Source organism: Helianthus annuus, chromosome 8 (genome assembly GCF_002127325.2).
Source record: "Helianthus annuus cultivar XRQ/B chromosome 8, HanXRQr2.0-SUNRISE, whole genome shotgun sequence".
In the NCBI taxonomy this organism is placed as follows: domain Eukaryota; kingdom Viridiplantae; phylum Streptophyta; class Magnoliopsida; order Asterales; family Asteraceae; genus Helianthus; species Helianthus annuus.
The window spans coordinates 165,739,136-165,883,314 of NC_035440.2; the positions used below are offsets into that span (position 1 = coordinate 165,739,136).

Below are 144,179 nucleotides of genomic sequence, written 5' to 3' on the forward strand. Positions count from 1 at the left end.
AGATTTGAAAGACCGTGATTTGTTTGGAAAAGCTTCAGTTGGTATGTTAATAAATTTACTTTTTAAAAATAATCTTAATGATAATTAACAGTTTCTTACTTTTTTTGTAGTTGTTTACACTATTGAGTTTCAGAAGCGAGGATTGCCTCATGCGCATATGAGCTTATTCATGGAGAATGATTACAAACTTCCAACTGTAGACCATGTTGATCAGTTTATTTCTACAGAAATCCCTGATTTAAACCAAGACCCGGAACTATATACGCTTGTGAAAGACCATATGATTCACGGTCCATGTGGTAATGCTAGAATGAGCTCTCCATGTATGGTTGATAGAAAATGTTCAAAAGGTTTTCCCAAGAAATTTCAAGATCACTCAACCTTGGATTCTAACGGATTTCCCTTATACAGAAGAAGAGATGACGGTTCCTTCGTTTTAAAAAATAAAATTGAGTTAGACAACAGAAGTGTTGTACTTTATAACAAAAAGCTTTTGAAAAGATATCAGGCGCATATAAACGTTGAATGGTGCAACCAAGCGGCGTCAATAAAGTATTTGTTCAAGTATATTAATAAAGGTCCTGATAGAGCAACAGTTGCTGTGGTTCTGAGCAATAATGAAAACGAACAAGCAGAAAATGATGAAATTAAAGAGTATTATGACTGTAGGTATATATCTGCGTGTGAAGCCTCTTGGAGGATTTTTTCTAATGAAGTTAATTATAGGAGTCCTTCTGTTATGCGGCTTCCTTTCCATCTTCCTGGACAACAAACAGTTTGTTTCGGTCCTGATGAAGATATTAATCAAGTGCTAAACAAACCTTCTGTGAACTCATCAATGTTTTTGTCTTGGATGCAACGTAATCAAGATCCTAACGACCATGTTGCACGTACACTAACATATGTACAGTTTCCGCGGTTTTATGTGTGGAAGCTTGACAAGCGTATATGGGTTCCGAGAATAAAAGGAAAAACAATTGGAAGAATTCATTCCGTTTCTCCGTTGATACGTGGTTGAAAACCGGTGCTTGTAATTGTTTAATTTGATGTTTTTACACAAGTTTTAGTTTCGAATTGCCTACTCTTGATTAGATTTGTGTTTTGCAGGTCTACCGGAGTTTAAGGAGCTTTTCGGGAGCTTTACGAGTCATCGGAGCGAAAACGGGACCACCGGGAAGCGACACGGGTCAACCGGAAGCAAGGAACGCGAAAAACAGAAAACCCAACATCTGGGCATCGTCGCCGACGCCCATAGGGGCCGTCGCCGACGGTTTGCACATATGACCGTCGCCAATATTGGTCCGTAGGCAGCAACATAGCCCGTCGGCTATTCCCAAGAAATCACACACCGTCGCCGACGGTGATGAAGTCCGTCGGCGACGGCCCTCGGATATCGCTGCGCGGCCATTGCATGATTTGGGTCAAATAATCGAATGAAAGGGTGTGGTTGGTCATCAATTCGGGAGTTACACTTTTGGAGGTTTTTGAACCTTGTTTTTGGAGCCTTCTTCACCAACTATCATCTACCCATTCAATTATCATCACTATAATCAATCGGAATCATCCACAATCACCAATCGATACAAACCCTAATCATAACCATCAATCCTTCCACCCATTATTCTGCACCAAACCTTCAACATCCATCATTGCTCCATCCAATCAAGCTTCAAAGATGAATCCTTCCGTGTTCCAAACATCCGGTGATCAAGCTTCTTCAACCATGAGCGGCTAATCATCTCCGTTTCACCCCGGTGTAGGTAGTTGTTAATTCTAGGGTTTCGAATTGTTCTTGTTTTAACTTAATGACAATTTGTATTTGGTTTTTGAAACTTTTGACAATAGTATTACATTTGTTACGAATTCGTGAATTGTCGAGCGATGTTAAAAGTTATGACTTTGCGAAACGGTGATATGTAATTGTACATTGTCATTGTTAGGATTTACTTGTGTTGATTACAAAGTGTCTTTTTGTCCGTTCTTCGGAGCGTTGATAGTTAGTAGCACCTAAGTCACGGTACACTAAATCCATTAATCAAATACATTTGAGTTGAAACTAGAACTTGTAGAAATCCTAGGTTAATAATTACCGAAACCGGGCGTGATTCCTTTTATTATTATTGTTCTAGCAACCGTTTTTCTCGCAATCGTTAAGTAGTAATTGTTAAGTAAGTAATTCAATTTTAGTAGTCCAAATTCACATCTTTCTTCTAAACAAAAATACAAAAATATTTGGCAAGCTTCATAATTGTGACAATTGTTTATAATTCATTCGAATCCATACACAAACCACATACTCTTCGTGGATCGACCCCTTACGACCACTAACACATTGTTAAGGGTAATTTGGGCTTATAAATATTATCTTTGACCGGAGCGCGACACTCCGATCAAATTTTGGCGCCGTTGCCGAGGAGTGCGTGCGCTTTGTGTTTGGATATTGTTTGAATTGTTGTGATTAACTGTTTAATTTGCTTAGCTTTCTTTTTGTACTTGTCTTTTTCCTTGTTACGCGGGGTGTGTTACTTAGGTTACAGGTAGTGCATGCGTACACGAAACTCCGGGAGGACTTCACCTTTAGTCTACGAACCGGAAATTGAAAGACTTGCAAGAAGGAACCTAGCAAGCCGGTTAGAAGCAACTCTTGCTTCTAATCAAACCAACCAAACACCACCACTCACACCGACCATTGAAACCGATTCAATGGCAAACCACAACTCCAACCAAGACTTTAACCCCAACCAGAACCTCAACCCAAATCAATTCCAATCCCGAGGAACCTTTTATCCCGCTCAAGAACAACCGGGTGGTAACACCAACGCAAGACCACCTACTCCACCTTTCCGAAACCAAAACACCAACAACACCCAACGAACACCTCAACAACAACCCCTTCACCGACAAGCATCGTTACCTATCAACCTTGATGATCGGAATGTCAACTCCGATCGTAGAGGTAACCGTGATCGCGGCAATCCCGCAAATGAAGACCCGTTTTTCAACATCGACGATTTAAGGAATGCAATCCCCGATGATGAACCGTATAGTGTTCCCGGTTATCAATCGCCGGAACACGTAAGCATTCATACGGAAAATTCGGATGATGGGGGGTATTACGATGATCGGGCTAATGATGATGAAGATTGGGGTTATGTGAATAGGGGAAACGTCTACAATGCTAGAAGGTATGACGATGAGGAATTTGGTTACCAAAACGCCAATTATGTTGGGGAAGATGAATACGGTTACGGAGGTGGAAGAAACGATGGTTATGGGAACAACCGTCAACCACAAAACAATAACCAAAGGAACCGGAATGATGGGTTTTACAACAACAATAACAACAACAACAATGTAAACCCTAACCGGATTCCTCGTTTTGTGGGAGGTGGTAACCCAAGGGATAATCGAAGGGGGGATCAAAGAGGTGAGAGAAGGGATAATCGAAGACCGGTCGATCAAGAAGTTAATGGGCCACAACGTCTCAAACAACCTCCACGGGGAGTAAATGACCGTTTCCGACCGATAGTGACCGAGAATAATTCTCTGATAGTATGCGAAAGGAGGATGTTTGATTGTAAGCCGCATTACATCAACATACTTCCTCATTTCAACGGGAGGTCCAATGATGAGCCGTACACGCATTTAACGGAGTTTTCTTCCATTTGTGATACTATTGGAGGGCATAATTTCGCACTAGAGGAAGTGAAGCTTCGGTTATTTCAATTTTCGTTGAAAGACAAGGCAAAACTGTGGTTCCTTACACTCCCGGCCAATAGTATTCGAACTTGGGAACAAATGCAACAAGCATTTCTGGATGAATACTATTCCATGGCCAAGACCGACGATGCTAGAGATGAAATTCGGTCGTTTCGTCAACTTTCGAGTGAACCGTTACATGAAGCATTTACCCGATTCAAAGAGCTAATGAGGAGATGCCCACATCACCAAATAGAAAAATGGGAGTTGGTGAAATGCTTTGTACGGGGTTTGGATGATGCAACTTGGAATCGGCTTGAGACGACAAGCAATGGTACCCTCTTGAGCAATCATGAGGATGATGATTGGGAATTTTTGGAAAGGATGAGCAAACGATCTAAGGAAAAAGAATCAGCCGATAGAGCAAAAAGACATCCAGTTTCCCGGTCACTTCCCGATCTCGATTCCAAAGACCGGATTTCCACTTTAGAACGGGAAATAGCTCAACTGAAAAAGAAGAAAGAGGTGAATGCGGTTCAGTTTGCGGTTTGTGAAGAATGTGGAGATATTGGGCATGCGACCGAGCAATGTTCAATGGGGTCGAGTGGTTACAACGAAGAAGTCAACCAAGTGTATGGAGATAGAAAACAATATGACATGAACTCCAACACTTACCATCCGGGTTTGAGAAATCACCCCAATTTCCGGTATGGCAATGCTTCAAATCAAATGAACCCGAATTTCCAATCGGGTAATCAAGGAGGAAGTGGGTCATCATACCAAAACCGTCAAGGTGGTAACCAAGGAGGTTACCAACGAAATTACAACCAAGGGTACCAAGGTGGGTACCAAAAGAATTACAACAACCAAGGCGGTAACGGAAGTGGGTCAAATAACCAAACCGGTGGTGATGACTTGAGTGCCAAGATGGATGCTTTGCTAAACATGCAAAAGGAGACTCACAGTGATGTCAAAGAGATAAAGAAGGCAAATGAGATTCGAGACAAAGCACACGAGGCATTGGCGAAACAAGTGGGTCAACTAGCGGAAGAAGTGGCCCAAATAAAGGGAGGCATGGGGAAGCTTCCGAGTGACACCACCATGAACCCTAAGCATCAAGGATCGAGCTCGAGAAACACACGTGAGGTACCAATTAATAAAATTACTTTACGTAGTGGTCGTATTGTTGATAGTGGTGTCGAAACACCACCACCCCAATTTGTTGAAGGGGTGGTGGAAGATGCGAGTGAAGATGAGCATGAGGATGGTCAAACGGGTCAAAATAAAAATGACTTGAAAAAGAAAAACAACCCATCCGTTGGGACCATCCCCATCCCCAAGGCTAAGGAAAAGGGTGTGGAGGCTAATACCGCCCCTTATCCCGAAGCATTGAAGGGACCGACGAAAAAGGTTGTAAACAAAAGAGGTCCACAACAAGAAGAGTTGTTGGAAATTTTCAAACAAGTAAAAATCAATTTACCTCTTTTGGATGCAATCAAACAAGTACCGTCGTATGCTAAGTACTTGAAAGAATTGTGTACCCAAAAACGCACTCACAAATTTCCAAAAAAATTAGATTTAACCGAAAACGTGAGTTCGATTCTTTCGGGTGCACTTCCACCTAAGCTCCAAGATCCGGGTGCGCCTATCATTTCAATTCAAGTGGGTGATTTTAAAATCAACCGGGCACTTCTAGATCTTGGTGCTAGTGTAAGCATTCTACCGGGTAGTTTATATGACCAATACGAGTTTGGTCAACTTCAATCGTCAAACACCACCGTGGTGTTAGCCGATTTGACACCCAAACTACCCCGTGGAATTGTTTCGGATGTGATAGTGAAAATCGAGGATTTTTACTATCCGGTGGACTTTCTTGTACTTGATTATGTGGCCAAGGACCCAACCAAACAATCTACGGTGATTTTGGGTCGACCGTTCTTAGCAACTGCAAATGCTCAAATTGATTGTAGAACGGGAACGGTTGACATGACATTTGGAAACCGGAGGTTGAGGTTGCATGTTTTTTCCGGACTTATGAACCCTCCAGTTGATGATGAATGCTATATGGCAGACATTGTTGACACGTGTATACCTCTTTGCGACACAGTCGTTTATGGGGAAAACACAATGGAGGATTGTTATATGTTTGACAGGTCACAGGTGGAGGTGGAGCAAAGCATGGACGAGGAAGTGAGGAGTTTGGAAGTGCTTGCGGTTAGAGAGGGAAAACCGACATGGACGCACCAAGTTGAAAGCTTACCGGAGAGCATTGATACTAAATTGAAGCCGTCTTTAGTGGAGCCTCCGGAAGTGGAGTTGAAAGCATTGCCGAAGCATCTCAAGTATGCTTATGTTGGAGAGGGCAACACTCTCCCGGTTATCATTGCATCAAATTTAACCGGAGAGCAAGAGAAAAAGTTGATGGAAGTGTTGGTCACCAATCGGGCGGCGATTGGATGGACCATTGCGGATTTGAAGGGTATTAGTCCCTCGGTGGTGATGCACAAAATCATCACAGAAGAGAATGTGACTCCCGTTCGAGATGCACAAAGGCGGTTAAATCCAAACATGCGGGAGGTCGTGAAGAAAGAGGTGTTGAAGTGGCTTGATGCGGGTATCATTTACCCGATCTCGGATAGCCAGTGGGTGAGCCTAACACAGACGGTTCCCAAGAAAGCCGGTATACAAGTCGTCAAAAATGACGCAGGTGAAGAGGTAGCTACCCGGCCGGTAACGGGGTGGCGAATTTGTATTGATTATAGGAAGTTGAATACCGCAACTTTCAAAGATCATTTTCCTCTACCTTTTATTGATCAAATAGTTGAGAAGTTATCGGGGCAAAAATTTTATTGCTTCTTAGATGGTTATTCCGGTTATAACCAAATTGCCATCCATCCGGAAGATCAAGCAAAGACTACATTTACATGTCCCTACGGTACCTTCGCATTTAGGCGGATGCCGTTTGGATTATGTAATGCTCCCGCCACCTTCCAAAGGTGCATGATGAGTATCTTTTCCGATATGGTGGGAAAGTCTTTGGAAATCTTCATGGATGATTTCTCAATTTTTGGATCATCGTTTGAGACTTGTTTGGACCAACTAGATAAAGTGTTAAAAAGATGTGTTGAAACTAGTTTGGTCCTTAGTTGGGAAAAGAGCCATTTTATGGTTCAAGAGGGAATTGTGTTGGGGCACGTAGTGTCAAGTCGTGGGATAGAGGTTGATCGTGCTAAGGTACAAGTCATATCTACTTTACCTTATCCCACGACCGTTAAAGGTGTTAGGTCGTTTTTAGGTCATGCGGGGTTTTATCGGCGGTTTATTAAGGGTTTTAGTGATATAACAAAGCCTTTATGTAATTTGTTGTTAAAGGACCAACCGTTTGATTTCAATGAAAATTGCCAAAATGCTTTTAATAATTTAAAAGAGAAGTTAGTGGAGGCCCCAATCTTGCAATCGCCAAATTGGTCGTTACCTTTTGAGATTATGTGCGATGCAAGTGATTATGCGGTGGGGGCCGTGTTGGGACAAAGGGTTGACAAGAAACCCGTTGCCATATACTACGCAAGTAAGACTCTTTCGGATGCACAATTGAACTACACAACTACCGAAAAAGAGCTACTTGCGGTGGTATATGCATTGGATAAATTTCGGTCTTATATATGGGGTAGTAAAGTGATTATTTACTCTGATCACACTGCAGTTAGGTACCTCATGGAGAAGAAAGATGCAAAGCCGAGGTTAATCCGATGGGTGTTGTTGCTCCAAGAGTTTGATTTGGAGATACGGGACAAGAAGGGTATTGAGAATGTGGTAGCAGACCACTTGTCCCGGTTGATGGTAGAAGATGATCCAAAAGCCTTTGAGATCAATGAGTCTTTCCCAGATGAGCACATAATGAAATTAGATAAATTGCCATGGTATGCTAACATTGTCAATTATCTTGTTACAGGTGATATGCCGGCACATTGGGATAGACAGAAAAGGCAACACTTCATGTCCCAAATCAAATACTATCGGTTGGAAGAACCGCATTTGTGGAAGGAGTGTGCGGATCAAGTTATACGGAGATGCATTGATGACGAAGAGATTCCGAGCGTGCTGCAACATCTACACTCGTTTGCATGTGGTGGTCACTTTAGTGGTCACAAAACGGGTCATAAAGTGTTGAATAGTGGCCTTTATTGGCCTACTATTTTCAAAGATGCAAACGAGTTTGCCAGAAATTGCATAGAGTGTCAAAAGTTAGGGGGTATCTCAAAAAGGGATGAGATGCCCATGCAACCAATCCTTGTAGTCGATGTTTTCGATGTATGGGGTATTGATTTCATGGGCCCGTTCCCCAATTCCTATGGCAATTTGTACATCTTGGTGGCCGTTGACTATGTGTCAAAATGGGTTGAAGCAATAGCCACCAAGACAAACGACCATTCCGTAGTATGCAACTTTGTCCAAACCAATATTTTCTCAAGGTTTGGGATTCCTCGTGTCATCATAAGTGATGGAGGATCTCATTTTAAAAACTTTCGGTTTGGCAAACTCTTAAAGCGGTTTGGTGTTGACCATAGGATTGCTACCCCCTATCACCCGCAAACAAGCGGGCAAGTTGAGGTGTCAAATAGGCAAATCAAACAGATTTTGCAAAAGACCGTGCGGGCGGACCGTAAGGATTGGTCAATTAAATTGAACGATGCTTTATGGGCCTACCGAACGGCACATAAGACACCCATAGGCACTACACCTTACCGGTTGGTCTACGGTAAAAATTGCCATTTACCGGTTGAACTTGTGCACAAATCGTTATGGGCTATTAAAGAGGTTAATGTGCAATATGATGATGCAGGTAAGGAACGAAAGCTCAAGTTGTGTGAATTGGAGGAGCTAAGGGAGACGGCATATGAATACGCATCTCAATACAAGGACGGAATGAAGAGAGCACATGATGCCAAGTTGAAGAAGAAAGAATTTGAAGTGGGTCAAAAGGTGTGGCTCTACAATTCAAAGCTCAAATTCTTTCCCGAAAAGCTCCGAAGCAAATGGATGGGACCCTATGTTGTCACCCGGGTGGGACAATTGGGTGATGTTACTATCGGGGACCCGAAGGATGGGGTACGGCAAACGGTAAATGGTCATCGGCTAAAACCGTTTCTTGAGGGTAACGAGAAAGTGGATGCAAACAAGGAATCGGTAAGCTTCGTGGTAAGTTTCCCGGTTTACGAGGTCGAATAAAAAGGACCGGTAACAATTTGTGTAAAGTTATGTATATTTGTTTAATTGTTTGGGTGTTTCGAGGATTATCGTTTTCAACTCCTACTAATCCTTCTTGATTGTGTGAAGTTCAGACATTACGAATGGGTCATGAAGATACAAGGTATGTTTTTAGACTTGTTTATGTGTATTGAGGACAATACACGAATTTTTTGGGGGGTGGTAGGGCCATTAACGATGTCCGTCTTGAAAAATTTAGTGTACATAGCCCCTTAATAAAAGTCAATAAAAATTCTCTTTACTTTTCAAATAATAATAATAATAATAATAATAATAATAATAATAATAATAATAATAAATAAACTTGATTTTCTGCAAACCGTCACCGACGGTATATCTCTCCGTCGCCTACGGTTCTTACAAAACTCCGTCGCCCAACTTTCTCCGTAGACAGGGACATAAGCCGTCGGCTCTTTTGTGAATTTTGGGGACCGTCGCCGACGACGCATCTATCCGTCGCCGACGGTGCGTGTAAAATCAACCGACGCTGATTTGAGTTTGAGCAGGGGATCGAACTCTAACCCTCTTTAAAACCGCCACAACCAAGTAAAGAAAGAAAACAAACGTGATTCAAGTTAATTTCTGAATTGAAAGCCCTATCATAACCATTCACTGCAAATTTCATAAACCCAAGTCAGTCCACACGTTACTTTCTCTCTCCCACATCCTTCATCTTCCCCAACTCACCTCCAAGAACCCTAATTCTTCTCTTCTCCATAACTCTCTCAAATCTCCACCAAATCGCTTGATTCTTGAGTCTATCTTGAGTGATTTTCAGAGAAGAACAAAACCCCCATAACCAAATTCACCAATTCTTGCTCGATTGCAAGATTTCTGGACGTGTGTTCTAGGGTTTGGAAGAGTGTTCATTCAACTTCTTGTTTTTTACACTTTTCTTTGGTTATTCTTGTCAATCTTCACTAAAGGTATGAATTTCCACTCAATTTATGCATGATTTTCATATGTGTTGTGATTTCTTCCGAAATTTTAGACTTATTGTTTAAGATTAGGTTGTTTATCATAATGTAGGATGTTTGAGCATGAATTCAAGGGTGTTTGCTTGATTTGGGTGGGGTTTGAGCATGCTTAGTTTTAGTGATGTGATTACACTAAGATTTTGGCATGATTGAACATAGTAGTGATGTTGAACATTGTTGAACCATGATTTTTTATTGAAAAATCTTAGGATTAAACGTGTTAGTCAATATAGATGATAAAATGAGCGACTTTGGAAGTTTAAAAAGGCGATTTTACATCTAAAATTGGATTGTACTAATTGTTGAAGGTTGGAATGTGCTAATTATTCAAAGTTTGAGATTGTTGAAGGTTGGAATGTACTAATTGTTGTTATCTTTGTCTTGTGATTGTAGCCATGTTTCGTGGGAGCAAGAAGGCAAAGACCTCCGGTCAAGGGTCATCTTCGGGAGCCGGTTCGGGCTCCGGGGTATGTCAAAGACGTTGGGAACAACTTAGTAATGTAGAAGAAGGCGATGGTCAACTTGAATGACAAAATTGGGCTTGGGAAGAGGCTAAGAATAGTGGGTCGGCTTCGGCATGGAAGGAAGAGAAAACAAAGGCTCTTTCTAGACACAATAATAAGAGGTTGGAAGCCAAGATGTGGAAGATGAAAATGGTTACGGGCATTTCAAAACCCCTACCCGACAGGGCGGTTTGTGAACGTACGGTGGATGTTGAAGAGTTTAGGAAGATTGGTATAGTGCAAAGGTTCGAGAAACTCGGTTGGGAGCGAGTGATTGATTGGTGTGATGACATCACCAATCGGGTATACTTGGGGGCAGTTTGTGAGTGGCTATCCACTCTTCGTTTTGAACACTCCGATAGACCAGCTCATAGGTGGAAGTTGATTGGGAACATTGGGAAAAATCAAATGGTTATGTCCTTCGAGCACATGAATGCTATAGCGAGGTTTGACTCGCTTGGGGTCGACGCGTATGATTATTATGGGTATGATCAGTTTTTGGACAACAAGAGAAATGATGCTGACCAAGTGACTCTCTTGGAGGATACATTACCCGGTTCTGGGGGTGCAGGTAACGCAAGGCCAGATATGTCTCTGATGGGAAAGATATTGCAAGGTATCTCGTTGGAGAACATTATGGTACGGTTTGGAGACCGTGGAACGGTGAAGGCACCCGACTGTCGGGTGGTGCATGCATTGTTATATGGGACGCCCAAGCTCTCGTGGCGTCAAATTGTTATGATTAACACATGGGATACACGGGAATCGTTTAAACGCAAAATGATTCCTTACCCAAGATTGATCAGCGCCATGATTCTCCAACAAAATGCATTACCTCAAGACTCACTATGGGTATCCAAACCCATTGATCAATTCAACTTCGCCTCTATGAGGCGACATTGGAACATAACTGTGAAACCTTTTGGGCATTTGCACACGGTTGAAGATGAGCAAGGGGATAGTTATCGGTTCAACGACAAAGAGGGTGATGAAGAAGGTGAGGAAGAAGGGGGCGATGAGGAGATGCCCGATGTTGAGGAGGACATTGATCCTTCCGGTCCACGGGGGCCGAGGCGTAGGTACCGGAAAAAGCATAGGGAAATCTCTGCCAATGTGGCAGATTTTGTGAATCAAAGACAAATACCGTCGTATCGGTTGTGGAACCGTGGGGATCAAGCGATCTACGACAATGTGTCGGCGGGTATTGGTGAAGCAAGAGAGTACCATGCTAGTCGGAAAGAATGGGAAGAGGCGCAAGGGGCGTACTCACAACAACAATGGGGTTTTCAATCATCCTTTCGAGAGAGGGTGGAAAAACAGTTGGAGGAACAGCAGCTGCAATATGCGATGCAACAATCACAAATGGAACGCATGATACAGCTGCAAGAAGAGGAAAGGGCCCGCAGACAAGCGTGGGAGGAAGAGGATGCTAGGCTCCGGAATGCACAGGCAGAGTTGGACCAACGCCGATGGGGGGCAATGGCTTTCTCCAATCAGATGGCGATTAATAATTTCAAGGTACTCCATGACCAAGAACGCCATCAACGAGATTATCAAGTCGGGCTTCCATATGCTGAACATTCGGGGTGGACCGATTACCCCAACCTTCCTCATCCGTGAGGGCCCTCCGATCCAATCCCTCACTGGCCCGAAGCAGTCGGCTCGAGTTTCGTTCCGATGCCGTACCAGCCGCCACCCCAACAAGAGTCAAGCCTGCTGGATAACTATAGGGATATGTTTGAGGCCCTTACTGGTTATCCGTACCAGCCGAACCCGCCAGTGAACCCTAATGAGAGATATCAGCGGTAGAGGCGAGGTACGTTTTTGTTGTTGTTGTTGTATATTATTAGTTTATTTTCTTCTTTTTTTTCTCGTTTTGATTATTTAAATTATTGCCTAGTTAAATGAACTTTGTGGGTGTGTTCCCTATATAACCCTCACGAGACCTCTCGTCCTCCCAAGCTATTGGGAGGTTTAAAAGGGCTTGTTGCATAAGCTAAATGCAACCGTGATTCCTACGAAAGTGAGTTAGGTTTATTGTTGTTGTAAAATATTTTCCACAAAAAATCGAAGTGAGATAATGCATGGCTTGGTAATGTGTTCATAAAAATGGTAGAACTAAGTAACTAACAAATTTTGATGGTTGTGAGAAGCGTGCTTCTACACAAGGATTAGAATTTGTAGGTATAACGGGTTCGAGGGACAACCACTTTTATGAAGAGACGAAGGATATGAGCATCAAGCAATAACAATCAGGTGCATGTGTTTCTTTTTACTTTGATTGGTAGTTTAGAATAAGTGGATTGTAATATGTATTTTAATTTCCGGGGTGAAAAGTTGGGAAGGTTAGTCGTGTCACATCCCTTGTGCGTTGCTAAAACTCTAGTTCTTACACATTGAGGACAATATGTACTTCAAGTGTGGGGATGGGGGAGTAGTAAAAATTTTCGATTTTGACCCGTTCATTTAAACACTACACATTGAGGACAATGTTTACCTCAAGTGTGGGGATGGGGGAAAATTTCAAAAATTTTTCAAAAATGTCTTGTTTTCAAAGCAATCTCAAAAGCACAAGTAATCAAGTCAACGAGGGATGTCACAACCCATTTGGTCTTTTGTCATGGTCAAGCTCAAATTAATAAGCATAACGGGTATTTAGCGGGTGGTTATTTGGGAATAATTCGCCTAAGGAACTAACAATGAATGATACCACATATCATACCCTTATACGTGAGGTTTGAGCCACTTATATATCATAGATTCACATTTACATGTTTCTTTGTTTGAGTGGGCCGTTAGTCGCGTATTGTAGAACTTGCAACTTTTGATACGTTTGAGACTATAGACCAAATACAAGCACGAGAATGATTGAGGCATTAGGTAAACCTTTTTCTCTTTAAACCATTTTTCTATCCTTACCCGAACAAACTCCTTAGTTGCCCATTTTGAGCCTAAACCTTTCGTTTGACCACCCTATAGCCCATAAACCTTAAACCTTTTCTTTTTAACCCCGTGTGATGAAAATTCGATTATAGGAGCTTAAGTTTGTATAGTTGTTATGAAAAAAAAATGTGTGAAAAAGAATTGAAAATTGTTGAAGAAGAACACAAAAAGAAGCGTTAGTAGTTATCGAATAAAAGGGTGAAAGATTATTGCCCATAGTGGATGTTTATAGTTTGCTTTTGTTTAGGATAGTCTTTTGTAATAAAAAGTCGAATTTTCACCACTTTAGCCACTTTAAAAAATATCCTATTTCCTACCCTTCGCCTAGCCCCGTTACAACCCCTCAAAGACCTTTTGACTTGTGCTTAGTAATTGTGTTCGATAGTGGAGAATGATTGAGTTGCAAGCCTATGCGGGTACGTGTTCTAATCGGTTTTGAGCGATTAATTGTTGAAATGCTACTACATTATACATGTTAGCAAATTTTAAGCCGAGTGGAGAGCACATTGTGAGGGATATGCAGGAGTTGTTAGTTTTACAAGCGGGTTAATCTTGGGTAACCATTTGTGTATCTAAAAGCACGTTACCATTAAATACATTGAATATGGCAAAGAGTTTGAACTTTAGCATGACATTAGACCTTAACCTTTGTCTAGGGAATGGGATGTATATTCGTTGTGCGACCCACGTGAAAGTGAAAAACAGATTTGCTTGAGGGCAAGCAAAAGACAAGTGTGGGGATGTGATACGTGGTTGAAAACCGGTGCTTGTAATTGTTTAATTTGATGTTTTTACACAAGTTTTAGTTTCGAATTGCCTACTCTTGATTAGATTTGTGTTTTGCAGGTCTACCGGAGTTTAAGGAGCTTTTCGGGAGCTTTACGAGTCATCGGAGCGAAAACGGGACCATCGGGAAGCGACACGGGTCAACCAGAAGCAAGGAACGCGAAAAACAGAAAACCCAACATCTGGGCACCGTCGCCGACGGTTTGCACATATGACCGTCGCCAATATTAGTCCGTAGGCAGCAACATAGCCCGTCGGCTATTCCCAAGAAATCACACACCGTCGCCGACGGTGATGAAGTCCGTCGGCGACGGCCCTCGGATATCGCTGCGCGGCCATTGCATGGTTTGGGTCAAATAATCGAATGAAAGGGTGTGGTTGGTCATCAATTCGGGAGTTACACTTTTGGAGGTTTTTGAACCTTGTTTTTGGAGCCTTCTTCACCAACTATCATCTACCCATTCAATTATCATCACTATAATCAATCGGAATCATCCACAATCACCAATCGATACAAACCCTAATCATAACCATCAATCCTTCCACCCATTATTCTGCACCAAACCTTCAACATCCATCATTGCTCCATCCAATCAAGCTTCAAAGATGAATCCTTCCGTGTTCCAAACATCCGGTGATCAAGCTTCTTCAACCATGAGCGGCTAATCATCTCGGTTTCACCCCGGTGTAGGTAGTTGTTAATTCTAGGGTTTCGAATTGTTCTTGTTTTAACTTAGTGACAATTTGTATTTGGTTTTTGAAACTTTTGACAATAGTATTACATTTGTTACGAATTCGTGAATTGTCGAGCGATGTTAAAAGTTATGACTTTGCGAAACGGTGATATGTAATTGTACATTGTCATTGTTAGGATTTACTTGTGTTGATTACAAAGTGTCTTTTTGTCCGTTCTTCGGAGCGTTGATAGTTAGTAGCACCTAAGTCACGGTACACTAAATCCGTTAATCAAATGCATTTGAGTTGAAACTAGAACTTGTAGAAATCCTAGGTTAATAATTACCGAAACCGGGCGTGATTCCTTTTATTATTATTGTTCTAGCAACCGTTTTTCTCGCAATCGTTAAGTAGTAATTGTTAAGTAAGTAATTCAATTTTAGTAGTCCAAATTCACATCTTTCTTCTAAACAAAAATACAAAAATATTTGGCAAGCTTCATAATTGTGACAATTGTTTATAATTTATTCGAATCCATACACAAACCACATACTCTTCGTGGATCGACCCCTTACGACCACTAACACATTGTTAAGGGTAATTTGGGCTTATAAATATTATCTTTGACCGGAGCGCGACACTCCGATCATCCGTCTACCGGTGAAGCGTACTATTTAAGAATTCTTCTTAACAAAGTTAAAGGACCAACATCGTTTGATGATATTAAAACAGTTAATGGTCGAGTGTACGATACTTTTAGAGATGCTTGCTATGCGCTTGGTTTGTTGGATGACGACTCGGAGTACATTGAGGCCATCAAAGAAGCAAATATATCAGGTAGTGCAGGTTATATTCGCAATTTATTCGCCACCATGTTACTGTCAAGCACATTATCTAGACCTGAAGTTGTCTGGGAAAGCACATGGAAGTATATGACAGATGATTTTTTGTACAGATTCTCAAAGTATCATCGTGTTTCAGGTAAAATTATAAATTTCATATTATGTTTTTGTGACAGTTATAATAAATTTACCATTAAATTTTTATGTGGTTTTGATTTTTCACAGGTTTATCAATTCCTGATGAGCAACTAAAGAACTATGTTTTATGCGAAATCGAGAAGCTTTTAACTCGGAATAATTCATCGCTTCGAAGATTTTTATCAATGCCTTACCCGGATACTTCATCTTTAGATAACTTTCGCTGCCGATTGATTAACGAAGAGCTTGCTTATGACAGAACAGAGTTACAAAATGTTTATCAAGGTCAGGTGAATTTGTTAACGGATGAACAACGTGCAGTATATGAAGAAATTATGAACGCAGTTCATGGAGACAATGGAGGAGTATTTTTTGTTTACGGTTATGGCGGGACCGGTAAAACATTTTTATGGAAAACATTGTCTGCTGCAATTAGGTCAAAAGGTGAGATTGTATTAAACGTTGCATCTAGCGGAATTGCATCATTGCCGTTGGAGGGAGGAAGAACGGCTCATTCTAGGTTTCATATACCTTTGAATCTTAATGAGGATTCTGTTTGTCATATCAAACCAGACGATGATGTAGCTAAATTACTACAGCAGACCAAACTCATTATATGGGATGAAGCTCCTATGGTTCATAAACATGCATTTGAGGCTTTGGATAGAACTATGCATGACATTTTCAATATATCTAATCCATCCAGGTCTGATGTTTTATTTGGAGGAAATGTAATTGTATTTGGTGGTGATTTTAGGCAAATACTACCTGTTGTTCGAAACGGTGGACGTCAAGAAATTGTGAATGCCTCATTATGTTCTTCTTATCTGTGGAGTAAGTGTAAGTTGTTGACGTTATCTAGAAACATGAGGTTAACTGTTGGAAGACCATCATCTGAAGTTGAAGAGATCAGTAATTTTGCAAAATGGTTGTTGGACGTTGGTGAGGGAAATGTTGGTAGTTCCAATGATGGAGAAGCAATAATTGAAATACCACCTGAGCTTTTAATTGATAGCATATCTGATCCAATTTCTAGCCTGATTGATTTTGTTTATCCGTCAATCTTGGAGAATTACAATGATCGTAATTACTTTAGTACCAGAGCTATACTTGCGCCTAAGAATGAGGTTGTTCACGAGATTAACGACAGATTATTGGCAGTTTTCCCTGGTGAAGAAAAAGAGTATCTTAGTTCTGACAGTCTATGCCCTACTGAAGATGGCAATGTTGATCAGCAAAAAATATACTCCCCCGACGTGCTCAATGGTCTTAAAGTGTCTGGTTTACCAAATCATAGGTTAGTGCTTAAAGTTGGTGTTCCAGTAATGTTGTTGCGAAATATTGACCAACGAAATGGTTTGTGTAACGGTACAAGGTTAAAGGTCACAAAACTTTACAGCCGTGTTATTGAAGCTGAGATAATTTCTGGTGGAAATATTGGTTCTCGGACATTCATACCTAGAATGAATTTGGTACCTTCGGACCGAAAGATTCCTTTTGCATTTCAAAGGAGGCAATTTCCAATAACTGTATGTTTTGCAATGACGATTAACAAAAGCCAGGGACAGTCGCTATCTAAGGTTGGGTTGTACCTAAGACAACCAGTTTTCACACATGGTCAATTGTACGTAGCTTTATCCAGGGTTACAAGACGAGATGGAATCAAGTTACTAATACTTGACAATGATGGCAGGCCTACAAATAAAACAACCAATGTTGTATATAAAGAGATATTCAATGGATTGTGAGTTTTTTATGTTTGTCATTTTTTTTATCTTACTTCACGTTCTTTGTATCATTTTTGATTATATGCGAAGAAACATATAACGAAGTATTTACGCATTAAAGTATATTCACGTTCTTATGTATTATTGAATCAATAGTTATTTCTGGTAATAATATTGGGACAAGAACTTTTATTCCAAGGATCCATCTTTCTCCGTCCGACAAACGAATTACTTTCAAATTATATAAAGTAACCGATTCACATATAAACAACAATAACTTATTATGTTAATATATATACATACACATTATTAATCAACAACCTTTTATAGATGATACCAACGTTACTTACATTCCAAAATATGGTTTTTTTTTTCATGATATAAAACTAATTGTCTTTAAGGTTAACCACTTATTACATGTCCATAACAAAAGTAAACATAACATCATAACCACTGATTACATGTCCAAAACAAAAGTAAACATAACATAAGTAGCATAATATAGTCCTGATTTCGAGTACGCAAAAACCTTCTTCATTAGCTTATACATTTACCTTTCAACCTGCAGTAACTTCATCTACGTCTGATAAGATCAGCAGATTTCCTGTGCTTATGAATTTGAAATGCATTTTGTCACCCAGACGAAGCCCATTCTCTTTCATGGACATTGGCCAACCTTCGATTGCATACCTCACATCATCTCCATTCTTTTGGCGCCTAACATTCATATCGATTGTTTTTCCCTTCATGTTCCTCACTTTTAACACATGCACTTTGTTTTTTAATCCGCCAATTCTTACAACATTAGCAGGCAATTTCTGCATGAATATGATAATTAACAATTAAACCAGCCTTATGAATGTTATAGTCTTACCGTTTATCAATTAGTGTTGAAAAAACATACCATTCTGTTACCTCCCTTCTGTGTAAATTCATAGTTACCATCTTTATCAACAGAATTCTTCCTTGCAACACGTTTTGGTGCAACATCTAATATCTTCAATTTACTACCAGATATCCTTCTAATGTCTTTTTCCTAATTATTACAGAAACACATAATGTTTAAAATAAAATATGTATTATATATTTTAATCTGTTTCAGTTAATCATAAATAAATGTTGTTATACGTACCAACCGACTGCGTGTTCTTTTTCCAACGGTTGAAACGGTTTGCATTTCCACTTCTGTTCCGCATATCAGCGCCCTACCGTCGTCTGCCTTACAATATCCCTCAATATGTTTTCCTTTTTTGTTAACCTGTTTACACAACTTCTTATTTTAGACATCAATAACCAAGAAGTAAAAAATAAATATGGCTATACATATTAAAAGTACTACTCATGTATTATTATGATTGAAATTGTTGCATCTTCTTTTGGCAGTTGGTTTATCTCTTCTCTCATCACACTCTTTGTTTCCACGTTCGAGACTTCTTCTCCACCAACGTTCTTACTCACCTCATCTTTCATACCACTTTCATTCATCTATTTATCATACATTGATACTTAGTAAAATCCCAAAAGCTTATTCTAATGTATATTTATCTACATAAATGGATGCTTATAACCTCACACATAAACAGATCAACTGAATCATCGTCTTCACAGAAAGGCTGTCATACAATAACATACGTAAGTAAGTCGGATTTTGTACTAAACTCTTATAATTTAGTATAAAATACTTACAAAGTCAACGTTTTTGTAGTATGTGTCTTTAGGTATTTCCAGCACAGATTCATCATCACTTTCTCCTTTGATGTTCACATCTAACTCAACTCCTCTACGATATATCTTTATCTCAAATGTGGCGTTGTCAGTTTTCGTCAACAACAGTAAATCATCCTCTTCTATTCCAAAATCATGAAATAACTTCGGACAACCTTTTGTAAAAACATAGTTATCATTTATTTTTTCCGTCTCAACTTTCCAACTATGACCTGCTGCATTTATGTTGTAACAGTCGTTCACTGGTACGTACGAGTAACATTTTGTGACATAAGCTTCTGGAAGCACCTGAAAAGTAATGTAACAGTTTATTGATATATATTTATGTAAATCATTTATATTTCAAGTTTGACAAAATAAAAAATCATGAAGAAATAATATTATACTTACTATTATCTTTAAAATGTTGTAACGATTGAATGTGACAAAAGATTCATCACATATGTTTTCATCAAAGCAACTGATTTCCATACTTTTGTCCTCCATTATCCTTAATCGCAATATTGTCCTTTTTGTCAAATCAAGATCCCTTACTACATTACTCCACTCGTCGGTTATAATGGATTCACCACTTACACTTCTTAGAGAAACTGGCCAACTTCTACGAGTTTCATGAGTTATCATTACTTTTCTCCTTTGCCAATATTCTCCATATACATTCTTAACAAAATGAATTGGCAGCACCTGCGGTTAAATTTAGGTTTTACATAAATTTTAATACAATTTATATATATTAGTTTGTAAGCATTATACATACAAGTTTTAACGAGGATGGCTCTTCTAAGATTGCAATGCATGAAGGACTCATTTTTTAAACCTGCATAATACCAACATATGGTATAAACATGTAGTGTTGAACTTCAATCGATACATATATGTTCATATCAATAAGAAAATAACATTTTAAACACATTTTGACACATTTTGCTGATACAATGACTATATACAACATACATATAAACCACACTAAAGCAACTTTTATCTGATCATTATATTTATATAGAATATTACAAATAATTAAATGTGTCAATTATTTTTTACCAAAAATTATCCTTTTATAGTGTTTCATATGAGTTAAATATAATCTTACTTTGAATACAATTCAACAAACATAATTCCTGATCATAAATGTAAAATGATAATCATATCTATTCAATCATCCCAATCACATTATTAACTAACAATTTTTTTTCATAACAATATTATCACAATCTATCAACCAAATCAAAGTATTAACCGAAATTATATACACTCAAACACATGCAATACATATACTCTTTCATAAATACATATAACTTTCAGAGCTTTCAATTTAACAAAAACCTAACTCTGATTTCACGTATAATTCTTGATTAATTGTTGGATATAAACAGAATTCGTGAGTTCTTTGTAATACGGATGATAAATTTAGTTGGTAAATCAAAGTAACAATCTTCTTTCAACTGATCGGAGATGAAGTCGGAAGTTACCTTTACTAATTCTTTGAACCGGCGATGATGTTTCTTGAAGATTGTGAAGAAGGTAAGGTGGTTTTGCAGAACTTAATATGATATATTTGTAATGATGATTTTTTACTTAAATGTTATTCTTATTTTTATTTTCCGTAAATCTTTAATAAAATAACATTCAAATGGACGGTAATTTTTGGTAACAAAGATTTACTTTTATATATTTTACTCAAACTATTTAAATAGATATTGTTATGTTTATTTTAGGATATAATTTTTTTTATTAGATGTTTAATATTTTTACAAGTAATTGTAAATATATTTATAAATATAGTAAGGTACAACTGATTGTTTTTTTAATTGGTCTAAAACGTATTCGAAATTATTTGTTACGAAACTCCAGCAACCATAATTGTTAGAGTAACATATTTTAAATTTATATTGAACATCCGGAAATCATATTTCATACATACACATCATGGATCCACTTTTTTTACATTAGTTGTACCATGAATTTGTTTTTTCTTTCTATATTTTAAATTCAAATTGATATGATAACAATGTTCATTGTTTTGAAAAAGTAAGAAACATATCATTGTTCAACATCGCAACATTCGCGTGTTTTATCTATAGGCATCATTGATCATAATATTCTGTGGTACTAACTTTACGTTTATGTAAATTAAAATACATCATAATATTCGAACGAAGCTGTAACAAAGTATTTACGTGTCAAAATATAATTTATTTGTTGTTTAGCCACCCGTGTATTACACGGGTACTTAGACTAGTATGTTTATAAACGATTATGGTAACTATATATAAAACAATTGATAATGTATTAACTACATTCCTTAAATACATTACTTTACATTTATAATTAAATTGAATTTAAAAATCAACAAAAAATTGAATGTTATGTTTTTAGAAATATATATTGGGTATTATATTTTTAGTATTATAATTTATTTAAAAAACGGATTGTATTTTTTTGATTATGTATTATTTAAAAAACGTAAAATGTTGTTATATTATTAGAATAAAATACTTTATAAAGCCTGATTAATATATACGTAAATAATAAATCATACGTTTTAAAAATAATGTACATTTCACAAAATGATATTAGCTATTATAGTTTAAGTAACAATATAAATAATCAATTGATATATTATTACAATCATAGTTAGCAAATAGAATAATGATGACATATATTGTCACACCCCAACCGATGGCGGAAACATCGGGATGAGACGAACAAATTGCTCAAAACAACATAACACTAATTGTGACAATATAATTTAAATTCAATTTCATAACTTCTAAAATGTCATACATTATTCAAATAAACAAAACAAGATTTCAACATAGTTTATTTCTAGGTGTGTTTCTAATCCACCCTAACTTGATTCTTGAATTCTTCATCTATCAACCTGCAACATGTATTAAAATAACGTCAACAAAAATATGTTGGCGAGTATACAAGTTTGATACATAGCATAGTAGAATAAAACAAGTTTTGAAGTTGCTCAATATCCAACATGAAGACGATGACACTAGCTACCACTTTTCAACATTGTTCAGCATGTAATGAAGTTACACTCAAGAGTGTTGAAGTTGCATTCAAATAAAGTTGCATCCAAATGAAGTTGCACTCAAAGAGTGTTGAAGTTGCATATAATGAAGTTGCACTCAAAGAGTGTTGAAGTTGCATTCAAATAAAGTTGCATATAATGAAGTTGCACTCAAAGAGTGTTGAAGTTGCATTCAAATAAAGTTGCATATAATGAAGTTGCACTCAAAGAGTGTTGAAGTTGCATTCAAATAAAGTTGCATATAATGAAGTTGCACTCAAGGAGTGTTGAAGTTGCATTGAATGTGGGGTTACAAGCATCAAATCGTTTCATGTTTAAATGTGGATAGAGTGTGATAAAAACAAGACTCAAGTGTTGTGTAATTTGAATATGTAATACATGTTGCACCCAAATGTGTTTAAAACAAAAATGGGATCGAGTATACTCACCTTAGAGTGCGTTGCGTGTTTCTTGGTAACGAGCGGAATTTAATCCAAGAGTTTTGCAAGAGATTTACCCTATTTGATTGGGAATTCGTTAATTTATGTTGGTAAAACGACTAATGTGGTAATGGGAATTTAGTGGAAATTAATAATACCGTTTAGAATATCATTTTGTTAAATAATTTTCCTCTTGTTGTAACAAAGGTGATGGCAATAATAAATATTAATAATAAGAATAGTAATATTAATTAAAGAAAATAATAATCATAATAATTCTAATGGGATTATATATTAATAAAATGACATTTCTAGTAATATATATTATTAGTATAAATAAATTCTGATTTATATTAATAATTATTCTAATAAAATTTCCAATTGATTATTATATAAATGATAAAAATGTCGATATTAGTAACAATATTAATAACTGAATAATAATAATAATAACCGAATATATTATATACAATGATTAATATATAGATAATAATATAATGATAATAATATCATAATAATAAATATAATAATTCCGATTTAATATTGAATAATAATAATAATAATAATAATAATTCTAAAAATTTCTGATTAATATCTATTAATAATAATAACAATTCTGAATATATTAATAACTCAGAAATAATAAATCTGATTATATGTAAATTTATTAATAATATTTATGTTTTATACATTATAATTAAGTATATATAGTATTAATAATTCCAATAATATGAATACTGATTTTATATATTAATATTTCTGATAATATTATTAAAAAAATTCTGAATCATAATCTGATTATCATTTAATCTGTTTTGTTGTTAGTATTACTGATTAAAATAAATAATCTAATACTAAAATTCTGATTTCTAATAACATAATAATAATGATTTAATAGTAATAATAATATTAATAATAACAATAAAAACAATAACAGTAAATAATCACGAGAAAAGAAAGAAAGGAGGAGGTCGGAGGGGGTTACCAGACGTTTTGTCTTCTCCGGCGGCTCTCCGGTGGCCTGCGGTGGTTCCGGCGGAGGTTGCAGGTTCCCGGTAGAGACGAACGTGGTTGAGAGGTGTGCGGGTTTGGAAGTGAGGTGGTGATCGGTATTTATAGGATCGGTGATGTCGAACAGGTTTGGAAACCGAATGGAATTTGGGAAACAGCGGGTTAAATGGTAACTGGCAATCAGGGCCGGAATTCACGAGGTCGGAAAATATGGCAGGTTGACTGGTTCACGCGTTTTCAGTTTCTGGGCGGTTTAAAATTTGAATTTGGTTTGGTTTGACTGAATTAACGCATATGGTTAATTGGTTTCCATAAATCAACGGATGTGGCATGCCCGGCCGAGTGGTTAGTGTGTTGTTTGTGGAATGTGAGGTCACGAGTTCAATTCTTAAAGGGGGCGGGTTTTACAGGACCCCTCCCTTTTTACTTCCTTTTTATTTAACTGAGTTAACTGGGGTTTCCAACCCAGTTAACTGCTCTCTTTATTAAATGACTAACTTAGTACTTGTTCACAAAAAAGATGTTTCACTAACCCAGTTAGGTTTAAACTAACTAATATCTAAAAAGAATCCTTTTATTTATTTATTTTATAAAATATGATAAATAAATAATTTATTTATTAATTAATTAGAATATTAATTTATTATCTAAAATTAATAAATATCATAATTATTTGGTTTAACCCGATTTTTGTCCGGTTTAGGGAAATCTCTTGCTAGTACTTGTTTCGAGAGCCAAGATTGGAATATCTTTCCACTATTTTTACGTGCTTGACATAGTTTAACGTGTTTTAAACATGTAATAATATAACATGGTATTAAAACAAACATATGATCAAAACGATGCACTTTTTCATTATGATCAAGTCTTGAATTACAAAATGGGATAAGATGAGAGTACAACTAACTAGAATTAGAAGGTACAACCCATAAAGCTTTAAATAGAAGGGTTCAAAATACGAAATGTTACAGTCTCCCCTACTTTAGGAGATTTCGTCCTCGAAATCTAAGAGAAAAGACTTAAAGAAAAGACACAATGCAACTATTGGTCGAGGAAATATGAATGCCGAAGAACAACCTCGATTGTGACGATTTTACAATCAGGTGTTGGCATCTTGAGCTTGGTTGGCATTGAGAGCTGGAACTTTTGGGGCTGGTTGTCGTTCTTGATTCCATAGAGGACATTGTGGGCGAAGATGCGTCGTATCCCCACACTTGAAACAGGCTCTAACATTGTTTGCTGGGTTAAGGTTTTGAGAAGCATGCGGACAATAAGCAGTATGGTGACCAAAACGGTTGCACAAAGTGCAATGGCGACATGGGGTATTGGTGGGATGGTGATAGTTGCAAATGGGGCACTTTGGCTGAGTCCCGGTGTATTGCTTCTTAGCGTTTCCAGGTGTGTTAGGGTTTGGGTTTCCAGCAGGTACAACTGTGTTGCAAACAGGGTCTTGAAACTGACGTTTCTTACTCTCTCCACTACTTGATTGTTGGGTGATTTGGTGAGCTGGTTTAGCAGGGTGGGCTGCCTCGGCGGCTGCAGCAGCTTGTTTGTCGCGAACGCGATTGTTGTTCAAGCTGGCAGCAAGTCGATAGACAGCCTCGATGTTGTCGAGCCGGGCTGCTTCGATGATGTCCCTCATGGCAGGAGGTAAGCCATAGATGTACTTCTTGATCATGCGGTCGACTGTGAGAACAAGGTGGGGTACAATAAAGCTCAACTGCTTGAAACGAGTGGTATACGCAAGGTTGTCGTCACCAATCTGTTTGAGAGACCAAAACTCTTCCTCGAGCTTCTGTTGTTCATGAGGAGGGCAAAATTCCTCCATCATGAGCTGCTTCAGCTCTTCCCATGATAATGCATAGGCCAACTCGTTTGAACGAATGTTCCTTTCATTCGTCCACCACTCTAGGGCTCTTGCTTGAAAGACACCAGTAGCGCTACGTGTCTTGAGCTCATCAGGACATTCACTATTGATAAATGTGACCTCTATGCTGTCGAACCATTCGAACATAGCTGTCACACCCTCTTTACCAGTGAAGGGCTTAGGGTGGCAAGAGGCGAAATGTTTGTAGTTAAAGGCGATGGGCTTAGGTTGGGCAGCCTTCGAGTCAATGGAAGAGTTTGGGGTGTTGGAAGCTTGGATCTCAGTCACAACTTTGGGGATAAGACGGGCGAACTGCTTGGCCATAAATGCCATCATCTTCTTTTGAGAGCTGACTCTTGACTTTCTGGACGAGTGGGAAAGTTGACGAGATGAAGACATCTACGGATTCGAAATGGAATGAGGATGAGACTTTGATCATAATGATTATTTGAGAAAAATGTTTAATTCATGTAACATGTAGCACATTGTTTCACATTGTGTTTCACATAGGATAACATGAATAAAGTGACATGAATTTTCACATAGAGTAACATGTATGATGAAAGCATAATAAATTTAATTTGTTCACGAAAGGGTATCATTAATTGTTTTAGATTGCGACAGTAGTGTAAATAGTGGCTTCCTAGATTGAGATGAAGATAATGCTCAATGTAAAATCACATAGAGATTGAGATAACATAAAAGAGATTTAACATAAAACATGGATTGTCACGGAACGTAACATATGACACTTCCAAAGTGAATCGAAGTCCTTTTCGAATTAAGGAAACGTGCTTTGGCCTAATAGGTATTAGTACTCTCATCGATGGTCCCCAGGTAGGCAACGGGTCCTTAATGGATTTATACGAATGCCAAGCCTAGACAGGACGTCCCGACTACCGGTACCTAACCCTTCCAGTTACTACACGTCCTTAATCGATTGGGAAAGAAAGGAGGAGGTCGGAGGGGGTTACCAGACGTTTTGTCTTCTCCGGCGGCTCTCCGGTGGCCTGCGGTGGTTCCGGCGGAGGTTGCAGGTTCCCGGTAGAGACGAACGTGGTTGAGAGGTGTGCGGGTTTGGAAGTGAGGTGGTGATCGGTATTTATAGGATCGGTGATGTCGAACAGGTTTGGAAACCGAATGGAATTTGGGAAACAGCGGGTTAAATGGTAACTGGCAATCAGGGCCGGAATTCACGAGGTCGGAAAATATGGCAGGTTGACTGGTTCACGCGTTTTCAGTTTCTGGGCGGTTTAAAATTTGAATTTGGTTTGGTTTGACTGAATTAACGCATATGGTTAATTGGTTTCCATAAATCAACGGATGTGGCATGCCCGGCCGAGTGGTTAGTGTGTTGTTTGTGGAATGTGAGGTCACGAGTTCAATTCTTAAAGGGGGCGGGTTTTACAGGACCCCTCCCTTTTTACTTCCTTTTTATTTAACTGAGTTAACTGGGGTTTCCAACCCAGTTAACTGCTCTCTTTATTAAATGACTAACTTAGTACTTGTTCACAAAAAAGATGTTTCACTAACCCAGTTAGGTTTAAACTAACTAATATCTAAAAAGAATCCTTTTATTTATTTATTTTATAAAATATGATAAATAAATAATTTATTTATTAATTAATTAGAATATTAATTTATTATCTAAAATTAATAAATATCATAATTATTTGGTTTAACCCGATTTTTGTCCGGTTTAGGGAAATCTCTTGCTAGTACTTGTTTCGAGAGCCAAGATTGGAATATCTTTCCACTATTTTTACGTGCTTGACATAGTTTAACGTGTTTTAAACATGTAATAATATAACATGGTATTAAAACAAACATATGATCAAAACGATGCACTTTTTCATTATGATCAAGTCTTGAATTACAAAATGGGATAAGATGAGAGTACAACTAACTAGAATTAGAAGGTACAACCCATAAAGCTTTAAATAGAAGGGTTCAAAATACGAAATGTTACAGTCTCCCCTACTTTAGGAGATTTCGTCCTCGAAATCTAAGAGAAAAGACTTAAAGAAAAGACACAATGCAACTATTGGTCGAGGAAATATGAATGCCGAAGAACAACCTCGATTGTGACGATTTTACAATCAGGTGTTGGCATCTTGAGCTTGGTTGGCATTGAGAGCTGGAACTTTTGGGGCTGGTTGTCGTTCTTGATTCCATAGAGGACATTGTGGGCGAAGATGCGTCGTATCCCCACACTTGAAACAGGCTCTAACATTGTTTGCTGGGTTAAGGTTTTGAGAAGCATGCGGACAATAAGCAGTATGGTGACCAAAACGGTTGCACAAAGTGCAATGGCGACATGGGGTATTGGTGGGATGGTGATAGTTGCAAATGGGGCACTTTGGCTGAGTCCCGGTGTATTGCTTCTTAGCGTTTCCAGGTGTGTTAGGGTTTGGGTTTCCAGCAGGTACAACTGTGTTGCAAACAGGGTCTTGAAACTGACGTTTCTTACTCTCTCCACTACTTGATTGTTGGGTGATTTGGTGAGCTGGTTTAGCAGGGTGGGCTGCCTCGGCGGCTGCAGCAGCTTGTTTGTCGCGAACGCGATTGTTGTTCAAGCTGGCAGCAAGTCGATAGACAGCCTCGATGTTGTCGAGCCGGGCTGCTTCGATGATGTCCCTCATGGCAGGAGGTAAGCCATAGATGTACTTCTTGATCATGCGGTCGACTGTGAGAACAAGGTGGGGTACAATAAAGCTCAACTGCTTGAAACGAGTGGTATACGCAAGGTTGTCGTCACCAATCTGTTTGAGAGACCAAAACTCTTCCTCGAGCTTCTGTTGTTCATGAGGAGGGCAAAATTCCTCCATCATGAGCTGCTTCAGCTCTTCCCATGATAATGCATAGGCCAACTCGTTTGAACGAATGTTCCTTTCATTTGTCCACCACTCTAGGGCTCTTGCTTGAAAGACACCAGTAGCGCTACGTGTCTTGAGCTCATCAGGACATTCACTATTGATAAATGTGACCTCTATGCTGTCGAACCATTCGAACATAGCTGTCACACCCTCTTTACCAGTGAAGGGCTTAGGGTGGCAAGAGGCAAAATGTTTGTAGTTAAAGGCGATGGGCTTAGGTTGGGCAGCCTTCGAGTCAATGGAAGAGTTTGGGGTGTTGGAAGCTTGGATCTCAGTCACAACTTTGGGGATAAGACGGGCGAACTGCTTGGCCATAAATGCCATCATCTTCTTTTGAGAGCTGACTCTTGACTTTCTGGACGAGTGGGAAAGTTGACGAGATGAAGACATCTACGGATTCGAAATGGAATGAGGATGAGACTTTGATCATAATGATTATTTGAGAAAAATGTTTAATTCATGTAACATGTAGCACATTGTTTCACATTGTGTTTCACATAGGATAACATGAATAAAGTGACATGAATTTTCACATAGAGTAACATGTATGATGAAAGCATAATAAATTTAATTTGTTCACGAAAGGGTATCATTAATTGTTTTAGATTGCGACAGTAGTGTAAATAGTGGCTTCCTAGATTGAGATGAAGATAATGCTCAATGTAAAATCACATAGAGATTGAGATAACATAAAAGAGATTTAACATAAAACATGGATTGTCACGGAACGTAACATATGACACTTCCAAAGTGAATCGAAGTCCTTTTCGAATTAAGGAAACGTGCTTTGGCCTAATAGGTATTAGTACTCTCATCGATGGTCCCCAGGTAGGCAACGGGTCCTTAATGGATTTATACGAATGCCAAGCCTAGACAGGACGTCCCGACTACCGGTACCTAACCCTTCCAGTTACTACACGTCCTTAATCGATTGGGAAAGAAAGGAGGAGGTCGGAGGGGGTTACCAGACGTTTTGTCTTCTCCGGCGGCTCTCCGGTGGCCTGCGGTGGTTCCGGCGGAGGTTGCAGGTTCCCGGTAGAGACGAACGTGGTTGAGAGGTGTGCGGGTTTGGAAGTGAGGTGGTGATCGGTATTTATAGGATCGGTGATGTCGAACAGGTTTGGAAACCGAATGGAATTTGGGAAACAGCGGGTTAAATGGTAACTGGCAATCAGGGCCGGAATTCACGAGGTCGGAAAATATGGCAGGTTGACTGGTTCACGCGTTTTCAGTTTCTGGGCGGTTTAAAATTTGAATTTGGTTTGGTTTGACTGAATTAACGCATATGGTTAATTGGTTTCCATAAATCAACGGATGTGGCATGCCCGGCCGAGTGGTTAGTGTGTTGTTTGTGGAATGTGAGGTCACGAGTTCAATTCTTAAAGGGGGCGGGTTTTACAGGACCCCTCCCTTTTTACTTCCTTTTTATTTAACTGAGTTAACTGGGGTTTCCAACCCAGTTAACTGCTCTCTTTATTAAATGACTAACTTAGTACTTGTTCACAAAAAAGATGTTTCACTAACCCAGTTAGGTTTAAACTAACTAATATCTAAAAAGAATCCTTTTATTTATTTATTTTATAAAATATGATAAATAAATAATTTATTTATTAATTAATTAGAATATTAATTTATTATCTAAAATTAATAAATATCATAATTATTTGGTTTAACCCGATTTTTGTCCGGTTTAGGGAAATCTCTTGCTAGTACTTGTTTCGAGAGCCAAGATTGGAATATCTTTCCACTATTTTTACGTGCTTGACATAGTTTAACGTGTTTTAAACATGTAATAATATAACATGGTATTAAAACAAACATATGATCAAAACGATGCACTTTTTCATTATGATCAAGTCTTGAATTACAAAATGGGATAAGATGAGAGTACAACTAACTAGAATTAGAAGGTACAACCCATAAAGCTTTAAATAGAAGGGTTCAAAATACGAAATGTTACATATGATCAAAACGATGCACTTTTTCATTATGATCAAGTCTTGAATTACAAAATGGGATAAGATGAGAGTACAACTAACTAGAATTAGAAGGTACAACCCATAAAGCTTTAAATAGAAGGGTTCAAAATACGAAATGTTACATATATATAACAAACAAAAAGTAGAATTAACAAAATCAATTAGCATAAAACAATTGTTATTCAATATAAAAAAGTAAACCATCAAACAATCATGTTGATATAAAACAACCACAAAAGTTAAACCATTGTCAAAACAAACAAAAATATCCAAATACTTAAGAAAAAAGAAACAACGATATCAAATGTTTGAATTATAGGTGACTACTTCTCTTTTTTTGGAATCAGAAGCACTGCATCGACACCACAATCTTTACGCATTTTTGACGAAGACTGCGAAGAAACATCATCCACGTCATACATGGTATCCAAATTGCGCTTCAAATCACCTTCGCACATACTATCCACCATAGCATCCTTCTGATCAAACGATGTTGTAAAGCCAACTTTAAAAACATTTGAGCAAGGGGTTACATCGTCTCCAGTTTGGGATATAGAATCCTACAAAATAAAATTAATGAAAAGATGGATTAGTTATTAATATACATTTAACAAATAATGAGTAAAAAATAAATAATATATAAACCAAAGGATAATAAACCTTAACAGGCCAATTGACATTACGATCTGATTCGGATGGTTCGACATTGACGGCTTCCTCATCAATAGGCTGATTTTATTTTAAAATATTGTAGAAAAACAATATAATAATAATAAGTTAAACATTTTTGGCAAGTTGTAATAATAGTAAAAAGGTGAATTGGAATAAATATACCTGAATAGTGTCAAAATGTTTATCAAGCTCGGACAAAACAACCGGGTTATCAGTCATCTTGGAGACTGAGTAGCCATCAGACTTCTTGGTGATGTTAAAAGAAGAAACAGCAATCTTGAATGCAAACTTCATATTGAGTAAAGAATTTAGCTCCTTTGGAAAGCTTCCTTCGTTTGCTAACTGTTGAAAAACAAAATATACTTTAGTTTTGTATAATAAAAAAAAATATGATAAAATGAATTATTTAGTACATACTTCAATGTTGTTGTCTAAAAGCTGATTAGCATTAACCTTTAAAAGCTTTGTCACCTCACGCTCAAACAATGTTAGACTCACAATACCAGTGCAATCTTGCACACGTATATAAAGCCTAATTCTGCAAAGAAATATTAATGAGATTTACTTTTTTTGACAAACAAAACTTAACATGGATAATATTTACCTTGGAATTGATGAAACGGTCCTTGTATTACAAATATCAGTCTTGCATTCCAATACAGTAACCTCTTCAAAACCATCAGTACCATCCTGCTTCTCTTTAACAACAGTAATGGTTGACACCTTTTTGTTGCAGTTGGTGCACACGTTGTAAAACCACTCATTGTTCGATGCAAAACTCTTGATAGTCCCAACAATGACAACAAACTTCGTCTGTGTTTAAGATATAGATAATGTATAACAAAATAGATAATGTAAAACATATTAAAACAATTTTTTATCCATGTTACCGTATCTATTGAGTTTAACGACCCAATGGGATAAAAAGTCAGGTCAGAAAGGAACTCTTCAGTGGCAGACTTGACAACAGACGAACTTAAGCCAGAATAACTGGAAGAAATTTCGGGAGAAAGTTTCTCGATAAATCTAAAAAAAATGAAAAATAATAATTTATAATCACAGAAATGCATACAAAATTATAAAAAGATATTAGGATAGTGAACCTTTGTTTAAAGTCAGCAACTTCATCAATATCACTGTTAATTAATACTCGGGTGACGGTATACAAATTAGAAACCGACAAATGCCCTGAACATAATTATAAATTTTTTATAGTTAATTCAAACAATTATTTAAAGTGAAGCCGTAAAGAAAAAACACAATATATTTGAAGTAATATGATACCTCCCCAGAATCTGTATTTGCCAAACTGAATGATTACGACGACATTTTTTCACCTCGATTGCTGCTCTCATACTCCATTATTTGATCCGCATAACCGTCCCAAAGTGTCACAAAGATCTGCTTATTGCTGAACATTAGAAAGGTTAACAAAAAAGTAGTAGTTTAGAATACATAACATAAAAAAAATTACTATAATGAATAAAAGTGAAGATAAAATAAATAAATACTTCAAGTCTTCAAGCATAAAGGTGACTTTCTTTTGGTTTTTTTCATTATTTGTTTCCATGTCTACCTCGAAGGGAAAACTTTTAACCACAAAACCAATTACATCTGTGGAAAAAAATTAAAAAGTATCAACAAAATTAAACATGTGTAATGTTGTATTATATAGTTTTAATTGTATATGATACCAATTGGACTTTTAAAAAACTTGTTGTCAGCTGTTGGATCCTCCACAACAGAATCAAACGGAGTAAAATCAAAACCCCACTCAGAACCAATAGCCTCATGGCATTCCTCAACAACGGTGTTGTTATTAAGGTTAATCTTCAAACCACCGTTTGCGTACTTGACCTTCTGACGATTCTCACCCAAGGAAGGATTTCTAATTGTCAAACAACGCTTTTCTTCTAGAAGATGTTGATATCCAGATGCGTATTTAGCCAAAACAAAAGCTTGCATTTTTGTTCCCTGACAAAGAACAACATTATTTTAGAAAAAAATTACGTACTTTAAGAATTAACAGTATATAATAATAAATTAAAACATAAGTCTATGAACACTTACCTCACTGTCCATGACTATCATATCATAACAATAAAGTTTTCTAGCGTTATTGAAATCAGCTCTTGTCCACAAACGAACAATGCGTATTCTGATGGTGTAGTTATCAACATTGAGGTCCAAATTATTCAACAGTGTGATTGGAGCTTCTTCCATTTCTGCATAAAATTCAAGGGAAAGATTATAAAACAAAACAATATATACAAACACAAAGTAATAAATTATCAATCAATATCGTATATAACAGTCAATGGTATTCTAACGAACGCTTATGAAAACTGATAGACAAAATGCTGAGTAGAGAAGATTGACTACAATGTGAAATGTTTAAAGAATATTTATAATAGGTAGGCAATGTTAATTAAGTAAACATTGTATAATAAACAAAAGTAAAATATCGAAAAAAATCAATTATAATAAACGATGAAGATGGAAATATGCAACTGAAAGGAATTTTTCTAAAAATACAGTCAATCAATCTAAATGTCCAAAAATAGGACAATATGTCATAAAAATGATAAATTGAAATGTAACTAACCACCTTAGTAAACGGATTATCAATATTAAATTCATTCTTTACGTTTAATTGAAAAAGTAGCTTTCCAGCATTGTACAACTTTAGCAGTTATAAACTCAGCACTGAAATATTACATATCACACATTGAAGAGCATATCCATATAATGTCCATCATATGTATACTATATTTCTTTACTTTTTAGGCTAATTATAGGTTTGTAAACGATTCCACAGGAAAAAAAAGGGGCATATTATCAATTTCCATGGTTATCAATTTGAATATGCAAAGAACGGACGGAATTTTGATGATTAATAAGTTTCAAAGTAATGAAAAAATTTAGAATATGCAACATGTTATGTCATAGCTGAGCTTCTGTAATTATACATAATATATAATCTATAATAGAAGGTTTGTAAAAAGTTTATAATGTAACAACATAGTTTTATATATTGAATATAAAATACTAAGTTCATAATACTATTTTATGAATAGCTTAATATTATCTGATATATTAAACATTATATTTAGTTGTAAACAATAATCAGCAATGTTAATATGCGAATATATCAATTTAATTTATTCCATAAAAGTAGTTTGTATAACGGGTTTTGTATATATGATAAAATGTTTTAGTGGGAGTAACAATTACTAAAATAATAGATTAAACTTTTAAGTAATGTCATACAGTGGTTAAAATAAGAATTAAGATGAAAGATATTTAAAAACTTAAAATTCAAGAACAAAAACAATGTTAAAACCAAAAAAACTTGAAAGGCGAAAAACGTGCCATAATTGTCATAAAACTAATTACTACGGCTAACGTAAGGTACAACCCTCTCAACACTCAAAACCTGCTCATTTTCATCAAAAGAATAGTGAACCTGGTCACGGACCTTAATTCGAGCGGCTTTCATGAACTTCTTCCAAGAGGTTAAAGCGTATCGATAACCACGACCATTGGTTCTTCTTTCACGTCTGGTACCGTTGGTAATCTGCATTGGCGGATCCAGATGCAAAAATCTTATGGTCAAATCTTTTAAACCTTCATGAAGCTTAGCCATGCGTGAAACAGGATCAGGGAGTCTCTGTATTAAAAAAAATAATAAAAAAAGTTAATTTTTATTAATTAAAAAAAAACCATAAAACTTGTTTTTATCAGTTTTAAAAATGATATCGAAACTTACAAAATAATCTTCACCAGCCGTACGAACAAACCGAGTAACACCACCATGTATTTGTTCTTCAACTTCATTTTCAGCATCTACAGGTGCAACTTCAGTCTGCAAATTAATATATATACAAAATGTATTACATTCTGATATGTATAAAATTTATAATTAACTACAGATATTTAATTTACCTCATCAACAGCTAATTTAGGATATGTGATTTCAACACCATTTTTTCCAAAGATTTTTAAATAGAAAAAATGTCCAAAACCTTTGGTGAATAAGAAATAACAACCAACCTCTAACTGAAACAGACTAATAATTACATCCATACCAACAGAAAAACCGACTTTGACGTCAAACGTTACAATGGAAACGTTAAACGTTTGGTTGTCTATAATCACAGTAGAGGTTACATCATTTGACGAATAATCGTAACTTTTGGGCAAAATACATTGAGGAATTACCTGTAGGATGATAAAAAAAAAGTGGAAAAGGTTAGTAACTATCTATTTATAAAGTAATAATTCAATACATTAGGAAAAATATAATATCATTTATCTTACATAAAAATTACATGATGGTGGGAGCATATATGTCCAGAAAGACCCACGACTAACCCCATCGTCGAAACTTGTTAATTTAAACGTAGTAGGATCTAAAGGATTAAATACTACCAAACATCCTTTGGTTAGACCCAAGTGTTCTACAACATTAGACCAACCATGAAAGAAAAATAACTTCCCTTTAGAAGCGCTTAAAAAAACAAAAACATTAAAGACACGGCCATCTTCACTGTGTATCATAACATTAGTAGGGCCTTTGTCAACACCCCATAGTGTGGAAGCAGCATCATCCGGAATGGACTAATCATACAATGAAATGGAAAATGAATTATAATTATAGTCAAAAGATTTAAACAATACAACAATAATAAACTGTATTTAATAAGATGAAAAAGAAAAGAACACAAATAACTAAAGTAATATTTTTTTCCATTACCAGAATAAGTTGGTCGGCTCGATTCATTACCCTACAGAACCAGGGTCCTCTGTAACTGAATAAATAATACAATGTTAACAAAATATAACATGATAAGGTGATTGTTAGAAAATAATAAAAATAGCCACAAAATACCTTGACGAACTTTCACCTATACTAAATACCTGGAAAAACAGGATACATAAACAAACAACATCAAATCAAATATTATGCAATAAAAATAATTAGAAAACAAAGGATTCATGAATAAGTTGAAAGAGGATTTGTATAACTTAAAAATATAAAAAATAAGAAATTGAAAGATTTGTATAAAAAAGTTAATTAATAAAAATATATATTAAATAACAATAGATAAACTAATTTTCGTTTCAATAAGTTGAAGCAGGATTTGTATATCAATTGTATTTAGAACAATTGTAAATATAGATTAGGGTTTATGATATCGATACCAATTAACATATCCGTTACAATCAACTACAACATAAAAATCAAACAACTATAATTGTGGTTAGATAATAAAATACAAAAATGTCAAACAGAGTTGCAATATACTTACCGATGCTTGTATTTGGATGTCTGATGATGAATAAAAAAAAAGAGAAAGCTTCTCAAGTGAACGATTGAAACATTATATTAAAAGCAAAATTTTGTATATATGGAATATAAATGGAAACGGTTCCAACATTACCTAAAAAAAATTACGATTATTCATTAAGAATGCAACTTTCCATATATAATGATAAGAGGGCGGTTAAAGAATTGAAGGGAATATAGAGGAGATCTGTGATGAGAAAAAGAAACAATATGTTGATGAAGTAATCAGTCAGAGACATTAGATGGAATTTTTTTGAGGGGTCGTTGACATTGCCGAGAAGTGTAATGAAATTATATCACTTAACATTTCCTGAGACTCCTTGACAACATCAACGACACCTCCATGTTCCAATCAAAATACTTTCACTGATTTTTTTTTCAACTGAACGTTTCTTCTTGTTACATACTAGGAGTGGCAAAATGGGTGGGTTGGGTAGGTTTGGGTAATGGGTTAGGATGCGCATGGGTTAGAATGGGTTTGGGTTAAGATGGGTTTATTAAGAGATGGGTTAGAATGGGTTTAGGTCAAGATGGGTTTTTTTTAAAAAAATAAAAAAAAAATCAAAAAATTCAAAAAAAATCAAAAAATTCAAAAAAAATAAAAAAAATTCAAAAAAAATCAAAAAATTCAAAAAATTCAAAAAAATTCAAAAAATTCAAAAAAAAATCAAAAAATTCAAAAAAAATAAAAAAAAATCAAAAAATTCAAAAAAATAAAAAATTGGCACCCCTGACTGCACCCATTGGTGTCTTCCCGGGTTACCCGATACGTGGAACCAACTCTTCTACACCGCCTTGTTCTTTTAGGACCGACCCATTTTTGGTATTTTCAGTCTAGGTACCAATTTAGAATCGAAAACAAATTTGAAATATTGAGATACGTTATTTATTGTTTATTTAAGATAACCAATTGTACCATTGACTATGAAAGTTTTGTTTATACACAAAAACTTGACTGTTATGTTTTGGAACCGTTAATTTCTAGCTTCAAATCGAGTTCTGGATGTTGATTAACCTCATAGGCCGAATCATGAACTCCAAGAGCAGCTCTGCCTGAAGGGTCAAGATGGTTGGACCATGCAGCGTCCCATTCAATTGCTTTTGCAGTGCTGCAAGCCACACTCGCACCACCTGGCACGGTTAAGATCGCCGAATTCTAATGAAAAAGAAAGACCGGTCAGGACAGTGATCCAAGGTGAAGTAAGCGATGCAAAAACGACAATGAAGTAACTGATGCAAAACGGTTGACCTGAGGGAAAAACTGTTCAAAGGTCATCCGGTAGTAACATGCTTCTTTTGTTTGTGGCGTGTTGTGAGGGTAGATATGTGACGCGTTAAGCATCATTTTATCAGTCACCTGAATCAACAGTTTATTATATAAAGTAGTAGAGAGTATCGTTTGCTAGTAGAAACATAAAACGTCTTACATGAAGTTCCGCATGGTCTTTTAGTCCATCGATCCAGCTATACCCGACCCCATCACTAAACTGCTCTTTCTGCCTATACAAAATACGCTGCACAACAACAAATTCACTATCCGTAACACGATAATTTTTCAGAATAATAAGACGCTAATTATACCTTTGGTAAATACGGATGATCTTCATCGTCAAAAGCCTTTCGAAGAATCCACTTTTCTATGCGGTTTTTCTCCGTGTCAATCTGTGAAAATTCACTTAGCAATGGGTCAACATTCATGTTTATATTGTACTCAATATCTTACCATTTTCATTTCGGGGTCGATACTCATAACCACATTGATGAACTCTTTATCTAGAAACGGGACTCGTGCTTCCACACCCCAAGTGGATGTCGACTTAGGCAATCCTGAGACCGACCCAGATGACAAAATCAAATCTTTAACATAAAAACACCCTTTTTTTACACCCCCAGATCCTAAAAACACAACTGGCAGACCAAAGTTGGCAAGTTTTTCATACAAACTCAACTTTTATACTAATATAAGTGCAGCCGAAGGAAAAAAATATTGACAGTTGAGAAAACAAGTGGAAAATAAAAAGAAGTCCAGTTTTAACCCGTTTGGTATGAACGAGCTGATCTGGGTGGGGTTTTATCTTAAACGGGTCAAATAAAAAACAGTTGGAGTTTCAACCTGTTTACAACTTGTGAAGTTCGGAAACCGGGCTCCACTGACTCAAACAGAAAGCTAGGAACCTCTCGATCGTCTTCATTAACCAGGCAGCGGTGAGCGAGCACTGGCGTTAGGCATGGAAACAACCTGCCATAAAATGATCTTGGCACGCCCCAAACATAACAACATACTACAGGCATTTAATCAATCATATAATGTACCATAATGTAAGCAAATACTATTAATAGAGTTGTTAAAAGAATTTTAATACATATTAAAAAGCTCCCTACTACAAAAAAAAAGACACGAACTGCAATATCGGCATCTTTTTCATCCCCTTTGCTGTTTCAGATCACCAACCTGAAAAGAGAAGCGTCAAGTTCTTCACAACTTGATTACAACCCGCCAACAAGACACGACTGACACCCCTAGTATTTTGACCAGAAAAGAGAAGCGTAGCCCGAAAAAGTGATTGGAAGATAATGTTTGGTGGCGTAAAAAAATATTTTCTAAACATGTACTACTTTATCAGTATGGTAGTCAATATTACCTAAACGTGGCTATCATCATATGTCGGATACAATGATTCAATATCTTCTGCAAGTTCTTCCTCGATATCATCCTCGTTTTCATCATCTGGATATGCAAAAAGAGTAAAACATTAATTAACATTCTATACATAGTGAAGTCATAAATAGAACGAACTTAATACCTTCTAAATCAAACAACCAATCACGGGTGCATAGCAAAGCCTCAACATTCGATGAGCGTAATGAAGATCGATATTTACTTAGAACCCGGCCCCCAATACTGAAAGATGATTCTGAGGCAACGGTAGTGATTGGGATGCTCAATATATCACGAGCCATGAGAGACAATTGAGGATATCTCCCTTGATTATCCTTCCAATACTGTAAAATGTCAAGTTCTTCTTCTCTATTAAGTCGATCCTCCTCCAAATACATGTCTAGTTGTGATTTTTTTTTCTCGACATTCCTAAATTCGCCTGTAAATGACTCAAATCCATCCATATCATCAGACGTATCAACACAAATATTTGAACTCCTGGCTGTTGAAGAAGTTGTTCTTGACAAAACACCATACTCCGTATCATATAGCTTATGTATCCCTTTGAAAATAATATCCAATTTCTCTTTACATACTTTCTCTTCCATGTTAAGCTTTTTGAAAAAAAACTCAACAAGCTCAAACTTATATCGTGGATCTAGAACAACCGCAAAAGATAATATCATGCTATAGTTTTCCCAATATTTATCAAATTTCTTTTTCATTTCTTTTGCCATGTCACTTATCACCTTATCAACATTGTCCATCTGATCTTCAATACACTTTTGAATCTTCCACACATTATAAAAATATAAGTTCGAAGTAGGATAAGAGTTACCAGAAAACAAAGTTGTGATGTTATAGAAGGGCTTCAAAAATTTTGTGATTGTTTCCACCCTTGTCCATTCCTGTTCTGATGGGAAAGTCTTATACCTCGAATCAACAAGTGCTAGCCGCTCATATGCATTACGATAGGCCAATGCACTATCGAGCATCAGATAGGTAGAATTCCATCTTATTACAATATCTTGATGCACTTTTTTCCCGCATTTTAATGACAGTTGGTGTATACATTCTGCAAACTTGTACTTTCTATCCGAACTTCCTCTAACATACTTCACCGACTCTCGAACCTTTTCAATGGCTCCTTCAATCACCTTTAATCCTCCTTGAACAATTAGATTTAACACGTGTGCACAACAACGCACATGCGTAAAGTCCCCATCACAAAGTAAAACACGATTCAAACGAAAATGACTGTTTAAACAATCTACCAAAACATCATTATATTTGGCATTATCTACTGTGATCGTAAACACCTTTTTCTCAATACCCCAATTTCCTAAAAAATTAACCAAGTACTCTGCTAAAAGTTTGCCACTATGTGGAGGTGGTATAACTTTGAAGTTTAGAATTTTTTTTCTTAGAACCCAACTATCGTCAATATAATGAGCCGTCAATGCCATATATCCATCAGTTGTGATAGAGCTCCATAAATCAGTGGTCAGACATATTCTACTAGTTATCTTTTGCAACTTTTCTTTCAGTTTTGTCTTCTCTCTATCATATATTTTTAAAACATCCGCCTTCGCCGTGTTTCTTGTTATAGGAGTCACATCTCGATGTAGAAATTTATGTAAATCTCGTGTCCCCTCATGTTCAACATAACTAAAAGGATAGTTGTGTTTAATGATAGAATATGCTAATTTTTCCCGATACATTGCTTGATCTAAAGGAGCACGTTTTCTTGGTGGGCCGGGTTCATCAATGTGGAAACACTTAGGTAAGTGACGTTTCATAGTAGTTGTTCCCTTGTTAGCCTTAAACACCTTTCCACAACCATTACAACTCGCTTTCTTAATCCCATCTTGTCCAGGTGGTATTTTCTCAAAATAATTCCAAACTATTGAATGGTCTTTACTCGAACTGAATGAACTAACTTCATCTTCGAACTCGAGACTAGTCGACATAATTTGTCTCCTACAAATAAATAAAAACATATACTCAATTAATCATTCTCTATAGAATCATTGATACTCGACTAATTCTAAAAGTCATCTTAACAAAATAGCGATAGCCAAAGAAAGTACCAAATCCAAGAAAAACCCTAAACCACTTAACTGCTACTAGATATGCAAACCGTAAAAAACTAAAAAATCCATAGAATTTGATATCTAAATGCCCTAATCACTTCAACTGCCACAATCTATATACAAAATTCAATAATCTATAGACTTTAATATCCAAATTTCAATTGCCACAATCTATATACAAATTTCAACAAAAACCCAAAAAAAGCAGCAAAAAATTCCAAATTTGACTCACCCTCTTCAAGATTTGAATACTAAAACCCTAAATTCTTAATCAAAACATTGAATTTCATCAAACCCATAAAAAAATTTCAATAACTTACTCAAAAAGTTTGCAGATTCGTCTGAATTTGATTCGTCTGTATGGAGATTCGTTTGCCAAGAGTTGAAGAAGCTCGAAAAAGGAATGATCCAAACACTGTATGGAGATTCGTTTGCCAAGGGTGATTTCACTGTAAGGAGATTCGTCTGTAGATGAATCGTACCAAGGGTGCGAGCATGATTAGAAAGAAATATTGTATGAAGATTCACTGGACGCAGCAGAAACGAAGATTCACTGGACGCAGCATGATTATCGTCTGTAGATGAATCCAAACACTATGAAGATGCGTGTTTTAGGTTTAGGGGGTAAAAACCCATCTTGACCCATGTGAAAATTAAGATGGGTATTTTAAAACCCATTCTAACCCATCTTGTCTAATTCTCTAGCCCAATCTAACTTATTTTCTTTTTTAAATAGGCCCAAAATAACCCAAAATATCTGGGTTGGGTTTTGTTTGCCACCTCTATTACATACAATATGTATCATCTAAAATGTATAATACAATACCTTAGTGAAAATCACATACCTTAATGAATAAGTACCAGGCATATTATAAAACTACAAACACAGGTTTGAATGAGAAAAAATAATCAGATTATATATTGTAAATCAACCGTATGTTAATTCTCAAAAAGCAACAAATCTTCAGAGAAAATTCAGTTACAGGCTTAAATTAAAAAAAAGATGAGGAAAAAAACCACAAATCAAACAGATTTAAAAATAATAGATTCAATTAATTTAGGGTGCATACAATACAGATTCAATCAAAAATAAACATTTTTGGACCATGAAATTGTGAAATCAGCTTAACATTTTAGGGATTTGAATAAATGTAACAACAAATTCAATAACATTAACATACAGATCTGGAGTATGAATAAACATCAAATTTAATAACAACATAATAATGTTAATAAACATTAAACAAAGATCTGGAATTAGAATCGGACTTAGGGTTTCTAGAACATAACAATATTTCTTCAAAAAATTTATCAAAAACAGAACAAAACTGATTATACAGACATATATGGATAAATAACATTAACATTAACATACGAAATAAAAGATATTATACATTACAATCGATTTAGGGATATGAGTAAACATAAAAAACTAAAACAAAAACATAAAGCCAATCAACAAAAACAACAGATCTATAATGACAATCGGAGCTAGGGTTTGTTGAACAGAATGACAATTTTTCGAAAAGTAAAACAAATTCCGACCAAAAAAAAGAAAGATTCAACAAAGAAATTAACAATATACACTTACATCTTTAGATATGGATCAAAGAACAATTTCAGAAATCGATTGAAGAAGATGAACTTGAAAAGGTCGCAGTATATGTTGAAGAGAGAAGGCGGTGGTAATACAGAGAATTTAAGAGAGAAAGCGTTGAAGGTTTTTTGGGTATTTAATACCATTGAAGAAATGAAGGAATTGGAAGAAAAGGAGAATGGCGCCCATTTTTCACAATTATCTGGCCAAAGAGAGTTGCCACATCATGGTCAAATGGTCAACCTTTATTTTGCTTTAGTATAATAGATAGATTAGATGCTATCAGTTTGGTTCGTCATAGTACCAACACCAGGGGTGCAACCTGTGAGGGGCGCGGGGGGGGGGGGGGCGACCCCCCGAACTTTTCGGTTAGTAGTGTTACCTATGTGTTTTTCGTATAGAAATTTTTAGGGATATACGTTTCCGACACCTCGGTTAAAAAAATTTATGTATATACGTGTTCGAGCCCCCGGTTTTCTAAATTTTTTTTATGTATATACGTGTTCGACCCCTGATCTTTTAAAAAATAAATTATATAACCCAAATAAAATACTAAATTAGCCCAAATAAAAGAGTGTATTATGTATCTTTATCATAGCCCAAAATCCCCAAATCAACTGTTATACAACCCAAATAGAAGCCCAAACTCAATAACTCATAGCCCATTTATGAAATTAACCCCAATAACCAGCTGTGTGGGGATTACGACCACCACAGCTGTGCGCAGACAGAAGAAAACGCAGGGGCTGGGGGGGAAAGAGCGACTGTGCTGGCCTGCTGCTCGTTCGAGACTTCAAGTTCGAGATTTCTTGTTCGAGACTTCAAGTTCGAGATTTCTTGTTCACTTGTTCAATCATCCTCAGGTATGTTATTTTTCATGTTTAGGTTTGATTTAGGGGCTCCAATTTATATGAATTAGGTTGAAATTAGGTGTGAGTTTTAGCCCTAAACTTGTTGAATCGTTCTCTAGCTATTAGATTTTTGAAACTTAGGGTGATTTGTTCACATGTGATTTGTTTGACCCGACCCGAATCGAATCACCGACAACCTACCCGACCCGAATCGAATCACCCTTGCCTCTCGACCCGAACATAGAAATTTTTTGTAGGTCTAATGCCTTCCAACCCCCCGATTTTTTTTTTCAAGCTTCACCACTGACTAACACCAAGTATAACTAGGGGTGTGCACGATTCAGTTTTACGATAAAACCAAAACCAAATTGTTCGGTTTTGGTTTTAGCAACGGTTAAGTTTGGTTTTTGGAACATCATTTCATAAGATTCATAATAAAAAAATAGAGTAAACTTCCGTTTTGCTCCCTATGGTTTGGTCGTTTTAATGGTTTTGCCCAATCCTTTAAAAATAACCATTTTACTCCCTGATGTTTCTGTTTTGTCACCAGTTTGCTCCCCGACTCTTTAATCAGTTAAATCATTCAATAAAGAGAAAGTTGTGCGGCGGGGAGCAAACTGGTAATAAAACCGAAACATCAGGGAGTAAAATGACTATTTTAAAGGATTGGGCAAAGCCATTAAAACGAACAAACCACAGGGAGCAAAACGGAAGTTTACTCTAAAAAATATAATCCAAGATTCAATAATTTTTCTTAGACGTGTACATTTAATTTAATATTTTTAATTAATATTGTTCACATAAACTTAACATTCTAATCTATTTTTATAAAGACATTTTCTTTTATGATACTTTGAAAATCATTTCCTGTTGACGAAACCCTCGCTCGCTGCCCCAGATCCAGCGTTCCCGCCGAACTTCCACCGGTTGCTCTGATCTACTTTTGTTTTGTGTTCTTTTCATTACTACAATTATCAGTTTAGTTCATGATTTCCAAGCTTCCTTTCCAATTTTTATTTATAGCAAGTGTTTGAATTTTGCTTTTCTTAGATTTAGGAATTTATGATGATTAGTTTGACGAAGCTGTAAGGTGCTAGTCTGACATTTAATATGTGATTTTTCAGTCTTATATATAATAAATAGTTACCTCAAAGTTCACTTAGTTCAAGCATAAACATAAACATAACAACTCAAAAAGGGGTCGGGTTAAAACCATTAGGACCGCCTAGCCTACCAATTAGGTAAAATTGAATCGGTTGACTTTACAACACTGATCTGAATAACGAAATGATTAAGGCAGCATGAATCACCATTTGTTGTTTGTGGCAGCAGGCAAAGAAAGAAAGAACCCTGGCTGGCTGGCTATAATTGAACAAGTCAGTCAGTCTGTCATTATGTATGATTTAAAAATTGAGTAAACATCACACACAGATTTATTTAAGTGTTACTTTCCAAGCTGAATTATTATTATGTGTCATTTGCAGAAATGCCCTTCTTGACGACCCACATAAACACTCAGGTTGCTGCATTCCAACTTATGGACGACAACTTTTCATTTTCAGGTCTGATGTAAACAAACACACACCTTATCACACCCTTTCTTTATACACTTAATCAATTTAATTTGGGAAAATGACAGAATTATTCAGCCATACCGCTTCCAGACAGTTATCACAAATGTTTTTTGCAGTACTCTTGTTTCACGGTTCTGAATATCTTTTAGCTATCATATTTCACGGGAAATCCAACGTCACCCTTAAATCTCTGTTGATCAGCCAACAATACATCTTGGCAATGATCCTATCCATTCTTGAATATTTACTCGAGCTTTACTTTTTCCCGGAGTTAAAGGAGCACTGGTGGATAAGCAATTTCGGACTTTTAATGGTTGTCGTTGGGGAAGTAATAAGAAAGCTTGCTATTATAACAGCCGGACGCGCTTTTACTCATCTTATTCAAAGATATCATGAGGAACATCATAAATTAGTCACTCATGGAGTTTATAGTATTGTTCGTCATCCTGGGTACACGGGTTTCTTGATTTGGTCAGTTGCTACTCAAGTTATGTTGTGTAACCCTGTTTCAACCGTTGCTTTTACTGTAGTCGTGTGGAACTTTTTTCATAGAAGAATACCGTATGAAGAGTACTTCTTGAGGCAGTTTTTTGGGGAATATGAGGAGTTTGCTAAACGGGTTCCTTCTGGAATCCCATTCGTGAAGTGATCCCGTGCTTTGTTGCAAGCTTAATGCTCTAACAACCTTTCTACCATGGCTGCTTGAAGCTTTTGACATGTAAGGCGTGTTTGTTTGTTGCTTAGATGATGTGTGAAACTTTTATGTTTAACGGATATCGAATTGTCATGTATGCTTCTTCTTTTTAGCTTGAAAATTTGGGTTTATTGATATGAAATATACATAGATTCCATCGACGGTGTTATTGTTTTGCAAATTATAATATTTTTATGTTTCATTTTGAACTTGTGAAGTGTTTGTATTCTGGTAACTTGAGCGCCATACCGAAATCATGCTGGGACTGTGTCTTGTTTGTCAAGAAGAAGCGAAAACGTTCAGAAATTGTTAACGAATAAGGTGCCCACTTACCGGAAAACATAATAGTCAATTCCATACTCGTCCGATTACACGTTGTTTGAGGTTTTCCCATTGGGTTTTGATTTTTCAGCATGGATATTAAGCAGATTTCACAAAGGCACATTATGAGGCATAGCTAGCTAGCTAGCTAGCCAATATAAAACACATATACCATCATCATTGGACATGTAACAACAAGCAAGATTTTTGGGAAAACTGCTTCTATAAAGGAAGAAAACATCACTGGTAAGAACTGAAGTTGACAAAAGGACTCCTGTTAAATAACCAACCAACCAACCGATGTTCAAACGTTTAGAAGTTGGTCCCACACCATCAACCATGCCCTCTTACGCAGCCCTTTGGAACAAGGGGTCTTCTATTCTTCATCGTCCTGTTTTTACGCTTAAATTGTCTAGGAAGGTAGCGTTGAAATTAATAATGGCCGAGTTTGATGAAAAATATTCCAATGCAAGATTTATAAAATCATTGCCTTGGGAGTCTTTTTCAAAACGTATAAATTAATAATCTTGGTTCAGGGAGTGACAATATAACTGTCCTGATTGTATATAAAAAAGTTTAGCGAAAGGTCTCCTTAGCAGCTCCACTATTTATCAGTTTTAGAACATTGAAAAAATTGTGATAAAATAATAGATAGTGCTTGCTTAGCAATGTGACAGTAGTATATTGGAAAGAAATAAAACATAATAACACAAGGGAGAATAATAGTCAACAATGACCAATGTATTGGATGAGTAGATGTACGTATTTACAGCAAAAGAATTACGAGAAAAATAAAAAAAAGGAATTATGGTTAGAGGATGGCACCAATTATTTGCAAAATGAGACAGGTTAATTCCAAGCAAATATTGAACCTCTCTATAGTCATCTTCAGTTTTGGCAATCTCATTGCACCAAAAAGCTTGTAGATTCTCCTCCCTCTACCCATCTACTTCTGTTTTTGGTCATCTCAAATAAATAAATAAATAGAAAAGATGATATTCATACAAATTATCAACCGACAATGTTGTGTCGACGAGAAGGTAGGATAAAAAAATGGCAGATTTACATCCAATCATGAAAGAGATGAGAGAAAACCTCACGATACACCAAACTAGAGAGTTAGGTGAATTGATATCGACACATACCAACTAAAAGGCGATATCATGCTCGCAGCCAAGCATTGCATGCGCCAACTTGAAAGTGAGACATGATACTATCCATCCATGGCGTGACACGAAGAACCTAAAAACGGAAGTATATGATGATGTGTTTAGCTGGCAGTCATGTCCAATGGTGGAAATCAACATTGAGGTCGTCAAATAGCTAGCCGCTCTCCAAAGTCATAAGAAAACGTGATGTGATTTTGAAGGGAGTCAAGCAAAAGCACATCACAAGGTCATTCATAATCATCTTGTAATAAAACTTAAAAAGAAATGATATATCTTCTTAGGTCTACACCCCCCTCCTCTCACATACTTACAGGTGGGGCCCGCATGGGACCGGCAGTTTTCCTCTCACAAGGGGGGTATAATCAGGAGGGGGTGGGGGTGTGTTTAGAATCAGCCTTTGAGTTTGAGGTATTAAAATCTACTCTAGTATTGGTTGTGGGTCATCCAGACCCTATTTATTACTACTTATGTAGTACGTACGTACGTACTTGTGGATCAGACTCCACAGGAAAAAAGGACCAGTACTGTTTGTTAGAAAGAGGCAACACTACTAGCAAGAAACATTATATTATATTATAGTTAGGAACAAACAGAATAGTTAGGAACTGGCATCAAGGCATGGACATTGTTAAAAACTGGCATGGTTCCATAAGGTTCTTGGTTACTTCCGACAACTTAACAACAAACATCATTCTCCTGTACACCAACCAATATGACTTCACTCGATTTGCTCAACAACAAACAAATTCTTCATCATTTCTAATTTGGACAACCTTAAAAAACATACATACAAAGATCATCGTTACTCAATACATCTAGATATCTACCCACAACTTATTTGTATAACAAATTTCAAAAGCCTAAATAAATAGTTCATATCATAAGACAAAAGATGATCAAGGCATATACACTCTGCATTTGCTATGACTGACTGACACATTCTTACACTTGGATTCCATTTTTGTTTGATAATATCATAATACAAATCTTTCAAGGGTATAAAATGGTATGCAAAGATAATTCGTATGCGTATCTGCTTCAAATAAAATCCAATACGATAAACACGTACGCGAGGATTAAATTATTAAAACACAATGCATATTCATGTTTGTTTGTTTATTGACCATCATCGGACGTAAAGGATGATACACAAGAAAAAAAGTTGATACATGCCCCTGTAGTCACGTAACACATAGAACTATTTTGACATGGCCATACAAGAAAGTTAGTTAATTCGTGATTCTCTTTAAATATAAAGCGAACAAGGACATTACATTAAAAAGAAACAAAACACACATTTAAATATTTAACAACTAAGTAAGTCACTTCATAAAACTCACATAATAATCGACTATGCATGCATCTTCACGAGAGTAAAATCAAGACATTCATCCATGATCCAACATTATTATTATACTTGAAACATCGATGGTAATCACTCCAAATCATACCCTTTCTCCTGAAGCTCTTGAACAACTTCATTCTTCATCCTCAACCACAACTTAAGTGCTTCCTGATCGAACTTGTCTTTCTGCAACTGCTTCTGATAGTTCATGGGACCGGAGGAGTCCATCTCTATGGTCCCTTTGGCACTCACCATTGTCCCAATCATCCCACCTTTTGCAATGAAATCAGTCATGGCCTCCTCGTCACCAGGGTACGGGTAATTGATTCGCTGATAGAGATGAGCCAGTTCTTTCTCTTCCTTAGGTACTGGTTTCAGTGTCCACCAACCAAGTGGGGATGTTTCATTGTATAACCACATGGCACCAAACACTGTGTATGTGCATAAAAGTGCTTTGCCTATTTGTTTCCAGAAGTAGTAGTCTTCCTTTCCAAGGCCTATTTTCTTTAGGTACTTCTCAGCAGTGAAAGATCTAGCCACTGTCATCAATGGACACAAAGGTATGTATAATTAATCAGAGTAACAATGGAAATTGCAAGTGAGACCCCCGGCTCTAAAAAGCCTTTTTTTACATGTACAGTAGTAATCCTAATAACATAAAACGGGTCTAATACAAACAAAGCAACAACTATACGAAACTACTAATGATGATGATGATAGTAAAATACCGCTAGCAAATTCTATGGAGTTAGCAACATATAACATAGCAAAGAGAAGAGAATAATTACAAGCAGAATCTAACAAACTAATCTACAGCGTAACTGGTATCCATATTCTTTGTGACTAAAGATCAGCGGTTGTTTAAGTCACGGATGCATTGAATTAAAAAAAATGCAAATAGAAGCCCATCTACATAGCTGTCCGACATTCCTAAGCCCATGCGTGTGGTGCCTTAGATTACAGTCGATAAAAGGTAAGATGCCTAAATACTAAACTCACAACTAGGATAAAATAAATTAGGAATGATTTCGCAGCGGTTAATTATTCAAATACCTAATCAACACAGGATATTCACAAAAATGAAAATAGATAAACTCTACAACAACAACAACAACACAAATAGGCAAGCTACTTGTAGGGTCTGGGGAGGGTGGGATGTAGGCAAACCTTACACCTCTATCCCTAGAGATAGAGAGGCTTCTTCCAAAGAGACCCTCGGCTCCAAAAGAGAGAACAGACTAAAACACATCCCCAAAATTATAGGGTTATTGGATTTTATCACCCTTAGCTATTGGCCATTGGCCGCTGCTATCCCCAACTATCATTTTGACTCCCGTCACCCCCAACTTAATATTTAGTGTGTTCTGTCCCCAGATCACTAACTTTTGATCCTGTTATTATACTTTTGGGGGTGTTCTAAGATTCTTAAAACCTTCCCAAGATCCCTATGACACCCCAAAAAGTGTAGTAACAGGTTTAAAAGTTAGGGATCGGTTAACGACGTGGTGACAGAACACACTAAGTGTTAAGTTGAGGGTGACGGGCGTCAAAGTGATAGTTGGAGATGACAGCGGCCAATAGACAATAGTTAAGGGTGATAAATTCTAATAACCCAAAATTATATAAATCGGAAGTTACCAATATCCAAGAAAGTAATGAGAGAGTAACACAGTAAATTTTTACAACATTCAACCCCAAAAATAGATAAACCCTAATTATATGATATTCAGATTAACTAAGCATCCAACTCCTATTTCCAGGATAATTAAATAACAAAAATGTGAGGGGTGAAAAACCACCAACAGTAATAGGATAGCAAAAAGATTGAAACTTCACTAGCCTTATTTATATAATAATATTCAGATTCATTTAAAGGCTCTATAATATATATATAAATCAACAACTACTACATCAAACTTCCTTACTCAGCTGAAACAAGTTGCGATAACCTTAATCCTAGAAAGCGTTGGAGTTCCGACAGTCAAACCTTGTCATAAAAGTCAAGAATAATTAGAATGAACCTCCAAATTCAATACCTTCTGTTATAGACAGTAGATAACAGAAAATAATAGGAAGGAGCTAATCAACAAAGCCAAACAAACATCCAATCAAACAGGTAATTTTGGGTAACCCTACAACAATGAGTTTTACTCTTGACAACTAAGGACCTCAAAAACCCAAAGATCATCACACTTCAAAGTTCGTTAACAAGAAAACCAAACGTTAATCACCTTAAAAATCTTCTTGTAATCCTCTCAAAGAACATAAAAATGATACATTTTGGGTCAGTCATTTTATCAAACAGTTGGTGGGCATATGTTAATACACAAAAAGAAACAAGTGTAATGCATCAAAATTCAAAACCCACGCTCAGAAACTAATTCTTATCAATCACTAACAACATGACCCACAAAATCATAAACACGCCCGCCTATCTTTAAATCGACTAACAAAATTCCGATTGATAAAAAGAAAATAGTCGCAGGGGTTCAAAATTACCTGTTTCGACAGCTCTATAACTTTTTCGAACCATCGAGAAGATAAAGATGCGAGCTTGAGTGATCCTAGTTCATGAAAAATCACAACGAACAAACAGTCCCCTGTAATCTGAAAAGATGAAAAGTGTTGAGTACCATACTCCTTTATGTTCAGTGTTATTACACCTTAACCCCTTCAACTTCTCTTTATTTTCATAAAAGATTAAATTTCTTCGAGAGTTAATTAATCAGACGGTTCCTTTGGTTTCACCAATGCCGCCGATGTATGGACCGTCATAGTTATAAAATGCATACCGCTAGGAGCATCTGTGTAATTTCGAAAAGCTAAGGACCAAAGTTGCAGTATGGGCAAAACACATGGACCATTCAAGTAATTACCTCTTTCTTCCGAGTCCTTCGTAGGTTTTTAGCGTTGGTATGCTCATGGTAAATTGTTAAAAGTGAAACAAGTTGGCAGATTTAAGATTTATATAGTTCGGTTCACAGTTCAATTTTAACGGCTTAACTATCTATTTGGGGTTTGAAACTGGAAACCAATAGAATAACCTATATCATCTTTTTGTTTAAAACTATGTAGATATGCAAATGTACTATACATTTGTAATAATGAAATATCTTTACTAATATAAATTTTTGGCCAATTGGATTTTAACACCTCTAACTTTGAAGAGTTGGCCGATAACACCCGCAACTAACACTTTGATCTGTGACACCCGAAACTTTTAATTTTGTTTGTCATTTCACCACTCAGTTAAAAAATGACTAACTGAGTTACTCTTCCATCCTACATGGCATCATTAATCCTACGTGGACTATATGACGTGGACTATAATTGCAGATGTGGCACATTCAATGTATAAAAGCCATCTTCTTCTTCGTTTTTAACCCTGCACAAACAAGGGAAACCCTAAATTAAGGCCATACGCATGAATCGACCCAAATCCAAACCCTAATTTGCTTCCTAATTTGCTCATCACGAGATCAGAGCAAACCTTCAACTTATTTGCTGATCGACATGTCTACTTCTTCCAACTCTTCATGTAATACCAACCGAATCCCTAAAATATTCAAGGTGGACATGGATGGGAATTTGTATTGTCATCACGAGATCAGAGCTGTTATTCGCGTAGCAGGAAGGAGAAGTGTTCGATGTGGTGCTGAATTTTACGGTTGCTCACAATGGCCGGTAAGTCTTGTGTATCCATGTATTGAATTTAACTTGTTTTTGAACTGACGACATGATGTTGGTTTGTAGCGAGATGACTGCAAGTTCTTTATGTGGAAAAAAGATTTCGACAAATTATTCGAAGTTCATTCAACTTGCAGCTCAAGTGCAGTTACAAGAAGTGATGCTATGACCGGGAATGAATATAATTTGCAATTGCGGAACAACTTGCTATCTCAAGAGAACAATATGTTGAAACGACAAATTTGTGCGAAAGAATTCATGTTGAAGCAGCAGTTTGTGTTTAGTTTGTTTGTTATCATTGCCATGTTGTTTTACATAGTGTATCGAATTTAACTTGTTTTTTTATTTTAATTTCTTTGACATGAATGAATGCAGTGAAGTTGGGCTTTGATGTCTTTATTTGTACCATATGTGCAGACCATTAGACCATTTGCAGACCAAAAGAGACTTTGACTTTGTAACAAGTAAACAACTACCAAAACAAGTGTGGAGACCATTTGACCATTTGAAACCACATGTGCATACCTAAACAATAAGTGTGCAGCCATTTGACCATTTGAAACCACATGTGCAGACCAAAACAATAAGTGTGCAGACCATTTTTACCATTTGAAACCACATGTGCAGACCAAAACAATACAACACATGCAGACCATTTGACCATATACCCCTGTGACCATATATATGCATACTAAAACAAGTGTGCAGACCATGCAGACCAGTTGAAACCACATGTGCAAACCAAAACAAGTGTGCATAGTATGCAGAATGACCATATACCCCTGTGACCATATATGTGCATACTAAAACAAGTGTGCAGACCATGCAGACCATTTGAAAGCACATGTGCAAACCAAAACAAGTGTGACCATATATGCAGACCAAAACAAGTGTGCAGACATAAGTTAACTGCAGAATGAGTTTAAGTTAACTACAGACATAAGTTAACTGCAGAATGACCATTATACCCCTGTGACCATATATGCAGACCAAAACAATTATGCAGACATAAGTTAACTGCAGAATGACTTTAAGTTAACTGCAGAATGAGTTTAAGTTAACTGCAGACATAAGTTAACTGCAGAATGACCATTATACCCCTGTGACCATACATGTGCACAAATATAAGTTAACTGCAAACATAAGTTAACCATTCAAAAGATTAACCATTAACCATTCAAAAGATTCAGCACATCAGTCATAAGTTTACATAGTCATAAGTTTACATAGTCATTACACAACCAACAAAAGATTAACCATTAACCATTCATAACATATTAACTAACTGCAGCCTTCTCCGTTGGTCTTCCCCTTTTACTTGGCCTTCCTCTTTTAGTTGGCCTTCCCCTTTTACTTGCTTTTTTCCTTCCGATTTCTGCCGCATTTTGAGAATCTGTTAACATTAAACAAATTTAGGAAACAATGATATAATCAATAAACCAACTGAATATATTGAGTTCACCTTTAACTGTGCATTTTCTCTTGTTGTGACCTCTTTCTCCACAAATCCCACATGTCATTACAACCCCATGCTTAGTCAGTTTGCCTGGTTTCTTGGGATCCTCATGAGGGTCCCTCTTTCTGTTTTTCTTAGGCCTACTAGGTGCCTTTTTTATTGGAGGTGGATCCATTGGATAATCAACCTTCGGCCAAAACTTTTCACTAGGCAATGGTGGGATTGAGTACTCATAAGTTCTCATGTATGTTTCTTTGTGGTAACATGGGTCAACATAATCCTCAGCATTCTTATGCAAAAATCCAGCCATAGCACACACATGCTTACAAGGATACCCCCTTAATTGCCACTTTCTACATGTGCAGGTCTTTTTTTCCAAGTCAACTGTAACATCATCAACATCTCTAACTTGGAAAACCTGATAAGATGAGGGGTATACCTCACACCTAAAGGCTGCATCTTTTGAGAAATCAAGTTTCTCCTGGATATTGGGGCAAATGACCACATCGTTGGCTTCCATTTCAGTTCTTTTGATGACTAACCTACTCATGATTTGAACCCTAATGTCCTCTAGCATGCATGTAATATGCTTTAACCTTGCAGTTATGATATAACCATCTAGAAATCCTCTTTTCACACCATCAAAACACACAAAGAGTCTGAAAAAAGTTTCACATGTGGCTGTGGGATCTAAGTTAATGAAACCTGGTGGTGCAGTAACAAGCACAAATGTTGATGTTGGGTTTACTTTTTTCAAAATCTCCATGTATGCACCAATTTTGCTATAATGATCCCTCATTAATCCATGAAGTTTCTTATGGGCACATGTTTTAGCCTTGTAGGCCAGCCACTTGGTGATTATTACTTTATACTTATGTTTCACAGCCAATATGATTTCCTTAGCCGACCAGTTGGGCTTGGATTTAAACACTTGCAGGAACTCATTAGCTATGAACATTGCAGTTAGCTGTCTATTCTTTACCATGTTTCTTTGGCAGGTATGTGTATGCTTCACTCTCTTTACCAAGTAACACTCTTTCCCTTTATGAAGTGAACAATGTATAAAGAATGAACACCCTTTAACACAATTGACAACAATACGGCCACATGCAGTCTTTTCACTCTTTGCAAGGTACAAGTTCCTACCATTAGCTACTGAGTACTGCCTCACTGCCTCTTTAAAGGGGTCCCTTGATGCAAACCTTATTCCCACCTTCCAAATAAATTTCTTCCAATTTGTATGTTCACCTACAGATTGGACTGCTTCCTTGTACTTCTTGCCCCTGATATCATCATCCTCACTATCACCAGGTGTTAAAATGTCCCCGTCAGATTCCTCGTAACTACTGTTTCCATCTACCCTTGCGTGTTCAGTTTCATGCAAATTACCCTCAGTTTCATGCAAATTACCCTCTGTTTGTCTATCATGTACTACCTCATCAAGCACTTTCTTTTTGGCTTCCAAATGTATTTTGGTTGCCTCTCTAACTGCATGTTGTGACTGTATCCACTCATCATCCTCTTTGTCTGACTCTAATCCAATTACATTATCTGCAGCTTCCTCTTCATCACTGGTCTCAACTAGTTCATCATAATCTTCATCATCAGAATTTGACTCTTCATCTTGCACGATGAACTCAGTATCTTCACTGTCCTTGTCTGCTTGCTTACCTATTGAGTTAGAGCTGCATCCAGGGGAAACCCTAGAAGATTGGGCTTCAGGTTTACTGGGCTGGGTAACAGGGTTGGGCTGGGTATCAGGTTTTGGCGTAGAACTGGAGTGGGCTTCAGGTGCACTCAATCGACGTTCTTGAACAAATACTTCCATAAATGTTTCACTCCAATTAAAAACCTTCTTAACCAACTCCAACACATCTCTATCATCACGAAAATGCTTAATTTCACCATCATCCGCATCCAACCCATACATATGAAAGTTCCTTGATTTATAGCATTTCGTTTCCAATGCATAATCTGCTAGCTCAAAGTATGAAATGTGGTCTACATCAACTTTAATTAACCTAGATTCACCCCCAACATACTGTGGTACACCAAAACCTAACTCAATGTAACCACCATACCAAAGCGTAACATCAATCGTTTCCCCCGTTGCATAATCTACTAGTTCTTGTGAAATCTTACCTTGATCGTTGTTTAAACTTGATGGATTGTTGATTGTTGAGAAACTAGGTCACTGTCGCCCTCCTTGATCGTTCCCTCCAAAATGAACAGATGAACAATGCTAGGGTCCCTCACATTTTGCTTCTTATAATTTGTCTTAGCCACGTCATATAGTCCACGTAGGATTAATGATGCCATGTAGGATGGAAGAGTAACTCAGTTAGTCATTTTTTAACTGAGTGGTGAAATGACAAACAAAATTAAAAGTTTCAGGTGTCACAGATCAAAGTGTTAGTTGCGGGTGTTATCGGCCAACTCTTCAAAGTTAGAGATGTTAAAATCCAATTGGCCTAAATTTTTTAACATCATCTAAAAATGTTAAAAAAATATTTTCTTTTTTTCTAAAAAATTAAAAGAATATGTTGAAATCGTCAAACGAGTCACACTAATTGGGAGTAGGATTGGGTTCCCTCACATGTCAAAGAGGATTGAGGTCAAACTAGGTTCGTGTCAAGATTCTAAGCAAGATGAGTTCAGGTTAAAATTGGTCGTATTAAAACATCAGTTTAGTCCGGGTCGAAACGAGGTTTTACCAAAATAAGTTCGGGTTGAAATGATTCATTAAAAAATGAACAAAATAGGTTAACCCGTTTTATATTTTTTTATAGCTGCTAATAGCGACGATGAAAGTGCATTGGCATAAGTAGACAATGGTTGTGGCGTTGCGGCGGTGTCGCTTGTGGTGGCAATGATGATAAGGTGGTGCTACTGGTGGGTGATGGACTGGTGGCGCTGTCAACGAAGGGAGTGGTGGCAGGGCCGGCTTAACCATTTTGGTGGCCTAAGGCGAAGTAAAAGCTTGTGGCATTTTTCTCAAAAAAACGTATGTAATTGAAAGTTAAACTTGAAGGGTCCAAGTATAATTATTTGAAAGATTGTGTTAAAATTTAAAAACAAGAAAAAAAATGGTGAATTATATCATGGAGGCCCTATAGTTTTGGTGGCCCAAGGCCCAAGCCTCATTTGATTTGGGCTTGGGCCGGCCCTGAGTGGTGGTGGTAGTGAAAAACAATGGTAGTAGGTTGTGTTGATCTGTTTGCACCCATTTTGAAATTAACAAGTTATATATGAGTGACCCGTGTACACTCCCCAATGGAACATCTTGGTGTTATGTGGTATGCTTCACAACTAAAAAATTAGGAGTTAAGGAGTTCAAATATACTTGCTGTTCAAAAAATAAATAAACAACTATAGTATCATTTAACTTGAACTAAATTGATTTGTTGTATGATAAAAATTTAAGCGACTGATTAAGTCTGTTTTTTTCTTTTCAACCTTTTATTTTATGAATTTATATTTATATATTATATATGCAAAATATAGCAATTAAATTAAAAAAAAAATTATTCGTAACAAAAAGCTACATCATCTAGCAGAGTAGAACTGTAGAAGTGAGTAGAGGAAAAGGAGGAGAGCATCAACTATCAAGTCATGTTCAAAACCTAGGTAGCTTTGATAGGCTGTATATGCAAGATTACACATAATAATACATTGACATACTCAGATTTTTGTTATATAATATGAAAATCACCAATAGTCTTTGCAAGAACACATGCCATCCTCGTACCGATGAAACCGAGTCCTATCCCGTACGAGAATCTGAATCCCGTAAACCTTAGATGCCAACTTCATGAAGTTATGACAGTCTTCACAGACCCGAAGATTCTTGATTATACGAATGCAAGATCCTCTTTTCTGTCTTAACAACCCGAAACACAGTGCCAACTTCTCACTATGCCATAATAAAGCCTTTGTCTTTTCATCCTCGTCCAGATCAACCAAAACACAAGACATGTTTGGAGTGTAACCCGCCACCTCTAACTCATTCACAACCATGTCTAGCTTTTCATATATCTCATCCACATGAGCGTGGTTTTTATCCGCGGTTAAAAACTCATGTATCTCCCCATGCAGTTCAATTCTACTACATCCCCGTTGCTTTACCACGCCTTTGTTCTGCATCAGCTTTCGAATTTCCCCAACGCTTTCCCATTTTCTTTCTTTTGCATAAACGTTTGATAGAAAAATGTGGGCCCCATCATGATACGGATCGAGCTCAAGAACCCGTTTTGCAGCAAACTCGCCTAGTTCAGTCTTGTTGTAGATTCGACAAGCAGCCATCAGGGATCCCCAAATGACAATGTTTGGTGCCACAGGCATCTGTTCAATCACCTCAAGAGCTTCTTTAAGCAAATTAGCTCTGCCGTAGAGATCCACCATGCAGCCGTAATGCTCGCGTTTGGGTGTCATGTCGTAGTCGTTAACCATCGATGCAAAGATTTTCCGACCCTCTTCAACTAATCCCGCGTGGCTACAAGCGTACAACAAACCCACAAATGTTACACCATTTGGCTCGACTCTCTGGGATTTCATTTCATGAAAAAGGTCAAGTGCATTAACAGCATCTCCATGAACCGCATAGGCCCCGATCATGCTACTCCATGTAATAACGTTTCGTTTACGCATTCTAGCAAAAACTTGTTTAGCCCTATCGAGATCCCCGCATTTTGCATACATGTCAATAAGGGCGTTATTCACTGGTAAGACTTCACTAAACCTATTTTCATCGATATATGATTGGATTTTTATCGCGTTATCTACAGCACCAAGACTAGCACAAGCCGAAATAACACTTAGCATAGTGACCTGATCGGGTTTTACTCCCGAGGTTAGCATTTTGTCGAAAAGCTGGAGCGCTTTTCGAGGCTGACCTCCCTCTGCATACCCGGTAATCATTGCACTCCAACAAATCAAGTCCTTTTCAGTCATCTGATCGAATACTAACCGTGCAGCATCAACCTGTCCGGCTTTTGAATACCCTGTAATCATGGCGGTAGAAACAACGATGTTTTTTGGAGACAATTTTTTTAACATATTAGCTGCCATGTCCATGGAGCCACAACCTGCGTACATAATCACGAGTGCACATTGCAGGTTATAGTCAACAGAAACTTTGTTTTCGGTAATGAACTCGTGAAATGCTTTCCCGAATTCTAAATTTCCAGCACGGGCACAAGCGGACACAACGGTTGAAAAGATCTTCTCATCTGGTTGTACGATTGATCTGTTCATCTCCTCAATCAAAGGCAGAACATTGTTGTAGCGCCCGTTCACGCAATAACTGTTCACAATAAATATAGACAAACTAAATCAGCAATTCATGCTAACAATACGAACAAAAGCAACCTGTGTGTAAAGAAGCCATACCCGTCAATCATAATATTCCAAGCAACAATATCTCTTTCTGGCATTTTATCAAACATCAAACGTGCATCTTCAATATGTCCACAAGCTGAGTACATTGCAACCAAACCAGTCTGCACAAACGGGTCCGACACAAAATCCATTTTTGAAGCGAACCCATGAAGTTCCATCCCTTCACTTAACGCTTGAACTCGCGTTGAGGCTTTTAAAAGCGGAGGGAGGCTAAAACTGTCGATCACAAATCCTTTTTCCCTCATCTTGGCATAAGCTAAAAGGGCCTTTTCAGGTTTGGTGCTTCGGGAAAGTTGACGTAAGAATTTGTTAGATAAATGTGGTTCTGGGTTGTGCATTTGGTAAAAGACCGATAGGGCGTAGTCGAAGGATGGGGAAGATAATGTGCATGCCGTAATAACGAGTTTGATGAGGAGGGAGTTTGAGCGGTCAAGGCCCGAACGAAGAATTCGGGCATGAATTTGCTTGAGGTGTGAGAGGGAGGATGACGCCGAGAGGGTGGTTAATAGGTGGTTTACGTGAATGGTTGAGGAGATGATGGGCTGTGGAATGGTGGTCATGGTAGATTTGATATTGTATTGATAATAAGCCTATATCATTAGAATCTCTGCTGCTGGATCAAGTCCTGAATGAGAAACAATCGTATAGCAAGTGATTTCAATGGAGAGTTTGAACTACAGAACATTATTGTTTTGGGTCAGGCATTTTATCAAACAGTTGGAAGGCATACAAGGGAAACCAAAAATGCTTACAAACAACAAACCCAGATTCAAAATGTCATTACATATCAATCATTAGCAACATGACCCACCCACAATATCTGAAATCAAGAAACGCATGCCAATTGAATATATGAAACTAAAAAGGACATTGTCGCAGGGTTGAAGAATTACCTGTTTTGGAGAAGATATAGAGGCGAGATTCCTACTTACCGTACTTATTCATCAGTAGTCTACTACTCTTGATATATAATAATTTCAATACATAAACAGTAGTATTATTATATATCTGTTTGAAGTTGAAGTGGCTGCTGAGATGGTGAGTTGAAAGTGTCTAGGGTTAGAGAGTGAAGTGGGTGAGTTATGGCGGGCGGCCATGGTTGTTCTTCACTCTGGATTCAGTTAGGCATAGGATTAGCAAAATGTAATTAGTGGACTTGATTAAAAAGTGGAAAAGCAAATCGACAAAAGATTCTTTGTTAACCATGTTGAAGAAACAGTGATCTAATTAAGGTATTAATTAGGTGGGTTTATGTTCCTATCATAGTGGTTAATCTTCTTTTAGGTATTTGAGCTCCGACTGGTTAATCAACCTGCAAAACAGAACACCGTTACTCGTTAAGAGGGGAATGTGGGGGTTTCCCTCTTAACCGGGCTCTGGCGTGAGAATAAGCGACTGCTTTTAGAGTAATTAAGTAGTTAAGAGTAAGAGCCGAGAGAATAGAATGAATAACCTGAGGAATGAAGGTCTCTATTTATAGCCGGAGAGGTGTAAGAGGTTGTGGGCTGATGGGCCTTGGGCCAGAAACGGACAACAACGAATATGCTCCTTGCCTTGCTGGCCTCGACTGCTTAGTGGCTTCTAGATGCTCGTCGGTGCTGGCGCACCTTGATTGGAGCCACGTGTCATTGTTGTCGGCCTTGTTGTCCCTTCTGTCATCAGCAGACAAGTGGAGATCGTGGGACAGTTGTCCCCGTCTCTTGATTGGTGCCATGTAGGCGTCCTTGTGTACTTATCGTCAGAAGATCGTGGCGCACGATTGAACAGAGCCTGCTGGACGTTCATTGGCTCTTTTTACTGCCACTTGTACCCTGTGTACCCCTGTAGGTAACAGCGCGTCTTCCTATGGAGAGGATTTTGTTTGATGGCAACTAACCCGCGCGGGGCTAGTGTGCTCACTTATACCATTGTTTTTATGCTAAGTGTTGCTATCTGATTTTATTATGTGCTCTTCCTCGCGCGGGGGTAAGTCATAATGTGATGTGAGCTGCGCGAGGTTGTTATTATCAAGTTGTTATGCTAAGGAGTATGGTCTCTCGTGCAACCTGTTACGAGGTTTGCGCGACTTTTTGGGACCATACCCCTTCAAGTCCCCCTAGTCCAGTGCTGCACCATGCGCAACGCAAGTGGTTGGAGCTCTGGACTTGATAAAAATAAGATAAGGGGAAGTTGTCCTTTTGGTCTTGACTTGTAAGGCGCATGTAGAAAACTGTTGTTTTCGATGCGCAGGTACTAGGCAGGTGTCGAGTGATTTCTTGTTTGGCCTTTTAAGCGCGCGAGGTTATAGTAGCTGACGTATATCTCGCGCGACTCATGTGACTTCTGCATGAAGTTACTTGCACGTTTTGTGGCGGGAAACTTCGAAATTTGAACTTCTGACAGGTTGGTGGGAGAAGTCGTTGAGGGCGACGTTTGAGTTGACCCCTGGCACGGGTGTCATCATATCGCCTGCGGCGGTTGCACTTCGTGTCAGGAGAGTGAGGCCCACGCGCGCGTGGTAACCGTCACCCCTGGTTTTCCGCTTGACGTGGCAACCTCTCGTTGGTTGCCCTTGCGGTGAGTGCGGCACGGTTACCCATCGCATTAAATGCGATGGGTATATATATCCGAAGAGAAGGTGAGAGGTTCTCACTTTTCTTCGTTTCTTCTCCACTTTCCTCTCAAAACTCTTTGAATCTTCAAAGTGTTCCTCGTCTTCTTCAAGGTTTCTTTAAATCTTCAAACTTTCTTCAAGCCTTTTTCCAGATTTTCTTAAAAATATGAGTGAAGAACATCAAGAGACTCCTGTTAGTGAGGAGGGACCAGTTCCTGTCCTCAAGTGGGACTTAGGTCTTTTCGAACAGATTGTTCGAAGTTTTAGGTTCCCACCGGAGTGGGATGCCCGGTACCCGGCTCAGGGCCAGACCGCGGCTGATGCACCGCCCGGCTATATTACCCTTTATGAAGATTTCTTTCTTCAGGGTAATTTCCGGTTGCCGGCGACCAATTTTCTGGGTAGTATCCTTTCTTACTACCAGTTCCACATATCTCAGATGAGTCCACCTAGGATGGTGAGGGTGAGGCACTTCGAGTTCTTATGCCAGTCACATGGCATCGAGCCATCTGTCGACAAATTTCGTTCATTCTACCAACTGCAAAGGACGATGGGGTTCTTTTCGTTTGCAAGCCGAGGTGCGGCGAAGAAGATCTTGTTAAATCCACCAAAGAGTTTCCATGACTGGAAACCCAAGTTCTTCTTCATCAGGGAAGAAGTCGTGCCGGTCGCTATGACCTTTAGGGAATGGACTGAGGCCATACCCAAGGAAGATCTGCCGATCCCAAAAACGGCTTTGTGGTACCAGCAGCTGACCTCAACCCCTAACCGGGTGTTTGGGGAAAATGTTCTAGTTGCAGCAAAGATGAGTGACCAGTGGTCACCTAGCAGTAGGGAAGTTCCCGTTTTAAAGCTTGGCGATCAAGGTTAGTCGTTTTTCTGTTCTTTGTCTAAGTATGATTTCTTTGATTATTACTTATGTATCTCCGTTTATAGAAGCGCAACTTTACCAAGCTGCCTTCTCTACTTTTGGAGGCTCCATGGGCGTTCGCCCAGTGCGCGATGATGAAGAAAGCTGGTATGACCAGATTAAAGGAAACTTCATGTTTCCAGCTGCTGATGCCTTCGCTTCGCCGCCAACTGCTACTGAAGGTGCGCAATATCCAAAACCTCGTCCATTGCGCTCTGTGACTCTCGCTGGGAAAGAAACTTTCTATCTTTCCAGCGAGGAGTCCGTAGGATCTTCCAGCGGCGAGCTAAGCTCTTGGTCTAAAATATTTGCAGGTGTGTTGCGCGACCTGGGGATTGACCCAGAGGAGAAAAAGAAGAAACCGGTGAAGAAGAAGAAGAAAGCGGAGCCGGAGGTGACCAGCAAGGGCACTGGCCCTAGTCGCGCAACAGCTGCTGCTGGCAAAGGTACTCTTCGCCTTCGTCAACGTGACTTGGATGATTATGTGATCATCAGTGACTCATATGAAGGTTTATCACATGTAGCTAAGGGAAAAGCTGGTGCTGGTGGGTCGAAGAGTTCCGGGAGCGCGGGTTCTCGCAACCCTGAAGCTGGCGCGACTCCGTCTTTCCCAGAGGATGAAGAGGTGGAAGAGGAAGATGCTGCTGCTCAACTTATTGGGCGGAAAAGGGGTAGGAGCGAGGCTACCACTGGTGTGGCTTCCGCGCCTCAATCTGTTGTGATCCCTACGATAGGGAAGACGAGCAGGCTGCGCTCGTTGTATCAATTTTCTCCTGGTATGTTCTTTGCTTCTCTTTTCTTTTCTAAAAAACTTCTTTGCTTACACTTGCCTTATTTTGCAGAGATCAAGAAGAAGACCCCTGAAAAGGCGGTTACATTCAGTGAGGCGGGTGTAAAAAGGCCCAAGATAACCGTCAAGTCCACTGACGCTGCAGCTCAGGACGCCGCGAAGGCGGCTGAGGCGCAGCGAAAGGTGGAGGAGGCGCGTAAGAAAGAAGAGGAGAAGAGAAAGAAAGAAGAAGAGAAGAAGGTAGAGGAGGAGAGAAAGAAAAGGGAGGAGGAGGAGAGGATGAGAAAGGAGGAGGAGGATAGGAAGCGGAGGGCGGAGCAGGAGAGGCTGGCTGAGGTGGCTAGGAAGCAGGCCTTGGAGAAGGAGATGGCGGCGAAAAAGGCTATGGATCAGCCTTTGAAGTCTCAAGGTCCTGAGGTCACCAGGCCAACCAGCACCGGCCCTGTTCTCACTTCGAAAGGGTCTGGCCGCTACTCTTCTAGTGGCGCGAGCTCCGGTGGAGCCGGGGGTTATAACCCTAACGTGATAGGGGCGAAAGATACTGTTGGAGATATCTACTACAAGACATATACTGAAGAAGAGCGCGGTGATGTCCTCCATCAAGCCCCCTGGAGCTTAAAACAGAAGGATACATTCATTGAGTTTGGCGCTTCGCGTGAATGGTTTTTGAATTCCTTCCCCCCTGGCGAGGTCAATCGGCAAAGGGCAAAACCCCATGAGATGTTATATCGTACTTATATTCTTGGGGAGGCCAATGCTCGTGCTGCCAACCACCAGATCGTTCGCGAATGGCGAACGATGGTTCGGGAGCGTGCCGACTGGGAGGCTTATCGCGAGCGTATGCTGAAGCGAATTGCGGAGTTTGAGAAGTCGAAAGCTGCGTTCGACGAAGAAAGAGCCAAGTTTGAGGCCGACAAGAAGGCGGAGGAGTGGGGCCGCGAGGGGCTGCAGAAAAAACTCCACAATGTTGAGGAGCAACTGGCCAAGGAGAAGGCCGAGTTCAAGCGTATATGCGCCCAAGACAACGAGCGTACTTATGCTCTACGACAGAAGATCGTTGGTCTTGAGGCTAAAGTTGCGGACTTGACCTCAGCGGTGGAGGAAGCGCAGGGTGAAAAAACTGCCAAGCAACAGATGGAGGTTAGTTCTTCTGATTATCGCTCTTCCTTTTTGTTTATGAGATTTCTCTAAGTCAATTCTCAAGGCGTTTGTCAATTTTTAGGTTGAGCTGACTGAAGCCAAGGTGCAATTGTCTAACAAGGACAAGGATCTCCATGCCAAGGACGTTGAGATAGCGGAACTCAAACGTCGCTTGAATGAGCAAATCGACAGATGCGAGTCCTTGGAGATTGACCTTGAGGCTGAGAAGGTCAAGGCTGCTGATGCTGAGGAGGCGCGTGCTGTGAGCACTGCCGCGCTGAATGTGGCCCAAACCAACTACTCTGAGGCTCAAGGTATCGTCGATACACTTGTCTCAGAAGCGGAGTGGATGCGCACTCGTGGAGTAGTGTTGGTAAGTGCCTTGTGCTTTGTTCGTAAGTTGATTTGAAGAGTTTTTTCTTTAATGCTTATCTTTTGTTGAAGGTTGCCAACTCCATTCTGAATGCGAACGAGCTAGATCGCGCCGTGGCGGCTCTGACAGATGCGGCGCGTGCGGTGGGTCACCGAGGAGGCTACCTGGAGTGTGCTGATCATGTTGAGCAAATGCTTGGGCAAGAATTTGACACAAGCCATTGCTCAGTAACAGAACGTGCCGATGCTGCGCTGGCAAGTGCTGAGAATTCCTATGACAACCTCTCCTTGCCTATCATGGAGTTGGTTGTCGAATCGTTAAAGAAAGACGACTGGTGCCAGCGTCTTAAGGCAATCCTCGATCCACCGGTTACCGTCGAGTTGTCCGACGAAGAGCCAGCTGGTGATGATGGCGGTGATGGTGATGATGATGGCAACGATGATGACGGTGAAGATGACGGAGATGATGGTGATGATCGTCGCGAAGAGTAGGAGAGTTTGTTGGGTAGTTAGTTGGTAGGCATTTGTGCCTTTGTAATTTCTTTGAATATTGTTATGTATGATGCTGCGCGGTTGCGCAAGTTGTTAATGAAACATTTTGTTTTTTCCGTTGCAATTATTGCATTGTTATAAAACTTTATGCTAAATTAGCTCGAATAAATGGAAGCGTTTTGTAAGTATTTAGGTGATCGTCCGGTCTCGCGCTTTGTTTGCGGAGGACCTTGGAGGTGGTTTGAACCATCTTGAAATGCTGTAGTGTTTTCGCGCTAATCAAAAGTTTAACATGCATTTGTAACGAAAAAATGTAATAGGAAGAACATGTCGTATGTTTTCATTCAAGTCAGAAGTTGGCTCTTAGGCCTTGATACATATTTGCCAGTGGCTCGTAGCCGGCGTAGTTAATTGAAAGATGGCGTAAGGCCGAAAAGATTACATATAGCATTTGCGCAATTGTTGCGCATTCCAAGTTCTTGGTAAGATGTGGCCATCTAGGGTGCGCAATTTGTAGGCCCCTTTGCCCAGGACCTCATGAATCAGATATGGGCCTTCCCATTTAGGTGCCAATTTCCCTGGGCGTTCCGCATTTGATGCTTCGTTGTCGCGAAAGACGTACTCCCCTGGATTGAAGGTACAAATGCGAACCCTTGTGTTGTAGTACCTTTCCAGCTGGGTTTTGTATTTGGCCTCTCTGATTCTTGCGATTTCGCGTCTTTCTTCTAACAAGTCTAAGTCTAGACGCCTTTCCGCTTCATTGTCAACCGTGTTGACCGTTGTCATTCGTGGCGAGGGTAGGCCAATCTCCGCCGGGATTACCGCCTCTGAGCCATAGACCAGGCTGAAAGGGGTCTCGCCGGTACTCGTCTTTGGCATGGTCCGATGAGCCCATAAAATGCTTGGGAGCTCATCAACTCATCCGCGCCGCCTTGTTCCTAATCTGGCCTTTATCCCTTCGACGATGCATTTGTTCACACTTTCCACTTGTCCGTTGCCTTGTGGGTGCGCAACGGAGGTGAAAGTGTGTTCAATGTTCATCTCCTTCATCCAGTTCTTAAGATCGTCTGAAGCAAAGTTGGTGCCATTGTCTGTCACGATCTTGAGCGGGAGGCCGAATCTGCATATGATGTGCTCCCATATGAACTTGCGCACAATCATAGCTGTGGTGGATGCAAGGGCTTTGGCTTCTACCCACTTCGTGAAGTAGTCGACAGCTACTATGATGAACTTTACGGCGCCGGGGGCATCCGGGAAGGGTCCCACCATGTCAATTCCCCATTGCTGAAAGGGCCATGCGGTGGACACGGGGATTAGATCATTTTTAGGCCGCAGCGTTTTTGGAGCGTGCCTCTGGCAAGAGTCACACTTGCGGATCTCCTTCATTGCGTCAACATGCATGCCAGGCCAGTAGTAACCGGCGCTCATGATCTTCGCGACAACCATCCTTGGTCCGGAGTGGATGCCGCAAATCCCTTCGTGGATTTCCCTTATCAAATAATTCGCGTCCTGGGGGTCCACACAGCGCAGTAGTGGTCCCAGGAAGGATTTTCGGTATAAGATACCGCTGTTCATTTCGTACTGTAGGGCTTTGTTTTGGATCTTTTTTGCTTCCGCTTTGTTCTCGGGAAGCACCCCCTCTTGCAAGTATTGGATGATGGGGGTCATCCATGATGTCTGCCCTGTTTCGATTACGTTAACTTGGCGCAGTAAAACCGATGGGTTCTTGAGTACCTCTATCCTTACATCCTTGGCGAGGTGTTGAAAGGAAGTCGAGGCGAGCTTGCTCAGGGCATCTGCGGGCTTGTTTTCTGAGCGATTGATATGTATGACTTCGTGGGTTTTGAATTGTTGGAGCAATTCTTTCGCTTGTTCCAGATATAAAGCCATGACTTCACCCTTCGCGTCGTATATGCCATTTACTTGACTGGCTATCAGGAGTGAATCCACATGTGCGCGCAAGTTTTTTGCTCCCATCTTGATGGCGAGGCGTAAGCCTGCCAGAAAAGCCTCGTACTCAGCTTCATTGTTGGTGTTTTTGAAGTCGAGCTTAATGGCGTAAGTAAACTCGTGCTTTTCTGGGCTCACTAGACGTAAACCTGCTCCCGCGCCATCTTCATTTGATGCCCCGTCAGTGTAAAGCATCCAAGTCTCCTCTGTTGTGTTTTCCTTGGGAGTCTCTATCATCTCGCATTCCTTGATTTTATCAGCCGGCACTTCTGTGATGAAGTCGGCGAGGACTTGCCCCTTAATGGCTGGGCGCGGCCTATACAAGATGTTATGGCCGCCCAGTTCAATGGCCCATTTTGCCAACCTGCCTGATGTCTCAGGCTTCTGAAGTATAGTGCCAATGTGGAAGTTGGTAAGCACAGTTATCACATGGCCTGTGAAGTATCGGCGCAATCTTCGGGAGGCGTGTAGTAGCGCAAGAACCAGCTTTTCCATTGTGGAATATCTTGTTTCTGGGTCTGTGAGTACCCTGCTGACGTAATAGATCGGGGTTTGCACGCCGTTCCTGTCTACCAACAATACTGACCCTACTGCCTTATCCGAGGAGGACAAGTACAGCACAAGGGGCTCTTTTTCAAACGGTGCCGTCAGCGTAGGGAGTTCGATCAGACACGCTTTCATTTGTTGAAAAGCTGTTTCGGCTTCCGGGGTCCATTTGAACTCTTGCTTCTTTACGCAATTGCGCAACGTGCTAATGAAGGGATACGACTTTGCGGCGTGATTGGAGAGAAAACGATTTAGCGCGGCCAGCCGGCCGGCTAGTCGTTGCATTTCCTTGATGTTTCTTGGTGAGGGCATTCGTTCTATAGCTTGTACCTTCTCTGGATTCACCTTGAAACCGCCGTTTGTGACAATGAAGCCCAGAAACTTCCCTTCTTCCATGCCAAAGGAACACTTGGCTGGATTTAGCTTCATATTTACGCTGCGCAATGAGTTGAACGTTTTTTCGATGTCTTTTAACATTTGGTCCTCCTCGGGACTTTTCACCACTAGATCATCGATATAAACTTCAATGTGCTTTCCGATGTCACCTGCGAAGGTTTTGTCCATCAAGCGTTGATAAGTCGCGCCTGCGTTCTTTAGACCAAAAGGCATCTTTGTGTAGCAGAAGATTCCAAGGTCTGTTCTGAATGCTGTCTTGTCTTCATCTTCTAGTTTCATCTGCACTTGATGGTATCCTTTATAGCAATCCAGAAAGCACTTCCATCGGTATGGCGCGAGAGAATCAATTTTTTTATCGATCTCAGGCAAGGAATAGCAATCCTTTGGGCACGCCTTGTTGAGATCAGTGTAGTCTACGCACATGCGCCATCCGCCATTTGATTTCTCGACCATCACAGGGTTCGCCACCCAACTCTGGTATCTTACTTCTCGCAAGATCCCGGCTTTAAGCAGCTCGCATACTTGCTCGTTCATTGCTTTTGTCTTGTCTGCCCCTAGGCTGCGCCTTCTTTGGACCTTTGGCTCGACAGATGGGTACGTGTTTAAGCAATGCTCGGTGATGTTGCGCGGGACACCGGTCATGTCTGCCGGCGTCCAGGCAAATATATCCATGTTTCAAAACAGCAGTTGCTTTAGACGTGTTCTGATGTCTGACGAAATGGCGTGGCCAATTGTCACAGTCTGCTCGGGGTATTTTCGGTTTAAAACCCATTTTTCCGGCTCAGTCGTAGAGACCTTTGCCGCTTTTGTTGGGCGCAGCTCGTCAGTTGACATTACTTCCTTCTTGGCGTATATGATTGCTACTCCTGTTTTGGTTGGGAAACCTATTGCAGAATGAGGCGTTGACGTCACCATGTTTAGCTCGCCTTGTGTTTCCCTCCCAAGAAGCACATCATGCCTTGATTTCACTGGCATTACCATAAAGTTCACATTTGTTGTTCTTAAATGTTTCCCGTCAGAGAGCGTGACAGGGAAACTGATCTGTCCGAGAGGAAAAACCATTTCGTTGCAAAATCCAGACAAAGGATAATCGACAGGTTCGAGTCGCGCTTTATCCTCTTCATCCAGCTGATTGAAACATTGTTCGTAGATGATGTCGGCTGTGCTTCCTGGGTCGATGAAAATGTATTCTGTTTCATAGTGACCAATTATACCAGTAATGACGACGGGTCGTGTGGCGCGAGGACCGCCGCGCACTACTGGGAATATGACTTGCTGTTCTTGCCAAGAAGGCTCGTAGGGCCGTTTGCCTTTTTCTCTCGCGGTGTATCTTGGTCCGTTGACCATGTGAGTCTCTAGCCGTCTCACCTTTTTGTGGCTACCTTCATCGTGACGTTGGAGCTGACGGGTGTCCTTGCGCACATTCTTCACTAAATGGCTTAGTTTGCCGCTTTTGAGCGCTCTTTCGATTTCTTGGCGCAAGCTGTAACAGTCGTCTGTTAGGTGCCCTGAATCTTTGTGAAAATCGCAGTACAAGTTAGGGTCTTGCCCTTTCTTGTTTGTCATTGGCCTTGGCGCCTTGAAATCGACATTCTCCGTCATCAATACCTCCTTTGGAGTTTTTGTGAGCGGAGTCCAGTGTTTGTCACGATTCTCGTCTCTGACTGCTTTCTTGTAACCGATTCGGTCAATCGTTTCTCGCGCATCTTCTCTGTAACGTGGCCTGTCGTCGCGGCCTCTGGGTCTCTCAGACTTCCAGTCATGACTCTTGTACTTGTTGCGCTTGTTATTGTTGTCGCGCGGCCTCTCGTTTGCTCTTGAGAATCGATCTTCGGAGTAATAACCCTTTCCACCAGCAAGGGACTCCTCGGTTTGCGCGACGATCTTTGCTGCTTCCATCAGTTTATCCCACTCTTTTGGCATCCCATCTTTGCCTGTGATGGTTCTAATGAGGCTATCACTGCGTATAGCCTTCTTGAAGTGGCAGCGCATGAGTTGCTCACTGACGCCGCCAATCTCTAAACATTCTTTGTTGAAACGCGTGATGAAGTCCTCCAGACCTTCACCATCCCTTCGCCATATATCTTCTACTTCCGCCGTATCACGCTGATAGCGACGTTGTTGGCTAAAATAGCTTAAGAATTGTGTCTTGAAGTCTGTCCATGACTTTATCTTTCCGGGCGGAAGGCTATCAAACCAAGCGCGAGCCGCTCCGGTAAGAGTTTGAATGAACAGGTGGCACCACATGGGCATGTTCCAACCTCCCATGCAGCCCACACTCGTGAATGTTCTGACGTGGTCGTCTGGGTCAGTCAACCCATTGAACTTCCCAACGGTTGGGGGTAGCTTCTCTCGTGAGAGTGGTGCGGGTGCGATTTTCGGGATAAACTTGGAGTGTTCCGCAGCTTCCGCTGGTCTGTATGCCAGGCGGAAATCTCGTTCAGCTTCTTCTGTATAGCCAATGTGTTGTCTTGGCTTATAGTACTCATGGTTCTTTGGTAAACGATTAAAGACCGATGATTCTTCATCACCTTCCCATGTAGGATCATATGGGTCGGTTTCTTCCCATTCGTTGTTCATGTTGCGCGGCGTGAGCCGGCTGTGCACAGGGCCTCGTTGAAGGTTCGACGGATACTCATAGTAACTATCCGTTTCCCCTCTTGTATCGCGCGTGTCTTGTACGCTTAAACGCCTTGTAGGGGGAGGCCTGTTGGTTCTGCCTTGTATATTGGCCGGTGGTGGCATTTGGCGCACCCCCTGACTCGGAGGGGTGACCAAGGACGGTTCTGCCGTCAAAACTGCCTGCTGCGCGATGAGCGATTGGTATGCTGCATTGATGGTGGCGATGTTCTTGGCATACCACGAGGCTGGGGTTTCGCCCTCTGGTAAGCCAAGTAATGCAGATACATTTTGAGGCGGCGCTGGGTTGGACGGTCCTTCGCCGTTGTTACCTGGGGTAACCATTTGTGTGATACGGGTAACGCTCCCGCGCTGACCCCCCGTGTTGGTGATCTCAACTTCACCTATTTCTTCGACTTGGGCTTGGAGGTTTTGGACTCCTTCACCCAAGACCGTGTTAGAGTTGGCTCCGAAGCCGAACTCTGGAAAGATTCCTTGACCAGTCATAGTCGAAGGATGAAAAGATGTCAAAGGCTCAAATAAAGAAGATGAGGGTGGTTATAGAAAAAATCGGTGGGCGCCAATGAAGAAACAGTGATCTAATTAAGGTATTAATTAGGTGGGTTTATGTTCCTATCATAGTGGTTAATCTTCTTTTAGGTATTTGAGCTCCGACTGGTTAATCAACCTGCAAAACAGAACACCGTTACTCGTTAAGAGGGGAATGTGGGGGTTTCCCTCTTAACCGGGCTCCGGCGTGAGAATAGGCGACTGCTTTTAGAGTAATTAAGTAGTTAAGAGTAAGAGCCGAGAGAATAGAATGAATAACCTGAGGAATGAAGGTCTCTATTTATAGCCGGAGAGGTGTAAGAGGTTGTGGGCTGATGGGCCTTGGGCCAGAAACGGACAACAACGAATATGCTCCTTGCCTTGCTGGCCTCGACTGCTTAGTGGCTTCTAGATGCTCGTCGGTGCTGGCGCACCTTGATTGGAGCCACGTGTCATTGTTGTCGGCCTTGTTGTCCCTTCTGTCATCAGCAGACAAGTGGAGATCGTGGGACAGTTGTCCCCGTCTCTTGATTGGTGCCATGTAGGCGTCCTTGTGTACTTATCGTCAGAAGATCGTGGCGCACGATTGAACAGAGCCTGCTGGACGTTCATTGGCTCTTTTTACTGCCACTTGTACCCTGTGTACCCCTGTAGGTAACAGCGCGTCTTCCTATGGAGAGGATTTTGTTTGATGGCAACTAACCCGCGCGGGGCTAGTGTGCTCACTTATACCATTGTTTTTATGCTAAGTGTTGCTATCTGATTTTATTATGTGCTCTTCCTCGCGCGGGGGTAAGTCATAATGTGATGTGAGCTGCGCGAGGTTGTTATTATCAAGTTGTTATGCTAAGGAGTATGGTCTCTCGTGCAACCTGTTACGAGGTTTGCGCGACTTTTTGGGACCATACCCCTTCACATGTGTAGTGGAAGGGGAAAATAATGCCCCTCAAGTGTGGGTGTCTTACGCCATGTGACAGTCCAGTCGCATTATTGGGCGTTTTCTAAAATGGGTGTAATGGGGATGGAGCATTAAATAAAAAAACGAAAAAAATGAAAAAAACTTATTGGATAAGACAAGGGGAGATGAAATCTCTGTAGGAACTCAGGTAAGATACACACCTGACCAATCTATATTCCATGGTATATAACTTTATTGCAGCTTATGGGTTCTGTACAAAAGCTCGTGTCGTGAAATATTATCTTTACAGGTTCATTTCACTAGCTCACTAATAGAGCTGCCAAACTGTGCGGGTCGGGTATCCATGATGATGCATGGAGTTTTTAGTGTGGGCTGAAGTGGTTCAGGTCAAGCTGGATTGACGCGTAAGCACTTAATGTTCAGTTTTTGCTTCTAGCGACCCCCTTCACTCTCTCAAGTGCACATTCTAAATTCTTCATCTCTACCATCCACGTATCATGTAAATAAATCCGTCAAAATACTAGATATACAATGCTTACTACCTTTTTAATGGCAAAAATGTTAGTGTATGAACAGCCCAGTATAGAGATCTAATCTAAACTAACATTCCCTATGTTTTCTTTTTGTATGTGACCATGTTGAGTTAGCTATTATTTCACATGTATACAAAAGAAAACGTCTGTTATGTATTGAAATTATATATCAAGAGTAGACTGATGATAGCACGTAAACAACGTTCTTTTATAACATCTACTTGTTTTTTATGTTATTCCACATTATATTATAAACTATCAAATAGTAACACAAAGGTGCATAGTTAGGTAGTAAGTTGTATAATACAGGTTTGCAAGGTATTACTTTATTATAAACTATCAATTAGTAACATAAAGGTGAATGGGCTGTATATTGATTTGTATGTTATGCATTGAGGTTATCTTTTGCTTTGTTTTGTTGTATTTTCATGTATTGTGTTTATACTCTCTCCTTAGCCTGCCGCGTGTGCTTTTAACTTTCCACCTGCCTTTTCTGCCACGCTATATCCCATCACAATCTCATATTTAGTTTTATTTCCTCTTTATGCCTTTTAGAGAGAGGGGGGGGGGGGTCAGGTGAGAAAGAAGTGGAGACTCCGACGGTGCACGATAGGCATGGAGCTCTTCCATGGAACTGAACGACGTCGGAAGAGATGGAGCTAGGATTCCGGGGATTGGTCTCCGGTGTAAACTTTTTTTTTATTCCTTTTATCTTGATTGAGTTCTCTTACTTTAGGTTGAAATTTGGATCTCCACCATGGTATAGGTGACCGGTTACAAGGACTCACGGCGGCTAGGGTTTTTAAGATTCCGGTGAGTTCACTTTTTTTATTGGGACGTGCTCAAATTTGATTGTAGTGTTCAGATAGGGTTTGCTTGCTCATTGTGTTTTGTAGGTTGTTTATGGTGAGTTACATCAATCAAAGCCAACCCCCTATTAGTGCTCCTCCTCATCTAGCAGCTTCTTTTGTCAATTTGGATTTTCGTTTGGTTTGATTTGTTTAGTTTATGTATTATTTAAGAAGTTTTAGAGTTGTGGTTTACGAATTGATTGGTTTGAGTCCACAAGGTTAACAGAAGGGTGAGGGAAACACCAAAAAAAACCCCTTGGGGTTAAAGTGTTGAAAATTTAATACATGGCAGATTAATCAATTCAATTCAATTCAATGTTCAGGTTAAGTGTTTCAAGTGTCAATCAACTGATGGAAAACGTGAGTGAGCTAGAGAAGTATGTGTATGTAAGCTAAAATAATTGCAACTAATGTTTTTCATCGAGTATTATGTGATGTTATGTAACCAATGAACTGTGAACGTGAATATGTTACCACGAAGGAGATAGACGCCCCATGAGTGGCGGAGCTTCAGATTTCCGACCGGGGGGGTCGGAAACGTATATACCTAGAAAAAAATATAAAACCGGGGGTCGAAAACGTATATGCCTAAATAATTCTATACGAAAACTACATACCGGACACTACTGAGTGAAAGTTCGGGGGGTCGGGCGCCCAGGAGCACGAATGGTGGATAAGCTTGGACATGCTAAGATATTAATCACGTGAGGTATGTAATGTTTATTTTGCTGAACTTTGATGAATGTAAACTTGGAAGAGAACAGACTTGAAGCGCAGTCAAGTGACCTGTTAAGGAGATTTTGAATCAGTTGCTATGTGTTAATATCTTTTTAGTTAATGTGCAGGTTGGACATGTTTTCAATGGGTTCCATATGGTTTTGAAATTCTTGGTTGATATTAAATGTTGTATACTAAATGGTTTGGTGCATAAAAGAGGAAAACGGCATGCAGTGGTGTATTATTCAAAATACGCCATGTTATGCTAGGTGGTTTAGGTAACATTTTTTTTTTCATTTATCCTGTTTTCAAGTATGTTTTGATTATTCACGCATTTACCTTTGCTAACTACTTTGTTCGCATATACTCTCCGGACTAATGGGAGAATCATGATTGAACCTTGAGATGGAACTATTCAATTTAAGACCACTATAGTGCTATGTCGAATATAGTGTTTTGACTTAATTAGGAGGCTAATATGGTTCTTTGCTATAACTTGGTGATGTATACTTTATGCTTCGAGGTCTGTTAGATACTACGATTTTAATTGTTGTGATAGGATTCAGGTTACTTTGATGGGGAACCATTGAGTATGGAAGAAACATGATGGATGTTAACAAAATGAGCCATGTTTTGAATGCTATCAAAAGGGGTACTAAATTGTTGATTACTTCATCAGAGCCTATTCACAACCCAATGTTCTTTAAGGACATGTATATCAAATAATAATTACTGTTACTGTAATATAATATAATAATATTAAAATTGCAACATAATGAACTATAATATGGTTGGGAAATTAGTGTATCTAAACGTTTAATAACATTGTGGTGCAGGTAGGTGATGAGGACTCTAATCACAACTATTGAGAGCCGACAGAACACATGAGTACACCATGGACTGCTTATAAACTGGATGCTGAACACTCGAGTTTAGAAAGGATATAAAACATCATCTTTTTATGCCTTCGTATAATAAACCTAATCATAATCGAGTTACTTACCTTTCTATGCCGATTTTTATTTGGTTGTTCATTGTATAGTAAAACAATTCAGAATCAAAGTACTTAAGTTTCTACACCGTGTTTCCATGCCGCCGCAACGCGGGGCGGGTAAAAATCTAGTTAACCCTCAAGTTTGATGTTATTCCACATCTTTATACTTGTTTTTTTCTTCTTTTTTTTTTTTTTATGTTTGATGGGTTTCGGGTTGAATTGTTTAATTAGAACACAACCTATATTTTTACTCATGTCAAAATCATCAACTTTAACCCACACTCGTGTAACCTAAACATGACTTGTTCAACTCATTTATCTAAATGCGTCAAATGGGTTGGTGAGTAGTATTCAAGTTGTAAGTTTGTTAAGCGGGTTAGCGAGTCAACTTTTAGATTAAACAGATTGGCGGGTCGACATGTTAAATCACGGGTGTTAATAAAAGTACACCCCAAAATCTTATTTTCACACCCTCTATACGGGTCGTATAGAATAATCTGACATGACAAAAATATTGGGTCATATAATGTAACGCTTCGCATTTTTGTACTTTCCTTATTTAGAAAGTTGTAATCGTATTTCTATTTTTGGAAACTTGTAATCGTATCGTAGCCATAATTCATTTCCAATCTTGTAATCCGAGGCTTTGATCATAATGGAAATTACATACTTGTGTTATCCGGAATCACACGTCGAATACAGGTTTATAAGCATAGATCGAGACTCGAAACACTTGGATATATTAATCATATATGCATACACTCATACTATACTTTATTACACTTTGAATGCCTAAAAACGAGCTAAAATGCAAGTTTACGGCATAAAATATCATAATTACAAAGTTCATGGGCCAAAATGGACATTTTCAGAAAGTACTCCCTAGCACCACGCGGGAGATATCAGAGTATCTCCAGCGACATGCGGGAGAGGTCGATCTGCAGCAGAACGCTGTCAGCTCGTGGGTGGGGTTGGTCCATTTTTATCACCTTTTTCACCTCCAGTCACCTCCTAACTCATTTAACTTTAACCCTAATCAACCCCATTATAAATAGGAGCATCCATACATTCCTAAACACTTTCCAACACTTAAATCACTTCCAAATCTTCTTGTTTTCTCTCTAATTTGCAAGACTTGGCAGAAAGTTGCAAACATTCTAAGTGAGTTTTAGCTCACTTCTCTTCTTATTTCTTCATGTTTTCTTCTTTCATTCTACTTGATAAACTCTAGGAAGGTTTTCACAAGTTGGTAATGGCAAACTAAGGTGAAACCTCACCATATTTGTTGTCCAAAGTAGAGATAGAATTCTGCTTTAGTTTATGTTTTTATAACTTACATTTCTTCACTAAAACTTGGTGAAATCTTGTACCTCCCAAGCTCGTAACTAAGCTCATAGTTGTGGGTTTGTGTTGTGGTTGATTTCCACCAAGAAACAAGTTCAAAAACTCTTTTTAAATTTTGCTCAAACATGTCCCAAGTGTTGAATGTAACACCTCGCGTTTTCAAAGTCAATGTACAAGTCAAAGTCAAAGTCAAAGGAATAAAAGATTGCTAAAAGCGATCTGTCACTCCTTGCTTAATTATTGATTGTACTCTTGGACTTTGTAATCGATACTCTATTTTAAGTTGCTTTAGTTGTATTATGTGGAGTACATGTAATAATCGCAGTTTAATCGCTAATCGACCTATCGCTATCTCATCGCTATTGCATCGCAACTCGAATTATGTGTTCTGAATATTGTTTTACGTGTGTGTGCTATTTATGTGTTACTTATGCATGTTTATATTTGTTTACGGTGAGTAATCGAAAACGCAATCGCAACTCTATCACAACGCAATCTCTTCGCGGACTCGAAATATAAGATTTACTATTATGTAAATATTGTTTAATACTATTGCATCGCTTACTCGCAACGTATCACAACGCTTAACGCACGAGACAAAACGTCGAAACTCAACTCGCCGGAGACGTTCGATCGAATGACCATTACTGCCCTCCGATCGCACCTGCACCACCTTTCCTCTTCTGTCACCTATAAATACCACCTATCACATCACTGTTCATGTGATGTGACAGCTCTCGTTCGACCAGCACGTTCCAGCCCTATTTTCTCTCGATTCCTCGCGATTCTTTTAAGTTTACCACTCAAATCTCGTACATCTATGATCTACACACACTCCTTCATCTTTTTCACCACCAAATCTTCACTTTTCACCATGAAATCAGCTGATTTGAGGTGTTCTAGGATGATGTCATCATGGGGTTCTTATGAACTTCAAGATTTGACCTCAATCCACCAAGAACAACTCAGATATAATGGATTTCAACATGTTTAAACACTGATTTCGCATAAATCTAAACATTTTCAAGATTTATAAGGATTGAAAGACGTGTTCATAACTTTCTTTCAACTCTTTTACACTCATTTACTCAAAACCGATAGAGTCCGAGCTCGTTCAGACCTTCTACTCGTTCTATAGTGAAGTGTTGGACTAAGAATGGATTTCCATCGGAGAAGATGACAGGTTCACGGGTTGAACATGAAGTACCGTCAAGAACAGTTAACTGATCGAATGGGGTGATTCCCATCCGATCGGGTGACTTGGACTTGATGGGGTTTCCGTTGTTTAACACGTTGTTATATCGTCTCGGTCAAACCGCAAACTTTTCAAACTTAGCAAAATAATTCGAGTTTCAAACGATCAGGTCACTGAACGGACTGCCGTCCAATCGGATTGCCATCCGATCGAACGATAATCCGATCGGATGACTCATGGTCCCAAACACTTAAACATTTTTACAAAATTTTCAAAGATCATCAGTTCTAACAGATAATCATCCGATCGGACGACCATCCGATCGAATGACCATCCTGCTGTGAACTTGTTCTCCAAGAAATGTCTCACTTGGAACGGATCGCCATCCGAGCGAACGACCATCCGACCGGACGACCGTTCGACCGGAAGACCTGAAAGGTAGAGATACTTCTCTGTTTTTAAAATGCTACAACGAAAACTTCAAAGCCATCATACACACAAACACATCCCTCCCAAACGAAGGACAAGCCGACCAAATGGCCATCCGTCCGGATGACCATCCGTACAGATTGTCATCCGATTGAATGACCATCCGCCCGGATTGTCATCCGATCGAATGGCCCTTCGATATTCAGTTCACTCGTCACCGTTTAACGCACTGTTCATCGCTTATGCTATCGTTCTGTAATCAGGCTAACTTTCCAGCGCTCCCTTCAATCCAAGACGGTGTTTATTTATTAAACGTTATCTGTGAGTATACTCGAACCCTTTTTGCTTTACGCACTTTTGGGTGTTACATACGTTACTTATATCAAATCACATCGATCACACAACGCAAACCCTTTTATACGCTGACCTTTACCGCATGTTATACGTGTTACTCGATGAATGCTTGTATGTTATGTTTAAACAGTGATTGTTACCTGACACCTTAGCAATGATAGTACTATAGTTTGGACTCAGCACCTGTCGTGGACGAGGGTTGCTAAGGGTATTTCTCACATGTCACAGTGGTGATATGTGTTGCGCACTCTACAACTCGCAGTCACGCCTATGCATATTTCATTGTCGATAACCTACTAGCTTCGCCTTACTACGTGTTACATGCTGGTTAAGCGTAAACGATTCGCTATTTATTTATACTATTAAACTTGTATGCTCACCTTTGCACTATGTGTATTGATCTCTATTTTAACGTATGTGGCAGGTGTTTGAGATACTAGGATGCTTGCTATGTGCAATCAATGTAGGAAGAGTCTAGAAACGAACAATGTAATTTATGAGTTGTCGGAACAGCTTTATCTATCTTTGAGAACTACTTGTCTGTAATAACTGTATGACTTATTATGTCATGGTATGGGACGTGATGCTTAAATAATTGGTAATCGTAGTTGTTATGGAAACTCTTGGACAATATGTTTCGCTCAGTGCCATGCCCTGATGTTTCCGCCATTGGTTGGGGTGTGGCATTGAAACCATATAAGATTCACCATCTTCAATATGGATAAACTTGTGTTTTGGTAGAAGTGTGAACCGTGGGAGCCTTGGCTTTCCAAACTAGTTACACTACCTCACTTGTGTACTTGTGTATGAACATCCAAGTAGCTTCCAAGACTCAAAGTAACACAACCCCGCCTGTAACACCCCGAAAACGTGTTTGGTAATCAAACCACGTTAATATTAAAAGACGGGTGAATTACTGTTAATGGTAAAATTAAACCGGTGAATATTAGGATTCTTAAATAAATAAGCCTAATATTTAATAAAAGCTGAACGAAAGCTTTTAAAGAAACAAAGTTTATAAAAAGGCCCGAGTTAACGGGACTTAAAATAAACTTCGTCGTAGATTACCCGAACCCACTAATTTAACTAGGAATGATTAACCTAGTTAATAAGTGGGAATATTGTTAGAAATAAGTCGGTTGTGTCCTACTTAATAACTAACCAAACAAGAGGGGTCAGATTCGGATAAATTGAAAGTTTAACTATAAAATAAACTTAAAACAAAACACACACACACTTAGTGTGTGTTCTGTATTCGACCAGAAGCTCCCCCAGGAGTTTCAAAACCCTAGTTCAACATAATCATCAAATTGAAGGCTCAATCGAAGCTCAAATTCAATTGAACGTGAATTAATGATCACCCAAGCTAGGGGATCATAAGGTATGTCAAATTTTGATGATTTGTGAAGTTGTGAAATTTGGATAATCATCATAATCGCGAATTATGAATGAATTATTGAAGCTATGATTGAATTAGTGATGTATACATGCTTAGGAACCAAACCCTAAGTGAAAATTTTACATATGATGATATAATTTGAATGATTTGATGAATTACCACACTAGGATAAGTGGGTATTAAGCATATGATGAATTTGATGATAAAATTATGATTAGAATCATCATACATGATAGTAATCAAGAAATACTTGAACAAAGTGTGTGTTTGAGTATAAAATCATACTTGCTAAGTAGTGAGTTTAGTATGATAAGATGAAAACTCAATGATATATTCATGTTGAATGATGTAAGATATCATTATGTGTTAGAAAAATGAACTAAGTTGTGTCAAATTGAAGAAATTCGATTACATGAACTTGGTTAAATAAGTAGTTAAAACGGTAGCCTAATAAGGATGCTTACTGTATAATGAAAAAGTAATAAAACGAGTAATTAAGTTACATCGTGTAATTACTTTTGTCAAATAGGTAGTTTGACTCTTTAAAGTCTAAATGATCAATGATATGATCGAATGATAAGTTCGACATAAAGATTGTAGGATGGAATAGTCGTGAATAATTATGACTAATCTAACCATCTTACAAATTTCAATGATAGTTTGACGCTTAACAAGCTAGGTGGAAGCTTCGGAATGAAGCGGGTCAAACGAATTAGGAATGAAAGGAAAACATAATCTGGATGCGAGGTAAGTCAAAGCTTACATCTTTTATTTAATACCTATTGGTTTTATAGGTTATGAATAATATAAAGTTTTGTTTGAATTATGCTGTTACGACACGACATGTGCGGTTCTGAACACAATACAATGATAATGAACCATGTTTAATGGTTAAAAAGAGCTAATACGGCTATTTAGTCATGAAATGACTAAAAGATAACGAGTTTTTAATGAGTACCTTATTAGATAAACCAATACAAATAATAAGCGTAAAACGGTAAATTGGTCACACGTTGACTAGAACCGTTAGTGTTGAAAGACACTTTATGGTGTAAGTCATAATGGGTCAAAAGAGTTAAGAAAATTGTTTATAAGTAAATTGACCGTACGGTGTGAACCGGTGTGAGTCATGTAGACGAGATTATAATAAATCCATCTCGCAAAGATATACGGTCATTTAGACCAAACGGGTCAAAAGGTGAAATTATCACCCTTTGACAATATCGGCTAATGGTTTGTCGAGTTGTATGATTATAGGAATAAATATCACATGGATGTTTACATCGCTATTACTTAGCGGCCACTAAGGCAAGGTATCGAAACGGGTCAATATATTGATCCGAGCCAGGTATGTATAATGATTCGTAGAACTTGAGGTTCTATGAGAGTTAGACAAGGTTAAAAATAGATATTCGGTTATCTTTTAGGTAAACCGAATAAATTGAGTTATGATTATGGTGTTCTAGAAACATATTGGTTTCTAAACAAGAATATAGTTAAAAGGTCGGATTTTTGGGTTAAACAAGTATTTAAAGTCCTTCGTCATAAAAGAAGAATGAAAATTGACCAAAATGCCCTTGTAAGCTAATTCGAGCGAATGACCCTTAGAGGTGGTTCGGAAACGAGTTTTATGATTAAATAAATACTTAGAATAAGTATAAAAAGCGAAAAATGTAAGGCTTTGGTCGTTTGACTCTATAAGAGTCTTTTGTCGTAGAGTAACGATCCGAGGGGTAAAACTCGGAATATAATGATTGCCGCGTCAAATCCACCCCAATTATAGTTGTGGTAGAAGATCATTTGATAAATAATGTGGAAATAAAATGCTAGAAATAAACGAGCAAGAATTATGCGGAAAAAGTGCTTAAATACCCTTAACGGGTCAAAATAAGCATTTAAGTAAAAACGAGTTTAAGAAGGTACAGAAACTCGTGAATTGAACCTAGTATGATAGATAAGATCGGCAATATAAGGTTCATAAGAAATTGGAATCAAACAAGCAGGCTTGTTTAATTAATACATGAACGGGTCAAAAGTTCCTAGTTGTATTTTTAAGCCGAAGGCTTAAAAGTTTAAAATTTTATTAAGCCGGATGTTGGATTTTAACTCCATGGGATGAAGAATTTAATTACGATCACGTAGGAAGAAACGTTACGCAAAACGGATCAAAAATGAGAAAGTTATGTCCGTTTTAGTGAAGTTCGGGATTGCTGAAAATTACTGCATTCAGCAACAACAATTCTGGACAAAAGGTGGCGTCGCGCCACGCGACAGCAAGACCCCTGAGCCGTCGCGTGACGCGACGTTATACAGGTCTTGCGAATTTTATTTTATTTTATTTGTTTGGTCTTGCGAACTTGTTTAAACACGTTTTAAACTACTTATGACTAATTCAATTCATGTTTTATGGATTGTAGGAGTAATTTAAGGTACCGGAGGACGATTAAGCTCGATAAAGAACCGAACACAACCAAGAATTCAAGTTTCCGCGAAAAGATTCGTCGGCACTTTTTAAACGGCGAATTTATATACAAGATGTTATAATATTTTATTTCTTAAAATGTTTTAACAAACTCGTATTTACAAGTGTATGTTTAGTCGTAATTACACTATCTAAACCGAAATTTATATGAAATTCATACAAATCAAGTAAGGGTCTTACACCGCCGCACCTCCAACATTTACCATTATGGGTATGGAACACCTGGGTTGATCTTACTTGGCAAAATTAGTTAGCTTATGTTATTTTTATTCATGACCAACCGGGTTTATCAACTATGTTGATAAACTTTGTGCTTTGGTGAATCATACAAAGAGGTATACATAGCTTCATGCTTGACTTACATGAATTCTATGATATTATATGATGGACTATATTATATATATATATATATATTATATACATAGCCAAATTCTTAATATTAACCAGTTGATGGTTAAATGTTATGTATATAGGTTACTTTATCTTTGTTCTAAATTACTCGTTATTGACTCTAATGGGCAAGTTAGGACCCATGAAATCACATAAAAACTTAGTGTCAAAACGAGTGTTTAAGACAAGATATATTTTCGTATACATATACTTTATCATATTTAAATTCTGAATCCGAATCCTTCGCCAAATTCGAATACTCACACACCTTCGTTCCCCCATGTAGGGTAACTTCGGTGTTCCCATCTCCAACGACTTAACAACTTTGCGGTTTAACTCCGAAAGCTTGCAAAACCGTGAGTGTACATGACCCCTTTTTACTTTTTGTCACTTTGGGCGCAATACGTATACTTTATGAAACTCATACAATCACATACTTTATGCTTAAACACAAACAAACAATCCGATATACATGCTTAATACGTTATGCTAGGAACTCATACATGCTAGAACTTATTTGCACTATGCTATGTCATTAACTTCAATCAAGCCTCCCTTAATATGTATATCGCTGTAGGATTAACGCACCGCCCGTATTCTTGAGGTCATGCTAAGTTAAACAAAATGGTCTCGTCGTTGCTACAATGAGATTACGCTAACAGGAAACTTTGGGTTGACAAGTAAGAGTTGCATGCTAATTCTGCTATGATATGTTCTAGATTACGCTTATGCCATGTAGATTCGTTTAACCGTTTTATACTTATGCTAGTAACTAATCTTGTATGCCCGCCAATACTTTATGTGTTGACATGTACTCTAATACGTATTACATGAAATTGATGATGATGATGATGAACGAAATCTAGTAGGGAGACTACAAACGCACCTTTAAATTTTAGTACTTATTGTAATTTCATTTGTTGTTATATGTTGTTGTAATTTGCTTTCGAACAATGCACTTTGAATTTATTGATGAAATGAAATATTGATTTTTAAATACTTGTCACAAAATAATGTTATAAAGTCTCTTGCAATCTCATTTTTGTCTCACTCTGATGTTTCCGCCATCGGTTGGGGTGTGCTATATAATGCTATAGGACTCGTATAATGTTATATGGCTCGTATAGATGGAGAAAATATAAGGTCGTATAACATTCTATATGGGTCGTATAACGTTATACGACTCGTATACATGGAGACAAAAAACATTCTCAGACATTTTTTTGTGCAACATTCTCCTATACGACCCGTATTACTCTATGCTGGTCGTATAATATTATATGAGGTTTGAGTAGTATAACATTATATGGGTCGTATAGCATTCTATACGGGTCGTATAACGTTATACGGCTCGTATATAATCTAAATTATAAACTTGTATATAATCCTTATTAATGAAATGACTTATTAGATAAAATAATAAAACAAAAGAACAGTTATATTTTAAGCTATTCAAGTTAGTTTTCTAAGCTTTCACTTCTTTCTTGAGATACCACAATCCACCTTATTATATGACTTAAAAGAAGTAACACTAAAAAAATAAAAAAAATAATGATCATAAAATTGTAAGTATTTTTAAAAATAATTATAAGTTATGAGGCTATGCTAAATGAATTGTAATTAAATTCTACTATCTATATTAATAATATAATAAATACTTTGATATAAATATTATTTTTGGATATATGGATCATGAGACGAGATATGAATATCATCATAGTATAGAAAATATTACATATTAAAAAAAAATCATACTACAAATAAAGCATATGTTTTAAAAAAATAGGACTAAAGTTTTTTAAACTATAATTTTGAGCGTCTACAACAACCTCTTTAATTAGTAGTCGGCATTTAAATATTCAAATTAAAACTCGCATGAAAAGTCGGAGTTCTCTAAGTTCTCACAACTCAATGTGGTAATAAAGTATACGTATAAAAAAAATAGGACTAAAGTTTTTTAAACTATAATTTTGAGTGTCTACAACAACCTCTTTAATTAGTAGTCGACATTTTACAAATTAAAACTCGCATGAAAAGTCGGAGTTCACTAAGTTCTCACAACCCCATGGGGTAATAAAGTATACGTTTAAAAAAATAGGACTAAAGTTTTTTAAACTATAATTTTGAGTATCTACAACAACCTCTTTAATTAGTAGTCGACATTTAAATATTCAAATTAAAACTCGCATGAAAAGTCGGAGTTCACTAAGTTCTCACAACTTAATGGGGTAATAAAATATACATTTAGAAAAAAAGACTAAAGTTTTTTTAAACTATAATTTTGAGTGTCTACAACAACCTCTTTAATTAGTAGTCGACATTTAAATATTCAAATTAAAACTCGCATGAAAAGTCGAAGTTCACTAAGTTCTCACAACTCAAGGGGGTTTTATCTTTATCCAAAATGATGTAAAATATAAAAAAACCATGTAAAATGCATTTAACCATATCCGGAATATGAAAAGTTATTTGATACATATATATTAGTTATAGATAACTAGGTTAGAACCCAGTGTATTACACGGGTTGAATAAATGTAATTTTATATATTAAATAATAAAAAGTTATATCTTTATGAAACTCGTATATTGTACGGGTTAAATAAATGTAATTTTATATATCAAACAATAAAAAAAGTTATATCTTTAAAAACCATGTGTATTACACAGATTAAATAAATGTAATTTTGTATACTAAATACTAAAAACGACGTATCTTTAAAAAACCCGTGTATAATCGGGTTGAATAAATCTACCAAATGATAAAAAAAGTTACATTCATAAAAACCCCGTATATTACACGTATTGAATAGATCTAAAAAAGAGTTATATCTTTAAAAACCATGTGTATTACACATATTAAATAAATGTAATTTTGTATATTAAATACTAAAAATGTCGTATCTTTAAAAAACCTATGTATAGTCGGGTTGAAAAATCTACCAAATAATAAAAAAAATTATATCCTTAAAAACCCCGTGTATTACACGTGTTGAATAAATCTAATATTACATAGCAAATGATAAAAAAATTATATCTTTAAAAACTTCGTGTATTACACGTGTTATATAAATGTAACTTTGTACAGTACAGTAAATAATAAAAGTTAAATTTTTCAAAACCCCGTGTTTTACACGAGTTGAATAAATATAATTTTGTATACCAAATAATAAAAAAGTTATATTTTTAATAAATTAGGATAACATTTAATATTAATTTATTATTTATTATTTAATATAAGATAAATAGGAAATAGAGGTATTTATTTGAAAAATATATTAAATTAACAATTTAAATTTGAGGATAATATTTTATTAAAGTGATATGATTTAATATTAATTTATTATTTATTTAGTTAATATAAGATAAGTATATATTTGAGGATGCCTTTAATGAATGACACATGTCCAAAAGTTAATTTCTTTTATTATAGTAGATAGATTATTAATTATATTTGAAATTATATGTTTGATCTCTAACTATATTAATTAATACTATATTATATTATTTGATACATTTATATTAGTTATAGATAATTATTTATTAAATTTGAATTTATATATTATATTATGTTTTGTGTATAAAAAAATTAATATGTAATATTAAATTATATGTTTACACGGGTTCTATAAATGTAATCTTTCTATATTAATAAATGAAAATCCTTTTTTGACACGTGACAATCTCTGGTGTCTCCTTATCTTATTTTTCAATTTCTTTTTTTATTAGATAATATTTAACTAAATATAATTTAGATGAGGATAATAACTTTTTTATCAACGATTTGGCTTTGCAGATGTTTGATGAGTGGCCTACACAAAAAGTACTGGTTCTTAGAAAGGCATCGATAGTAAGTCGCCAACAACCATATACACAGCTATTGCATGACTGATGCTTGAATACACCATACATTACAAACAACATGTATTATTTCTATTGTAACATTCGGGAACCAACATTTTATCATATATTAACCAGAAACCAAACGACTTATATTAACCTATAAATTGGATAAACCCCTATATATGGTCCACGTTAAACATATCCTACAACATTACTTTCATTTCAAAAAAAAAAAAAAAAAAAAAAAACAAATGAATTTACACCTGAGCATAAATCGATGTACGTAAAAGTAGACATGCTTTAGTCAGCCTAGCCTAATTCGCTCAAATAAAAACTTGTTTAAGTTAACCAAAATGGGTAAAAAAAATCACATTTAAGGATAATCCACAAAACACGATATGATTCCTAAGATATCCTCCTCTTATAAATGTACCCTATGTTATATCACAACCAACTTGTTATGAATACAAGTCATTAATTACTTTCCCATTTTGATTTAATTTTTTTCTTAGTATATAACATTTTCCATCTCTCCAACATACAAAGCTAGCATTATGTAACTGTTGCCGTAGTTAAAAAGAAACCCTGCATCTTTCCAGCTGACTAAGTGTCAACATCCCTCTTTTCTCCTCATTCAGTCTATCTCTGTAACTATCACCCCTTATCAAACTTGCATTTATAAATTCAATGACACTAAACCAATTCTTAGCCCCTAACCATCTTCACACGACATAAATCACCCTAAAATCGCCATAAACACAAAAATAACACAACAAACAGGTTTCATCAAGTTCAAAATTTCCTATTCATAGAAATGCCTAATATATGCAGCAAACTAAACCTAAATCACACCTAGAAAATTATAGACTTCAAAACCTCTCCAAAATACCTAAATTCTTGTAAATTATTTTCTTTCTAATGCGTCACCGAAACACACAAATTATCATATATAATGAATAATAACAATCATCAAACTAAACAATTCGATTTCATTACGTCATACACATATAAAGACATTCATCGCAACAAACGATCATCAAATATAAGCCATTTGTCACTTCATACACACGTAAAAGCTTCAGATAAACACAATCTACTAACGTAAGATAATGATCAAACAGATTTACACTTATATACAAATTCATTTCACCCAAAACACAAATAATAAAACCGATTAGTACGAAGACAAGAACAAAATTAAGGAAACGGAACCTAGGGTTTCTGCGATTAGATAATCGGACCTGAATGACAATGAAGACGATCGCAGGTAATTTGATGGTGCTTCGTTGACGGAGTTGTGAGAGGAAACGAACTGAAATCACAAGATCGGATAAAACTTGCTTCGTTAATTCTCCCAAGAAACGACCTAAAATCACAAGATCTTATAATTATATATATATGTTTATAACGTGGAAGTATAAATTGAAGTGTTTACTTTAAACAGCAGACGGACCTTGAATCAAATTGTCTTGCTTTAAGAAGATCTCTATGAGTCGACTCTATCCACAAGGGTTGTACTTGAGATTAAAATTGTTGAAACGGTGTTATAAAATGTATCTGCTGAAGAGAAAGATGGCGACAATTGAAGCATAGGAGGAAGGTCATACAAAGAGTTTAGAGCTGAAAGCTGCCCAAACATGTCAGCCAATGGGCCACTAATTTGGCTGTGGATTTTATAGGCAAAACATGTTTCAATAGTTTCAAAACTCACCAAATCAAGCATTGACCGCTTTGTAGTTGAGGTGGTTGGTATAGCATAAAGCTTGATACCTTCTGCCAGCTGTTCATCTTGGTCACCAACCTTATATGCAGAAACACAATAACACTAAGTGACTTTTTTTTTGCATGTTAAATATAAACCAAAACTCATAGTTCAAAATTCTAAGCTAAATATGATTAGGGCTCAAGAAAAAACAGTGATATCTAAACACATCGACAAACGTGTACATCATAAACCAAAACAAAATCAAGATAAAAAAAGATTCAGATGAAAACAACACCAAAAGTCCAAAACACCTCACCTACAAAGTCCCTGCAAATCTCCCTATCTGAGAAATTCTTGAACTCGAATATATTATTACCCTGAGCTCATTGAAAAGACATATTTAGATTCAAAGCATTCAATCAATGGCCAGACACGCACATTACAAAATAAACTATAAATAAAACACAAATAACCTGATCTTGAGTAAGATTAAGTAAAGCAGGCCTGTTCGCACCCTCCTTACTCGATTTATGTCCATAATAACAAAACAAAAAAAGAACAAATATAATACACTCAACATCTATATTCAACCAGAATAAAATGCATCAATAAATGTAATAATAAATGTAATGTAGTGTAATGATCACAATCATGAGATAATTTAACTTACCTTTTATTAATCTAAACTCCACATTAAGCTTAACAGATAATGATGGATCATTAGGCTGAAAAACAAACCTCTCTCTCGTCTGCCAAAATGCATAATTAACAATCAACATTCAACAATTAACAAACAACGAAATCCTAAATCAACAATAATCACATTGAATATCAACTTTACTCCCTTTTGCCACTGTCCTAATATTTAAATAAGTCAATCAGAGGCTAATTACTTTTCATTGGAGACAAAAACGAATATACAGTGTTACCAAATTGCCACCATGATCATCACAAACATAACTGAACAAAAGAAAAGTTGAACATAGAGATGGTAATTGCAACCCATATACATATGAGGTTATGAACGGGTTGATTTGGATTGTTTTTATTTCAAATGAGTCAAACCAAAGCAATTAGCTAAAAACGAAAATTCACATCCAAAGTCTATTTTTATTGCATACAACTTCCTAAACCGTTACACTAAAAGATTCAGATTTTATTAGAATAAAATACCATTTTCGTCCCTGAGCTTTAGTCAGTTTTGCGTATTTCGTCCAAAGGTTTGTTTTTTTCCAAAGGGCATTGAACGTTAAAATCATAACATTATAGAAATAATACGAACAAAGAAGCCTGTATTCTAATAATGAACGTTTAATCATCCTTAATTTTTAATAATATGTAGAAATGTTAATATAAATATACCTAAAGGGTAAAATGATTATAAGCATACCATAACTAAATAACCAACAATATGTAGATAACTAAACAACCAATCCATGTGTTTAATTCTTGAAAGTGTCACATAGAATTTAAAAAAGAAAATACTTACCAAAGTAACATCAACCTCTTTAGACATATGCTTACACCATGTTGGGTAAGTACTGGTGACAAAGAATAAAAAGTATAATCATATTCAAAACTTCAAATTGTAAAATAAGAACAATGTAATGAAAAGAGCACGATACCGTCAATGTTAAACACTAACAAACAAATAAAGTCAACTGATTTTCTACAATCTATACCTAAATGGAAAATAAGATTACAATATAAACCATTTTAAAAGTGACAACAATCTTATCCAATCTCAATCACCAAACAGAGTAAACATCAAAATATTGAAAACTGTTAAATAAAGAAAAAATTGATATACACAATCGACAAAACCAAACAATCTTAAAACATCAATGTTTAAATTACATGAACAGAAAGATAAAAATTAGAAAATCATTACCAAATCCATTACCCGGAAACCTCTGATCATCTCTGTCGTCGGGTTCGAAGCGGAACCAATCTTGATTGACCTACTGGTATCACTGATCCCTAAAATCCATTGTATTGTAATCGAAAATCTGACTTAAGAATCCATATTCTCAACAAAAAAAAAGATGGAGAGGAAGATAATTCTAAGATAAACATCAAATCAAATTGGTGAAACAGATTGATGTAAGATAAAATCACCTTGGAGAGAAAAGGGTTGTAAACCCTAAAGACGTTCAGGAAGATGGATCGGCTTAGAATTGCTTCACGATGATGTGTGAGTCATCTTTGAGACGAAGATTTGAAAACCCTAAGCTCCGATGAAGGTTGATTGAATTGCCCTGTTCGCCATAGAGAGAGAGAGAGATTAGGGTTTTGAATGAGAAGGAACGATGATTAATGATAGAATGAGAGAGAGAGTATATGAAACGTACAAAAGAAGGTTCTCCAATCCTTGATTTTTAGCTATGCCACATGTGTGCTGACATGGCTGCTGATTTGGCTTAAACCAATGGGTGACATGTGTCCCCCAATGGTTTTGTTTATTATATATATATATATATATATATATATATATATATATATATATTAGCTTTTCATACAAACATTTTTGTTTCATTGCACCATCATTTTTCACATTAGGGAAGTTTCAAGTACACGTTTAAACTTCAATCTCCAACATGAAAGTAAAAACTTAAATAATAAATTCAAAGCAAGATAGATACTATACACGACGTACAATTGATACAACATTGTTATTGTGTTCTACTTAGTTCCACCGTATGATATCCAGAAGACATGTCATCATCCTTAAGTTTCCTAGATATAGTCCCGACGGGCTTTTTGTAGGTGTACCACGTCGAAATAAACAGAAAAGCACCAAAATTTAACACGCTTAGAATTGCTAAGAGCCAGAAAAAGTTCTGTAATTGACCACGATTCAAGTTGTCGGGTATCCACCCTGGCTTACCTCCTTTAGTAGTAATATTCGTCACAATCGTCACAAGCAACGAGCTCAAATAGCTTCCAAGTGCAACTGTAGTGAGCTGTAAGGCCGAACACAAACTCCTCATCGAGTCAGGAGCTTGCTCGTAGAAAAACTCGAGTTGTCCAATAAAGGTGAATACCTCAGCACAACCGATCAAGAAGTATTGCGGGACTTGCCAAAAGATCGACATGGGCATATTCGCGTAATCATAATAATTGTTTCTTTTAACAATCCCAAGTCTAACCACTTCTAGAATCCCTGCTACCAACATTGCGAAAATCGAGATCACTAGGCCTGTTCCCATTCTTTGGAGTTGGGTTATTCCTGACTTGTTGCCCGTGTATTTACGGGCAACAGGTACCAGGATCCGGTCATAGACCGGGACCCAGAAAATGACACTTAGAGTGTCGAAAATGCTTAGGGCCGCTGGCGGGATTTTGAAGTCGTTTAGGAATATGTCCATGTACGAGCCTTGGAGCACGAATAAGTTGCTTATTTGACCATAAACCGTGGCAAAAATGATCCCTGTGGCCCATATAGGAAGTAGTTTGATAATAGACTTAAACTCTTCCACTTGGGTCACCGTACAAAGCTTCCACGGATCAACCGATTCCTCTCTGCGGTCTGCATCGGTTTGCACGGCCGCCTTGTCCAAGAAACTGGGAATCATAACAAATCAGTTCTAAAACTTTTAAGATAAACCTTTTAAGAATATTTACCTGAAATCTTTGGTGTGTTCAACCTTGCGGCTTCCTACTATTGCAGACTCATTGTCTGCGATTTCATACAAAGCAGACTTGTCCGCAGGCAAATTAACTTGACGTTTATTCCAGGAAGCCACGATGACCTGACATATGCGGGTCAACGGGCTTCCACCTGGCTTCTGGTTCCGGTACAAACGAGTACCGGAAAAAAATAAGCCAACAGCAATTGCCATGGCCACCGCGGGGATCCCAAACCCCCACCCCCAACCTTTGTTATCTTGGATCCAAACAAGAACTGAGGACGCGATCAACGCGCCGATATTGATGGAGAAGTAGAACCAGTTAAAGAAAGAAGCCTTTTGCTTCTTCTCCTTTTCATCTGCATCATCAAACTGGTCCGCACCATATGATGACACACATGGTTTAATACCTCCTGTTCCTAGAGCCACTATATAGAGTGCCAAAAAGGTTACTGTCAATTGAGTGTCTGTCGCATGACAAGGCGTTTTTGATACACAAGTTGGCTTTAGACCCGAAACCGTTGCTGATAACGTTAATAGTGTCATTCCCTATATAATGTCACACATAAACATTATGTCATACCCTGAAAATAACATAATTTTTTAACGTATAAAGAAACATACCTAGTAATATCCTATGATTTTTTTTTTTTGCTTTTCTGGCTTAGAGTTTTTAACATGGGTTGTAGTCGAGTTTTGAAAAATGCGAATGTGAATAGTATTTATGAGGTTCTGCTAGTTGAACTAGTGAACGTGAATACGTTTCTCAGAGTTTGTGATGAGTCGGCAACATGTATTGGCTTTTCAACATAAACACTATTCACATCCGCTAGTTCAAATAGCGGATCACCTAGAAGCCATATATGTTTCAAAAACTTGACTACAAACCATGTTAAAAACTCCAAATTAACCACGAAACCAAAAAAAAAAAAGAAAAGAAAAAGAAAAACAATATCCCACTCAAAATTATGGTTTGGAGAGGGTGAGATGAGAAGAGATAGAGGGGCTCTTCCAGTGAGATCCCGACTTAAAAACCTTTTCTTTATACACACACACACACAATATATAAAAAATACAAGTAACAGGAAGCATAATCTTGTATCATATAACACTTACAATGACATAGATGATAGAGAAGATAGCAATGGTCCAGTATCGGCCTAGAAAGGCATCAGCAATGAATGCACCTATGAGTGGTGTTATATAACACGTTCCTGACCAATTTGAGAGGTTTCTTGAAGCCGTAGCGCTATGTTGATGAAGGTTGTTCTTGAAATAAAGCAAGAGATTCGTGCTCATTCCGTAATACGCTAGTCGTTCACAACATTCGTTTCCTGCGAATCAATAGATGCTTTAGATCATGGCAAAGTTGAAGTTTAAGGTCATGGTTGATTACCAAGGATGTAAGGGCAAGCTTTCCAAGTTCCTGTGATGTTCTTGTTAGCAGGATTGTTCTTGTAATCAAGTGTGCCATCTTTAGTGTATACATCTTCTTCTTCTGGCGCAATTTTGTTGTAAGACAGATCTACTGCCTCAGTCATGATTAGGAGTTAGTTCTTTCCTACCAAATTATGATGATTAGTTAGAACTTAGAAGAGCAGGTTGTTTCCAATGAAAATGGTCTCTACTAGTTTCTTCAATACAATACATTGTTGCACCAATAACCGTTGAACATAAACTATATATGAACTACTGATCCGACATCAACTACTTGTTCCGAAACCATAACCAACACATAGACCGTTATTTTATCTGTTTGCTAGAGATGGCCATGATGATGGAGTGATCGCCACTCTCATTGTGATAATGACCAACTTGTTTACCCTTTACTAGAACATTCACTAAAGAGACTTACATATCCCAGATCGTCAATGGCCTCTTGGTCTAGTGGCACAAGATGTTTATCCCCCACCAAAGTGGATTTTAGATTTTAGGGGTGTGAGCGTTGAAACTAAGGAACCGCAATGTCAGGAAGGAAGGATGGAAAGAAAGACGATATGATAATGCATCAAGAACAAGAAGGTGCATGTATAAGGCAAACAGGTTGGATAATCAAAGCCTCAAAATGAGGTTAGATGGAAGAAAAATGAAATACAAATCTAACGGATGAAGCAGGCAGGCAGGCATGCATATTCACAAAAAATAATGAATGAACCCACAACCAAACCAACCACACACTTACTAAGAGGGGACGGGGCGGTCCCGTGATGGCCATTGAGCACGCGTGAAACAACCACGCTACACCGCCGCCAGTCATTTGATAACGCGTGAACATTTTAACGCGTTAACCTGAGCACGCGTTGAACTTTCCTTTTTTTGACCGTTTTTTTTTTGAACGTTGCCTTTTTGACCGTTTATTCCAATTTTTGACCGTTTGAATATTGTTGTTTTTATATAAATACCCACATTTTCAATACACTCAATACAAAAAACCTCTCAACAATTCTCACACTCAATACAAAAAATTCAAAAAACTCTCAACTATTTTCACACTCATTTTTACAAGAAATATGGAAGGTTCAAGCAAGAGAGGTGGTGGATCGAAAAAAAGAGGTGGCGGTTCGGGTACGAAGAAAATAAGGCCCAAGGTTCGAGCGAATCTTGGTGAGCCTGCTCGATTTAGGTTGCAAGACGAACCCGACCAAGTCCCACCCTTTCAAACCCAACAATATCCACCCTTTCAAACCCAACAATATCCACCCTTTCAATCGCAAACGTACCATAACCAACCGTTCGTTCCACCGTTTCAACCTCACCAATTTCAATCGCAAACGTATCAAACCCAACCCCACACACTCGACCCTCTACTAGAAGACAACACCCTCATTCATCATTTTGCCAAAGCGTGGAATGGACCACGTGAACCACAACCAAGTCTTGACGAGGACGAGGAAGAGGAAGAGGAAGAAGAAGCGGAGGAAGAGGAAGAGGAAGAAGAACAAAATGTTGAGGTTCAAGAAATCGTTCCAATCGGCCGACAACCTTGGACGAGCGAGGAGGAGGTCTCCTTGACGAAGGCGTATTTGCACATCTCGGAGAGTAGGAAACACGGGAACGAGCAACGAAGGGATGCGTTTTGGAGACGGGTTATTAATCATTTTATGAAACTTCCCGGTGCAAATGTCCGAAACATGGACAAAATGACGTCGAAGTGGACGGATTTGAACCGGAAAATTAGCCAGTTCAACGCTTGTTTCATTTAAAAGGTATGTTTTTTTTATTAAAAACAGTTTATAAAAAAAACAGTTTTTTATAAAAAACAGTTTATAAAAAAACAGTTTTTTATTAAAAAAACAGTTTTTTATAAATAACAGTTTATAAAAACAGTTTATAAAAAAAACAGTTTTTTATAAAAAAGACAGTTTTTTTATAAAAAACAGTTTATAAAAAACAGTTTATTAAAAAAACAGTTTATAAAAAACAGATTATTAAAAAAACCAGTTTTATAAAAAAAAACAGTTTTTTTATAGAAAACAGTTTTTTAATATTTTATTTTTTTTGTAGAGCCGAAACCCACAAAGTGGAGCGAGCGAGGCGACGATCATGCAACAAGCCACCGAAATGTATTGCACAACGTACCATAAGAGAACTTTTCCACACGTGGCGGCATGGGAAGTTGCGAGACATCACCCGAAGTGGGTCCCCGTTGAGTTGGTTGACACGCGTGGTCCTACGGCTCCAAAAAATCGAGGCGGTTCGAAAAGATCAAAGACATCCGATTCGGGGAACTACACGACTTCCGCGTCGGATAACTTGCCCCAAATGAACTTAAACGACGAGCCTCTAGACGAACCCGATCAACCCCTTGACGAGCCCGTTGAGGAAGATACACCCACAAGGCCACGACGCAGACGAGGTGGTGATTTGTCAAGCAAAGGGAAGGAGGCGGTGGCGGAGTCGATCTTTAGAATCGAAGAGGAGAAAATGACCCAATACAAGAAGGCCGAACAAAGAAAAGAAACAATGATGACCCTAAAAGTTGAACGGGAGCAGGCGTACAAGGAACACTTGAAAACGATCGAAAGACAAAATGATTTAAAAATCTTGTGTGAAAAACACGCCCATCTCGACGAACCGTTCAAGTCAATTGTCATCGAACAAAAGCGCGCGATTTGCGCAAAGTGGGGTTGGGAGATGCCATCGGTTTAGTTGTTTTTTTTTATTTGGTTATGTAATTTTTTTTTAAAGTTTAATGAAATTTATAATTTAGTGTTTTATTTTTATTTTCTAATTTTAAAATGAAAATTAAAAAAAATGGGAGTGATAGAATTCCATCACTAGTGATTCCACCCCTCCTACATTTCTATCACTAGTGATAGAAATATGGTTGATGACATGTCATGATTTGATTGGAGAGTGGGAGTGATAGAATCCATCACTAGTGATTCCACCCCTAGTCCCCTAATGAAGGATAAAACTCCCAACAATTGAAGATTTGTAGAGCTAGGAGACCCCAACCAAATTTTAACCAATCAAAACTCTAGCATATAACCACTGACTCAGATTCCAGTTACAAATGGATTTTTCAGACCAATACAAAAACATCAGAGATTGCAAATTCCATTTTGATTGTTATGAAGCTCAGTCGCGAAGTTTGAGATTTTCGACCAGTGGGGAGGTGGCAGAAGTTATCGGACCTAAAAATTTCTATAAAATCGCAGGGTCGAATACGTATATACCCAAAAATTTCTATACGAAAACTTCTATAAAACCGCAATTACACCAAATTCGTCTTTGACGGGGCTCGAACCCTTGACGTCAAGGGAGCAACACCCTAACTCTAATGACTTTACTAATTGGACCTGGCCACCACCCTTAAAAACCATTTACAGGGTGTTTGGGGTTGAGTTTTGAAAGTAGATTATGCGTTTTGAATAATCAGAATCAGATAATTAACTAATTAACTGTAACAAAACGTGCTGCAGAAAGATAGTGTTTGGATTTGATTATGTTGTTTGATATCACAATAATCAGATAATCAACTGTTTGAGTGTTTGGCAAATATATATATTTTAACGTTTTGATCTCTACAAAACGTAAAAAATCAGTTTTTTTATGGAATCCCGTTTCCAGCAGTAAGGGGTGACCTACTTTTGGATTATCACGTTTTGATCTCTACAAAACGTAAAAAATCAATTTTTATTAATTTTTTACCAAACACTCAAAATAGATTTTTTACGATTTCAAAACACAGTAATAAAAAAATCAGGTTGAAAAAGCAACCTTAAACACCCCTTAATTATGTTGCAAATTAATATCACTTTAGAATTTAGAATGTTATAAATACATTTAACGTGATATTAACCATTTTATTTACAATCTGATTTTTGAAATTATGCTCTTGCAAAATGAACTATAAAAAATGAACACAAATAATACATGTATGTATTTATTTATTTAATATATATGTAAATTAAACTAGCAAATTTATATATACAATTAAACACTTGTCTACCAAATCACCTTACAAATATTAATAATCATTAAATAATCATGTCCTTGCAAAAAAAAATAATCATTAAATATTATTTCATCAGTCTTAACGTTTTTATAACATGTCCGTGCAATGCATGAGTAATTTTTGGACTGGATTGGTTATAACATATACATGACTAAATAAGTTAGCATGATGATGATATGGGTATATGCCATTTAAAAAAAAAACTAGTTTTTTACTATCGCTGCGTTGCGGCGAACGTCTTTTGTTGTTTAGTCTGTATTTACATGTGTTTTGAAATCACTACGAGCGCGTTGCGCACGGAAACCGCTGATAAGAATAAAAAGAAAATATAGAAAAAAACACTAAAAGATAACCAAAAGAAAATCAACCAAAAAAATGTATGGTAATAATGTTGTTCGTATGAAACTTATGGTCAGAGATGAGCAAATAATACTGGGTACCGGTACCGAATTTCCCGAACCGAAAGATCTTAAGTACCAATTCGGTACGACTTTTGGCGTTCCTGGTACCGGTTCGCTACCGTTTTTTACCTTCATATACAGGTATCGTAATTGGTATTTTCGGTACCAGTACCGATTTGGTATTGGTTGGTACCGAGCTCATCCCTACCCCTGAAACTAAAAAAGAAATCATTAAAAGTTGAAGAAAACCAACAAAAGAAGTTGCACGCTACCGTAGTTGTTCGTACGATAGCCGTGATCAGGGTTGAGCAAATGGTACCAGGTAGCAGTACCGAATTTTCCGAACTAAAAGATTTTCAAAATCAATTCGATACCGACTTTTGGTGTTTTCTGTACCAGGCTGGTGTCGGTTTTTACCTTTATGTACAGATAACCGTACTGGTATTTGTACCGGTTGACAAAAGCTTATTTCCAAACTATAAATTAGAAACATGTTTTTGCTTTATATACTTGTAACATGTGCATTGGGAGCTTTTCAAAAAAGTTTTTGTATTTTTCACTTTCAATCCAATTGTTTTTATCTTTTATATGTTAACCCCTTTGGCTTTTTTAAATTTAACCCAAAGCTTTTCAACTTTTCAATTTAACCCCAATACTTTTTTATTTTCAACTTTGGTCTCCCCATGCTTTTCATCTTTCGCAAGTTTTCGTTTTACGTTTCGTTCTAAATTTTTCGAGTCAACACGCAGTAACATGCGTGTGGGGTTCAACGTTTTTTTGCATGTTTTTTCCCGTTTGATAGGTAAGTCGCAACGCGTCTATTTTTCTCTGTTTGACAACTTCGTCGCAACGCACAGATCCTAGATCGACTTAGTTATTCTTTTCTACGTTTTACGTTTTTGTCTAATTGTTTCGCATTAATACGCCATAATGGGCGTGCGTGGTTCAACGATTTTACGTATGTTTTTTGTTCTGTGTTGTGTTTTACTTTTTTTAATATATTTTTACAAGCTCTTCTGATGTTGGTGTTCGCTGGCAGTGGTTTGGCATTAGTGCTACTTGGCACCATTTTATGAACGTATTTAACCTAATAAGTTTGTTACTAATAATTTGTTTTGAGTTTAATACCTCCTTTACTTAAGAAAAACAATTTTTTCACGTGTATATTTTTATGTACGTACCGGTATAAATTCGATTTGCTCTATGTGTCGGCATAAACTTTTTCTGGAAACGAGTTATGTCAAATATAATATGTTTTCGTTTCAAAAACGTTTTTACGTGCATATTTTTATGTACATTTCGGTATATATTTGAGTTGGTGTATGTTTTGACGTAAACTTTTTTAAGAAACGAGTCAGGTGATGTTTTGTAAATTTTGTTTCGAACCGATTGGAGTCAAATTGTGGTTTCTTTTCAAAAGCTCTAATTCATCTCTTTTGATTATACGTGTCAGCTTTTCCATTATACCCGTTACATTTTCTATGTATGACCCAGGTCACATATAATACGTTATGATTGTACGGTATAAATTAAATTTACTTTATGTTTAATCCAATTGCAATGCTTAAACGTCGAAACGTGTGTTTTCATATGGTTAACGCATCACATAACGTTTGGACTAATCCATTCGATGTTTGCGATGTACCGCGCTGCAACGCGTGCGGATGTTATATCTAGTTTAACTTAAAAAGTAAAGAAGATAATAAAACTATTAAAAAATCATGTATTATTATAACTTTTTCTTATTTTTACTGTTCAAAACATTGGAAATTTAATATATAGGAGAATATCATGATTATCAGTTTAGTTAAATGCCACTAATAGTCTCCCGGAAAAAGTTAAAATTAATCTTCCTACGTGTGGAGGAGTCCCGGGTAAGTCTTACTTTCTAGAATTATCATATAAATGGAAGCCGCCTTGTTGTAAAGTTTGTGAAGTTTTTGGTCACTCAAGTGATAAATGTCATTTAAAGTTGATGTCGGATCAAAAAATGATATCGAGAATGCCAAGTCTCACGAGAAACAGAAGTGAAAGTAGCAAGTGAATATAACTGATGCGGACTGCCACGCGTGTGATGAAGGAGCTGTCCATCAAGAGTCTGAATAGACAGTCCAAGGTATGAGAAAATAACATCTATAAGATGATCAATCACTAACTGTGTGATCGATAAGAGGTTCTTGGCTAAGCCAGGAACCAAAAGCACATGTCTAAGAGTAAGAGTACGATCGGATAAATTAAGCAAAGCAATACCAATATGAGAAATAGTAAGAGCCATACCATTGCCTACAACAACTCGCTCAGAACCAGTGTAGGGAACAACATCGAATACAATAGAAGAATCAGCAGTCATATGCGTAGTGGCACCAAAATCGGGTATCCAAGAATCCACGCACTCACAAATGCTAGACAAATCCGCCATAAGCCCGAACTGTGGCCCGTTAGGCCTAAAGGAGGTACTAAACCCAATATTCTGTTGACTTGGCCCATATGACTCAAAATGTGGCCCACTCGAATAACTAGCCCACTGAGCAAAATTCGACGGTTCAAATTGATAATCAAAGAAACCAGGCCCACTTGAGTTATGTGATGAAGATTGAAGCCCAGGTGAATATGTTTGATGAAACATAGAAGTTGGGCCAGGCCCTAAAAGCTCTTGTTGACTGCTGGAACCTTTTTCACCAAATATTCTACGATCAGGAGCTTCAACAGGATTTCCCCCAAATTGTGAAACCCTATTTCCACAATACTCAGCAATAATCCCTGAATGGTTACATCGTTGATTTGCAAATACTTGTTGATGAAACAGATCTTCAATTCTTTGCCACAGATCTGAAGAAGAAATAGTACCTCTTGCAATGTGTATGAGTGATGGTGATAGGTTTTCTGTGATGAAAGCACTCACATATGCATCAGTTCTTTCCCAAGCAGCTCTCGCATCAAGATCAACTGGTGGCGTATGATTCTGGTTCAAAAACTGAAGGAATCCAAGCGTTTTTAAAATTGTAAGTGTCTGATGTTGCCAATTCAAGAAGTTTGTGTCATCGAGCTTGATGGACATTAGATTTGTAATGTTCGGAAAATTATTGCTTGAATTTGAAAAGGTTTCACTCATTGTAGATGTTGGAGATGACTGAGTATCCATGAAAATGAGATTTGAGAGATGAAGAATGAAATCTGAGAAGATTGTTATGAGATGAAGAATGAAGAATGAACAGATTGAAAAAGAGAAGAATCTAAGAGATTGAAGCAGATTCACCGGAAATTCACCGAAGAAGATGACCGGTGATGCAGCGGTTACCGGAAATCAGATCGGAAAGGTAACTTTTGCCTTAGAGCATAGCTCTGATACCATGATAACAGTATCAAGCTCAATAATCTCATCTCATATCATCATCAAAAATTAATACAGTACAATCCTCTCTCAATATATATAGAGGAGAATGGAACCAAACTCTAACTGTCTATAACAAACTGTATAACTAACAACAAACTAGATAATTAACTGCTAACTGCTCCTGTAATATACACTCTAATACCAAAAAAACAAAAAAAAAAAGTGAATGATGTTTTGGACAAAAGTCAAACCCATGGAAATGAGTTTATCGAAGTTGTTAGAAAATCCAAGGCCCAAAATAAGGGAAAACAACCAATGTGGCAGCCCAAAAAATAAGTGTCTGGGCTGAATGTGGCAGGCCCATCGGGTTATAAGGTTACTACGGATCAAAGGAAGCCTAGCGATAAGGCTGCTGGGCTTCAACAGGTTTCTATTGTGGGTCTGGGCTTGCCGAAAATAGCTGGTAGCTCTGCTGGGCTTGAAAAGCAAGGCCCATCTGATGGGGGCGATTGTATGGAGCAGAATGTGGGCTCGTTTAGTGTTACTGGCCTATCAGCGGTTTGTATGAAGGAGTTCCCTCCTTTACATGATGCTGGGCCGACTAAAAGCCCAGTAATTGAGCCGGATTTGAAGTTAAATATGGGCTAAACAGTTAAGGCCCAAAAAGCTTATGGGAGTGGTTTTTATGATGTTTCAAAAAAAATTTTTTGGATCACAAGCTGGCCCAACATGTAATACTACGAATAGTTTCGGTACGTTATGTGATGAAGAGGAATGTTTTGATACGGAACTTGGGATGTGGGAACATGAGTTAGATGTGGTTAAAAAGTTTGTAGAAACTAGCACCCGCCCGAAGATTGAAGATTATAATGCATGGTCCGAAAATATGAAAAAATATTATGATGGTTTGACAAAAGTGAATGAAGATGAAGTTGAGGTGGAGTCCGAGACCGATGAAATGGCACGTTTTATGAAGTTGGGCACCAAGTTTTAGCTTCATTTTTAGTTGGTTTTGAGTTGTATGTTTTTATTTTTTAGCTCTTTGTTTTTTGGCGAGACGCCTTTAAACAAAGGTGCTTTGTTTGTAATTTTGTTTTTAAATATTAATAAAAGTTTAGCCGGGGGTTCCCCGTTACCCCCCAAAAAAAAAAAAAAAAAAAAAAACAAAGAAAGACTGCGACCCTAATACATAAACACAAGCACAAATTAAGACCCTTCTCTTCGAGAAATTTGATCTCAAATGCCTATTTGCATATATTGGTAACGAAATACATACGTATATGAGTTATGTACCAAATCAACATATATGTGACATACTAATGAACAAATATATGAGACATACAACGTTATTATAGGGTTTAATAGTTGGTATAGTAGAAAATGCCAATAATAATACCTGGTTGGAGAATTAGCCCCGGCAATATCAATGGATGTTGGAGTTTTTTCTATGGATGATGTGATGAACATAATCCTTTCATTGCTTGCCCATCTTCCTATTTATAGTTGTAAATAGAGAAATGGAATAATTTAATATAAAATAGACTATACTATTAAAATACACTAGCACGACAAACACACCGATTATCATTTTTACGACAATTATGTTTGTATAAATAAAAATAAAATACCAAACAAATCAATGAAAAAAATATTATTAATAGATTAAATAAGGTGATCTCATTCCTACATAGTAATATCACACATAAGACTCTTTTAAAAGTTTACTTAAAAGACTTTTTTTTTTAAATTTTACTTAAAACGCGAAGATAGGTGTCTCGTATATTAGTTATGGGGTTTCATTGTTCTCTCGTCCGATTTTTATAAAAACTCTAGAAAAAAGTTAAAATCATAGAGATGAACATGATATTTCAAAAATGGAAAAAAAGTTATAAATGATAATGGTTAGACGACTAGTTCGGTTTACAGAGCTAGTTTCAAGTATAAAGTTGTACCATACTGTTTCCGTCATGAAAACTAAACTGTTTGAATCGTAAACCAGCAAAAGCAGCTGATTTGTCATCCATTGGCATCAAACACATAGTTTTCTATTTTATAAGATGATTAATTAATGCAAATATGGACGAAAGATGATTAATTAATGCAAATATTCGAATGATGATTGAAAGTATCATTGCCGGCCAATTGTGATTCTTCTCAATTAAAATATTATTTTTTACACAATACATCTTAATTATATTATTTTATATTTTTTGAAACTTATCTTTCAACGTAACGTGTAAACTCTGTAAATAAGACATTCTAAACTATGTTCGAAACGAGGACCTTTTCTTCCGTATCCAATCTATCTAGGTTTTGATCGATGAATTCAATAGAATTGTTTCGATGGGAAAACCTAGTTTGCATCTCTTCCAACAAGTACCTTTTTGAAATAACTAGTGAGTCTCAGTGTTATGCAGCTGGCTTTTGAGGCATCAGTTCGATTCATTAAGGTATCAGTATGATATATGTAGGAACCTGTTCATATAGAATTAAAATAAAACACTTTCATTGAATTACAATACAGAAAAAAACGGAAATTTGTAAATTCTGAGTCTCCCAAGGGAACCTTTTTCGAATTACAATACAGAAACATATATACTTTTACAAATTTAAGAAAAAAGGAAAATTACACGTTTTGTCCTTTATTTTCATACCATTTTACAGGCGGTGTTCTTTGTCGCAAAATTTGAGGAGTTTTGTACTTAACGTTTCAAAATCCTTGCATATTATGTCTTTTAATCCTAACTCAGTTAGATTTTTTTATCAGATCTCACAAGGGTAATTAGGTGTTGTTTGTTTTTTTGGTCAGAAGCACTTCTGGCCACTTATGTCTGCATCGCGCAGACACGCGCAGACCTTTGGGTCCTGCAGCTTGTTTGTTTTCCAGAAGCACTTCTCACCTTTTACTTCTTCCCCACCTCTTCCCCACGCAGACATAAGCCCACCTCTTCTCACCTCTTCTCTCTTTCAAAACACAGACCACTCTCCACCTTGTTAGGCAACAACAGTTTCTTTGATTCATCATCTTCATCTTCCACTTTCTCCCCACCCTTTTCTTGATTCCCATTATCTATAAGCTTTGATTCCACCCCAGATTCATCCGTTTACACATAAACAACACCAAATTCAACCCCAAAAGCTCAAAATCATCACAAATATCTTCAAACCCACTTGCCTAAAACAAGATTTGAAGAGTACAACTTGAGCATGTTACACGATTGATGATCACCCAAAAAGTCAACGCCAATTTATCAAGAAACCCGTGACTATCTGAAGGGGTATGGTCCCAGATCTCGCGTCAGCATCGACCGCGAGTGACCATTACCCTTATCAAAACCCCCATTAGCTAACAACCTACTTATGTCCATGCGAGAGCGCATCGACACAGTGGTTGAATCCAATCTGTCCAATGGTGGAGGAAGACTTACCTGGAATATTAGAACGGTAGAGTGATGCGGCATAACATCACATCTGGTGTATGAAAACGGAAGTATTCACAGCGATGCGGCCTCGCACCGCGTCCAGTGAACACTTCTATCAATACAAGGAAGCTGGACAACAGCAACAGTCACCACAGGCGACGATGCGGCTAGTACCGCATCTCGCGTATTTCTTGATCACAAGCAAGGGACGCGGTAACATCAGATGTTACCACAGGCAGCGATGCGGCTCGCACCGCATCCTATGCGCCCAACAAGTGGGACTGACACACCAGTGCAAGTAGCGCCAATGATAGTCAACTGTCAGGGCTACGTAAGTAACAGACTGACGTGGCGTAACCTCCACACCCGACAGGCCTGACACACCTGCAAAGGTGCAGCACGTCGTCAGTCTGTCCATCATCCTCCTCCTTCACTCCTCGGCTATAAATATCAACCCCAAACCAGGTTTGAGGTATCTCTTCACAATTCTCTCACTACTACTACTATCATACTTTGCTTCCCAAGCAGATTACTGATTCTCACGCCGGAGAGTGGTAACAAGGAGCACCCCCACCCCATCCTCCTTGTTACGAGTCACGGTTTATTTCCTTGTGCAGTAGATCAACCCACCGGTGATCCAGCCAGCGATCCTCGAGAGGAAGGGATTAACCCTTCTTGACGAGACCAGTGAGTTAACCCTGCCCGGTTAACCATTGTTTCATCGTTGGCGCCCACCGCTACTCTTAGCACTTTTTAAACCATCTTTTTCCCTCTCACAAGATCATGACTGATCACCAAAACAACACTGGGGATAACCAAAATCCCACAAACATAGGTCCGATAGGGGTCAATCCCTCAAACTCGCAACCCGGACACATCGGCACGTCGACGCAAAGGGGCCCATCCCTTACGTTCGGACATGACTTATCACAGTACGCAGCTGTGATCCCACCAGGCACGGACCTTCATACCTGGTATGACCAGCAGGCAGCCCTCCTGACTGCAACATACAACCGCGCTTGTGCGGAAGCGCAAATACAAGCTGGGCCTACCCCAGCACCGCACACCCCTGCCGATCGTATTCTACAATACTAAGGCAGGGTACATTCATGTCCAGCTTCGAGAAGCAGACGTGAAGACCGCGGATCATCTTACTGTGAGGTCCGCACAATAAACGAGGACGATTCCTCATACGGGTCCCACACCAGGGGACCAGTGCCTGCCCGCCTAGGTCCTTACGTTGAGGACAGGCGACGGTCCACATCCCGACATGGCTCTAGAATTCAGAGCCGGTTGGGCCCGCAACCGTATACCGAAGGATATGGTCGTACCGACCCGGACAACCATACATATATTGGGGATTCGCATGACACCAGCAGCAGACCGGGAGGACGCAACTATGTCCCTCCAACCCATCCCCGCAACACATACCTCAGGGCCTCAAAACACCCTGAGAACCAGCCATATAGGCCGAAAGCTGCGGCCGAAAACTCCAAATTCGCCCCGCGAATTGCCCACGCCCATGTTACCACAACAAAATTCCCATTCAACGTCGGGAAATACAACGGTTCGTCCGACCCGGACGACCACATGAACGTTTTCATGGGCGCAGGGTGCAACGGCCTGTGGGACAAACCCACCTGGTGCAATTTTTCCCCCAGACCCTTATGGGCCTGGCCAGGGCGTGGTTCGATTCTTTGCCAGTGGGATCACTGGCCTCATTCGAGGACTTGCATCCAAAGTTCCTCGCTCATTTCAGCCAGCAACGACGTCACGTACGTGACTCATTGGATGTCATGAATATCTGGCGAAGGGACGACGAATCTCTAGAAGCATTCGTCGTCCGGTACAATAAAGAGTGCCTAGAGATAGGTGATGTGCAAGACCAAATGGCACGGAACCATTTCATCAAGGCCGTTAGGGACAGGCAGATGGTCATGACCATCTCTGGCAAGGAGGGCTTGCCTAAAAAATGGGAAGATGTCATGGCCACGGTCAAGACATATGCCCAGACGCAGCGGTCTCTCGAACCGCATGTGGCAAAGGCACAGCCCCAAGCCGAAACTTCCCACCAAGGGTCCAAGCGTAACAATAAACGCAACCAGGACGTTGGAAATCGCGATATTTCCAAACCATACTTTTCGCGGACCAACCCGTTTGACCTAAGGAACTACAATCCCCAACGGGACAACCGGGCCCCAAAGAAAGATTCTCGGGACCACAATTGGACCGAGATCACTGTGTCGCCGAGCGAAGTCCTTCTTACGGACGCACAGCTCTTGCGACCGGCCCAACCGATGAAGTCCAAGAAAAATCAGGATCTCACACTCTATTGTGAGTATCACAAGGACTCGGGCCACACCACAAACAACTGCATCAGTCTCCGGCTGGAGATTGAGCGAGCTTTAAAAGAGGGGAAATTACAACATCTTCTGCCGGGTGGGCAGAAACCCACCAAGCGCATCACCCCTCATGGCGAAGGCACCTCCTCCGGGAAGAAGACCATGTACGTGGCCTCCACCCACATGATCAACGGAGGGAAAGGTAGGCCGCACAAAGCGGCGAGAAAGCCGGACAATGACTGGAAAGACGAGCAAGTCGTCTTTCCAAAAGTCCGAGGCGGACCACGCGACAGGCGTGCCGTCGTTATTACAGGCCAACTGGCGCATTACTGCACTGAGCGTCTATTCATCGACCCGGGCAGTACTTCTGATATAATCTACGAACAATGCTTCAACCAGTTCGAACAGGAGGACAAAGATCGGTTGCAGGCAGTAGATTACCCGTTGGCCGGGTTCGCAGGGGAAACTGTCTTTCCCCTGGGCCAGATTACTTTTCCTGTGCGTCTTACCAGCGGAAGGCACACAAGAACAGAAGAGGTAAACTTTATGGTTTTACCTCACACCTCCAGATATGACGTACTCCTTGGGAGGGAATCCCAAGGCGATTTCAATATGATTACGTCCGTCCCCCACCCTGCTGTCGGTTTTCCAACCGAATCGGGGGTCGCGATAATCTACGCGCGCAGAGACGTCATGATGTCGGACGAAATACGTCCGACCAAGGTCGCAAGGCCCACCCCTAACAACCAACCAGAAAAATGGGTTCTCAACGCGAGATACCCAGAACAAAAGGTTACATTAGGTCACGCCTTGTCCCCGACCACAAAAGCGCACCTGAAGCAGCTTCTCTTCAGGAACCAAGACATTTTCGCATGGACACCCGCAGACATGACAGGGGTCCCACGTGATATCGTGCAACATCACTTGAATACCTTGCCAGGTATCAAGCCGGTGATCCAAGGCCAACGCCACCTTGGATCCGCTAAAAACCAGGCGATGCAAGAGCAGGTCGAAGAACTGCTCTCCGCAGGCATCCTGCGGGAAGTTAAATACCAGACTTGGTTATCCAACCAAGTCATGGTAGAGAAACCATCCGGGGGCTGGCGCATGTGCGTCGATTACAAGGACCTCAACAAAGCCTGCCCCAAGGATTGTTACGCACTTCCAGAAATCGACGAAAAGGTCGATAATCTCGCACCATTCAGATGGAAGTGTTTCCTCGATTGCTACAAAGGTTACTATCAGGTACAAATGGCAATCGAGGATGAAGACAAAACGGCATTCCGCACTCCTACCGGGAATTACTGTTATACAAAAATGCCGTTTGGGTTGCGCAACGCGGGCGCAACCTACCAAAAACTGATGAACGACACTTTCCGCGGGCAAATAAGCAAAAGTGTCGAAATCTACATGGATGACCTAGTCGTCATGAGCATGGAGGAAGATACCATGCTCACAGACATCGAAAGAACATTCCAGACTCTGCGAAGCGTTAACATAAAGCTCAATCCAGGGAAATGCTCGTTTGGAATGGAAGAAGGAAAATTCCTTGGGTTCATCGTGACTAAAGATGGATTCATGGTAAACCCGGAGAAAGTTCAGGCGATCGAGCGCATGCCATCGCCTTCAACGATGAAAGACATGCAACGGCTGGCCGGCAGGCTAGCCGCACTAAATAGATTCTTAGCCAACCATGCAGCTAAGTCCTATCCCTTCATCAAGACCCTGCGGAACTGTTTAAAGAAAGAACAATTCCAGTGGACCGCAGAGGCGGAGAACGCTTTCCGAGAAATGAAGGAGTGTTTGATACAACTCCCAACTTTGACCGCACCACGCAAGAATGAGCCACTCATATTATACCTATCTGCCGCGGACAACGCGGTAGGTGCGGTATTGATAGTGGAGCGGGAGGGGGTTCAAACACCCATCTATTACATCAGCAAGATGCTCAACGACCCAGAAACCAGGTACTCAATAATGGAAAAGTTGGTATTAGCACTAGTACACGCATCAAGACGATTGCGACGCTACTTCGCGAACCATGTCATCACGGTGCTAACCAATTACAGGATCGGCCCGATCCTATCCAAACCTGACATCTCTGGGAGATTAGCAAAATGGGCAATAGAGCTGGGCGCGCACACGCTGAACTATAAACCGCGCCCCGCGATTAAAAGCCAAATCTTAGCTGATTTCGCCGCCGAAGTACCGGTGAATCGCATCCAAGAATGCGAAGAAGCACAAAACCCTGCACCAACACCATCTTCCTCAGAAACATGGGCACTATTTACCGATGGTGCCTCCAACGAAGAAGGTGCGGGCGCAGGTCTGCGACTCGTCAGCCCTGATGGCCAAGAACCTACATATGCAATCCGCCTCGATTTCAAAAGCACAAATAACGAGGCCGAATATGAGGCCCTACTGGCAGGACTACGTTTAGCAGTCAAACTCGGCGTGCAACATCTGGAAGCACACGTCGACTCTTTGTTGGTTGCAGGACAGATACGCGACGACTATGCCGCAAAGGGGGATATCATGATCCTCTACCTCGAGCAAGCCCTGCAACTAACATCAAAGTTCACTTCATTTAATATCCGGCATATTAACAGGAGTGAAAACAAATCCGCAAATGCACTCTCCAAACTTGCATCCACCAGCTTCCAACACATGGCAAAGCAGATACGTATCGAAATTCTACAAAATCCTTCAGTACCCCTGCGCCAGGTCAACGTCATCCAATACGGCACAACATCGTGGATGACACCAATTATTGCATATTTGCAATCAGGTGTGACTCCCGAAAGCAAGTCAGAGGCACGCAAGCTACAATACAAAGCATGCCATTATCAAATCAGAGACGGTATCTTATACCGCAAATCATACCTAGGGCCACTCCTACGATGCGTCAACCCCCAGGATGCCACATACCTCATCAGAGAGATACACGAGGGTATGTGCGGCATACACGCAGGACCACGCATGGTAGTGGCCAAAATCATGAATGCTGGGTATTACTGGCCCGGCATGCACCTGGACGCCGTCAAAGAATTGCGCAAATGTATCAACTGTCAACGACATGCTCCAAAAACTTTGCGCCCCAAGAACAACCTGGTCCTGGTCACCACCGCATGGCCCTTTCAGAAATGGGCAATCGACGTGGTGGGGCCTTTCCCTGACGCACCAGGTGCGGTCAAATTTATCATAGTAGCGGTTGATTACTTCACAAAATGGGTGGAGGCAAAACCGCTCGCCTTGACCACTGCTATGATAACAAGAAAATTTATATGGGAACACATCATCTGCCGTTTCGGTCTACCAATGTGCATCGTCACCGATAACGGCACCAACTTTCCTGCCGACGAATTCCAAAAATGGCTAGAAAAACTGCATATTGAGCACATATCCTCATCAGTGGCACACCCACAAGAAAATGGCCAAGTCGAGAGTATCAATAAAAGTCTAGTTGAAGGCATCAAAGCACGGTTGGGAACAGCCAAACGTGGTTGGGTCGATGAACTCCCAAGTATCCTATGGGCTCACCGTACGAGCCCAAAAACGAGCAATGGGGAAACACCCTTCAGCCTAGTCTATGGTTCAGAAGCGGTGATCCCCGCGGAAGTAGGCATCCCTTCTCCCAGAATGTTGGCTATTGAAAAAATAGACAACAGTATGGAACACAGGATTGACTTAGACCTCTTGGAAGAGAGGCGTGAAAACCCTGCCATCAATGAGGCCAAGTACAAATCCAAACTGGAAAAGTACTACAACTCGCGTGTCCGCATTTGTACTTTCAACCCGGGAGACTACGTCCTCCGTGACAATGAAGCATCTAATGCTGAACGCCCAGGAAAACTTGCCCCCAAGTGGAAAGGACCCTACCTCATCAATGAGGTCTTGGGAAAAGGCGCGTACAAATTGCAAACGTTAGAAGGCGAACCTATCGCACGTACATGGAATGCACAACAGCTTAGACGCTGTTACATGTAAGCCATGTTTTTACATTTTCATGTAACCTATCGGGCCGCAGGCCATTTGCAATTAAATAAACGAGCAATTCAATGCAAAATTGTTTGTTACTACTATTACAAATGCGTGTTCCACTTTGCGGTATCCGCAAAAACAGATTGGCAAAATCTTCATTCGCGATACCCATACAAAGTGCCAACCACACACAAATATTGTAATAGGCCAGCAAAAGGTAGAATATTAAGTGTCTATCCGGCTGGATAGACATGTTTTTACAAAACTATACAATTCCTAAACCCTAATAAGGTAAACAATGGAATTGACGCATACTCATACGACAACTGTATGGAGTATACTCAACCCCATCCACAATGGGTAGAGCTCCAGACAAGTTTTTACAAAACTTACACAATTCCTAACCCTAATCAGGCATACAAGGGAATTGATGCATACTCCTACGGCAACGGTATGGAGTATACTCAACCCCATTCACAATGGGTAGAGTCCCGCATATTCACGTTCAAACATGCAAGAAATTAAAAAACTTGTACAAATTGAACAGCAAACTTTATATTCAAAAAATTCAAGCACCCACGCGGTGCTTAATGGACTTACATGAAGTTTCTAACATATACAAGAGGAAAACAAAAAAGGGGGCACACTAGCCAACCTAAACCCTATTTGGTACCGCTAGTTCCCACATCATCTCGAGCACCACCAGCGGGATTTTCCTCTTCTGCATCAGCATACAGCATCCGCAACCGGTCTACATAATCCGCAGCCTCTAAACATTCGTCCAACTTCTCCACGCAAGAGAGGGACGTATCATAAAAGGAGGCAACAGCCGCGTTAAGGCGCCCTTCGGTATCCACGTCGCGAAACCCGGATCGCTCTTCAGTATAACCGCCTTCAGACATGACGTTTATATGACCGATACAGCGGCTGTAACCAGCTTTAAAACCGGCATCGCAGGCACGTTCCTTGACCAAGTCCAAACCAGTTGCGGTCTCAGGTGCATCCATGATGGCCTGAACAATCTGCAACAAAAGGATAACAAGGTCATCATACGGTCAACCTTTGATACAAAGTCACAAAATACTTACATGTGCAATGCCATGACTCCGCATCCACTCACGATCAGCCTCCAGTTGTTGGAGCGAAGAAGTCAGAGCATCTCTGGCTTCAACAGCAGCATTAGCCCGCTCTTCCGCAACAGTCACGCGGGCTGTGAGGTCTGTAACCACGACCTCCCGGGTCTGAACTTCAGCCTTTCAAAGAGCAAAAAACAGTTTACTCAAAATCAGTAAACATTCTCAAAAGGCGGAAAGAAAAATACAAACAGAAATAACGAATTATACCTGAAGGCTGGCAACAACTTGATCCAAACGGGTGCGCTCAGCATTCGCCACCTCAAGAGCCTTAGAAGAGCGACTCTCACTCTCTTTGGCCTCCTCAAGGGCCTTTACAGCACGAGCCCCCGCTTCCTTGGCCTCTTCAAGCGCCTTTACAGCCCGGGCCTCTGCCTGCCGCGCTTTGACCGCAACCGCCTCAGCTGCAGCTTTCTCTTTGCCCAAAGCAGCGTTCGCTGCCTTGGCATTCGTCAACTCCTGACGAGCACGAAACAGATTGTCATTCTGCTTAGCCCAAGATTCATTCCACTTCTTACGCTCATTGGAAAACTTTTCGTTTCCAACTCTTGCGTTCATCAGAAAGTAACTTGGCAAGAGTACGAACCTGTTTCAGCTCAGTAGTTGCAGCCCACTCTGCAGTCTGTTTCTGCTTATCAAAAGCAGCTCTATCTCTTTCAAGCTGCTCCGCACCCGCACGAGCAGCATTCACCAACTTTTCCGCTTCGGCCCGCAAGCGAACAGCTTCTTCTTCCCTGCGGCCTAGCGCCTTGTAATCTTCCAAAATGGCGTTCGCCACTATGGAACTTCCTACTAGCATGGTAGAAAGTTGGTTGATGCGCAGCTCACGGGGTGCGGCACGGGCACGTTCAGTTTCAAATGGGGTGCCCAGACCACCCAGAATCTCCCTGCACGCGGAAGGATCGTTCGAAATATCATCCCCCTGCATAACAGTCCAGGGGGGTCGATGATAAGCTGTACTTCGATCCTGCGTGTAGGTGCGGTAATAGTACTCCAATTCAGACTCCCCAGGCTGAATAGTAGGCCCATCATAACCCGCACCACCGGAAGAAGAACCTGTAACCTTCTCACCAGCAGAAGATTTCTGCGGCTCAGCATCAGTCTGCCGCGGCTCAGCATCCGACTTCTGTTTCCCAACATCTGAAAACCTCAAGTCCAATCCATCACCCTCATTGGGAGAGATCAGATTATTGGAGGAATCCACAGTATCAAATATCTGGGAAACAGTTTTCTCCACCATCTTCTCCACCTGCACGGTGGGATCAGGAGTCACCTCAAAAGGTGCCGCAGGCTCCTTCGGTACCTCAGGCTCCTTTGGCACCCCCGCATCCACAGCAGCGGTATGCGAGGGAGACAAAGAAAAATCAAAGAAAGAAAATCCTGCATCTTGTGGTTCTGCAATACAAAGAGCAATAACTATTAATCCAACACGTTGTGCATAAAAATAATGACAAAAGTTATACTCACCAGCAGCAACCGCAGGTTTCTTTTGCACCGGAGCAGCCCTTTTAGACTGCAGCCTCCGACGCTTCGGTTCAACACCTCCAGCAGCCTTTTGCTCTGGTTCTCTTTTCTTACCAACAACGGGGGGGACCCGCAGCGGTTCCACCCGCAGCCGCACCACTACCTAGAACACCCAAACCCTCAAGGGTATCAGACACTACCACGTAATCGGTATATCTGCGATAACAAGATCGATAGGTACCTACGGCCCGAGACACCGGAAGAGGGGCAACTGAGCCCTCAGCTTTCTCCTTACCACGACCCCGCGTGGTTTTCTTCACCTACTTCTTCTCCACATGCTTCTTGGGGATGCGCTTTTCAAACTTCCCCAAGTCCGCAAGGATAGCTGCATGGGAAAGATCAAGCACACAAATTACAAGGGTGAACTGGGAAAACAAGTAAAACTTAGAAAATACCTATTTCGCCTTCTGGCACGGGTGCCCTCAGCACATCACGTTTGGGTACGAGGAAGTTGCTAACAATTTCCAGATTAAAACCTTCCCGTAACTCAACCGGAATTAGCTCAACTTGGCCCTCGAAATCGGGCTCAAACATCCTCCACAAGCCAACCGCATCCACTGATACAACACATGCATGCATATTACTACAAGGACAATGAAGCAAGGAAAACAATAAAGAGTAACAGGCTTACCACCACTCTTTTCCCGCAGAACGGGCCTTGCCTTCCTGTCCGGCCTAGTAAGCATCATCCGCAACACCCACAGCTGGTTGTTGTCTAACTTCTTGAGTTCAATAGGCCGCAGCCTAGAGAACCAATCCACAGTCTTCGCGGTGGCAACGAGAATATCCTCATCAGTGACACCAATATTGACATCCCGGAAAGTCATATTGGCATATACCGCACAGGCTTTAACATAGAAGAACTTCATCTTCCAATGGGTCACACCCTTCGGAGGCGTCATCAACTTCAAACTCCCATGACGTTGAGTAAAAGAGAAAAAACCGGTGTTCACCGTCAACTGGTAAAATCGCCGGAAATTTTCAACAGTAATGGGCAAGCCATGGGCACGAAAGGTATACTCAAAGTTCCTGATTCGGAACATCCCAAAGGGACTAAGTTGGGAGATATGGAGATGATAGTACTCCAACACCTCCGCAAAGAACATCGTCACCGGCAACCGAAGGTTGCCTTCGGTGAAAAAATCTGCCCACATAGTAATATAACCGGCCGGAGCATCGGCACCGGTGTCCCCCTCTTGTGGGTAAGTAGCTTTTCAGTCGTCGGCCATATGAATGGTGGTCATCAGGTTTTTAAAACCACCCTTTGACCACTTCAACACCGGTAACCCACCACCGGAAGCATCAACGTCATCATCTTCGTCTTCATCAGCCGCCACTACTGGCTGTTCAGGGTTTTAACCCTCCACATTGTGTACATTTGATGGTTCAGCCATCAGAAATATGGACAAAGGAAAGAACGTGAGTGGAAAAACTCAAATCAACCTCACCGGAAGTTCAAGAAGTATCGTCGGAGAAGACAAAGAAAATGTTTCTCTCACCGGCAAATTTTTGAAATTTCGAACAAGTGAGGGGAAAACACGAACGGTTTCCCCTTATATACCCATTGCAATTAATGCGGAGGGAGAAAACGAATCATCACGTTCAAAAAGAGCGAATTACGCGACACCACGTGTCAAGCGCCGTTTCCGCTGACAGTTACCACGCGCGTGTGCCGCCCACGCGCCTGACAAGAGAGACCTTTACACTCCTTGCTACAGTGCATTTAATGCCTCGGGCAGTGCAAATGTCCTTTCATTTCAGCACATGCCAGAATGATCTCACCAACTTCCACCAACTCACACGTGAGATCAGCCACGTATGCAACAAAAAGCGACTACATTATCCAATTATAAGCGGCATGCGGTTTCTCTGGTATACCGCACCATAACCCATACCGCATGTCGTTTTTTTACATACCCCTAAAAATAGGCAAAAATATATATCTCCACACTATAAGGGGGTATAATACCTATCCGCACTACCCACGAGCACACGTGGAATATGCGGAAATGACACACACGAGCCCATTCAGGTGTGTCAGATACTCAGAACCAGCGTTGTTCTTTAGACTGAACCGCATCTCAGCAACAGGTAAACCGCATTGCCTTCACTCTCTTCAAGCTTCAAATCCCTCCTATCCGGTTCACAACCACAGAGGGTGCATAAACAACTTCTTCAACGAGAAGAAGGGAATATACGTGAACGCACATCAGCAACCCTAACTCCTGATCCTTCAAGGGCCACATCCGAGCAACACACCCGTTTCAAGCGCATATGGGGTGATAAAACCGCAGACACTCACGAGTCGCTGCGGACATAACCATAGCTTCCGCAAACGGTTGCTACGGAAGAGCCACAACTAACTTCACATCGAGGAACGAAACTACTTCAAGAAAAACTCCTCGGTATTGGAGCGTGAAGGAAGGTGCCTAAGGAAGAGATGCGGATGAGATCCCCAATAATCATACGAGATCTTGTCAAACAACAAGCGATCGAACAAGCGGTAACAAGTCTGCTTATGACTTTGTTATCCTACTTGTAACATGGATAGAATAAACAATGGTGGGCATTACCATGCCTATGACCATGTTTATTTGACCATTATCCAGAATCACATTGTTCGACCAAACATGGCCAACAATGACGCAAGTACTCAACGTTGTTCCCACAACCGTGGCCAACAATGTCAAGCAACGAGGTAACCGCAAAGGACGTGCGGTTACTAGAGAGCTAATTGGAAGAACATGAACACCCCACAAAAGGGATCATCATTTGATGTCCAATCATGACATCAGAAAACTCTCTTCTTCGTTCACCACCTCAAAGGTTGGTTTGAAGTTTGTGCACACCTTCAACCACCATCTCAGAGATTGGTTCGAAGTTTGTGCATGCGCCCAGTAAGGTCTCAAGGTTGGTTCGACACACCAACAGGTGGCACCCAACACGAGGCTGAGAATTTCGCATCAGACGAAACATACTCACCGGTACGGAAGAGGCGTCAAATGACCCTTCCAGACCTCCAGCTTGATTTACAAAAACCAAAGACCATCCACATGGTCTAGGATCTTCTCCAGACTCCAGACTACCTTCTAAACACCATAGTCCAGTACTCCTCCCACATGCAACTTGCATATGGCAGCAACACTAGACTGGGGGGACTTGAAGGGGTATGGTCCCAGATCTCGCGTCAGCATCGACCGCGAGTGACCATTACCCTTATCAAAACCCCCATTAGCTAACAACCTACTTATGTCCATGCGGGAACGCATCGACACAGTGGTTGAATCCAATCTGTCCAATGGTGGAGGAAGACTTACCTGGAATATTAGAACGGTAGAGTGATGCGGCATAGCATCACATCTGGTGTATGAAAATGGAAGTATTCACAGCGACGCGGCCTCGCACCGCGTCCAGTGAACACTTCTATCAATACAAGGAAGCTGGACAACAGGATGCGGCTAGCACCGCATCTCGCGTATTTCTTGATCACAAGCAAGGGACGCGGTAACATCAGATGTTACCGCAGGCAGCGATGCGGCTCGCACCGCATCCTATGCGCCCAACAAGTGGGACTGACACACCAATGCAAGTAGCGCCAATGACAGTCAACTGTCAGGGCTACGTAAGTAACAGACTGACGTGGCGTAACCTCCACACCCGACAAGCCTGACACACCTGCAAAGGTGCAGCACGTCGTCAGTCTGTCCATCATCCTCCTCCTTCACTCCTCGGCTATAAATACCAACCCCAAACCAGGTTTGAGGTATCTCTTCACAATTCTCTCACTACTACTACTACTATCATACTTTGCTTCCCAAGCAGATTATTGATTCTCACGCCGGAGAGTGGTAACAAGGAGCACCCCCACCCCATCCTCCTTGTTACGAGTCACGTTTTATTTCCTTGTGCAGGAGATCAACCCACCGGTGATCCAGTCAGCGATCCTCGAGAGGAAGGGATTAACCCTTCTTGACGAGACCAGTGAGTTAACCCTGCCCGGTTAACCATTGTTTCATCACTATCCGAATCAAATTGTGCACAAGACTTCAAGATCAAGAAAGTCTAACAAATGTCAACCAAAGCAACAATTTTTAGCAATCTTATGCAAACCCCAGAAGGGATTCACCATGATTTCAGAAAAGAATTGTGGGCTTACAAACAAATTTAACCAACAACAAAGCTGAATCAAGAATTGGATTTTTTTTTTTGCAAATTAGTGTTTGAGAGAATAATATTCAGAAACCCTAGAAATTAGAGCGTATGGATTTGGGGGAAAAGAGAGTAGGTTTAGTTGAAGTTTGATCTCCATTAAAGTCCATTACAGTGTATGTATATTAAAAGGGTGTTGTTAAATACACACATAAGTCAACTTTCTTTTATTAAATACATCCATAAGTCAATTTTTTTAAATAATAAATCAAAAGACTAATATAGGCTCTGTTACCAAGGGAGGGAGGGTAGTCAAATAAATTGCCTTAAACAAATAAATCCCTGTTAAGACCGTGGGGTATGGTAGGGCTTGGGTTGGGGGCATGAGTTGACACGTGGAGTTCGAGCAACCCCACCGCCTAGTGACGTGTCCGTGGGGTATGGCGGGGCGTGGGTGCACCGCTTGGGTTGACAGGTTATTAAAAAAATTACAAAAAATTTAAAAAATTCACACAACATTTATAAAAAAAACCTAAGAGGCCATCTTCTACGGGTTGGGGTAGCCGGTTCGTGGGATCAAGTGGGTTATGGTTGGGGTAGCGGTGGACAGCGACGGTTTGGGATGAGGTAGCTGGTGGGGTTTGGGGTAACATTTATAGGGGATGTTGGGGGTTGTAGGATCGTGTTCTGACCCGAAGCGAGTCGATCAGAGGCGTTCTACTCAATATGAAAGGCGAAAACAGACATATCGAGTTTGATTCAGCTAGAATATCACTTTAAATGTCTTTCTGATTGATTTGACAAAGTTTTACAGTGAAACGACACTTCGGTAGCACTTCGGCTCTGGAAACACCTATGTAATTTCGTACCAAATGAAACGAGATCAGAGGTATTTATAGACAAGGTAATTCCGCATGAATCAGCTCATACGAAATCACTTTCAAGCGAAACTAGAATTCCGTACGAAATTACAATGTAATTTCGTGCGGAATTAGCCTTTGACATAATTTCTCGTTTTGCGTGCCCTGATCTAACTAGCTAAATACAAGACTCGATACAAGACGAAGTCGACAGACGCATGCACTAACAGACTCCCCCTCGAATGTTGACGAGTCTTAAGTGTCGAGTCTTCAACATTTTCAGTCTTTATCAGTCGGTATTCTATCTCTAAAGTATCTGACAGTGTAAAGCTTCCTCAATCTTTTCTTCTCTTTCTATCAGCACCAACAGATAACCTCTCCTCGGATGTTGATCTAATCATCAGTCTCTTCTTGGATCTCAAACTGGCTCTCTTCTTACTCCAATTCTCTTAATCAGATCTCTTGATTCCTTAAATTCTTCAGCATCATCAGCTTGCGTGAACATCAGGATCTAGAATCATAACCTGGCTCTATTATCAACAGACTCCCCCTTTCGATAAACTGGGATCGTAGTCTAGCTCTTTGAAAAACACAGAGTCCTCAGGTATCGGAACCTGGCTCTTTATCAATCAGAATCAGGATCTGAAATCTATCTATCCTGCACATTCTCTACCCCACAATAAATTTCACAAATTTAAAATTTGACAAATTTATCTATCACTTACAAAAATAGAATGATTTAAATGACCACATGTAAGATCGTTTTAAAAACTTTTTAACACAGACTCTCCCTCACGATATGTTCATCATGCTTAGCACTTGGAATTTTGAAAATCAGCTTTTCAACATCAGTTGCCGAAAATAAGATGAAATAAAATCTTTTTGGATTTTCAAAACTTTATGCTAAAACACACTAAAAATCTTTTTGGAATTTTGTTTTAAAGAAATGCAGTAAAGAAATATTTACAGACAATCTTTTTGTGAGTTTGTGTAAGAGGATCATATCAGTTTATGAGACAAATCACTAACATCGTTAAGCTTTAAACATGTTAAGTTCTAAACAATTCGCTTAGATTGTCAGTATACTGATCCACTTAAATTTTCACACAAAGTTCAACTGTTTCGAGATACGAGATTAGTGTTTTAAGAAACTTAAACTTATTCGCGTGTCCCACCTCTTGAATATACTCCCGTATCCAGATCCCAATATTCAGTCTTACAGGTGAGTATACCTAGATGATATCTGTTAAAGGGTTAAATGCGAAACCATGAGAGCTCAGGTCAGAACTTCCGTTCGTGCAAAGAGATGATGGTTAGACTTCAGGTGTGTTCCCTTTAGAGAATCTTTTCTTCAACAGCACATGATTAGCATTTTGCAATGTTTCATCATTTTTTGTACTGAGTGCTAGCTTTAAGATTAAAGCAAATGCAAAGTATTATTCGAGGACTAGGCCATTGCTTCCGCAATATCAGAAGTCCCAGGATAATACCCCGGATATCACTGAGTATAAAGACCTAGTATCTCAGAAAGAGGGACCTTTCAAACAAGATTTCGGGGGTTACCCATATATCCGAGAGATGTTCCCCACGATGTAAGTAAGTTTGATATTTAGGTTTATATCTCGAAAACAATCTACTAATTGTATAAAAACATACTGGCATATCCAGAGTGAGATTGTTTATCACATTTGACTTTCCAATTCTTTAGCGTGTTGTGATAGTCCACTGATGTACTATCATTTCCTCTTTTAAACAACACAACTCTTTTTCATTTTATCATGTTTTTGGCTTTTTCAAATTTTCTATGTTTTTGGCTTTTTCAAATTTTCTAGCGTTTTTGGATTTTCTGAAATTTTCTACTCCCCCTAAAATGCAAACACATTTAAAGAAATTTGAAAACAAACTATACAAGAAAATGACAACTGATATCGAATCGCTTCAATTCTTCATCCACTTGGCATAAACAATCAGAACTCCCCCTTACAACAAACCATTTTCCCATTATGATTTCAAAACACTTAAGTTTGTTTTAATCAAAATGGTTTTTCCGGAAAATAAGTTTTGTTGATTTTAAAACCACTTTTAGGTTAGGGGTTCATCACATTGTTTTTCAACCACTTGTAATGAGATTACATCAAGTTCAAACTAATGACCTTGACTAATCACTTTGTAATTCCACACCTCTGTACCACTTGTAGGTATGCACAATCAATCCTGATATAAAGAATGATGCCGATTCCTGCTCCACACTTACCAACCTGGGAGCTCCGGCAAGTCAGGATTTTACTTGTGAAAAACTGTCATCCAAGCCTGACCAAACTTGGATGTTTCTTCCTCAACTTCACTTGGGTAAAAAGTTGCTTTCTTTGTTTCATAATATTCGTTTACCCCTTTCACCTTACCCTCAACAATTTTTCCAAAAATCTTTTTCACATTTCCATTAAACGCTTTCTCGACATCAAATTCTTTCTTCTCAGAATAGAATTGATTCGATATCTCAACCTTCCCAACTTTTGATTTAAAATTTTCAGCATGCAATGGTGGAAAGTTCACATCATCCATTGTCAGAACTGAATTTTCATCTTTTACCTCAAATTGCGGCTCCTCTGATCTTGTGGAATCAGATTCATCGCCAGAATTCACATCAAACTTCTTAACAACCCACATTTGGTTGTCACGCTTAGCTCTTTTTTGATAAAACCTTGTCTTTGAACACTCACCAACTTCATATGTCGAATTTTCAAAAATTTTGAATTTTTCAGTTGGTGGTTCTGTCACACCCCAACCGATGGCGGAATCATCGGGGCGCGGCACTGAGCGAAACAGATTGTTCAGAAGTTTCCACAACAACTATCATACAATTCAGTTATATAACACGTCCCATACCGTGTCCCAAATAATAACAAGTTATCATAGAAATCAACTAAACAATATGGGAACTGTTCCGACAACTCTGATTCTTAATTATTACAGACCGAATGTAAATATTGTTTTAAGACTTCTAGACGGCTAACTGTGAATCTTACTGACTACAGGTGCCAGTACAAGATCTACAGATAATTATGACCCTGGAGCAGGTATGTGGACACTGTCCTAAGGTCACATGCTCCTAGAAGCTTATTATTGCCTCGCTTCCCTAGCACGCTAGTAGCTTAAACACCTGTCACATACGTTAAAATAAAAGTCAATACATATAATGTAAAGGTGAGTACACAAGTTTGATATAGCATATAAAGTTCGAAAAGTTTACGCATAACCAAGCACGTACACAAGGGCAAACGATGCATGCAAATTATCAACATGGGACCATCGATACCAACGACTTCGGGTTGACTGTCCGAGACAGTTCGCAATACATGATTACCACTGTAATCCATGCAGGTAATTGTCCTTAGCAACCCCCGTGTGAACGGGTGCTGAGTCCAAACTATAGTACTACGTTGCTAAAGCAGGTAGATAGCACTCCACGTGTAAACATAATAAACAGCGATCATTTAGACAAGTAATACATGCAAGTAGGTTAGCGTTCAAATAGTTTGTGTTGTTTGTGAATTTGATAGATTACGTATGTAACACCCAAAAGTGCTGAAAGCAAAAAGGGATCGAGTATACTCACAGTGGTTGGTTGTGGATTGAGAGGAGCACTGAGAATAGGTTAGCCTGAATAGTTCGATAACACAACGATGAGTAACGCGGAAAAAGTGAACAGTGGAAACTGGATCGGATAGACCAATCGATCGGACAGCTGTTCGATCGAGTGGGCTGTTCGATTGGTTTGAAAGTCCGTTCGAACATCCATTCGATCGGCCGGCTGGCTCGATCGGCTGGTTCCTTCAAGTGGATTGTTTCTTCCTTTGATGAGAAGGATGTGTTTGTGTATGATGGTTTGTACTACCTTTCAAGTTGGCCGATCGAACAGCTGTTCGATCGGTTAGCCCAACCGATCGGCTAGCATTTCATTGTTTTCAAATATGTCACTCGATCGGTTGGCATGCTCGATCGGGTGACATTCCAATGTTTCGAAAAGTCTGAGTGTTTTGAAGTATAGTATCTCATGATTCGAGCAGTAATGTTTACAATCGAGTGGCTCGATCGATCGAACAGAACCCTTGTCAATACCACACTTCATGAGTTTGTGGGACTAGTGCTAGTCGATCGGTTAGCCTAGTCGATCGGCTGGCATAGTCGTTCGGTTGGGCTGTTCGATCGAACAGCCTAGCCGTTCGGCCAGCGTCTCGATTCGGTTAACCTATCACTTAACACTTGGTTATTCCCGTTAATTGTTGATGTTTTAGAGATATTTTGACTACGAGTTGAACCACAAAGCTGAAGTCCCTACTTAGTCTACTGACTCGAGCAGGAATCACCCAAACTTGGTCAGAGACGGTTTGGAACCTAAGTTTAACGTTTAACCCGAAATCGGTATATCTCTCGGTAGAACCCGAATCTTGAACCATGTGTTTGTTTAGATTGATTTATAAATCGGTTCAAGTCTCGTTTCCACCTTTTTGAGTGTAAAAGAGTTGAAAGATAGATGAAAACCCATCTTCCAATCCTTTTCCACCGTGAAATGTTAAGATCTTTGGAAGATTTTAGGTTATTTATGTGGAAATCGGTTAGATCTAAGCTATTCATGGTGGAATGATGTCAAAACTTAGTGTTCTTGAAGAACACATGATGACATCACCCAAGAACACCTAGATCTTGGTGATTTCATGGATGAAATCCAAGTTTTGAAAGATAGAAAGATGGAGAATCGATTAATGAACAAAAACGTACAAGGATTAGAGCGAAATACTTACCGGTTTGAGAGAAATCTGAGATTTAGTGAGAAGAAGAGGCTGGTCGGTCAGAGCTTTTCCAAAAGTGGAAAGTTTGACAAGGACAGCCCTATTTATAGGCTTCCAAAAGAGGAAAGGGGTCAGCTGATCGAACAGCATCCCTGATCGAGCGGCTGCCCGATCGAACAGCCTGTTCGATCGGCTAGCCTGTTCGATCAGGTTGCCCTGTTCGATCGGCTAGCCTGTTCGATCAGGTTGCCCTGTTCGATCGGCTAGCCTGTTTTGAGTGTTTCACGACGATTTTTGATATTTCGAGTTCGATGAACGATGATTTGAGAATGATGGAATTCCTAATCAAATTACTTTTAGTCTCAACTACTATATCTAACATACAAGCATCCTTACAACCATTTCGGGTTCGATTTCCATTGAGTTTGATTCACCTTTGAGTCTTGATTGATTCGATTGATTCACCACACACTTTAACATAAAAGTAAACATGCACAAGTAACACATAAGGCACACACACACGTATAAAAGTACTAAAATCCCCACACTTGAGTTTGATGATTGATTCGATTCACCTTGGTTATTGATTGACTAGCTTTATTGCATTGTTACTTCCTATCATTCACAGTCGGTCGTTGATTCACAGTTCGATTGTCGGTCGATTAGTTTGATTATACAACACTTACTCCAAATAATATGAAAATCAAAATGAAACTAAAATGAAATTAATCTTTATTGATCTTTAATTCCAATAACAGTCAACACTTGACTTTGACTTTGACTTTAGGAAAACACGGGGTGTTACAGGTTCATTTTTCTCAACAATTTTTCCTTTGAGTTTTTCAGGGACTTCCTGTTTTATTTTTGTTGCTTGAGCACAGTTCCATGCAATGTGACCAACTTCATTGCATCTGTAACAGGTTCTTGTCTCCTTTCTTTGATAAGCTCCATTATTCATTTTCTCTTGCTTCTTGACAAGGAATTCTCTGTTTGATTGCTTCCAGAATGAGCTTTTTGATTCCTCTTCACAGCTTGTCCCTGAAACAAATTTTGTGTTTGTTTTAAATTTTTTTTTTCATTTTTGTAATTTTCAGGTGGAATAAAACCAAGCTCTTTCCTTTTGTAACTACCGTTGTGGTTTGGTTTCTTTTGAAAGCCAGAACCAGTACTGTAAACCTTTTTCTTGTTTAATCGTTGTTGGACTCTTGAAGTGTATTTTTTTAGGTTTTTCAGAAAGATTTAAATCTTTTATTTCAGAAATATTAATTTCTGTTAGTTTGAAAACCTTTTTAATCATTTCAGTTTTGACACCTCTTATTGGAAACTCTTTATTAGAATATAATTTGTTAGAATCATTCAAAGTATATGCAACTTCGAATGTTTCGTCATCCAAATTCGATTTTGATAACAAAAATTCTTTACTATAAACCCGTTTAACCGACGTCTTTGAACCGTTGACCGATGAACTCGAACTTTTGACAGACGAACTTGAAATTCCAGACTCAGATTTTGACTCAGACTCCTCATCTTTATCCAACACCTGATCGACCACCTTTTTTATTAACTCGGACTCATGATCAGTGTCAGACGATGTAAAAGTGACGTCAATGTTTTCTGGTAAGTCATCGGTTATTTTAGACTTTAATTTTATATTGACTGCCGTTTGGACTTGCTCCTCATTTGGTTTTCTGGGAGAATACCCTTCCCAGATCGGAGGCGGACACTTGTTATAATTGACACTCTGTTTCTTACCAGTATCTTTCTTCTTCGGCTTCTCATCTTGAAATGTTTCAAAACCTGCAACAGTTGGATAAATTCGATCAATCAAATAATCAGAACTAGAGTAACTTTGCAATAATCTTCTAATTCTTTCATTTTCAATCCTCTCAGTCTCCAACTATTGCTTTAGCTTTGCGCATTCCTCAATGTAGTGATTTATAGCTTTTTGCTTCGACATCATCACTGCATTCATCATGGTTAACGCATCTTCTCTTTCAGAATTTGTCTTCTGTAGACCAGTCACTGTTCGATTCAACACGTCATACGACTCTTTCACATAATTGAGATTGAACAGTAATTGTTCTTTCATCTTGTCTTGTTCACTCAACTTCTCATCCTTTTCTTCACACTGTTTGCAAGATTCTGAACATTTCAAGCACGGTTTGGTAACTTCAACAATCTTTTCAACTATTTTTTCGACTTCAACAACTTTTTCAACAACTTTAACTTCCTCACTTTGTTTAGAATTCTTTTCCTGATCAACATTTTCACATTTCACCATTTTCTTTTCTTTTGCTGCTCGTTTTTCCTTCAGCTTTTCCAGGCGATCTGCAAAATAAAATTGAAAACTTTCAGGAGATAAATGAATTTTTGCAACATTAATATGCTTTTCTTCCTCATCATCACCATTGTCATCAGTTGGTGATTGATCAAAAACTATTGTGTTTTCTGAACTATCATCTGTATAACTAGAATCAGATGGTAATTGATCAAAAACTGTTGTTCTTTCTGAACTTCCGTCTGAAGTAACAGACTCATCATCTTGATTCTTCTCATTAATACCAACCACTTTCATCCATTCTGTAAAAAATCTGGTTCTTTAACAATTTGTGCAATAAGTGCCACTGTTTTTTAATCAGGTGGAATGTATTTATCCCAACTGAATCATGCTGCCACTTTTTCATCATCTTGATCAATGATACCATAATAAGCTTTCTTATTTGCATCTTCGATCATTTTGGTATGAGCAGTTTGTGGTTCCTTTTGTTGATGCGGTTGATGAGTAATTTGTTGATATATGGCTTTCCGATAGTAATCATCTTTTCCAAATGGATTCTTTGCTCCACTTGCTTCTTGATTTTTGCATTCTCTCTTAAAATGTCCTTTCTCCCTGCTTCGAAAACAAGTTACTTTAGATTTATCAAAACCCAAAGTAGAAACGTGTGCATCCAGAAAATCATTTCTTCCTGTAATCATTTTGAATTTTTTCAGCTCTTCTCAAAACACTCGCTAAACACCATTTGATGTCCATGAGCTCCATCTCTTCAGCATCGATCTGATCGTAATCCTCTTTCGTCAGCATAGGATTTCCAATCCTTCGTGCAACTAATCTTTCATAGGATTCTAGCACTGTAGCAAATAATGCCATGTGATCTTTAGCAACTTCCTCAGAAAAAATTTGACCATTTGGAAGATTCAATGCAATGTTGCACTGTATCACACAACTATTTCCACTCTTTGACCCTTGAGACTGATAGCTTGAAGCTGAAACAGTTGGATTAACATTTGGGTATGAAGAAAATCCACTACTACTGTTTGGACTTTGATTGTTTGATCCGGATGTGTTTTCTGCACTGAAAGCAGTTTGAATTTTCGGACTTGCTTCGATATTCTGAACACTCCCTTTGAAGTACATCTTAACATCTTGTTGTGCACTCGGATTGTTTATTCTTGCAATCTTTTATTGTTCCAGGTCTTGTCCTTCAATCTTTTCAATAAACTGAGAAATTGTCAAGCCATCATATTCTCCAGTTGATGAAACACATAATAACACTAAGGTTAATCTGTGGGGTTGTTTCTTCTGTGGGTTCAATCTCCTTTTTTACTCATGAAAATGACCTGGATCCTGCAAAACAGCAACACCGTTAGTCTCGTTAAGAGGGGAATATGGGGGTTTCCCTCTTAACCAGACTCCGGCATGAGAATAAGTACTGTTCTGCGGGAGAATAAACAATGTGTGTTGAGTGTGTGAGTATAGAGGGTAAGATGATTCAACCTGAATGATGAAGGGTCCTATTTATAGCCGGAGGGTGAAGGAGGGAGGAGCAGCTGTGCCAGCTGTGGTTGCGCACCAGCTGTCCGACCAAGGGGAATATCCTCTTGGTCTCCTCTGCCATGGCCAGTGCAGTGGCACACGTGGCGCGCTTATATTTGTTCATTTTGGAAACGTCGTACTGGCGTTATCGGTCTGCTCCTTGATTTGCTGCAGGCCTACATGGCGCTCAATGACTGGCGACACGTGTTGTCCTTCTTGTCGGATGGAGCATCTTTGGTGCCATCTTGATGTCTTCCAGAAGCTTCTAGAAGCTTCTGGATTACCTTGCTGATGTAGGCGCCATGTAGGATGAAAAAGTGGTGTGGTCCTTGCCATGTGGGCAAGGAATTCGGACCGTACCTCTTTAAGTCCCCCCAGTCCAGTGTGCCTTCTAGTTGAGGTGATCGTCTAGGAGGGATGCTGTGAAGCGCAAGGAGTTCGCGTCTCTGGAGTTTGCTGTTGTTAAAACTGCTCAGAAGCTGTCCCGAAAGCCCGATGGTGTCGTCTTATTGAAGAAAGCGCTTGGTGATGAAGATCATGCGGCTGGGGGTGCTGGGACCAGTAATCCAGAATGAAGGATTCCGGCCTGTGTGCCGCGTATGGCCTTGGATGGCCCTGTAATCATCTGACAATCCTGTGAACAATTTCAACTTTCTTTTGTGTACTTGTTACTTTTACTTTTTCGTGAACATTTAACTATGCATGGTGTGTGTTATGTTAATATTCACTTTTGGCTTTTTGTATGCGAATTTTGTTATCGTCATAATATGTGCATGTATAATTACTTTGATTAGGTGTCACGAATGAATGATGGCGCTGACAGGTTGTGTTGTGTTAGCTACAACGTTTATTCTGTCGTCTATGTGTGCAGGTTGGTTTGTGAATACGAAGTGATCGAGTTGCAGGTTATTCTGTGGACCCAGCTGTGTTCAGCTTTGGGGGCCTTACAATGTTTATTTACCATGTCATTGATATTTTCGTGTTTATGTGGGCACGAAGTTTTGTTTTGGCGTTTTTGTAGGCTTTGGTTGTGTTTTTCACCCGGCTGTGCACTTGGCTGTGACGAGCCTTGGAGGTCTACAACGTTTCCTACGGTCGAGCCATTGATGTTTTCGTGTATGCCCAAAGTAATATATGCAGTTGTGACAAGAAATTTGCATGAGATAGAGATAGCCAAACACTTCTTGTATTACTATAAATGTGTTGGCAATTTAGCCGTTGCAGTTACATAACCTTGTGAGTGTTTACATATAGCATTTTCTCAATTGTTGAGCGTTCCAAGTTCGTGGAACCTCCTTGTTGTCAATGGTGCGCAGCTTATAGGCTCCCTTTCCGAGTACTGCATCCACAACATACGGACCTTCCCACTTGGGCGCTAGTTTTCCAGGTTTTTCGGCATTGGAAGCCTCGTTGTCTCTCAGGACGTAATCTCCTGGGTTGAAGGTGCAGATTCGGACTTTGGAGTTGTAGTACTTCTCTAGCTTTGTTTTGTTTTGCTTCGTTGATTGCCGCCATCTCTCTTCTTTCTTCTAGGAGGTCCAGGTCGATCCTCCTTTCTTCTTCGTTATTGATCAGATTCATAGAGAGCATTCGTGGTGACGGCAATCCTATCTCCGCCGGTATTACTGCCTCGGACCCATAAACTAAGCTAAACGGTCTCTCCGTTACTTGTTTTCGGCGTTGTCCTGTGGGCCCATAATATGCTGGGCAGGTCATCGACCCAGCCTCTTCTTCTTTCTCCCAATCTTGCCTTGATTCCGTCGACGATGCTCTTGTTAACGGCTTCTACTTAACCGTTCCCTTGTGGGTGCGCAACCGAGGAGAAGGTATGCTCAATGTGTAATTCTTTGAACCACCGTTGAAGGTTGTCTGTGGCAAAGTTCGTCCCGTTGTCGGTGATGATTCTGAGTGGTAGTCCGAAACAGCATATGATCTGTTCCCATATGAATCTTTTAACGACAGTGGATGTGGTTGATGCAAGTGCTTTTGCCTCTACCCATTTTGTAAAATAGTCGCTGCGACTATCATAAATTTGACAGTGCCGGGGGCTTCTGGGAAGGGGCCAACCATATCTATTCCCCACTGCTGAAAAGGCCACACCGTTGTAACTGGTACCAATTCATTCTTGGGGCGCATCGTCTTGGGAGCATGTCTTTGGCACCCACTACACTTCTTCAAAGCTTTTACTGCGTCTAAGTGCATTCCGGGTCAGTAGTACCCGTCATTCATCACCTTTGCGTCCACCATTCTCGGTCCAGCATGTATGCCACAAATTCCTTCGTGTACTTATCTGATCAAATAGTTTGCGTCCTGGGTCAACGCATCTCAACAACGGCCTAAGGTATGACTTTCGATATAAGATTTCATCAACCATTTGATAATGTTCAGCCTTGTATTGAATTTTCCTCGCTTCAGCTTTGTTTTCTGGTAGTATCCCAGATTGAAGGTACGCGATTATCGGAGTCATCCACGACGTTGTTCCTATTTGAATGTCGCTTACTTCCCTTAGTGGCACTGATGGGTTGTTCAAAACTTCTATGCGCACATCCTTTGCCAGGTGCTGAAAACTTGTTGATGCGAGCTTACTTAGCGCGTATGCCGGTTTATTCTCACTTCTGTTGATGTGGTGCACCTTGTAGGAATAGAAGGTTTGCAGCAACATCTTTGCTTGATTCAGGTAGAGTGCCATTACGTCTCCTTTGGCCTCGTATTGCCCATTGATTTGCCCGGCCACTAACATGGAGTCTACGTGCGCCTCGATGTGTCTAACTCCCATTTTGATTGCCAATCTTAAACCAGCAAGGAAAGCTTCGTATTCAGCCTCGTTATTCGTGCTTTTGAAATCCAACCGTATGGCATACGTGAATTCATGTTTTTCAGGGCTCACCAACCGAAGCCATGCGCCTGCACCGTCTTCGTTAGATGCGCCGTCTGTGTATAGTAGCCATGGTTCTTCTACTTGTTGCTTTTCGGCTTTCTCCATTGCTTTACACTCTCGATCTTTGTCGTCAGGTACTTCTGTCATGAAGTCGGCCAGCACCTGGCCCTTGATTGCTGGTCTTGGCCTGAAGACCACATTATGGCCTCCCAGTTCTATTGCCCACTTGGCTGATCTCCCAGAAATCTCTGGCCTTGCGAGGATGTTGCCAATATTGTAGTTTGTTAAAACGTGAATGACGTGATTGGCAAAGTACCTGCGTAGCCGTCTTGATGCATGGATCAGTGCGAGCACTAGTTTCTCCATTATGGCGTATCGGGTTTCTGGATCGGTCAAGGTTCGCGACACATAGTAAACTGGTGTTTGGACACCTTGTCGATCAACGAGTAAAACTGCTTCGACTGCTCTGTCGGAGGCTGACAAATACAATAGCAAAGGTTCTCCCTTGACTGGTGCAGTTAATGTTGGCAATCTGATAAAGCAATCTTTCATCTTGCGGAATGCGCTCTCGGCTTCCGGAGTCCACTGGAATTGGCTTTTCTTCATGAAGTTGCGGAGTGTCTTGATGAACGGGAAAGATTTGGCTGCGTGATTGGCTAGGAATCGGTTGAGTGCTACCAATCGTCCTGCCAATTTCTGCATCTCTTTGATGGTTGACGGGGAAGGCATTCTTTCGATTGCTTGAACTTTCTCAGGATTCACTTTGAAATCATCTTTCGTAACAATGAAACCCAAGAACTTTTCTTCTTCCACGCCGAAAGAACACTTCGCTGGGTTTAGCTTGATACTTACACCGCGCAGGGTGTCAAATGTCTTTTGGATATTCACCAGCATCATACTTTCCTCTTTACTCATAATCACCAAGTCATCCATATACACTTCGATATACTTGCCGATGGCATCTTTGAACGTTTCATTCATCAATCTCTGGTAGGTCGCCCCTGCATTCTTTAGGCCGAAGGGCATTTTGGTGTAGCAGTATAGCCCTGTCGGCGTGCGAAACGCGGTTTTGTCTTCATCTTGGACGGCCATTTGGACTTGGTGGTACCCCTTGTAGCAGTCAAGGAAGCACTTCCATCTGAATGTTGCTAGTGAGACAATCTTTTCGTCAATATCTGGTAAGGCGTAACAGTCGCGCGGACATGCCTTGTTTAGATCCTTGTAGTCTACACACATTCTCCAACTACCGTTTGGTTTCTGTACCATTACTGGGCTCGCCACCCATGTTTGATATCTGACTTCCCTGATGATTCCCGCATTCAACAGCTCCATCACTTGCTCTTTCATAGCATCATGTTTTATGTCTCCTAAGTGGCGCTTGGCATGTACCACCGGTTTTGCTTCTTCTGAGATGTTTAATCGATGTTCTGCTATGTGCCGTGGAACACCCACCATGTCAGCTGGTGTCCAGGCGAACACATCCATGTTTTCGAACAACGGCTTTTTTAGCGCCGCGCGCGTTAGATTGGACATCGCAGGTCCCAAGGTAACTGCCTGTTCTGGGTATGCGCTGTTCAATACCCATTTTTCTTCCTCTACTCGTGGTGCTGGTTTGCTTGCCTTTGCAGGTCTGACTTCATCTGTTGCTAAGACCTCCTTGCTTGTGTATATTATTGCTATCCCTGTTTCTGTTGGGAATCCCACAGCTGAATGCGGACCGAAGCAAATCATACTGAAATCTCCTTGAGACTCTCTTCCCAGGAGGATATCGTGTCTTGAATGCGCGGGTAATACCATAAACGTGACTTCTTCTGTTCTTGAATTTCTTCCATCCGAGAGTAACACCGGGAACGATATTTGCCCGAGAGGAAAGACGGCTTCATTGCAGAAACCAGTGAGTGGGTAATCAACTGGCTCTAAGCGCGCCTTGTCCTCTTGATCGAATTGATTAAAACATTGTTCGTATATGATGTCCGCGGTGCTCCCTGGATCAATGAAAATGTAGTCGGTTTGATAGTGACCGATTACGCCCGAGACGACTATGGGTCTTCTTTCTCTTGGGCCTCCTCTTACAATAGGGAAAACAACTTGCCTTTTGCGCCACGAGTCATCTTGTGTGCGCTTGTTATAATTTTTCCTTGGCCTTCGCAGACCCCCTTGAACCATGTGGGTTTCTAATTTCTGGAGTTTTTTGTTATCTGGCCCTTCTTCTCTTCTTTGAATTTGGTGGTAGTCGCGTTTTCCACCCTTTACCAAATGAGTGAGCTTTCCATCTCTCAAAGCCCTTTCTATTTCTTGCTTTAAGCTGAAGCAGTCGTCAGTTAAGTGGCCTGTGTCTTTGTGAAATTCACAGAAAAGGTTGGGATCTTGACCCCTCTTGTTTCTCATTTGTAGGGGTGGTTTGAATTGGTGGTTCTCGGTGGCCAAAACTTCGAAAGGGGTCTTTGTTAGTGGTGTCCACTGTTTCTCCCTGTTTTATCTTTTTACCTCTTTCCGGTGGGCTATCTGATTGATTGTGTGGCGCACATCCTCCCTTGCTGGGCTTCTTTCTCTATGACCGGATGCTTTCCATGGTTGGCTTCTGCCCTTTTTATTGTGCCGATCATTGTGGGTATATCCGCGTTGACGGTGATCATCACCGGTCAACTGTTTGTCTGTTTGAGCAATGGTTTCGGCTGCTTCAATGAAGGTTTCCCAATCTTTGGGTCCTCCGTCTCTTCCCTTTACTCGCTTGATTAGATCATCGCATTTGACTGCTCTCATGAAGTGCGCGTGCATCATCTTTTCGCCTACGTCTCCGATTTCCAGACATTCTTTGTTGTATCTGGTGATGAAGTCTTCCACGCTTTCGTGGTCTTTGCGCCATATGTTCAAACAGTCGGCTGGGTCTCTGGTGTGTCTACGTTGCTGGGAGAAGTGTGCGAGGAACTTCTCTCGAAAGTCGACCCATGACTTGATCCTTCCTGCTGGTAGGCTGTCAAACCAAACGCGCGCTGCGCTGACGAATGTTTGCACGAAAAGATGACACCAAGTTGGCAGGTTCCATCCACCCGTTGCTCCTACGCCGTTGAAAACTTGGAGGTGATCATCGGGATCTATTAAGCCGTTGTATTTGCCTACGTTGTGTGGCAACTTTGTCTTGTCTATAGCGGCTGTGGCAATTTCCTTGATGAATTTTGAATTTTCAGCCATGTCGTCTGGACGACAGCTCAGGGTGTAGTCATGCTCTGCTTTTGGGTTGTACCCTGCGCGCTTGGCTGGTTTGTACGATTCATGTTCTGGGTGTAATCTGCAGAATACTGTGCTCTCCCCTTTGTATGTTGGGTCGTCTTCCTCATCATCCCATTCAGCGTTTATGTTGCGCGCACCAAAACGGCTTTGAATCGGCTTTCTTTGCGAGTGTTGGACATAATTGCTTTCTGTTTCGTCATAAGTGTCGCGTGTGTCGTGCGCACTTGGCTTTCTGATGTTTGGCACAGGTCCCTTCTCCGGACGCAAATTCCATGCATTGATCTGCTGAGTTGTGTGTGTACTCAGAGACTGTTGCGGTGGAGTGACGAATGCTGGCAGGTTAGCTTGTGCTTGGAGCAAAGCTTGTTGTGCGCTAAGTTGTGTATAAACGAGGTTTATAGACGCCATCTGTTCGGCATACCAGGAAGCCAGAGTTTTTCCTTCGGGTAGCCCTAGAAGTGCAGAGAAATTCAGTTGTGCTTGTTCCGATGGAGCTGAAGGGCCAGGTCCATGGCTTGGTGTCTGCACTGGTGGGGGTGTTTATTGGACTACCCCAGATGGAGGTTGGAAAGCGGCTTCGTTTGTAGTTTGGGTGATGATCCTAGTAGGAGCTTGGAAAGTGGGTCCAATTGTGGTTTGACTACCAACCCTGGATGCACCTCCAAAGATACTAGGAAAATTGTTGTTCATTTGCCCTTCTTGGATGATTTCGTTCCTTTGGCCCTTTGGACGTGTGTTGTGTCCGAAACGAGTTCAAAGGAAGAAACTTCTCCGTCCACCTGATGTGAAGGGTTTGTTTCAGCCATTTTGACGAGTGTTTTCAAAAAGAAAAGAGATGAGTGTGGTTTTTTCAAAAAGCAGATGCGCCAATGATGAAACACAGAATAACACTAAGGTTAATCTGTGGGGTTGTTTCTTCTGTGGGTTCAATCTTCTTTCTTACTCGTGAAAATGACCTGGATCCTGCAAAACAGCAACACCGTTAGTCTCGTTAAGAGGGGAATATGGGGGTTTCCCTCTTAACCAGGCTCCGGCGTGAGAATAAGTACTGTTCTGAGGGAGAATAAACAGTGTGTGTTGAGTGTGTGAGTATAGAGAGTAAGATGATTCAACCTGAATGATGAAGGGTCCTATTTATAGCCGGAGGGTGAAGGAGGGAGGAGCAGCTGTGCCAGTTGTGGTTGTGCGCCAGCTGTCCAACCAAGGGGAATATCCTCTTGGTCTCCTCTGCCATGGTCAGTGCAGTGGCACATGTGGCGCGCTTATATTTGTTCATTTTGGAAACGTCGTACTGGCGTTGTCGGTCTGCTCCTTGATTTGCTGCAGGCCTACATCCGTGTTGTCCTTCTTGTCAGACGGAGCATCTTTGGTGCCATCTTGATGTCTTCCAGAAGCTTCTAGAAGCTTCTGGATTACCTTGCTGATGTAGGCGCCATGTAGGATGAAAAAGTGGTGTGGTCCTTGCCATGTGGGTAAGGAATTGGGACCGTACCTCTTCACCAGTATTCTTTAAAATCATGAAAAATGTACCCCATTCTTTCTGAGGTAAAGCATCAGCCAATTTATCGACCCATTCCTCTCGCTCTTTATTGATACTTAACAAAGACATTGAACACACTAAGTAGCAATATCTTTCAATCAACTTCTTGGTATCTTCTCCTGGCAGACTTGTGAATAGATCAAATTCTTTCTTAAGCATTGCCTTTTTACTCTTAATCATCTTCTCACTACCCTCAAACTTAGTTCTAAGTGCATCCCAGATCGACCGTGAAGTATTGTCATGTTGAAGCAATATGAAGATGTCTTCTTTAATCGCTTGCTGTAGCAGACTGATCATCATCTTTTCTGCTTTATACATGTCTCTTTCTTTGTCATTTAGTTTATAAATTGCCTTTGTAACTCCCAAATCAGTACGTGGTCTAACATACTTCTTCTTAATGCATTCCTAAGATCTCAAATAATTCTCTTGAGCCCAGTTTTCGAATCTATCCTTCCAACCATAATACTCCTCAATACCCATTAGCTTCGGGGGGTTTTGCAAAGTTCTGGTTTCATTCTCCATGTTCATGTTTTGAGCAATGGTAGCTGGAGTAGTCGGGGATGTAGCAAACGCGTTATAGAATTCTTCTTCCATGATTCGGTAACAAGCTGATCAAGACAGACACTTTAAAACGAAATTAAATCCTTCAAACGAAATCTCCCAAGCGAAATTAACCTGCAATAGACACTTCAAACGAAATTTAATTTCGCGCGAAATTATCTTGATTTCAAACGATATTAAATTTTTTGAAACGAAATTATAATTTCGTGTGAAATAGCACAAACAAAATTACAATTTTAAGCGAAATCAGTAACAATTTCAAATGAAATTAGCTAAAAGAGGTAATTCCGTGCGAAATTAGTATGTAATTCCACACGAAATTAAGCTGATGTCATCATTTCGAACAAATTTTCAAGCGAAATTACAAAATTTATCAATTTTAGTTCGAATTAAGGTCCAATTTTTACAAGGATTTGTTAAAACACAATTTCTCTTATAATGTGTGAAATTCAAACCATTTCAACCGTTAAAACTTGTTCAATTTAGAAAAGAAGGTGTAGAAGATAGAAAGTAAGAAGAAATCAAGTTGAAATCGACAGAACTCCTCCTCCTGAGCTCTGATACCACTTGTAGGATCGTGTTCTGACCCGAAACGAGTCGATCAGTGGCGTTCTACTGAATATGAAAGGCGAAAATAGACATATCGAGTTTGATTCAGCTAGAATATCACTTTAAATGTCTTTCTGATTGATTTGACCAAGTTTTACAGTGAAACGACACTTCGGCAGCAATTCGGCTCCGGAAACACCTACGTAATTTCGTACCAAATGAAACGAGATCAGAGGTATTTATAGACAAGGTAATTCCGCATGAACCAACTCATACGAAATCACTTTCAAGCGAAACTAGAATTCCGTACGAAATTACAATGTAATTTCGTGCGAAATTACCTGTCTAATTTCGTGCGGAATTAGCCTTTGACATAATTTCTCTTTTTGCGTGCCCTGATCTAACTAGCTAAATACAAGACTCGATACAAGACGAAGTCGACAGACGCATGCACTAACAGGGGTTGGGGTGACCGCTTGGGTGTTTTCCCCCAACCCAAGCCCCATACCCCATAATCTAACCCCACCCACCCCACCCTACCCTACCCCATCCTACGCCCACGTCATTTACATGACGTTGACTTTCACTATGGATGGTACTACATTTACAGCAAATAGCACAACACATTGCAGCACAGCACATACGTAGCATGTAATTTGTTATTTATGAATTTTTTCGCGTATTTTAGGCGGGATATTATTTTTATAACAAAAAATGTAATTAACATTTATTCGGATGTAAGGCTTGGCATTATATGTTATGACGTTTCACATTTGTGGCATTTTTGTAGCCTGAGAGCTTAAATAAAAACACAGAAAAAAGTACGCAGTGATAAAATTGGCGTTTTGTATTTATTTGGCGTTTTATTTTTCAACGACGTTTTATGTGAGAAATAATGTTTTACGTTTTTTACCCTTAATTACCGGCGACACCTTTAGCGACGAGAAATTGATCGTGTTTTGTTGGTTGTAAAGTTGATGAAGCCATCTCCGGAGAATTTTCAGGCGAAACTCCGGCCAAAGCATTAGCTGCGACACATTAGTATCTTGATTATTTATTTATTAATATTAATATTAATACTAACAATAGTATAAAAAATATAAAAAAGTAAAACAAAAGTATTATAAAATTAAATAACATAAAAAACATAATAATTACTTTTGTCTTTATAATAAAACATAATTATTACTTTTTATTTTATAATAAAATAATATAATAAAGTAGTTAATGATTATAAAATCATTACTAAATTTGACTTTTATGTATATTAGTCCTTGTGATTGGTATATTTATCACACCACTATTAAAAATGGAATAATAATTGTTTATTATAATAAAAATAATAAATAAATAAATAATATGGTAGTAAAGCAAGTAAAGCAAGAGGGATAGAGCAATGGGTCCACATGATGATGAGTAGAAGTAAAAAAAACAAACCATTTTCTCCTTGCATACTGAAGACCTTTGTTCTATCTCTTCTCCTGCAGATACCTGCAGATGTGGTCCGCAAACTGCAGACCTTTTGGGTCTGAAAAAACAAACACCACCTTAGTCTTTTTACCCACCATGGGCCGGCCCAAGGGCCATTCAAGTGAAGCAAGGGCTTTGGGCTTACATTTAAAAAAAATATATATAAATTTAATATGATATTTAATATTTAGTTTCAGGACACTGAACATTAATACTATTGTATTGTAATGGTAAGAATCCCAACTTTCTCTCTACATATACTAGTTCGAATCCTTGGAGCATATGTTTTTATTTGATATTTTTAAGTTTTAATGACTATAATGTTGGGTTGTTCGATGATTATCAACACTGAATCAAAATCATACCGAGAGTTTATCTCTGTAGTTATGTTCCCCCTCCTTTTCGTATGTTTTTTTTCTATATTTCTATGTAAAATCAAAATCCAAAGTATGAAGTTGGTCATTTAAAAATGTTAAAAGTTTTCGAAAAGGGCCCTAATTTTTATTTCACTTTAGGCCTCCAAATAGGTTGAGCTGGCCTTGTACCCACCATCCACCACCCCATCTGCAACCAACTACCACATATAATCGCCACAGCCGCAAAAAAAAATCTAGAAACCAACCACCACATACAATCGCCACAACCGCAAAAAACTGGAAATCAACAACAACCGGCCAGATCTGACTCGAAACATCATTGCAAAGCACAAATTGATGATGATGTAAATTTGGGGGATTTCGGGATTTCCGGTAGGGTTTGACGAGGTTTCCGGAAGGGTTTGTCGGGGTCGATGGATGGAGTGGTGGTGTTTCGATTGTAGGTGGGTTCAGATGGAAGGGTTTGTCGGGTTCGATGGATGGAGTGGTGGTGTTTCGATTGTAGGTGGGTTCAGATGGTGGTGTTTGATGGAGGAGGGGGTGGATGGTTTTCTAAATAAACAAGTAATATAATCTATAATGTAGTTTGTTTTAATTATTAAAATGGTTTTCTAAATAAATAAGTAAAAAGAATAATTTACCCTTCATTTAACAGTTAAAATTAACTGGGTTAGGGCTAAAGGGCATAATGTGCAAGGATTTTAAAAACGTTAAGTACAAAACTTGACAAATTTTACGCCGAAGGACACCGCCTGTAAAATGGTATCTAGATAAAAGAGAAAACATGATTTTTCCTTTAAAAAACAAAATTCAAGAAAAATAGAAGAACGAAAAATCCTAGGGCTGAGGATCGTGTTGAATACGTGTCTTTTAAAACAAATTCAGAGTCTCCCAATGGAACCCTTATTATTTCCTATGGTACAACAGCGGAGCAGTAGTACTGCCGTGATTGGCGCAAGGACCTAAACGGTACCTTGAAACGAGAAGCAATAGGATTAAGAGTCTACTGGTCAATCTTTTCAAGTGTTGGTGATTCAATTTCTTTATTTACAAATTCACGTAAATTAAATGTGTAAATTTAATTTCTAACATTGTATTCGAAAAATAATAATAAGTGTATTTTTTATTTTGAATTGTTTTCGACCAAGTTCTCATGTTTTTTTCATTCGTTCTCACGGTTCTTACAATATTTAGCGTTCTCATTTAAACCTTACCCTATATATATATATATATATATATATATAGAGAGAGAGAGAGAGAGAGAGAGAGAGAGAGATGTATGTATAGTTTGAGTCGAGAGTCAAATATAAGACTATGAGTAATGGGTATTATAGATACGTTAAGTGACTTGATAATGCTCTAAACACCAGTGGCGGATCCATGAACTTCTTTCAGTGGGTTCGTTTTGATAGATTCTCACTATTTTTCCAAATCATACAAAGTTCTTACTATTTTTTTCCAAACCGAGTGGTTTCATGTAAATCCACAAAACAGGGCTGGATTCCCCATTGCTCAACACCATTGCCATGAGCTTTATAGGGGCATGAAGATGAAGGGGCATCATGCCCAATGTAAAAAACAAAATTGGAAAGTAACAACGGAATGCGAGCATTAAGAGACGTTAACCATTCCACAATTTTTTAAAGAGTATTATGATGTTGATGTGGCGGAAAATGCTCATTAAGTGGCATTAACATTTACGAATGGTATAATAGAGGAAGTGTGAAATATCATCAAATCAAATAAGTTCAGGAGTTATTGAGTTTTGTTCTATCGTTTAAGTAATCCTATATTTATTTTTTCTTTATTTAAAATTAGTTAAGAGTTAAATACTACTTATAATTATTAAAAAAATGAATTTTGAAATAAGCTATAATAATTTGGTGAACAGTCTCACTTGTGAAGATCAGTAGCGTAATTTGTTTGACCATGGTGCGATTGGTGAAGTTGCGACGTTTGTGCAAAAGTTGTAGTCGGGTTTGGTCAAGTGTTGTTTTTTTTACTATTGGTGTTATAGATCCACTAAAATCTCCAACTCCCCTTCTAGAATTAGGAATCAGATTTCGTTTTAAGAAACTTGATTTATGTTTTGTCACTTTTCCGTATATCTAAACTATTTTCTGACTATTAGAAGAAGTTATAAACAACGTTTTAAACACACGTTAAAGCTAGAACGATTGAATATTGCTTATAATTTTTATTTGTTTACGCCTTCTTCCTCCAACTTTTTTGGCATTACTATCACTTTGTAAAATTAACGAAAATAAAAATAATTATAATTTTATGTTAGTTCTTTCAAACCGTATAGAGAAAGTTTCATTATAAAAACTAAACTATTGCAAGAACAAATACAACTCATTTATTTTTTCTATCAACAGTGCATATTCACTACAAGAAATTTCAGCTTTAGTGGCGACAAAATCGTCGCTAAAGCTAGAAAAGTCGTCGCTAAAGTTATCGCCGCTACTTCTTCGTCGCTATTGCTTGATTTTCGTCGCTAAAGCATGTCTCCGCTATTGCTGATTTCGTCGCTAAAACCTGTTATTCAATAACGATGATGAGCGTCGCCACTAAAACTTTTTTTTTTTTTTTGGATTTTCCAGTTTTTTTCGTTTTTTTCGTTTTTTCCAATTTTTTTTTCAAATTAAAACATGTACATTTCTAGTTCACGAGCCACAAAAAACCAACCAAACATAAACTACATAAGCGTAAACTACATAAACGTCACAATCTGAATTCGTTTTAAGTCACTAATACATCATAAACCTACTTAACATCTAAAATGCCATAATTTTAAATCATATCCATGTCATCATCGCTGCCATCATCCGCTTCTTCACCATCAACATCTTTGCTTCCAAACTTTGTCGGGTAACTCGAACTCAAAAAGTTTTGAAGTTCATTTCAAAAATCCGGGTTTTGGAACCAACTCTGGAATAGTTAGTTTTAAGGACCTTCATACTTGTTTGTTTATTTCGATAGATAAAACATTCGTCTCAGTTTTGTATTCAAGAGAGTTTATGGTACAAAAAGATGGAGATCGATCCCCAAATTTTTAATAATTTCATATTTTTTATGAATTATACCGTAAGAAATAAATTCTCTTTGACCTATATAAATTTCTTCGGTCCTTAAACTAATTTTAATTCGTGTATCATAAGTATTTTTTGAATATTTATAAGATAATAACTTACCTTATAGTTAAAGAAAATAAACTATAATTTTTAATCGTATTAAATGTGCATATAATTCGGTAGTATTTTTTACATTTTTTATGAATAACTAAAATGGTAATGGCTAGTATTTTTTTAAGTCGGCTCGATGGATTTGATAAACTATAGTTGAAATATAATTCTCTTTTATATAATCTTTTATAAAAAAGATGTATCCTTATCTAAATTGTTGTTTAAAATTATTTATAGAAAAACAAATATTAGTATTCTTTTAAGTCGGCTCGATGGATTTGATAAACTATAGTTGAAATATAATTCTCTTTTATATAATCTTTTATAAAAAAAAAAGTGTATCCTTATCTAAATTTTTGTTTAAAATTATTTATAGAAAAAAATATTTATTCTTATCTAATTTTTAGTTTAAAATTATTATTGTTATTTAACATAGATAAATAAAAAAATAAGGTGAGAAAGCATGAGAAAGTGACACGTGCCAAAAAAGATTTTTGTTTATTAGTATAGGAAGATATATAACTTTTATTAAGGTATACTATAAATTATTTTCAAAATTTTAGTATTCAAGCTGTCAAGCGGCTGATTCAAAAGAATAGAGAGCCTCAACAACTCGGCTTTATTTTAAAGTGGGTCAATTGGGTGCCTATTAAATGTAACGTGATGGTCTGGAGGGCTGAGATGGGGCGACTTCCAGTTAAAAGTGAGCTTGTTAAAAGAAACGTTCATGTCGGTTCTTTGCATTGCCCCCTGTGCGATTGGGGAGATGATTCTACAGTCCATTTATTTATGGCATGTTCAGTCGCTCAAGAGGTGTGGTCGGCTATCGGGGCTCAGCCCTATTATAGCGTTTGACGTTACTGACTTGCTGCAGACCTTTAAAGGCGCATAAGGAGGGAAATGGGGAAAGATCATCCTTCACGACATTATCATGGTTTCTTGTTGGTGCGTTTGGCGTGCTAGGAACGAAAGCATGTTTCAAGAGAAGAAGACATCAGGCAGAATTGTGATTGCTAACATTAAAAGGTTGGCTTTCTTTTGGTGTAAACATAGGTCTAAGTTTAAGCATTTGTCATGGAAAAACTGGTTAAAAGCGCCTTTGTATATGTTATAATGCGCCGGTAGTCCTTGCTTTGGGGGCTTCGTCGGTTTGCTTGTGAATGAAGTAGAAGTTTCAAAAAAAAAAAAAAAAAAAAAAAAAAAACAAACAAAAAAACCAAACCCACTACATGATCCATAAGTAAAACCTAACTAACAAATCTATCAATAGATTTTTATACCATAAAAATATTAACTTGTAGTGATTATTCCCGACTTCGTTTTGAATTTTAGAGTTGTGGTACTTTATTTCGAACTTTTTTAATGTGATATCATGCTTTATGGCCGCCGTTTTTAGAACCAACTATTTTACCCGTTCAACTGATATGTGTTACGCAAACTCACACATAAAACGTATCGGGTCATCATATTTTCCTCTTGTTTTAGTTATGATTTTTATGTTTTTATTAAATAACCGGTAGTGTATTTATATAAAATATAAAGAGAGAGGCAATAATACTTGGCTTAAAGTATAAAAGTTAGTTGTGACATAACGACTTTTGTGTAGCTGCGAAGTAAAATATTGCAGATATATATGACACCAAATTCTTTTTCATTTCAATTTTTATTATTTTATTTATTATATCAATTTGTAAAATCAAAACACGCGTGCCTGCCCTACCATATCCACCAAACAAGATAAAAGGACATTTGAGCAAAACCACTTGTCTTTATAAGCTCTGTGTGTTGTTGTATCATATGACAGACATATCCCCCACCACATCAAACAACTAAAACTTCAAACATAATAATAATAATACGAGATGGCGGAGACATGGTTGCGGTTGGTGGTAGTGGCTTTGGCCGTCGTCGCTTCCTCAGTGGAGGGCCGAATCCGTCACTACAAATTTAATGTATTGTTATATTAATGCCGGCCATCATATATATATATGCAAAAACAAATTAATGTACGTTACTGATTATAATAATGCATGCATGCATACAGGTGGTAATGAAAAACACGACAAGATTATGTGAAAGTAAGCCTATCGTGACGGTTAATGGCCGGTTCCCTGGCCCGACCATAGTCGCTAGGGAGGATGACACACTATTGATCAAGGTGGTTAATCATGTCAAGTATAATGTCAGCATCCATTGGTGAGACGAGCTAGCTAGCTGTTCCTTGTCATTATTAATAAGGTTGATTATTAATTCATCTTTTTTATATAGGCATGGTGTGCGACAGATAAGGACGGGTTGGGCTGATGGGCCGGCGTACATAACACAATGCCCGATTCAGCCCAAGGGGACGTATGTTTATAACTTTACGCTAACAGGGCAACGAGGAACACTTTGGTGGCACGCCCACATTTTATGGTTAAGGGCCACGGTCCATGGTGCGATTGTCATATTGCCTAAGCGCGGTGTCCCTTACCCCTACCCTAAGCCTCATAAAGAAGTTGTGGTTGTCTTGGGTACGTGGTTTTATTTAATTTATAATTAATTTAGTCACGGATTTTTTAACTTATGCAACTAATTAATTTGTAGGAGAATGGTGGAAATCAGACACTGAAGCAGTGATCAACCAGGCACAAAAACTAGGCCAAGCCCCTAATGTTTCAGATGCTCACACCATCAATGGCCATCCTGGGCCCA

At 39.0% G+C, this 144,179-nt stretch overlaps 7 protein-coding genes and 2 long non-coding RNA genes across 37 annotated transcripts in view; 4 read left to right on the plus strand and 5 right to left on the minus strand.

Annotated features, from left to right (window-relative positions):
• The first annotated feature begins 12,124 nt into the window (after window positions 1-12,124).
• LOC110870688 (ATP-dependent DNA helicase pif1-like) lies at window positions 12,125-17,579 on the plus strand. Its single transcript, XM_022119864.1, has 3 exons — window positions 12,125-12,252; window positions 15,612-15,832; window positions 15,919-17,579. Exons 1-3 carry the CDS (start codon window positions 12,125-12,127, stop codon window positions 17,577-17,579), a joined length of 2,010 nt encoding a protein of 669 aa, XP_021975556.1.
• Window positions 17,580-37,436: 19,857 nt separating this feature from the next.
• Window positions 37,437-38,514, minus strand: LOC110873872 (asparagine synthetase [glutamine-hydrolyzing] 2). Of its 2 annotated transcripts, XM_022122887.2 has the most exons (5): window positions 38,224-38,514; window positions 38,082-38,162; window positions 37,928-38,014; window positions 37,750-37,857; window positions 37,437-37,656 (listed from the first exon to the last, which is right to left on the minus strand). In XM_022122887.2, the coding sequence occupies exons 1-5, from the start codon at window positions 38,248-38,250 to the stop codon at window positions 37,459-37,461; spliced, it is 501 nt and encodes a 166-aa protein (XP_021978579.1). In that variant the 5' UTR covers window positions 38,251-38,514; the 3' UTR covers window positions 37,437-37,458. The 2 variants fall into 2 exon arrangements, with proteins under 2 accessions (XP_021978579.1, XP_021978578.1); XM_022122886.2 differs by having other exon boundaries at window positions 38,082-38,514.
• A 5,016-nt stretch (window positions 38,515-43,530) lies between these two features.
• On the plus strand, window positions 43,531-46,129 carry LOC110873873 (protein-S-isoprenylcysteine O-methyltransferase B). Of its 10 annotated transcripts, none has more exons than XM_022122894.2 (4): window positions 43,531-43,712; window positions 45,033-45,096; window positions 45,185-45,262; window positions 45,391-46,129. In XM_022122894.2, the coding sequence occupies exons 3-4, from the start codon at window positions 45,187-45,189 to the stop codon at window positions 45,921-45,923; spliced, it is 609 nt and encodes a 202-aa protein (XP_021978586.1). In that variant the 5' UTR covers window positions 43,531-43,712; window positions 45,033-45,096; window positions 45,185-45,186; the 3' UTR covers window positions 45,924-46,129. The 10 variants fall into 10 exon arrangements, with proteins under 10 accessions (XP_021978586.1, XP_021978585.1, XP_021978584.1 ...); XM_022122893.2 differs by having other exon boundaries at window positions 45,033-45,076; XM_022122892.2 differs by having other exon boundaries at window positions 43,532-43,712; window positions 45,030-45,096; window positions 45,340-46,129.
• Window positions 46,130-48,616: 2,487 nt separating this feature from the next.
• On the minus strand, window positions 48,617-51,450 carry LOC110873874. Of its 2 annotated transcripts, XM_022122900.2 has the most exons (3): window positions 51,303-51,416; window positions 50,729-50,790; window positions 48,617-49,342 (listed from the first exon to the last, which is right to left on the minus strand). In XM_022122900.2, coding segments are annotated over exons 2-3 (450 nt in total). In that variant the 5' UTR covers window positions 50,730-50,790; window positions 51,303-51,416; the 3' UTR covers window positions 48,617-48,893. The 2 variants fall into 2 exon arrangements, with proteins under 2 accessions (XP_021978592.1, XP_021978591.1); XM_022122899.2 differs by lacking the exon at window positions 50,729-50,790 and having other exon boundaries at window positions 51,303-51,450.
• Window positions 51,451-57,523: 6,073 nt separating this feature from the next.
• Window positions 57,524-60,517, minus strand: LOC110873875 (pentatricopeptide repeat-containing protein At4g14820). Of its 4 annotated transcripts, XM_035976244.1 has the most exons (4): window positions 60,237-60,517; window positions 60,096-60,163; window positions 59,335-59,968; window positions 57,524-59,248 (listed from the first exon to the last, which is right to left on the minus strand). In XM_035976244.1, exons 3-4 carry the CDS (start codon window positions 59,901-59,903, stop codon window positions 57,655-57,657), a joined length of 2,163 nt encoding a protein of 720 aa, XP_035832137.1. In that variant the 5' UTR covers window positions 59,904-59,968; window positions 60,096-60,163; window positions 60,237-60,517; the 3' UTR covers window positions 57,524-57,654. The 4 variants fall into 4 exon arrangements, with proteins under 4 accessions (XP_035832137.1, XP_021978596.1, XP_021978594.1 ...); XM_022122904.2 differs by lacking the exon at window positions 60,096-60,163 and having other exon boundaries at window positions 59,335-60,017; XM_022122902.2 differs by having other exon boundaries at window positions 59,335-60,163.
• A 13,019-nt stretch (window positions 60,518-73,536) lies between these two features.
• LOC110873881 lies at window positions 73,537-75,865 on the plus strand. Of its 7 annotated transcripts, none has more exons than XR_002555545.2 (3): window positions 73,537-73,965; window positions 74,049-75,372; window positions 75,557-75,795. It is a non-coding gene; the product is annotated as an uncharacterized LOC110873881 (long non-coding RNA). The 7 variants fall into 7 exon arrangements; XR_002555550.2 differs by having other exon boundaries at window positions 73,537-73,838; window positions 73,919-75,372; XR_002555548.2 differs by having other exon boundaries at window positions 73,538-74,998; window positions 75,280-75,372; window positions 75,557-75,865.
• A 12,300-nt stretch (window positions 75,866-88,165) lies between these two features.
• Window positions 88,166-91,185, minus strand: LOC110873883. 8 transcript variants are annotated; one of them, XR_004864424.1, is made up of 8 exons: window positions 90,973-91,185; window positions 90,746-90,834; window positions 90,344-90,395; window positions 89,328-89,603; window positions 89,171-89,231; window positions 88,861-88,950; window positions 88,603-88,769; window positions 88,166-88,515 (listed from the first exon to the last, which is right to left on the minus strand). It is a non-coding gene; the product is annotated as an uncharacterized LOC110873883 (long non-coding RNA). The 8 variants fall into 8 exon arrangements; XR_002555555.2 differs by having other exon boundaries at window positions 88,603-88,706; window positions 90,758-90,834; window positions 90,973-91,184; XR_002555552.2 differs by having other exon boundaries at window positions 88,603-88,709; window positions 90,973-91,184.
• A 267-nt stretch (window positions 91,186-91,452) lies between these two features.
• LOC110873884 (protein NRT1/ PTR FAMILY 8.2) lies at window positions 91,453-103,138 on the minus strand. Of its 2 annotated transcripts, none has more exons than XM_022122910.2 (5): window positions 103,076-103,138; window positions 93,880-94,044; window positions 93,600-93,817; window positions 92,479-93,032; window positions 91,453-92,418 (listed from the first exon to the last, which is right to left on the minus strand). In XM_022122910.2, the coding sequence occupies exons 2-5, from the start codon at window positions 94,022-94,024 to the stop codon at window positions 91,527-91,529; spliced, it is 1,809 nt and encodes a 602-aa protein (XP_021978602.1). In that variant the 5' UTR covers window positions 94,025-94,044; window positions 103,076-103,138; the 3' UTR covers window positions 91,453-91,526. The 2 variants fall into 2 exon arrangements, with proteins under 2 accessions (XP_021978602.1, XP_035832138.1); XM_035976245.1 differs by lacking the exon at window positions 103,076-103,138 and adding an exon at window positions 100,623-100,722.
• A 40,134-nt stretch (window positions 103,139-143,272) lies between these two features.
• LOC110873885 (laccase-4) overlaps window positions 143,273-144,179 on the plus strand; it is a 2,682-nt gene continuing 1,775 nt past the window's right edge. Inside the window, exons 1-4 of the mRNA XM_022122911.2 lie at window positions 143,273-143,437; window positions 143,530-143,681; window positions 143,754-143,998; window positions 144,072-144,179. The exon at window positions 144,072-144,179 is cut by the window's right edge and continues 21 nt beyond it. Of these exons, the coding sequence (XP_021978603.1) occupies window positions 143,348-143,437; window positions 143,530-143,681; window positions 143,754-143,998; window positions 144,072-144,179 (595 nt within the window). The 5' untranslated portion in view covers window positions 143,273-143,347. The remainder of the gene's footprint in view (window positions 143,438-143,529; window positions 143,682-143,753; window positions 143,999-144,071) is intronic.

Excerpts from the sequence above, each read along its gene's own strand:
- LOC110873872 (XM_022122886.2), bottom strand. The coding sequence starts at position 38,198 with ATGAATGTTGACCCATTGCTAAGTGAATTTTCACAGATTGACACGGAG. Across the intron at positions 38,015-38,081 it reads ATCATCCGTATTTACCAAAG|CGTATTTTGTATAGGCAGAA; the intron begins GTATAATTAGCG and ends GTTGTTGTGCAG. Across the intron at positions 37,858-37,927 it reads AAGACCATGCGGAACTTCAT|GTGACTGATAAAATGATGCT; the intron begins GTAAGACGTTTT and ends CTGTTGATTCAG.
- LOC110870688 (XM_022119864.1), top strand. The coding sequence starts at position 12,125 with ATGCCGTACCAGCCGCCACCCCAACAAGAGTCAAGCCTGCTGGATAAC. Across the intron at positions 12,253-15,611 it reads CCTAATGAGAGATATCAGCG|AGATGCTTGCTATGCGCTTG; the intron begins GTAGAGGCGAGG and ends CGATACTTTTAG. Across the intron at positions 15,833-15,918 it reads AAAGTATCATCGTGTTTCAG|GTTTATCAATTCCTGATGAG; the intron begins GTAAAATTATAA and ends GATTTTTCACAG.
- LOC110873873 (XM_022122892.2), top strand. The coding sequence starts at position 45,187 with ATGCCCTTCTTGACGACCCACATAAACACTCAGGTTGCTGCATTCCAA. Across the intron at positions 45,263-45,339 it reads CGACAACTTTTCATTTTCAG|AATTATTCAGCCATACCGCT; the intron begins GTCTGATGTAAA and ends GGAAAATGACAG.
- LOC110873875 (XM_022122904.2), bottom strand. The coding sequence starts at position 59,903 with ATGACCACCATTCCACAGCCCATCATCTCCTCAACCATTCACGTAAAC. Across the intron at positions 59,249-59,334 it reads TGGAATATTATGATTGACGG|TTATTGCGTGAACGGGCGCT; the intron begins GTATGGCTTCTT and ends TATTGTGAACAG.
- LOC110873884 (XM_022122910.2), bottom strand. The coding sequence starts at position 94,024 with ATGACTGAGGCAGTAGATCTGTCTTACAACAAAATTGCGCCAGAAGAA. Across the intron at positions 93,033-93,599 it reads TCTCTATCATCTATGTCATT|GGAATGACACTATTAACGTT; the intron begins GTAAGTGTTATA and ends GACATTATATAG. Across the intron at positions 92,419-92,478 it reads GAACACACCAAAGATTTCAG|TTTCTTGGACAAGGCGGCCG; the intron begins GTAAATATTCTT and ends TATGATTCCCAG.
- LOC110873874 (XM_022122899.2), bottom strand. The coding sequence starts at position 51,336 with ATGGTTCGAAAAAGTTATAGAGCTGTCGAAACAG. Across the intron at positions 49,343-51,302 it reads TTATAGAGCTGTCGAAACAG|TGGCTAGATCTTTCACTGCT; the intron begins GTAATTTTGAAC and ends CATTGATGACAG.